At 47.4% G+C, this 140,139-nt stretch overlaps 7 protein-coding genes and 1 long non-coding RNA gene across 20 annotated transcripts; 7 read left to right on the top strand and 1 right to left on the bottom strand.

Moving 5' to 3' along the window:
* Positions 1–48,047: 48,047 nt before the first annotated feature.
* On the top strand, positions 48,048–65,735 carry LOC128477051 (probable carboxypeptidase X1). Of its 2 annotated transcripts, XM_053458046.1 has the most exons (14): positions 48,048–48,399; positions 50,077–50,184; positions 54,196–54,305; positions 54,632–54,771; positions 55,636–55,720; positions 58,532–58,682; positions 59,396–59,484; positions 61,197–61,320; positions 62,783–62,979; positions 63,509–63,688; positions 63,890–64,187; positions 64,464–64,603; positions 64,797–64,899; positions 65,260–65,735. In XM_053458046.1, the coding sequence occupies exons 1-14, from the start codon at positions 48,144–48,146 to the stop codon at positions 65,523–65,525; spliced, it is 2,247 nt and encodes a 748-aa protein (XP_053314021.1). In that variant the 5' UTR covers positions 48,048–48,143; the 3' UTR covers positions 65,526–65,735. The 2 variants fall into 2 exon arrangements, with proteins under 2 accessions (XP_053314021.1, XP_053314022.1); XM_053458047.1 differs by lacking the exon at positions 50,077–50,184.
* Positions 65,736–68,931: 3,196 nt separating this feature from the next.
* Positions 68,932–70,656, top strand: LOC128477077 (probable N-acetyltransferase camello). Of its 2 annotated transcripts, none has more exons than XM_053458048.1 (2): positions 68,932–69,068; positions 69,836–70,656. In XM_053458048.1, the coding sequence occupies exon 2, from the start codon at positions 69,841–69,843 to the stop codon at positions 70,504–70,506; it is 666 nt and encodes a 221-aa protein (XP_053314023.1). In that variant the 5' UTR covers positions 68,932–69,068; positions 69,836–69,840; the 3' UTR covers positions 70,507–70,656. The 2 variants fall into 2 exon arrangements, with proteins under 2 accessions (XP_053314023.1, XP_053314024.1); XM_053458049.1 differs by lacking the exon at positions 68,932–69,068 and adding an exon at positions 69,372–69,494.
* A 3,859-nt stretch (positions 70,657–74,515) lies between these two features.
* On the top strand, positions 74,516–75,679 carry LOC128468351 (probable N-acetyltransferase CML1). The gene is made up of 2 exons (XM_053450044.1): positions 74,516–74,599; positions 74,867–75,679. The coding sequence occupies exon 2, from the start codon at positions 74,872–74,874 to the stop codon at positions 75,541–75,543; it is 672 nt and encodes a 223-aa protein (XP_053306019.1). The 5' UTR covers positions 74,516–74,599; positions 74,867–74,871; the 3' UTR covers positions 75,544–75,679.
* A 1,036-nt stretch (positions 75,680–76,715) lies between these two features.
* LOC128476918 (probable N-acetyltransferase camello) lies at positions 76,716–98,725 on the top strand. 11 transcript variants are annotated; one of them, XM_053458035.1, is made up of 2 exons: positions 76,716–76,765; positions 89,342–90,307. In XM_053458035.1, the coding sequence occupies exon 2, from the start codon at positions 89,350–89,352 to the stop codon at positions 90,022–90,024; it is 675 nt and encodes a 224-aa protein (XP_053314010.1). In that variant the 5' UTR covers positions 76,716–76,765; positions 89,342–89,349; the 3' UTR covers positions 90,025–90,307. The 11 variants fall into 11 exon arrangements, with proteins under 11 accessions (XP_053314010.1, XP_053314009.1, XP_053314008.1 ...); XM_053458034.1 differs by lacking the exon at positions 89,342–90,307 and adding an exon at positions 97,509–98,725 and having other exon boundaries at positions 76,726–76,765; XM_053458033.1 differs by lacking the exon at positions 89,342–90,307 and adding an exon at positions 80,176–80,987 and having other exon boundaries at positions 76,729–76,765.
* Positions 98,726–99,229: 504 nt separating this feature from the next.
* Positions 99,230–101,378, top strand: LOC128477035 (probable N-acetyltransferase camello). The gene is made up of 2 exons (XM_053458045.1): positions 99,230–99,354; positions 100,614–101,378. Exon 2 carries the CDS (start codon positions 100,629–100,631, stop codon positions 101,289–101,291), a length of 663 nt encoding a protein of 220 aa, XP_053314020.1. The 5' UTR covers positions 99,230–99,354; positions 100,614–100,628; the 3' UTR covers positions 101,292–101,378.
* Positions 101,379–106,137: 4,759 nt separating this feature from the next.
* Positions 106,138–119,262, top strand: LOC128467577 (hepatocyte cell adhesion molecule-like). Its single transcript, XM_053449242.1, has 5 exons — positions 106,138–106,210; positions 114,457–114,753; positions 116,438–116,701; positions 116,955–117,053; positions 118,144–119,262. Exons 1-5 carry the CDS (start codon positions 106,138–106,140, stop codon positions 118,806–118,808), a joined length of 1,398 nt encoding a protein of 465 aa, XP_053305217.1. The 3' UTR covers positions 118,809–119,262.
* Positions 119,263–126,695: 7,433 nt separating this feature from the next.
* Positions 126,696–128,305, top strand: LOC128468342 (uncharacterized). The gene has a single exon (XM_053450032.1). It carries the CDS (start codon positions 126,723–126,725, stop codon positions 127,620–127,622), a length of 900 nt encoding a protein of 299 aa, XP_053306007.1. The 5' UTR covers positions 126,696–126,722; the 3' UTR covers positions 127,623–128,305.
* A 9,995-nt stretch (positions 128,306–138,300) lies between these two features.
* On the bottom strand, positions 138,301–139,880 carry LOC128468334 (uncharacterized). The gene is made up of 2 exons (XR_008345821.1): positions 139,808–139,880; positions 138,301–138,597 (listed from the first exon to the last, which is right to left on the bottom strand). It is a non-coding gene; the product is annotated as an uncharacterized LOC128468334 (long non-coding RNA).
* Between the last annotated feature and the right edge of the window lie 259 nt (positions 139,881–140,139).

Here is a 140,139-nt window from a genome sequence, read left to right as displayed (position 1 = left end):
CCGTGCCGGTGAAACGCGTTTACGGCTGATTTACCGCTAGACTCTCGGGAGACTCAGAGCGCTCTACAATACATCGGATTTAACCTCTGTAAAAAAGGTTTTGTAGACTGTTGTCACCTGTTTGCGTTCCGTTCCGTGCTTTTGTTGATATGATGTATGCAGGGGTGTACCTAGAGTATTTGGTACCCCCACTCTCACTCACACTCTCTCTCATGCTCTCTCACACTCTCACTCACGCTCTCTGACACTCTCTGTCAATGTCTCTGCTAATTCTCTTGCTTCTTCTGTCTTCTTTGTTCATCCGCTTCTCCCTGGTATCATTCCCCGTCACCAGGCCTTCCGGAGCGCTTCCTCAAAAGGGCGGAGCTTCCGTGCACACACACTCCCCTGATTGGAGGAAGAGAGTATAGGATGTCCACATGGTACGCGCTGTGGCTCTTCGCTTTTGTAAAAGTACTCCGGGAGGCCTGGTCAGCGGAGATAACACCGCGGAGAAGCAGACGAAGAAAGGAGAAAAGCAAAGCTGCGGGGGAGGAGGCAGGAAGATGGAATCGGTCTGGGGAGGGAAACATTGAGAGAGAGAGGGAATTTCCTGGATGATTGGGACCTCTGGGTGTCAGTGTGGCGTCCCCTTGATGAGAGGGGCCTGGGACGGACCCCCCAAGTACACTGCTGGATGTATGCAATGTTCACCATTATTATGTCTCATCGATAAATCTCTCTGAGCTTTACTTTGTCATGCGGGGTCATAGCAAAAAAAAAGGGGTAGGACGAGAGCCCACGACTCGAAGGTTCCAAACAATAGTCACAAGATGTAAATGATACAAAAATAGAACAAACACGGAGGAAATGTCACCCCATTGTTGGGAGAGAAGTGGGTGGGGGGGGGATCTGGTGTCTTTTCCCTGTTATCTGGGGGGGCTGTTTACAGATTTTTTTTTTTTCTGGTCGCCTAACGAGCGGCTGGGAATATGAAGCCACTGGCCGCATGCTCCGGCCCCCAAACTGCAGCAGATGGGGTGAGTAGGCGGTGATGTCAGCCGACGACCCAGGGGCATTTGCCCGGTGGGCCAGATGTGCCAGTCTTGACCCTGCTCTCGGTGTACGGATGTCTTCAATGTTCAACGCGTTGGAAACGTTGCTCTTTAATGAGCGCTCATAGTCCGTATCAGCACGAGCGCATTTTATTTTCCTGGCCGATCAGTTTGCGGCAGAGAAACTTTTTCTTGTGACTTAATGGTTCTCATAAACCTTCTATTTTTAGTATCTCAGAGTCCCGCGATTACAGCCGTCACCTAAATCTTAGTTGTTTGGGCCTCAAACTCTACAGAAGGGATAACCCTTTCTCCAAACGCTACTCATTGTGTACAGAAACAAACGATAAATCCGCGTCATCGTGATGGGAACCCTGACTCTTCTCGTGGTTGTTGAGTGGACGAGGCCATCGAGGAGCAGAAGTTCTTTTCCGATGCGCGCTCCCCTCTCGGGCTTGGGCTCCGAGTAGAATGACTCCTCAGAAAATAGACATTTCTGTGGTTTCTTGCTATTTTTTCCCCGTGTTTTCTCCCATGCCTTATGCTAAATGTGAACAGGAGGCCGGGCAGCGGAGAGCTGGCTTCCCATTTCACTTTCGGCGCGGCGCGGGGTAATTTGATGCTAAGCATCCAGCTAACAATCCATGATTAGTTCCAGCTGAGCGCTCCACATCCAGAGAAATAACCTTTCCCTGTTTCCCATGGGAATCCTCATCAGTATAGCCTTCACTGAACTTCTCCTTTGGTATATTTAACTTCATGTTTCCATAGTGTCAAGGCTGGTAAACTGCCGGGATTAGCCCAAACAGCTGTTAACTCTTAGCGAGCTCCAATTCGGAGCCTCGGCGAGATCTTCGGTGATAAGGTCACATAAGGAAAGGCCGTAGAGGAAGGAGAGGAACCGGGATTTCATTGGGGACGAGACTCTTCCGGTAATCTCCTTCCCATCGCGCTTGGTTATTTTGGGGAGGACTCGTAGCCACAGATGCGAATATGCCCACTTATCCACCCCATTAACGGGAAAGGCTCCTCATTTTAGGTTCCACGTGATATTTTATCTGTTTATCCTCGTTGACTGCTTTTTATAATTGGAAAGTCGCTGTAATGAGTAAAAGGCCTACAAATATTTGGGGGCTTCAGTGCGGCTAACGTGTTGGGATGATGGTGACCTCCTAATAAACCAGCGACCTGGCCAAGAATGAATATATATATATTTTATTATATACGCGTTCATGTTTTTTTTAGATGTCCGCAGAGATTGGTCAGTGGGTTTGTTATTGTTTATTTGCTATCGAGAGAGAAAAGAGTGACACAAGGGAGGAGAGGTGGGCACAGAGATTTGGAAGAGGGACTCAACAGGAGACACTTGGGAGTTATGCTTCACATTAAGACCAGAGGGTGCTTTTCATAGACATGTTGCAGGGCTTCCTTTCCATAGATCAAGGGGGTTTGGTCTTCAATATCCAGAACCGAGCCCTGTAAGTTATTGACTTGGACCAATGAGATCCTTGTACCGTTCCTCGGATTGGGTATGGTATAGTTAGGTATCTCACAACCATGTTCACATTGGGTAGTCCTGCCGGGACTATTTGGTGGCCCCTTCACCCCACAGCACCCTCGAGTCATAGCATTCTGACAACTTCACCCCAAATCTGTCTGGACCCAGTCATTTCTTGTACACCCTTGGTTCCGTCAAAAATACTAAATATATTATATGCGTTATCCCCGGAAGCGCACACAAGTTCCTTCCTTCCACCTTCTGTACTTCCTTCCTCTTCCTTCTGTACTTCATTCTGTACTTCTTTCCTTCCTCTTCCTTCTGTACTCGCTTCCTTCTCTCCTTTTTTCCTCTACCATCTTCCCTCATTCCATTTTTTCTTCCTTTGTCTTCCTTCTTTCCTTCTTGTTTCCATTTTTTCTTTCATTCCCTTTTTGTTTTCTTCCTTCCTCTTCCATTCCTTTCTTTTTTTCCCTCCCTCATCTTCCTTCCTTCTGTTTTCTTTTCTGTTCTTTCTTTCCACACAAGGACCAAAAATCCTAAAGTGAAAAATAATCATAACCCAGCTCGGCTGTGTCTCGCGTGTCTTTACAAGCAGGGTCGAGCCAGACATCTCCGTCTTTCCCTTTCATTCCACCTTCACTTTTCTTTCACCTCTCCCTCCTTCCACCACGTCTTCCTGCCATAACATCGTTCATATTTCGACACGGCGCGGACTCCTAGCTCAGAGGGTCCAATTAAAGTGACGTTTGTACGATCTGGCTGTGTGTTTATCTCGCTACCTTCGGCGTTAGGTAGTTTGGTAACCGGGATTCTCGGCACTCGTATAAATGTTTTGCGCCGTCTGCTTTCTAACCCTCCATTTTCTTTGTCTAATGCTCTCCCTGGTGGGGTTCTCTGCCATCGGCAATTAGGGGGACCGGTTCAGCTGTCAGTCAGCGGCCCTCCAGATTAGCTTTTCATGGTATAATTAGTAGGTTGCCAGGCAGCCTGGCCCAGGGGCTAAGTGCTTTGTGGATAAGTGGCCCAGTGGTATTAATTATGGAAGGTCGATGGGAAGGCATGCGCAAGAAAAAAAAAACACAATGAAAAATACAGGAGGCGAGGGGCAACAAGGCCGGGGAAGTAATGAATTTAACAGAAATAACCACATTTTCACAATTAATTATCCGTTCAAAGTTTGTCTCCGCAGTTCAGTAAAAATTCCAATTTCTCAGATTGAAAAAAAAAGCGAAAATAAGTAATATTTTGTGGGATTTACAGAAGATAAAGATGAAGATAAAGCTAAAATCCATCTGCTGGAATCCGGGATGAAAATGTTCGTTACAATAAAGTTACACCAAACTACCGGGAAAAAGACCAAGAGGTCAGCGCCGGGACGGCCCTCACTCTGGGATTTTTTCTGTATGTTTTATATTAATTGTTAATATTAATAACAATAATAATAATTATAATAATAATAACAATCAGAAGAAAACTGTCTAGCGGAAGCTGGTAGGATATTTCTCCCATTTTGAGAGAATTTGATGAATATCAAGACAATTCTTTTTCACCATTCGTGGCAGCTGAGGGCTTCCAGAAACAGCAATAATGTAATGTTTCTATGTCCCGGGGGTAGACCTGGGAGTGGAGGCAGTCTGTGGCACAGCCAGCATTATCTGAACCAACTTCCTGTTTTTTGCCCTCCTCCTGCCCCACCCTTACTGCGGCTGCCAATCAGCAACAATCAGCAAGTTCACAATAGGGGAGAGATGACGTCATTGAAGCGCAGGATTATTTTATGGGTTAATTTAATGCATATAAATGTAGAACGCAGCATTTGGGTAATAGCGAGGAATCTGCTTAATGCTGATTGGCTCTGCTGGATAGAATACAAACGTTCTGATTTATGAGCTGATTGAATGCAGGCGAGAGACGCGGGAGCGAAACGCGCTTCCATTTTTTGGTTCTTCCGGGACTATAAATATATGGCAGGAAAATCATCGCCAGAACCAAACTTATCACAGAAACGGAAGTGTTTATAGTTTTCCCTCTGGTCTGACTTAAAGATGAAAAGGTGCCACATAATGCCATTGTCTGGGGCAGATCCAGGCCTGGACTGGGCATCTGGCACATCGCCTGCCGGATCCATGCAGACGAACGCTGCGATCTCAAACTGTTCCGTTTATCCGCTAAAGCACTGGATGTAGCGGCACTAACGGCAACCCAGATAACTCTCCCGGTAGCCGGACCGGGCCTGTTAACTGCTACGCTTTATATTTATAAGGAACGCACCAAAAAAAACAACATTTCTGCAAAATACAAGAAAAATAATGGCCCTTCCCCCACCGTAACGTGGAGGTAACGGTAACAACGTGTTTAAGGGTTAAAAAACTGTTTTCAGGGTTCAAGTCTTATAATTTAGTTTAGTGAGCATCAATTTTATTAAATAATTTAGCAAACAATAGAGTTTTTTATGATCTTTTCCGTTATTTTGATGGCCACAGAAGCTTTCTCCATCCACTGAATCTGGACTGCGTGTTCTCCATGCGCGGGGAGCTCCGCAGATGCCATTTTCTCCTCCGCAGATGCCCTTTCCTTCTCCACCCTTCTCATCGCCTCGCGCTCTGCAGAAGACTTGCCTTTTTCACAGTCTGTCGCTGCCATTTCTACTGAATTGGACGGAAAATCGTGGATTTGTCACGGACGGAATTCTGAAATCGCAAAACCAACAGAGTAACCGGATCCTCAGAACCGACAGCGACGAGGACTCCGGGGATCAGATCTCTGCACCAGAATTCAACCCCAAAACATGTTTCCTGAAATCACTACCCAAAAACATCATTCTCTGTGAAGACAGCCGCTGCTTTCACCACCAGGTGCCGCCATCTTTAACAGCAGATCTCCCACCATTTAAAAAGAATATGTTTTCCAAAAAAAAAAAAAGTTTCCTATTTTACCCCAGTTGTAGTTTTTGCCCCATAATATAAAGTTTTCAGGCAGCTGCATATCAGCCGTTTGTATGATTCTCGCTCTGTCTCTCTCTTATCATACTGCCTGTGGGGCACAATAGAATATCTCAGTCTTAATCACAGGGCCTGACTCTCTGACTAATGAAAGTCTATGGTAGAACAGACTTCATTAGCATCGCCATAAAGCATCAGCTCAGTGTGGTGTTTGAGCCGGGAAAGCCACCCAAAATATCACATGACTGACAACAATGGCGCCCCCAAGTATTACTGTATACAGCGCTGGGGGGTTATATTACTGTATACAGCGCTGGGGGTTATATTACTGTATACAGCGCTGGGGTTATATTACTGTATACAGTGCTGGGGGTTATATTACTGTATACAGCGCTTGGGGGTTATATTACTGTATACAGCGCTGGGGGTTATATTACTGTATACAGCGCTGGGGGTTATATTACTGTATACAGTGCTGGGGGGTTATATTACTGTATACAGCGCTGGGGGATTATATTACTGTATACAGCGCTGGGGGTTATATTACTGTATACAGCACTGGGGGTTATATTACTGTATACAGCGCTGGGGGTTATATTACTGTATACAGCGCTGGGGGGTTATATTACTGTATACAGCGCTGGGGGTTATATTACTGTATACAGCGCTGGGGGTTATATTTCTGTATACAGCGCTGGGGGTTATATTACTGTATACAGCGCTGGGGGTTATATTACTGTATACAGCGCTGGGGGTTATATTACTGTATACAGCGCTGGGGGTTATTACTGTATACAGCACTGGGGGTTATATTACTGTATACAGTGCTGGGGGTTATATTACTGTATACAGCGCTGGGGGTTATATTACTGTATACAGTGCTGGGAGGTTATATTACTGTATACAGCGCTGGGGGTTATATTACTGTATACAGCGCTGGGGGGTTATATTACTGTATACAGCGCTGGGGGTTATATTACTGTATACATCACAGGGGGTTATATTACTGTATACAGCGCTGGGGGTTATATTACTGTATACAGCGCTGGGGGGTATTACTGTATACAGCGCTGGGGTTATATTACTGTATACAGCGCTGGGGTTATATTAGTGCCGTAATGGTGCACATATGGAACTGTCGGCTCTATTGCGTTAACTCATCGCATTAATGGGGCTTCATCTCTAAACCTTAATGTCCTGGAGCCATGAAAATGCTGGCCGGGGCTATTAATGAGTCGTGCGTTCTGCCCCGGGGCACGTAGTGACTGTATGAGTATTTTAGCATCCCGTGTGTTCTGCGTGTAATCGCCGCGCTCCCCGGAGATGGGAAACCTTCCCCTCTAACTATTTAAACTCCAACCGACTCGGCTCTTACAAACTCCGACCTGCGCGACCTTCTGGAAACGCCCCCCCCCCAATGCCCCGATCACCGGCGAGCTCGGAGCCCAGACTGTGCGGAGAGGCTGAGTTCACCTTGCAGAAGGAATGAAGCCGCCATCTGTTTGGGTAATAAAACCGCCATGTAGAAGGAAACGAGGGGAGCGAGAGAGAGGACAGACGTCCCGAAACCGCCTGCCGGCAATCGCTCCGACCCCCAGCATCCGCCGCTTATAGGAATTGGCTCAACGTGTTAGCGGGGCGTCGGTTGGCGGGCGGGAGATACTCGCAGGGGGCAAGTGATTCGGCCACCTATAGATAGATAGATAGATAGACGGATAGATAGATGATAGATAGATAGATAGATAGATAGATAGATGATAGATAGATAGATAGATAGATAGATAGATAGATGGATAGATAGATAGATAGATAGATAGATAGATAGATAGATAGATAGATAGATAGATAATAGATAGATAGATAATAGATAGATAGATAATAGATAGATAATAGATAGATAGATAGATAGATAGATAGATAGATAGATAGATAGATAGATAGATAGATAGATAGATAGATAATGGATAGATAGATAGATAGATAGATAGATAGATAGATAGATAGATAGATAGATAATGGATAGATAGATAGATGGATAGATAGATAGATAGATAGAGAGATAGATAATAGATAGATAGATGGATGGATAGATAGATAGATAGATAGATAGATAGATAATGGATAGATAGATAGATAGATAGATAGATAGATAGATGGATAGATAGATAGATAGAGAGATAGATAATAGATAGATAGATGGATGGATAGATAGATGGATGGATAGATAGAGAGATAGATAATAGATAGATAGATGGATAGATAGATAATGGATAGATATATAGATAGATAGATAGATAGATAGATAGATAGATAGATAGATAGATAGATGGATAGATAGATAATGGATAGATAGATAGATGGATAGACGGATAGATGGATAGACGGATAGATAGATAGACGGATAGAGAGATAGATAGATGGATAGACGGATAGATAGATAGATACATAGATAGATAGATAGATAGATAGATAGATAGATAGATAGATAGATAGATAGATAGATAAATAGATGGATAGATAGATGGATGGATAGATAGATAGATAGATAGATGGATAGACGGATAGATAGATAGATAGATAGACGGATAGATAGATGGATAGACGGATAGATAGATAGACGGATAGAGAGATAGATGGATAGAACATTATTAGATATTAGATATTTATAGATGTTTAATATAAACAAATAGATAATTCTGCGTCTCGGACCCCCTGACTCCCGAAGCGCCCCTTTACTTGCCCGGCCCGCCGGGGGCAGATTAATGGCGAGCAGCTGCGGGTTTTAGCACCGTGTTTAAATAAATGGGGCAATCTGCGTGACAGCTCGGCGGTCTCACCAACGAGTAATATCTGTAATATACGGCACGTGCGCGGCGGGCGGCTGCCATATGCCGGGGAAACGCACATTGTTATCCGCCATATGCGCAGCGCCACGGCCGGGGGCGCCGGGGGAATTCCTGTCCCAAAAACCTTGGGTTATGCAGAGCCGCCATTAACCTGTTCTGTGCCAGGGCGGGTTTAGGTATTGCTGCCTATGTACTTTTACAGTTTGGCACTAAAGGGGTTAAACCTTGTGTAAAACAACAAGTTGTTTTCAGACAAAAAAAATGAATATATTTGACGTTATTTTTAAATCTTTTTCTATGTTGTTAAGGAGGGGTGGGGTACAGGTGCAGATTTACCCGGGGCAGATACAGTTAGTGGCAAAAGATGGCAGGACTAGCTTTATTTCACCTATTTCCCCACTCCTGTGCCCCCACCACTGCTGTGCCCCCCCACTCCTGTGCCCCCCCCAGCGGGTATCTAATCCTTATGTCACCGTGTACACGCCATTACTCGGGCTTCCCGTGTAGGATTTAGGAGAAGTGACAGATCGCACTTAATGCGCATGCAGCCACGAGGCGCTCGCCCGGCGTATGGATCAAATACTAGTTTTTCGAGGCTTGCAGGCCGGAACGTTCAGCGAAAGGGCACTCGAGTTTAAATCAAAAGCTTCGCGTAATCCTCTTCAGAGATCCGGCGGCACGAGATGTGTTTTATATGCCATGGGATCGGGGCCCGGCGTGCGCATTTATCTAAGGAAAAGCCCTCATACTTGGAAGGGACCGACGCTAAAGATTAGAAGGAGAAGAGAAATGCAGAGAAAGCTGAGAAATGATACAAGAAACAAGATGGCAGCCGGAGATTAGGCGAAGGAAGAGTCACCGGGGAGCGGGGCATGTTAGGGGCGTCCTCCGCTACATACGTGGCACTCATTGGTCCGCCGCCCCTTTTTCATACAATCGTTAGATGAATGCATATCCCAGATTTACTGGGTTTGCCTCTATCACGGAAGCCTCTGGGACTCGGGGGGCTCCTGGAGGCTGTATTTCCCATTATAGATGGTGGACCCCTGGACTACATTACTTTTTTTTTTTTTTGAGCCCGAGGTGCGTGCTCCTAGGTGCTGTTCTGTGCCCTAAAAGGCGACAGAAGCCCAGTATACGATACCCAGACAAATTCCTTGTCTCACCCCGAAGGGTGAGACCCCTTTGCCTTCGGGGCACTCCCGCAAGGGATTAGCCCCCTTTAGGCTTCACTGCCAAAAAAACAGTGATCCAAAAACACGGTGTCCAAAACAAAAACCAAAAGAGTGAACGTGGCCTCGCAAAGTGCGGCCTGCAATACTGCACACGGTGACTCCGGCATCTCTGCCAGGGCAATTAAGCACCTCGGGCTCCATGCTTTCCCGGCCCTAAGGCCAGAGAATCAGTGTTTCCCCCTTTTCCCATAGGGTACTACACTTGATCTTAGCCAAAAGGCCGAGAAGCGATTACATTTCATACCCCCAGCAGGTGACAGCAGACAGTAATCACAGTACAATATCCGGTTCCTTTGCTTGGATTTACGCCCCGATTAGGGCAGCAACAGTAAAAGGCAAAAGATTTATTCGGTCTGAAGAGAAACCAGAGGGTAGCAACTATGATAGAGCCAACACTCTCTAGATCCCAGTTCCTCCCCTTCCTCCTGTTATTGGTTGTGATGGCGGGATTTTGTAAGTTGGTGTGGTTTTCTGTTGTGACTAATTTGTATATGATCTGCATATTGTGTTTGGCATATGGTGTGATGCATGCTGGTCCTATCTCACCGTCGGTCTGCTGAAAGACTCTTAAAGGCTGGTAGCGATTGTTTCCTCGTTAAAATTACTGCCTGGTTTACAGCAATATGAGTTTTGTATATTTGTGCTTTAGCATTGTTTTCTACAATCAAGAATAGGGCTCTATGAAAAGGGGGGGGGGGGTAACTTGATTCTCTGGTTTTGGGGCTGCTGTAGCTTGGTGCTTGGGGTGTTTTATTTGAGTACCCTGGGTATCCCTGGGTCGCTTTGATAACCTTGCATGAATATTGTTGAAGTGCGTGCATGAAGAGCGCTAATGGCCAAGTATGGAGGACCTTTGCGCATCTCAACCCTCGTGGGCCTGCGTGTGATAACGAAGTTTTGAATCGGCCACATGGAGGAGTCTGGACGCTTATTTATTAGACTCTTGTTTGTGCGCGTGTGGCCATTAACTCTGCATGATTTCATGGTTTTGGAACACGTGGAGAACACCGGCACTGATTTTTTTTTGGACAGGATTTGAGTTTTGATGCTTTGAGCGCCGCAGTGATGCTGGAATCCAGTCGTTTGTTGGGAGAGATAGCAGAAGCCATCTGGCTTGGGGACTCGGCTCCGCTGTGGCTCCCACAGTTTGGATCACCGTATCACCTTCTTCATGACGCGTGGTAGTAGAGAGGTTCCCATAGTGCCGTGTTTCTTGCTGTCTCTGTTGCTAGTCCTGCCCGATGGTTGAAGTTTCGTGTTCCTGGTGGCCATGGGGAGAAGAAAGCCAGTGTACCCAGTCGGGGTACAGGTCATTCTCGTCACAGCCTCTTCCACTAGAAGCTTGTTCCAGGTATTTACTACTCTTTCTGTAAAGTAGACTCTCGGAAGTCTCCGGAACCAGTAAACAGAGTCCAACCAGTTCCTGCCGAGAGTAATTCCCGTGGAATTGGGTCAAACCTACAGCTTGTAGACAAACCGTGTCCCCTGGGCCCAGCAGAGAGGAACGCGCAGAGAGTCCCTTCAGCTCGGCAGATTAACGAACGAGAGAGACTTTCTTTTAGAGCCGCGCTCCCCGTACTCCATTTTATTCCTCGTATCAGATTAAAAATCCCTTTCCAGAAATATCGCCCCATAATATAAAGTCTTCAGGAAGCTGCATATCAGCCATTTGTATGAGTTCTCGCTCTTTTGTGTAACCCTCAATCTACTAAACACCCCGACTCCTTATCATACAGCCTGTGGGGGATAATAGAATGCCTCAGTCTTAATCACCCAGATAGACTCTCTGAATAAAAGCCCGACACAGGCACCCAGTATGGAATCATTGTGCACACTACACTGTAACGTGTTGGCAACGAAAAGCCAATCAAAATGAAATATGCAAATATATGCACAAATATGTAGATATATGCATCTATTACAACTATTTAATTCTCACTCTTAAGATAAAGTATATAGGTGCATAATAAATAACGATGCTACAAACAGACTGCACCGGTAACGACCCGACGTAATCTCATACCCGCCGCGGCCAAATACAGCGACGCGGCTCAACGCCGGCCCCCGGGATTTAAAGGGAAACTCCCAGAAATATAAAAATTACCTTCTACAGCATAACCCCCAGTGCTGTATACAGTGATAAATACCCCCCCCGTGCTGTATACAATAATAACCCCCCGTATACAGTAATGTTGGTCGGTAACAATTTTTTTTTCACATTTTGTTCCCTTTATCTGCAGACTTGAAGCCGCCATCGATGTCGGTCATGTGATGTTTTGGGTGACTTTCATGCTCAAACACCACGCTGAGCCGATGCTTTATGGCGATGCTAATGAAGTCCGTTCCCCCATAGACTTTCATTAGTCCGAGAGTCCGACTGGGTGATTAAGACTGAGCCATTCTATTGTTCCCCACAGGCAGTATGATAAGGAGTCGGGGGGTTTAGTAGATCGGGGGTCAGATAACAGAGCGAGAATCATACAAACGGCTGATATGCAGCTGCCTGAAAATATTATATCCTGGGGCAAAAACTGGGGTAAAAAGGAAACAGAACAGCTGTCCTTTAATCTCGTGCTCAGTGAAAGCTTCATTTTTTCTTATATGATCAAAGCGGCTCATATTTAAAAATAAGTCGATTTTGAGGAAGATTCGGTTAGGAATTTCTGACGCTATTCACCAAACAGAGAACTGGGGCAGTTTTTCAGTGTCTCACACATGCCTCCTGTGGCCACATATGGGGGTGCATATGGACAGCATCCCAGCACCCCAACATCCAGCACCCCAGCGTCCCAGCACCCCAGCATCCCAGCACCCCAGCCCCCCCAGCATCCCAGCGCCCCAGCATCCAGCACCCCAGCGTCCCAGCATCCCAGCACCCCAGCCCCCCCAGCATCCCAGCGCCCCAGCACCCCAGCATCCCAGCACCCCAGCATCCCAGCACCCCAGCCCCCCCAGCATCCCAGCGCCCCAGCATCCCAGCACCCCAACGTCCCAGCGCCCGAGCCCCCCCAGCGTCCCAGCACCCCCAGCAGTAAAATATATTTATTTCTGTGACCCCCGGTTTAACAAAAAGAGACAAATTCCGATAAATCACCCTCATTATTACTATAACTATGATTGTTATGATTATTAGTGATTAGAATAATAATAATAATAGAAGTAGTTGTAATTATTATTAGTGTTATTATTATTACTATGATTGTTATGATTATTAGTGATTATAAAAATACTAGTAGTAGTAGTAATTATTATTTGTGGTAGTAGTATTAGAATCGTTATTAGTGTTATTATTATTATTACTATTGTTGTTATGATTATTAGTGATTATAATAATAATAGTATTATTAGTGGGAGTAATAGTATTATTAGTGTTGTTATTATGATTATTAGTATTAATATTATTTGTGGTAGTAGTAACTGTTATTAGTGTTGTTGTTATTATTGATTATAAGTGATAATAATAGTAGTAGTTGTGGGAGTAATAGTATTATTAGTGTTGTTATTATTAGCAGTAATAATACAAATAATATTATTAGTAGTATTAGTGGTAGTAGTATTAGTATTGTTATTATTTTATGATCATTAGTGATAATAAAAGTAGAAGTAATTAGTAATTATTATTAGTGTTATTAGTATTACAATGATTATAATGGATTATAATAATAGTATTATTAGTGTTGTTATGATTATTATTGATTATAATAATAAAAATAGTAGTAGTAATTAGTAATTATTATTATTAGTGTTATTATTATTACTATGATTGTTGATTATAAGTGATAGTAGTATTAGTGTTATGATTATTAGTGATTATAATAATAATAGTAGTAGTAATTAGTAATTATTATTAGTGTTATTATTATTACTATGTTTATAAGTGATTATAATAGTACTGTTAGGTTTATTATGATTATTAGTGATTATAATAATAGTATTATTAGTGTTGTTATAATAATTATTAGTATTAATAATATTAGCACGCAGGCAGCGTTATATCATGTAGTATCACCCGCCCGGGCTTTGCGTGTAATCCACACGCATGTACATCCACACACACCATACCGGGGGGGGGGTTCACCAATATCAGAATGTGTGGTGAAAAAGTAAAATACCCCTTAACTGGAATCGGGGGCAATTCTGACCCCTGGCACTCGAGGGGTTAAAAGCGAGGCTTGGCCCCCCATGCCTTGGCGCCGGGCTGCCCGTTGTCTCTCGGATCGAACGCCCGAATCGATCGTCTTCCCCGCGTCTAGAACTCCAGGTGCGCAAAGAGACGCATCTGGAAGGGTTAAAAATACCCCCCCCTCCCACTCCTCTTCCTCGGCTCTCCCGGGACTCCGCCGGCTTCTCTCGTTACCACAACATCGCGGCGCGTCAGCCGTCCGTCAGTCTAACAATTAAACGCTGTCACGAATATATTTGCATGGTTAATCCGGGAGAGGGGGGCAAACATCTGCCTCCCGCACCCCGGCAGAGGCGGCAGCGACGGCTCCGAGGGGCCCAGATGGAGTGGAAGGAAAATAACACGAGTTTGACAGCATTCACTCATCGGCTTCGTGCCTCGTGCGTGCGCGGCGCAGGGTCCGGCTCCGGGACAATCTGTTTCATGTATCACTTTTTAATTGGCGTGCGCCGACGCACCGCGGCGGCCGCTTTATTCCAACTAATTAACCCATCGGGTGCTGCGGGGGGGTGATAAGAACCTTCAGAGCGTGCTCTCAGGTGAGAGAAGAAGAACCGGCTTTATTCACTAAGATAGGAGTTACGGTGACCCCCAGAACCTGCAGCAGATCGGCCCCTGCCGGCCCCCGTCTAGTCTGTAAAAACCTTAATCAGTCGTTGATCTCGTCTTAGATTCAGGAGCCGTATGTCTATCCCATGCATGTTTAATACCCTCGCTGTATTACCCTCTACCACCTCTGCTGGGACACTGTTCCATATATCCACCACCCTCTCAGTAAAGTAAAACTTCCTTTCGTTCCATCTCAGTCTTTGATCCTGTAAACCGTTTCTCCATTTTACTTGCTTCCTCTGAATTCTTTCCAACATGCCCGAGTGTGGCGACTCCTGACGCATTTCTCACCAGGGAGCTGGATGAGTGGAACTGCGCCTTTACCCAACCAGACGCTCCAACAAACTATAGCCTTCTCTGGACTCCATTAATGAGGCGCCTGTGCGGCAGGTAGGGGGTTAACCCGAAGGTTTGGTCAGAACTTGCAGATATGCACGCATCAAGAGGTGACCCCATGAGCTGACGATCTAGTCTTAAAGCTCTTTCCTACAAGGTTTTAATATGTTTATGCGTGAATGTTGGGGCAACGGAGGCAAATAGAGGGGTAAGAAGAGGCAGCAGGCGCTGCCTGAAGCGGTGACTGGGGGCAGGGGTAGGTGGGTCGCAGCTTGGGGCAAGAGGGCAGCTGGCGCGTGGGGATGAAAGGGTTACTCCCAGGCGCCGGGCGCGCGTCTTCATTAGGTCTCGGGGCCTAACGAGCTCATTAACCGATCCAGCGGCAGCCGAGGCGTTTCTTAGACATATTGCGGCTGTCAGACCCTTTTCTGTCTTCATCGCGAACATGCGCCACGGCCCCAGATGTGCAAAAAAAAAATCTAAATCAAATCGGGTGGAAAGCAGGAGTACGGAGAGTTTATTATTTATTACGAGACATCGATGAGGTGTACGAGATCCCCTCGCATCCCTTTTATCTCCTGGGATTCGTTTCATTTTAATAATTTTTATTTGGGAAATCGTGAAACAGAAACATTAACGGTCATTTTACAAGAAACCTTACGAGATTCACCAATAAATCCAGAGCGCCGAGGAGATCCGGCCGCCGGACGAGTTCTGGCAGCAGCCCGGCCCCGAACCATCTCAGCTCCGGAACACCGGTGGGAAGGCCGAGGCAGAACGTGCGCTCGCCCGCGAGCCCAAACTAAATCGGAGCGACCGACGCGCCGCACCAGACGCCTGCCGGGCCCTGCGGAGATAAGTTAAAAAACATGGCGGCAGCGGCGGCGGCAACCTACCCTGATGCCTCAGCAGAGGATCCTGGGCCCTGGGGAATCAAGCGAGCAAATGAGCCCCCGATGTGAATTACTAGCTTGAGGAGAATTGATTTTTTGCTTCTTTGCATAAAACCCAGAATACAGCAGAAAAAGATTCGGTGAAACCAAGTATGGGCAAAGTGTCCGCAGGGGCCGCGAGAGACCCTCCCGTGAAACGTCTAGCGCTCCGTCCCATTAAACTCTCTTTCTACCCAGAAGTGAGGGCCGGCCAACTTTAATAAACAGACAACGCTATAACAATGATATTTATATACGTATTAGGGGGGGCTACCAAGGCCAAAGGGATCTTTTACAAGACGGTTTGGGGCAGAATGCTAATAATCAGCCAGTATAATGAAAATGTAACGATTCAACTTCTTTTTATTAGCTTCTTATCTGTAAGTAAAACAGACAGCCGCATGGAATGCAAATCACAGTCTGTGTGGCCCCCGATACAATAAAACGGGCATCACCGAGCTGTTCTAAAGGGGGCGCTGCACTACAGGTATGTTACAGGGTCACCGTACCCAAGGCCGCGTCCCCCTGTTTGAGGGCTGAGGAATCACCAGTCAGTCCCTCATCCGGAGCTCCTGCTATCCACGGATCAGTCAGACCCCCATTCACAGTAAAACAATAACTTTATTTACAAACACACAGAACTTTATATATAACCTCAATTCACTGCGCACCAAACCCAACCCCCAATCCCATCACTCACATCCCACCACAAATCCCATCACTCACATCCCACCACAAATCCCATCAGTATACAGGGGGTGTATCAGGTGAGGGGATTAAGGGATACAATGGGTTCCCCCACCTGTGTTACCCCCCTGTAGTGCGGGGGCCGGCGGGGCCGACACGGCTGTGCTGGCTGATTAAGAGCCCCAGCCAGATTATAGGATCGTCTCTTTGAAGGCCGGAGCTGCAGCCACATCAGTCTCTGGGCCGGTTACACAATAAACACACAATATAATATATTACCGGGTCACGGGATACGGAACCGGACACAAAAGCGCTCCGTGACCCGGCTAAACGTCACACGAACATATGAGCCGGCTAGCCCGACCCTGTCACAAGGTAGTTCGCCTGAAAGAACTTTACTTTATAAGGGATGCGGTTATTACGTTTTGCTTTTGACCTTAGTTATGATGGGGGGGGCACATGCAATAAATACCCCCCCCGCCTCAATGGATTCCCTGGTTAAGGTCGTGCAGTTTGTGTACTAAAAGATCTGTATTAAAAAACAGCAGACACGCCGGGGACATGGAGTTTGATCTCAATACGCGCTATAAATGACTGCGACAATTAGCACACGATTAATAAATTTCCATTGAAACATGGATTGTATATAAATGAATCCCTGTATGTGGAAGACCACGGTGACGTCATATTCAACTAATCATTTTCTTGCGTATTTTGACTTAAGGTGAGGTTTGTAATTGTAGAGATAGAAGGTCAAGCCCAGAAAATGAAAGGTATAGAGAAAATTGGTAAAGCATCCAAATGCCAACCTGAACCCCATCAAAGCAAGGTCATTGTTACTCATCTACATAGTGAGGTCCTCCTGACTTTAAGTACAGTCCCAGACCCTCACCTATAGCCAAGTACAAACACATCACACGAAGAGAACAGGAATAAAAGGCAGACAAAGTACCAGCCAAACAATAGAATAATATTTCCAAGAGAAAACCGGTGAGCATAAAAAACACCAGATTCCCCCCACAGCCGAGGACGGGCATTCTATAGATCCCACAGGACTCCACTCCTCGGGGTGTAAACGTCGGGCCGTATAGAACGAAACAGAGAGTGAAAGCAGGTCTAGTAGATCCTCACGATTCCACCCACAGCACCGATGGGGGGGAGGTTATATTACTTTATACAGCATTGGGGGGTATATTACTGTATACAGCGCTGGGGGGTTATATTACTGTATACAGCGCTGGGGGTTATTACTGTATACAGCGCTGGGGGGTTATATTACTGTATACAGCGCTGGGGGTTATATTACTGTATACAGCGCTGGGGGTTATATTACTGTATACAGTACTGGGGGGTTATATTACTGTATACAGTGCTGGGGGGTTATATTACTGTATACAGCGCTGGGGGTTATATTACTGTATACAGCGCTGGGGTTATATTACTGTATACAGCGCTGGGGGTTATATTACTGTATACAGCGCTGGGGGTTATATTACTGAATACAGTGCTGGGGGTTATATTACTGTATACAGCGCTGGGGGTTATATTACTGTATACAGCGCTGGGGGGTTATATTACTGTATACAGCGCTGGGGGTTATATTACTGTATACAGCGCTGGGGGTTATATTACTGTATACAGCGCTGGGGGGTTATATTACTGTATACAGCACTGGGGGTTATATTACTGTATACAGCGCTGGGGGTTATATTACTGTATACAGCGCTGGGGGTTATATTACTGAATACAGTGCTGGGGGTTATATTACTGTATACAGCGCTGGGGGTTATATTACTGTATACAGCGCTGGGGGGTTATATTACTGTATACAGCACTGGGGGTTATATTACTGTATACAGCGCTGGGGTTATATTACTGTATACAGCGCTGGGGGTTATATTACTGTATACAGCGCTGGGGGTTATATTACTGTATACAGCGCTGGGGGTTTATATTACTGTATACAGCGCTGGGGGTTATATTACTGTATACAGCGCTGGGGGTTATATTACTGTATACAGCGCTGGGGGTTATATAACTGTAAACAGCGCTGGGGGTTATTACTGTATACAGCGCTGGGGGGTTATATTACTGTATACAGCGCTGGGGGTTATATTACTGGATACAGCGCTGGGGGTATATTACTGTATACAGCGCTGGGGGTTATATTACTGTATACAGCGCTGGGGGGTTATATTACTGTATACAGCGCTGGGGTTATATTACTGTATACATCGCTGGGGGTTATATTACTGTATACAGCGCTGGGGGGTTATATTACTGTATACAGCGCTGGGGGTTATATTACTGTATACAGCGCTGGGGGTTATATTACTGTATACAGCGCTGGGGGTTATATTACTGTATACAGCGCTGGGGTTATATTACTGTATACAGCGCTGGGGGTTATATTACTGTATACAGCGCTGGGGGTTATATTACTGTATACAGCGCTGGGGGTTATATTACTGTATACAGCGCTGGGGTTATATTACTGTATACAGCGCTGGGGTTATATTACTGTATACATCGCTGGGGGTTATATTACTGTATACAGCGCTGGGGGGTTATATTACTGTATACAGCGCTGGGGGTTATATTACTGTATACAGCGCTGGGGGTTATATTACTGTATACAGCGCTGGGGGTTATATTACTGTATACAGCGCTGGGGTTATATTACTGTATACAGCGCTGGGGGTTATATTACTGTATACAGCGCTGGGGGTTATATTACTGTATACAGCGCTGGGGGTTATATTACTGTATACAGCGCTGGGGGTTATATTACTGTATACAGCGCTGGGGGTTATATTACTGTATACAGCGCTGGGGGGTTATATTACTGTATACAGCGCTGAGGGGGTTATATTACTGTATACAGCGCTGGGGGTTATATTACTGTATACAGCGCTGGGGGTTATATTACTGTATACAGCGCTGGGGTTATATTACTGTATACAGCGCTGGGGGTTATATTACTGTATACAGCGCTGGGGGGTTATATTACTGTATACAGCGCTGGGGGGTTATATTACTGTATACAGCGCTGGGGGGTTATATTACTGTATACAGCGCTGGGGGTTATATTACTGTATACAGTGCTGGGGGTTATTACTGTATACAGCGCTGGGGGGTTATATTACTGTATACAGCGCTGGGGGTTAGATTACTGTATACAGCGCTGGGGGATTATATTACTGTATACAGCGCTGGGGGGGTTATATTACTGTATACAGTGCTGGGGGTTATATTACTATATACAGCGCTGGGGGTTATATTACTGTATACAGCGCTGGGGGTTATATTACTGTATACAGCGCTGGGGGTTATATTACTGTATACAGCGCTGGGGGGTTATATTACTGTATACAGCGCTGGGGGTTATATTACTGTATACAGCGCTGGGGGGTTATATTACTGTATACAGCGCTGGGGGTTATATTACTGTATACAGCGCTGGGGGTTATATTACTGTATACAGCGCTGGGGGTTATATTACTGTATACAGCGCTGGGGGGGTTATTACTGTATACAGCGCTGGGGGATTATATTACTGTATACAGCGCTGGGGGGTTATATTACTGTATACAGCGCTGGGGGTTATATTACTGTATACAGCGCTGGGGGGGTTATATTACTGTATACAGTGCCGGGGGGTTATATTACTGTTTACAGCGCTGGGGGGGTTATATTACTGTACAGATTTTTGGGTTTTTTTGAACACGTCGAAACTTTGGCGATAATATATTATTTTCATGTTTCTGCCCCAATTTCAAGTCATAAAGAATTTGTCTGGAACCGTCTCTGTAGATTTGTTCCGACTTCCGGAAGCGAGGTGTCCCGGAGCGGGGAGGGCCACGAAAGAGCCGCCGTCCCCGAAGTTTATGTTTGCGCGTCGGAGTGACAGAGACGCTCTGATGTTTTGAACGGAAACATAAGTTTCATCTCAGCGTCTCCCGAATCTTCCTTCAAAGACTGCGTTTGTTATTCGAGATGCAGGCGTCGGGAGACGAGCGGAATAAAAACATGGCTCCGCGCCACATGGCGCTAATTGGGTATTTTATGAAGGAACAGAAGCCAGAGCTGGTGCCAAATGTCGTAAGATAAACACGCAAATTGAATTCACGCCGCAGAGCTGGAGATAGCATGTGGCTGCGAAGCGGAGCAGTTTGCCCGACAGTCACGCTAACAATGTGTTGACAGCATCCTGACATCACACAGATGTCAAACGCATCTGCCTTCCCCGGCTCATGAATATTAATCGCCCCATAAAACCCAGACGCTTCCAGGAACGCGAGCCGCTTCCCGGCCGGGCTGGTAGGATAAGAGCTTCTACCTGGGCGTACGTGAGACCCCCCCCCCTCCCTGACTCGGGCTCTTCTGTACCGCGATGGATGAAAAGCTTCACAGCGACTAAAAGAAGCTGAAATAAATGTATTTCCCTGATCAGCTGACCAACGGAAAGTACAATTCATGAGTATTAAATAAGAGTCCAGACATTTCCGTGAGGCCAAAAATAAAATCATATTCACACGCATGTCACAAGGGTCTTGGAGTGATGGGTGCTTCTGTTGGCTTTTGGTATTCCTCATACTAGCATATTTCAAAACAATAGATGCAAGGTTGTGAACATTACTCAGAACTGCTCAGAGATCCATGATACTTCGGTCTCAAGACCAGACCAAGTAGCAAGACAAAGCTCATTCAGAAATAAAACCAGTACTGACTTTACTGAGGAAGCAATCACCATCAGCCTCCAAGAGCCTTTCAATTGGCTGCGGTGAGCTACAACCAGCATGCATCACACCATATGTAAAACATAATATGCAGATCATATGCACATTAGAACCGAAAACCACACCAACTTACACAATCCTGCCATCAGAACCAATACTACTGGTCAGACAGATGGAAGGCGGGAAACTGGGATCTAGAAAGCATTGGGGCGCTCGCTGTTATCACCTTTTACAGGTACAGGGTGACTTAAACATAAATCCAAGCAAATTAACCAGCAATTAGTGTCCACTGTCACCTGCTGGGGGTCCACCGCCTATTATGGGAAATGCAGCCTCCAGGTGCCCCCCAAGTTCCAAGTCATAGAGGCTCTCGTGATGAACTAAAGTAGAAAATATCTATCTGTAAAAAAAATACATTTAAAAGTGATTCTCATAATAAGTGATGGCAGTGGGGGTTATGCTTTAATCTCATTATTCACAATGATTTCGCCTCTTACTGATTACTTGTAAATATTTCCACGGGGGGGGTTAAGCCTCTTCTAACGGACTGTAACATGGCTTTTATTTTGGGCTAAAATACATAAACTGGACGGTCTCTCCGTTATATGTAAATGAGTCTGAAAGGCTGGGGATGCAGCAGGCGACACTTTAGGTCCTATGATCCAGTCAGAAAACATGTGGAGCTTTTAGTACATAATCTACGGGGAAACAGTGACAGAATCTTGCACGGGGTGGCCAAATACCCCCAGAACCCTTTTTAGAGGGGAACTGTCCAGGGGTAGGTTTTGGCAGAATTGAATTCATTAAATCCTATAGCTTTGCAAATCAGTGTGCTAGTTAACGAGGTATGTGAGAAGCTGAGATAGGAGGCAGCCTGTGGCAGAGCCAGCATTATCTAAGCAACTTCCTGACGTTCACATCCTCCTCCTTACAAAGACTTCCTGAACCAGTCGGCATGCTTGGGAACTTCTGAGGTAAGTCCACCAGGAGCGCCCCCCCAGGTCTTGAAGAAGGGTGGGGCTAGACAAACATGTGGGTGGGGTCGATCATATGAAGGGTGGGGCTAGCTGCCCATAACAGCTGGGCTAGGCCCTCATAGAATATTGTATGAGAGGGCAAATGGGCAGGGAGTAGGCGCTGCTAAAAGCTGCATCCCAGAGACCCCCTAGAGAGTCCCCAGGTACGCCATGCAGCACACAAAGAAGGAGATGGAATCTGCCTGCGGATCCGGATCATCCGGCCCATTTAGTCTGAACATCAACGGAGGTTCAATGGGCAGAAATCCCTGGCTCCCTGCGAAGCACCGAGCTCCAGTCGGCAGAGCAGTCTGCCATGTTTCGGTTAGAGGCTAATGTTCTAGAAATAATTGCCTTAATCAAGAAAGGTTAATTAGCGTGTCTGCGTGTGCCACGGGGGAGGGTGTCATCACAGCCCGGGATTCATGTTAATGGAGCTATAGAGGTGGGATTGCTCTGTGTGCCCGTCAGCCTCTGACTCTTCTCGGCAGATCTCCCTGTGACCTCCGTCATGCATCAAGTTATAAAAGATATTAAGCGTGGACAAAGGCCTCTCCGTATGGCGTTATGTGGTAAAGCAGAGAGGCCTGTGGGTCCCGGCAACTTTATTGGCTATTACGGAGTAAAACGGTGATTACAGGATCCGTAACCTCGCTGTATTCTGTGTTACACGGCCCGTTCGGCCAACGGCCGCAGCCCTCGTTAAAGGTGTTTGTTTGTTGACAGGGTGTTGAGTTCAAGCAGACAAAGAAAACACGTTAGGTGTTAATTGCGGGTCGTGTATTAATCATAATAATAAAAATACTCCGTTATTTAGCCTATCCTCCGGCGGCCGGGTCCCCGGGGCAGCCAGCGCTCTGCGCTCGCTTTAATTAGAAGCTTGATGTCGGAAAATAAGAGCGTGAATGCTGTGACTCAGTAACGCGTCTGGGGACGTCTCAAAACGGGACACGACCAAACAAACAAGACGCCAGAGGCCGCCACAATCATCTCTAATAAGTTATTCAGATTCATATGTCCAGCCATGACACCAGAGGCACAGACGGGGCTTTTTGTGCATATTTGCCCTCCATTTCCCATGATCCCCCAGTGCAGACGGCATTGGAATCTTCAGCCCGAGCGAGCGACAGAGCGAGGGGTCAGATTTATATGCGATGAAAAATAACCACGTTTTATGAGCTGAATAAAGTACCTGGAGCTGAAGGTTTCTAAATCTCTACAATTCATGTAAATTAAACCCTTTAATGGAGTTTCGCAATAGTCAAAGGGGTGGTTACTTAAAAAAATCTGATAATATGGAACACATTCTGCAGAAATTGGTAGAATGTTTTTCTTTTTAACCATTTTTTAACCGTGTTCATTGGACATGGATTCTCTGTTCAGAGGCTAACGCTCAGATGCGTAGACAGAGCTGGAATGAGTGTCTGGAGGAGGTGGCTGGACCCCGGAGATGTTGCCCGTGTTTTATCGATACAGCGTGGTTGGCAGGTACCTGTGTGGTATCAGAAAACCTTTGAGAAATACAGATTCCCTGCCCAATAATGCTGAAGGGCACAGACGACAAAACCAGTAACCCCCTCCAAAGCTCGTTTCGCCCCCTCCGATAACGACCAGAACGTTAATGGCGCTCCCCACATGCCTTGCCTGCAAATTCATAAAGCATCTGGGACGAACAGCTGCGAAAAGTATCTTCAAGACGGATAAAAAAAAAGGATTCCCCATCTGGCCCGCAGCTCAGAACGGAGAGATGAGCCTCAGACTGAAGGTGAGGGGAAAAAAGAGGTGAAAAAAACATAATTTGGGTTCATTTCCCAGCAGGGACTGGAGAGAGAGAGAAGCCACAAGGTGACCTCAGAGCACCAGACTTCAAGGACGTTCAGATCGACTGTGCCAGCTTCCAGCGTTAATATGAACCCCACGGAGTTTATTGCAATGAGTGTAATGCCCTTCCAGAACATGCGCTGAACGGAAGAAACGCACGGTGTGGACCTTCTCCTAAATGTCCTTTTTTGGGATCACCTGGGAATTTACATCCCATCAGCTTCAATCGTTTCTTCTGAGAGGCTCTTCCCTGCATCTACATCCCTGCTGAAGAAAGAAGCTTTCTCCTGGCCCATTCCCTCCAGCCAGCTGGGATTTTGGCTCAATGTCTCGGTGTTTTGTTATCTTGGTGTTAATTTAAACCTCCAAACATTCAAAGCCCCTGTTGGAGGAGAATAGGGCCCTAGATGAGCCTCATAATGGGATGGACCCACCGAATTGTCTCCTTTGTACTCCTTCATTGTCATATCGCTAAGAGAAGAATGAAAAGAAGAATGAGAAGAAAAAGATTAATGATACGAAGAAAAAAAAAGAACGATAAGAAAGAACGATAAGAAGAAAAAAGAAAGATAAGAAGAATAAGAAGAAAAAATCAAAATAAGAAGAAAAGGAATAATAATAAGAAAAATGATAATAGAAAGAAAAATGATAATAAAAAGAAGTATAACAATGATGATGATATTATTATTATTATTATAAATATTATTATTATTATTATTATTATATTTTATTTATCTAGCGCCAGCAATTTACGCAGCGCTTCACTAATGATCTTCCTTCTTTCCCTAATGAATGTGACTTTGGGTTATTGGGTTTGGTGGCCAATCCTACTTTTTTGGATAGAATTTTAATACAATTATAATGTGGCTCCTTTATTTTTATGACCAAGTCTTCCCCGCCATTAGGGGGCAGCGTCCCTGTCTATTTCCGACAGAGCAACTGGTCTCCAGCCCAATCATTCAGCACCATAACATCGCTATTTAATACAATAAACCTCTTCGGGCTGCGAAGCTGCCCCGTGTCAGACCTTTTCCCGGCTAAGCTTAGAAAGGTGCCAGGAGTTAATGGCGGCTAATTAGTCGCCGGCACAGAAGGGCTGGGAGAGAGCGAGGCTCGAATCACCAATCTGCTGCAACGTCGTTTCAGTCCTTCGACCACAGAAACTCGTGCAGCCCGAGTCCTTTTATACTCAGCCACCTGCTGGGGGCGGGGATGCCGGCCCTCGCGGGACCCCGCGGACGCCCCTAGGTCTCGTATTCGCTTCGCACACTCTACTGGAGCTGAAAATTAAAAACCGCCAAAAGCCGAGCCGCTGACAAGAGAGTCGCAAGCGTGCAAACGAGAAGAGGTCAATGAGGGGGAGCGCGAGAGATATTCATACGCAAACAAAGCCTAATAAGTGTCAGTGCCGGGGGCATCCGCGCCGACGACTTTATTACTCCGCCGCTCTTTTGTACTTTTGTCCCATAATATAAATGTTTTCAGGCAGCTGCATATCAGCCGTTTGTATGATTCTCGCTCTGTTATCTGATCCCCGATCTACTAAACACCCCGACTCCTTATCATCCTGTCTGTGGGGAGCAATAGAATGGCTCAGTCTTAATCACCCAGCCGGACTCTCTGACTAATGAACGTCTATGGAGGAAGGGACTTCATTAGCATCGCCATAAAGCATCAGCTCAGTGTGGTGTTGGAGCCGGGAAAGTCTCCCAAAATATCACATGACTGACAGCGACGGCGCCTCCAGATCTGCAGATAAAGGGGGTTTATTGGAACAAAACATGAATTCAGCCCCTCTGTGGCCCTCAAAATATTCTATAAAGTAGCAATAAAGTGTTTGCATTTTGTCTAATACCCTGTGCTAGATTTACCCCTGATGACATCACAGGCCTAAAATCCCTCCGCCCTACAGTCACTAATGACATCATAAGCCAGCACTCCAGCGGGCGGAAGAAACTATGGAGACTGCGCCAGAATCAGCCCCGGCTCACAGCAGTGCATGGCAGGGCCCTCAGCCTATCAGTGCTCTGGTTTTTTGTCACATGAATTATGAGTTCCCCGAATAATGAATGGTTTGTGGACGGGTTTGGCAGTTTGCGGATTGTGGCTTTCCTGTAAAAGTTATCCGTTGCCCTGAATGGCCGCTAGTTGCCCCCCGTGGTTTGGTGCAGCTGCCGTGTTTGGTGTCAGGGGCAGATTAACGAATGAAATGGCTGATGTGCTGGGACTGATTAATGGGGGTCTAAGTGGAACAGCAGCTTTAAATTGTGTGACCGGGCTGGGGTCACATGTTCTACGAGGCAGGCGGAACTGAAAGAGTTAATCGATTGCAAACAGGATGTGAGGCATGAACCCGCACGGCACCTAAAGGGTTAAACCCGCGGAGAGCCTGCATGCTCCACCAATCGCATTTAACTGGCGCACAAAGAGTTAAGATGGCGCTTGCAGCTGGCAGGGGCTCCCAGGGGCGGCTATAAGTCTTCTAGCTGACGGCTTTATTGCCCCGGCAGAGGGCACTTGGCTGCCTTTATTGGCACCAGATGGCGCGTTTATTACCGCCTGAAATCAGCAACGAGGAGCAGCCCCCAGGGGCATTTATACAGGGAGGGGCAATTCATCAACCTATCTCTGGGGCAACACAGTCCACAAAATACACAGATACACACAGGGAGGGGGCAGATACGCACGGGGAGGGGGCAGATACACACGGGGAGGGGGCAGATACACACGGGGAGGGGGCAGATACGCAGGGTTAAGGGGACATACGCAGTGTGAAGGAGCAGATACACACGGGGAGGGGGCAGATACGCACGGGGAGGGGGCAGATACGCAGGGTTAAGGGGACATACGCAGTGTGAAGGGGCAGATACGCATGGTGAGGGGGCAGATACACACGGGGAGGGGGCAGATACGCACGGTGATGGGGCAGATACACACGGGGAGGGGGCAGATAAGCAGGGTTAAGGGGACATACACAGTGTGAAGGAGCAGATACACATGGGGAGGGGGCAGATAGATACGCAGGGTGAAGGGGCAGATAAGCAGGGTGAGGGGGCAGATACGCATGGGGAGGGGGCAGATACACATGGGGAGGGGGCAGATACACAGGGTGAAGGGGCAGATAGATACGCAGGATGAGGGGGCTCCCCGGATGGTGGATTTCTTACTTGCACGAGAGCTAAAATATCTGCTTGAATACAGGTGACTCTGTTGGTACCTTTAAGACCTCTCTATGCGGAAAGGAATGAGAATGAACGTCACCAGAGCAACTTTTACTGGGTGGTAGATAAGTGGAGCAGCCTCCCAGCAGGGAGGGGATTTGAACGCGCATGAAGTCTGGTAAATGAATGCGGTGATTTGGGTAATGAGGGGAAGCTGCGGCTCGGTCGTCAATTCGTTGGCTGTGAATAAAGCTGCTGTGTTTTGTATCCGGGGGCTGATGTCACGAAACGCTCTGCCGTCACCCAAACAGAAGCAAACTGTCAGACTAACGAGGAAAAGCCTCACCCGCCGGCACATCGGCCCCATCCGGCCCCCGGCAAGTCACCCGCTTCTCCTTAATCAGTCGTTGGTCTCGTCTTAGATTCAGGAGCTGTATGTCTATCCCATGCATGTTTAATACCCTCACTGTATTACCCTCGACCGCCTCTGCTGGGAGGCTGCTCCACTCATCTACCCCCCTCAGTAAAGTAAAACTTCCATCAGCCTCTAGTGTTAGATTCTGGTTCTTTTCTGCAGAGTGTCGGGGAGCTCAGTGACAGCTCCTGTCTGTACTCGGTGTACTCGGTGCCTGTCCCTGTGTACTCAGTGCTTGCTCCTGTCTGTACTCAGTGTACTCGGTGCTTGTCCCTGTGTACTCAGTGCTTGCTCCTGTCTGTACTCGGTGCTTTTCCCCCGTGATACCGTTAAAGTTTCCTCTCCGGAAAGTAAAGTTGCGGCCCCCGTCGGCCCCCTCCCTCCCCGTCGCAGCATCTGCTGGCAGGATGAATAAATCAGAGGCTGCGGGGCGAGCGGCGTCTCCGTGCAGCTGCAGCTCTGGCTCCGTTCCTCGGCGTTAATTAGCAGATTGCGCTCTAAATGATTAAAAAGTCAGAGCTAATCCGGGCCTCGCGCTCATCACCAACGCAGCGAATTCATTTACCCCAATTACCGGGCTGTCACTGCGCGGCTGCCTCACGCCGGCCCCCTCCACCCGCTCAGTGCCGGGGACGTCTGCCGGGCCATGACCCGTCACCGGCCACTCACCGCCAGGACCAGTCACCGGCCAATCACCGAAAGGGCCAGTCACCGGCCAATCACCCCCATTACCAGTCACCGGCCAATCACCGCCATGACCAGTCACCGGCCAATCACCCCCATTACCAGTCACCAGCCAATCACCGCCATGACCCACACCGGCCAATCACCGCCAGGACCAGTCACCTGCCAATCACCCCCATTACCAGTCACCGGCCAATCACCGCCATGACCAGTCACCGGCCAATCACCGCCAGGGCCAGTCACCGGCCAATCACCGCCATGACCAGTCACCGTCCAATCCCCGCCATAACCAGTCACCAGCCAATCACCGGCCAGTCACCGCCAGGACCAGTCACCGGCCAATCACCGCCATGACCCGCACCGGCCAATCACCGAAAGGGCCAGTCACCGGCCAATCACCCCCATTACCAGTCACCGGCCAATCCCCGACATAACCACTCACCAGCCAATCACCAGCCAGTCACCGCCAGGACCAGTCACCGGCCAATCACCGAAAGGGCCAGTCACCGGCCAATCACCCCCATTACCAGTCACCGGCCAATCCCCGACATAACCACTCACCAGCCAATCACCAGCCAGTCACCGCCAGGACCAGTCACCGGCCAATCTCCGGCCAATCACCGCCATGACCCACACCGGCCAATCACTCTCATAACCAGTCACCGGCCAATCACCGGCCAATCACCGCCAGGACCAGTCACCGGCCAATCACCGCCAAGACCAGTCACCGGCCAATCACCGCCAGGGCCAGTCACCGGCCAGTGACCCCCATAACCAGTCACCGGCCAATCACTGCCACGGCCAATCACCGTCATGACCAGTCACCGGCCAATCACTGCCGCGCCATTCCCTGCGATGCTTTAAGTCGTAGGAAAATGCTTAAATATTGTTAAACTCCCCAAATAAACACGAAAACCCCCGAAATCATCTAATTACAGAATAAAAGGCAATATTGCGAGCTCCGCCCCGCTTTTGTAGGTCGTGGAGCTTCTTGCCGCACAGAATTCTTGCTTGTGGTCAGTATTTAGGGGTGGAGCCAGCTCCTAGTGGGAGGGTCCGAGAGCAGGATGGCGGCTTTCTATTGGCAGATTGTATATTCTTTCGTTTATGTTTATGTTACACTAAAAGCTCCTCGTTCTGCCGGTCAGGTGTTGTCGGCTCACAGAGAGCCTTCGCAGCTTTCATCAAAACCACGGACTTTTAGTAAAAGTTACTTTTTTGTTGGTCGGTTGGAATAATTTTTTTTGTAAATATTTGGTTTAAAAGTGGCAGCCTGTGGCAGAGCCAGCATGATTTCATCAATTCCCTAATTAATTCATTTTTTAAATTAATATAATGGGATTTGGGCCCCAAAAGGAAAACTTCTGAACAAAAAAATATATATTCCATTTAACACTTTTTTTAACCAATTTTGTGCCTGGGTAAGTAGAGAAACAACTCAGGACCCCCGAGTGCAGCGATGCTGTGCGTGCGCGGCGCGTGTTTTGGGGGTTTTTATTTATTTTGAATTTATTTATCGATTTATTTAGATTTTCATTTATAATCACTCCTATTGGTCAGGAACGAAGCGGTCGTCATCAGCCATCTCTTGATTGGCTCGGCAGCTGAACCTTAACTGGTGGACCTGGAAGCGCCTTTGACTTCCAGGTCAGGGCTGCATTAACTCTTTCAATGCTAGTGCTCCATAGGCCGTGATTTGGTCCCCATAAGCTTTTGGGGACTGGGGACACAAACATTAACCTCTAACGTGCCGTGATTGCCTCACGGAGGCAGGGGAGGGTCAGTAACCATAGGGAGTGGACGGTGTCCCCTGGGGACATTTTCTGAGGCCGCGCCTGGTTCGGAGGGGTTAACGTGAGTCAGTTAGCGTTATGCTCCAATGCGTTACATTGTGGGGGTGATATGGGGCCGTTGCGACGCTCCTGGTGGTGATGAGGCGCGTCCCGGTGGTCCCCGGCGCAGGAGAAGTTAAATCCCCGTGTTTATGCCCCGGGCTCCGGCGACCCCCCACTCTCATTATGCTTCTCAGCCGTCACGTCGTGTTAGTCGGCCCCCGTGCAGCCGGTGTGCCGATTCTCGTGTTATTAAACCCCGGCGCCCGGGGAAGCGAGCCTCGGAGCGAGCCTGCGCCTGTCAAAGCATCTCCATAAATAAATACGTGATGAACGGAGACGGTAACAGGTGCGGAGCGCAAACAACGCCAGGGGATGGCATGGAAAGAAACCAGAAAGCAAAGGGTGCCCAGAGTGCCGGGGGCCACCGCCATGTAGCCCACCACCGGTTACCAACCCGGCATGAAAGGGAACCACAACGAGGAGAACAAGGCGTCCACGGGTGACGGTTCAGCAGGTGTCACAGACTTGGAAAGGAGTGGCGGTAAAGGTCCTGTGTCGGGCAGTAGACTCGCTCACGGTCAGGGTCAGGGTCAGGACGCCTGGGGTCAGTCAGGAGAGAGCTTGGGAATGGGCAGAGAGCGTGCGCATGAATGAAATCGTTCCAGTACCCCAAGCACCACCGGGGGTGACGGTCCAAGGTCTGGCAGGAACTCGCCGTGGGGGGAGGAGGTGACCGATTACAGAAGTAGGACCAGGACGGTTCATCTAGGAGGACCTTGCTGCTGACTCCAGAGGTCATTCTTGAGTTCGTTTTTCAAGTGAATCGCGTCGGAGGAACAAAAACGAGGAGACAAAACAATTACCCAAAGTAACCCAAGAGGCCCTCATTTACCCCGTCAGTACAGGAGGGGTATGCCGGCTGGCACTCAAAGGGTTAAACGATGAGAGGCATTGTTTTTCAACACTCCACGCGCACTCCACATGTACTCCACGGGCACTCCACACACACTCCACGCACACTCTCCACGCGCACACCACTCACACTTCACGTGCACTCCACGTGCACTCCACACACACTCCACGCACACACCACGCACACTCCACGCACACTCCGCACACACTCTAACCGGCTAACTCCATAGCAGTACCTCAGGAGAGGGGCGCGGGGATCTGGGGCTCCCGTTTTTGTTTTCATGGAGAGGAATTTTAACTCAATTTCTGAAGAATGTTCCGGATTTGATCCGTCAGACGGGGAGCGATTTCAGGGAAATTCAATCCAATTTATTAAGAACGCTGAAGACGCCGAACTTCTGGCGCGGAGTTAATTCGATTTTTACGGGGTATCAGTAACTTATTACCCCCTTACCCCGCAGTAAGGAAGAGGGTCCGGGTAGCGGCGCGATAGCCATCAGATAACGAGGAAAGGAGGCGCAGGGACTCTCGGTCTCCGCTCCTAAACATAAGATGACTTCATATATATAACTTCCTGTTCTCGGGATCTGCACAGTTATTCCTCCCCATTCAGTTATCTCACCTCTAACCGTAATTTGCTGATTGTTATTGATTGGTTCCGGCAGCCTTTGAAAGGAGGCTCTGTGACTTCAGCAAATTGATTGATGATGCTGGCTCTGCCACTGGCTGCCACCCATCCCAGGGAGACTCCAGCGCCCAGCAATACAGGGACCCGGGGCCACGGTCTGTGTCATTTATTCTGCTTCCAGTCAGAACTCCAGGCCAGGAATCATGGAAACGCCGTGTGAAACAGGTTTCCACCAATCAGCCTTCTTTACATAATGATGCGGAGTCTGATGATGTCATTTGGCAACATGGAGCGACAAATTACAGGATCAGTGAAAAGAATCCATACCTGCCAAGTGCTGGTGTTTAGCTTGGCCAGTCCTGATTATTAATAGCATTAATCTCTGCGCAGAGAGATTTCATAAGGGACGGGAGGGATAAAGCAGGATAAAAGAGAGCGGAATCTAACACTAGAGGGTCAGAGGCCGAGAGGGAAGGAAGTTTTACTTTACTGAGAAGGTGGTAGATCAGTGGATCAGCCTCCCAGCCTTCCAGCATTATGAGCACCTGGGGCCCCTAGACCTAGCCCCTCACCCCCTTTGCTGCCGGCTACATACATTATTTTACTAAAGTACGGCGCTGTGCGGACATCATTTAACTGGCTAGTGGCCTTAAAGTGCAGGGGACATTTTTGAACCCCAGTCGGGCCCTGAGTACAAAAATAAGAAAAGTTTTGGTATCTTTTTGTTCCATTTTCTCTTTTTTCACCCCAGTGCAGCGCAGCAGCCCCACCTAGTGGATAAATGACAGATTCCCGCAGTCACGGCTTATTGTTCCGCTCTCATTATTTTTGCATGTATTGGATTTACACGGATGGAGGGGCCACCTATGGGGCATCTATATCACAAAGCACAAAAACACCGAGGATTATTAACCCCGCGGACGGAGCAAATAACAATAACTGGAATGCACTTCCTACAGCGTTACGAGTATTCTGGTACTCTATAAAGAGTTAATCCGGGGATTACCCTGACTGCTCATGGAGTCCTGAAGGAATGACCCCCTTCTGGGTAAAATCTCTGTGTTTCTTTTGCTAGCCATGTGGCTACGTGTCTGTGCAGGTGGTAGTCACCTTGGCGAAACAGAGCAGAGCTGGCCCTGGATGGGATGACTGGAGACCCCGATACAGACCTGGTGGAGCTCTTGCGCCATCTAGTGGACTTTAAACTAACTGCACGAGCAGCAATTACCAGCTCAGAGGGGCTTAGAAAATACCCCCAAACAGCAGCTTTTCCACAACATCCCTTTACAGACCCCCTTTGTTTGCGACACTGCAGGAAATAATGCGGAAGTTTTCATTCGATGGACGATTAACTAAACCGCCTCGATAGGGAGTTCCCTAAACAGTGTGACGGCCGGCGGCACATACTGGGTTGGGATCCCCTAAATACTTGTTTTTCTCACCGATTTTAGCAGTAAAACCACATATTGATACTTTGTGTAATTATCTCAGATGCTGGATTCAGTTTAAAAGTAAAGAATTCATCTCACGGAAGCAGAGATCGCTGGCAGCTTGCGGCAGAGCCGTTTCCTGTTCTAAAGTGATGTCCCTCCCCCTCAGCATCTTAACAACAGGGGAGAGATGACTTCATGGGGAGGAATAATGCTGCAGATCCTGAGAAGTTAATACGGCTGCACCTAATTTAACCAGGTAGTAGAAGTATTATTATTAATCACTCATCTACAGACACCAGACGGCCTGTTTTTCCCTCAGAAATCTCATGGTGCTGCCACAACCACAAGGGATTCTGGGTAGGCGCATGCAAATAAGATTAACAATGATCACCTTTTGCCTCTATATCCCCTTTATGTCTGTAGTTTGGAGGAGCCGTATTAGTCCAGTGTAAAGGAATGAAAAAACCCGAATGTTGCAGAATCTTGTAATTCCTTTTTTATTGGACTAACAGTATTTAAAATAATAGACGAGCTTTCGGGAGTCCCCCCCCCCCCGTTTTTCGATTCAAAATCGTTTCTCCTCGGCTTGATAAAGGGAGGACTCCCGAAAGGATCTGCACCCCCTTCCTTCCCACCCAGGCGGAAGCCTTAGGAGGGCCGGATCTTCCCAAGAGGAGATCCACTGAAGTCTTCACATCCGCCTATATGAGAAGATCTCCTTAGGGAGAGTGGGGGCCAGAAGGCACACACCGCTCCCCCCTACCGATACAGGACGGAGTCTTTGGGGGCTCAGCTTCACTGGAGCTTCAGGCGACCCAATGGTACTTAACTCATCCGAACCTAAAATCAAATGTGCTCTGAATCCGAAAAACCTGAAAAGTGTCGGTGCCAAAACACAGCGCCAGTGAGAGTATCGCAGGCCCCCGCCAATGGCTGGTAAGATAAAAACATTCACCCTCCACCACCAGCCGATGGCTGGGGCAATTTAAGAGTGGGTGTAAAAAAAAATGCATCATGGGGGGATGCAAGGTGAATACAACGTGCTTATCAACCAGTGCAGAGTGATAAAAAAGTGCCCCCCCCCACTCATCACAGTGCTGAGTGCCCCAGCCTTGAGGCCACAGAACCAAACTTTCTTTCATAGATTTTCAGCTGAGCTAAAACACGAAAGAAGAAAAAAAAAAAATAAAAATAAAAAAAACCACACAGGCAAACAAAACAGCTTTATAGAGGGAACAATCACCACCAGCCTCCAAGAGCCTTTCATTCGGCTGCGGTGAGTTACGACCAGCATGCATCACACCATATGTAAAACGTAATATGCAGATCATATGCAACTTAGTTATCACCGAAACCCACACCAACTTACACGATCCTGCCATCAGAACCAATACTACCGGTCAGACACGCGGCGGGGGAAGAGGAGAAACTGGGGTTTGGAGAGCTCTGGGGCTCTCACTGTTGCCGCCCGAATCTGGTGCAGGGTGACTTAACCATAAATCCGGGCACAGGATGCAGATATTACGCTGCGATTACTGTGCGCTGTCACCGGCTGGGGGTATGTAATATAATCCAGGGGTCTGCTGTCTATAATGGGAAATACAGCCTCCAGGAGCCCCCCAAGTTCCAGGTCATAGATGCTATGTCTCCTTACATTATTTATATATACCGGAAAATACAGGGTTTGTATGTCGTGTTCAGTTGATCTGTACATGCGTGTGGTAAATATTAGACTTGTGCATTCGTCTTCTGGCGAACATGAAAACGAACACGAAGAGTCAGCTTTTTTGTTCGTTCCGAAAACACGAAGAAGACAGTGCCGGTAAAACGAAGATGAAGACTCACACACGAAGAATCTTCGTCTTCGTCTACTAATCTCCCCGGTCCCTTCCCCATCTAACTTACCTTATCTTCACGGCATCGCGGGAGTTCATGGAAGCGGGAATCCGCAGGTTCGTCGTCAGGGGTTACAGGACAGTGCGAGGGAGCGAGTAAGTAATGCTCACTCGCACGGCCTTTTTGACTCCTGACAGCGAACCTACAGCTTTCCGCTTCCGTTAACCCCTGCGACGCTGCATTAAATAACGGGAGCAAAAATCCATAAATTAAAGGGCCGTGCAAGCGACCAATAGTCTCGCTCACACGGCCCCTTACCACTAGCTGCAGAAACAAATAAACAAATAAATAAAACAACCTGGGACCCTGCTGCAACAGATAAATGTCCGTGCCAGCGACCAACAAAGTCACCGGGACGGACATTTAACTGACACAGTGGGGACACCGCTGGTCTCCTGGCTGCAACAGTTAAATGTCCGCACTCACAGACATTAATTCTGTCAAAGTTTCTATTTATTTTGAGGATTTTTTTGTATTAAACTGTTACACGAAGGGATCATGGGAATATATTTTATTTGAATAATTAATAAATGCAAATGAGCACACTGCCACATATGGCTGATATATCATCGTACAGAATGCCGCCCTCTGTTGGTTATACATTGAGTAGCATAATATTCTGCCCGAGAATATATTAGCCATATATGGTAGTGTATATGGAGGCCCCCTGCTGGCGACCAATAGAGTTGCTCATACGGACATTTAAACTCCTGGCGCCAGAGCTGCTGCGTTACGCGTTAACCCCGTATTAACCCCTTAACCGGAAAAAATGGCAAAAAAAACGAACACGAAGAATGTCCACGAATATTCGCCCGAAGAGAAGAAGCCCCCTGGTGCCCAAGTCTAGTAAATACCGTATTGGCTCGGATATAGGCCGCCCCCGTATATAGGCCGCACCCTAAAAGTTTGGTGCTTTTTTAAAGAAAGCACCAAAAAAAACATGCTGCCACTCTGCCCCCCCCCGAGATATGCTGCCACTCTGTCCCCTCCCCCTCGAGATACGCTGCCACTGTCCTCCCTCCCCGAGATATGCTGCCACTCTGTCCTCCCCCCCCCGAGATATGCTGCCACTGTCCTCCCTCCCCGAGATATGTTACCACTGCCCCCCCGAGATATGCTACCACTGTCCTCCCTCCCCAAGATATGCTACCACTGCCCCCCCCCGAGATATGTTACCACTGCCCCCCCGAGATATGCTGCCACTGTCCTCCCTCCCCGAGATATGTTACCACTGCCCCCCCCCCGAGATATGCTGCCACTGTCCTCCCTCCCCGAGATATGTTACCACTGCCCCCCCCCCGAGATACGCTACCACTGTCCTCCCTCCCCAAGATATTCTACCACTGCCCCCCCGAGATATGTTACCACTGCCCCCCCGAGATATGCTGCCACTGTCCTCCCCCCCGAGATATGTTACCACTGCCCCCCCCGAGATATGTTACCACTGCCCCCCCCGAGATATGTTACCACTGCCCCCCCCGAGATATGTTACCACTGCCCCCCCCGAGATATGCTGCCACTGTCCTCCCCCCCCGAGATATGCTGCCACTGTCCCCCCCCCCCGAGATATGCTGCCACTGTCCTCCTCTGCCCCCCCCCTGACTTACCGGAGCAGACTCCCGGGATGTGCCGGTACCGGAAGTTGTATACGCGTATTGCGTAAATGTCTCCCGCCGGCCCTGCAAGACACCTGGGAGTCTGCTCCGGTAAGTCGGGGGTGGGCAGAGGTAAAACGCTTAGACAACCTCCCGTGCCGGCACCCCCCCCCCCCCGTGGGAAGTGCTGGCAGGGGAGGCTGTCTGAGCGTATCGGGGAGTAGGATGCAGGTCCCCTGCACCGCTGCGGGGGATCTGTATCTTAACCCCGCTGCTTGCCCGGCGCCCGGCGCCCGGGACTGCATGTCCCGGGCGTCGGGCGCTAGACCCCGAATATAGGCAGCACCCCCACTTTAAAGACTTAAAGTGGGGGAAAAAAGTGCGGCCTATATTCGAGCCAATACGGTATTTTTTTGGGTGTGGGAGCGGAGGGAGGGATTGCGTGCTAGGGAGCGTGGAGCGCGGCCCAGGAAATGCTTGCCTAGGGTCCAATTTTTCTTTGTTACAAAGAGTAGCTGTTTTTTCCTATATTTAACGTACATTATTATTACCAGAGTTTCAGGTTATATATTACTGTGCGTGTTTGCAAAAAAAAGAGATGAGGAGAAAGTGGGGTAGGGGATATTGGGGAGAAAAAGGGGGGAAAATGCTACCCCTCCCAGATTTTTAGGGGTTCCTACACTCATGCCTGCCGGGGGTATGCAATGCAATCCAGGGGTCCACTGTGTATAACTGGAAACACCCCTCCAGGAGCCCCCCAAATCACCGAGGCTCCTGTGACACAGGGCCGGCTCGCTGATTCATCTATATATTATACAGGGGCCGGTCACTGATTTATCTATACATTATACAGGGGCCGGTCACTGATTTATCTATACATTATACAGGGGGCCGGTCACTGATTTATCTATACATTATACAGGGGGCCGGCTCGCTGATTTATCTATACATTATACAGGGGGCCGGTCACTGATTTATCTATACATTATACAGGGGGCCGGTCACTGATTTATCTATACATTATACAGGGGCCGGTCACTGATTTATCTACACATTATACAGGGGCCGGTCACTGATTTATCTATACATTATACAGGGGCCGGTCACTGATTTATCTATACATTATACAGGGGGCCGGTCACTGATTTATCTATACATTATACAGGGGGCCGGTCGCTGATTTATCTATACATTATACAGGGGGCTGGTCACTGATTTATCTATACATTATACAGGGGGCCGGTCGCTGATTTATCTATACATTATACAGGGGGCTGGTCACTGATTTATCTATACATTATACAGGGGCCGGTCACTGATTTATCTATACATTATACAGGGGGCCGGTCACTGATTCATCTATACATTATACAGGGGGCCCGGTCACTGATTTATATATACATTATACAGGGGCCGGCTCGCTGATTCATCTATACATTATACAGGGGGCCGCTCACTGATTTATCTATACATTATACAGGGGGCCGGTCACTGATTTATCTATACATTATACAGGGGCCGGTCACTGATTTATCTATACATTATACAGGGGCCGGTCACTGATTTATCTATACATTATACAGGGGCCGGTCACTGATTTATCTATACATTATACAGGGGGCCGGCTCACTGATTTATCTATACATTATACAGGGGCCAGCTCGCTGATTTATCTATACATTATACAGGGGGCCGGCTCGCTGATTCATCTATACATTATACAGGGGGCGGTCACTGATTTATCTATACATTATACAGGGGCCGGTGACTGATTTATCTATACATTATGCAGGGGCCGGCTCACTGATTTATCTATACATTATACAGGGGGCGGTCACTGATTTATCTATACATTATACAGGGGCCGGTGACTGATTTATCTATACATTATGCAGGGGCCGGTCACTGATTTATCTATACATTATACAGGGGGGGGCCGGCTCACTGATTTATCTATGCATTATACAGGGGGCCGGTCACCGATTTATCTATACATTATACAGGGGGCCGGTCACTGATTTATCTATACATTATACAGGGGCCGGTCACTGATTTATCTATACATTATACAGGGGCCGGTCACTGATTTATCTATACATTATACAGGGGGCGGTCCCTGATTTATCTATACATTATACAGGGGGCGGTCACTGATTTATCTATACATTATACAGGGGCCGGTGACTGATTTATCTATACATTATGCAGGGGCCGGTCACTGATTTATCTATACATTATACAGGGGGCCGGTCACTGATTTATCTATACATTATACAGAGGCCGGTCACTGATTTATCTATACATTATACAGGGGCCGGCTCACTGATTTATCTATACATTATACAGGGGGCCGGTCACTGATTTATCTATACATTATGCAGGGGCCGGTCACTGATTTATCTATACATTATACAGGGGGGGGCCGGCTCACTGATTTATCTATGCATTATACAGGGGGCCGGTCACCGATTTATCTATACATTATACAGGGGGCCGGTCACTGATTTATCTATACATTATACAGGGGCCGGTCACTGATTTATCTATACATTATACAGGGGCCGGTCACTGATTTATCTATACATTATACACGGGGCCGGTCACTGATTTATCTATACATTATACAGGGGGCCGGTCACTGATTTATCTATACATTATACAGGGGCCGGTCACTGATTTATCTATACATTATACAGGGGCCGGTCACTGATTTATCTATACATTATACAGGGGCCGGTCACTGATTTATCTATACATTATACAGGGGCCGGTCACTGATTTATCTATACATTATACAGGGGGCCGGTCACTGATTTATCTACACATTATACAGGGGCCGGTCACTGATTTATCTATACATTATACAGGGGCCGGTCACTGATTTATCTACACATTATACAGGGGCCGGTCACTGATTTATCTATACATTATACAGGGGCCGGTCACTGATTTATCTATACATTATACAGGGGCCGGTCACTGATTTATCTATACATTATACAGGGGCCGGTCACTGATTTATCTATACATTATACAGGGGGCCGGTCACTGATTTATCTATACATTATACAGGGGGCCGGTAACTGATTTCTCTATACATTATACAGGGGGCCGGTCACTGATTTATCTATACATTATACAGGGGGCGGTCACTGATTTATCTATACATTATACAGGGGGCCGGTCACCGATTTATCTATACATTATACAGGGGCCGGTCACTGATTTATCTATACATTATACAGGGGCCGGTCACTGATTTATCTATACATTATACAGTGGCCAGTCACTGATTTATCTATACATTATACAGGGGGGCGGTCACTGATTTATCTACACATTATACAGGGGCCGGTCACTGATTTATCTATACATTATACAGGGGGCCGGTCACTGATTTATCTATACATTATACAGGGGCCGGTCACTGATTTATCTATACATTATACAGGGGCCGGTCACTGATTTATCTATACATTATACAGGGGCCAGTCACTGATTTATCTATACATTATACAGGGGGCCGGTCACTGATTTCTCTATACATTATACAGGGGCCGGTCACTGATTTATCTATACATTATACAGGGGCCGGTCACTGATTTATCTATACATTATACAGGGGGCCGGTCACTGATTTATCTATACATTATACAGGATCCGGTCACTGATTTATCTATACATTATACAGGGGCCGGTCACTGATTTATCTATACATTATACAGTGGCCGGTCACTGATTTATCTATACATTATACAGGGGGCCGGTCACTGATTTATCTATACATTATACAGGGGCCGGCTCGCTGATTTATCTATACATTATACAGGGGCCGGTCACTGATTTATCTATACATTATACAGGGGGCTGGCTCGCTGATTTATTTATACATTATACAGGGGGCCGGCTCACTGATTTATTTATACATTATACAGGGGCCGGTCACTGATTTATTTATACATTATACAGGGGGCCGGCTCGCTGATTTATTTATACAGCGCACAGGGCAGGCTCAGCCCTTCCTGCAGTTGGTGATCTCTTTAGTGACTGCGCGGTGATGCCAGTGATCACCAGTAGGTGGCAGTAAGACCCAGACAATGATTTATGTGATCTGAAGGAGTAGTGCTTACACGGCTTGTAAATCTATAAACAGCAGGAGATTGTGTTCATGGAGATGTTTAGATTCCATTAAAACCTCCCTCGTTACACATTGTGAGGCTAGTAGTAGGACCCTCGCCGTAATCTAAACAATGAAAGCGCAGCCCCCCCACACTCACAGTTATACTTTAAAGTTACTCTTATGGGGTCAAAACTCAATACCCGGGAGAGTTTATTTAAACATCGATAAGGAAAAACATTTTTAGCTGTTTTGCACATTTTCATTTATTTAGTTATCTCCCCCCCCCGCGCTGCTCCTGTTCTCTGGGATCCCCGGCCCCCGCTCTGTCACTCTCTCCCCCGCTTATTATAACTTTAAACGCTCTCTACTGTAAATCCAACGGTTCAGAGGAGCTTACAATCTATCCCGCTAATACCCTCAGCCAGCATCCTGAAGAAACCATCCTTCCTCCCCGCCTTCGAGATCTCCGGCCGCTGACTTCTCCTCTCTCCTTCCCCTCAGCCTCCCATTAGATTGTAAGCTCTTGGGAGCAGGACCCTTTCCTCCCCCCATCCCGATGTTTTAATTTCTGTTACTGTATCTGCGCCACGAATACGACGTCACAATAACGATAGTGTTTCTTTCTTTATGGAATGTTACAAACGGCCCCCCCCATGAGAAGAGCCGACCTGCCGAGGTCCTTTCACTCCAAACATCTGCACTCCAGAGCGGAGCGGCTTCCCGGCCGCTTCATCCGAACAGATCAAAGAGGTTTATCTGCCTCTGACGTCAAATCCAGGACATGTTTATGTTTTTATACTGAGACTCGGAAGGACTTCGCTCCGGCGCATGTTTCTTCCTGGCGGTTTCTATGGCGACGTTATTGCGTCCACTTGAAGTATGTTTTGGGGAAAAGCCGACTGACCGGCGCGAGCCACAAAACCACGAAACCGCTGTGGAGTTCTTGTATGTTTGCATGTGGTTTTTCAGAATACTCGAGCGCGGTGTCCGGCGGGGGCCGATCCTCGCGGGTTCCCTGTCCTTGGGTGTAAGATTAGTGTGGGGAGGAAGAATTGCCCTTCAGGACATCACATTAACCGGTTGACAGGTTGATCTAAGTTGGGTCGAGGTGACCCAAAAGATGCAACGAAGAGTTTTCTGGGGTACAGCAGAAGGTCACGTCCGGGTATCACGGTGAAGGTAGAACGCTAGGCGGTTGGTGTGTGACGGTGTGTGACGGTGTGTGGCGGTGTGTGACGGTGTGTGATGGTGTGTGATGGTGTGTGACGGTGTGTGACGGTGTGTGACGGTGTGTGAGGGTGTGTGACGGTGTGTGACGCTGTGTGACGGTGTGTGACGGTGTGTGACGGTGTGTGAGGGTGTGTGGCGGTGTGTGACGGTGTGTGATGGTGTGTGACGGTGTGTGACGGTGTGTGACGGTGTGTGAGGGTGTGTGACGGTGTGTGACGCTGTGTGACGGTGTGTGACGGTGTGTGACGGTGTGTGAGGGTGTGTGGCGGTGTGTGACGGTGTGTGATGGTGTGTGACGGTGTGTGGCGGTGTGTGATGGTGTGTGACGGTGTGTGACGCTGTGTGACGGTGTGTGACGGTGTGTGACGGTGTGTGACGGTGTGTGAGGGTGTGTGACGGTGTGTGATGGTGTGTGACGGTGTGTGACGGTGTGTGATGGTGTGTGACGGTGTGTGACGGTGTGTGGCGGTGTGTGACGGTGTGTGATGGTGTGTGACGGTGTGTGGCGGTGTGTGACGGTGTGTGACGGTGTGTGACGCTGTGTGACGGTGTGTGACGGTGTGTGACGGTGTGTGACGGTGTGTGGCGGTGTGTGACGGTGTGTGATGGTGTGTGACGGTGTGTGACGGTGTGTGACGGTGTGTGATGGTGTGTGACGGTGTGTGACGGTGTGTGACGGTGTGTGAGGGTGTGTGACGGTGTGTGACGGTGTGTGGCGGTGTGTGACGGTGTGTGATGGTGTGTGACGGTGTGTGGCGGTGTGTGATGGTGTGTGACGGTGTGTGGCGGGGTGTGACGGTGTGTGGCGGTGTGTGAGGGTGTGTGACGGTGTGTGACGGTGTGTGACGGTGTGTGATGGTGTGTAATGGTGTGTGACGGTGTGTGACGGTGTGTGAGGGTGTGTGACGGTGTGTGATGGTGTGTGACGGTGTGTGACGGTGTGTGATGGTGTGTGACGGTGTGTGACGGTGTGTGGCGGTGTGTGACGGTGTGTGATGGTGTGTGACGGTGTGTGGCGGTGTGTGATGGTGTGTGACGGTGTGTGACGGTGTGTGACGCTGTGTGACGGTGTGTGACGGTGTGTGGCGGTGTGTGACGGTGTGTGATGGTGTGTGACGGTGTGTGACGGTGTGTGACGGTGTGTGATGGTGTGTGACGGTGTGTGACGGTGTGTGACGGTGTGTGAGGGTGTGTGACGGTGTGTGACGGTGTGTGACGGTGTGTGGCGGTGTGTGACGGTGTGTGATGGTGTGTGACGGTGTGTGGCGGTGTGTGACGGTGTGTGATGGTGTGTGACGGTGTGTGGCGGGGTGTGACGGTGTGTGGCGGTGTGTGACGGTGTGTGATGGTGTGTGACGGTGTGTGGCGGTGTGTGATGGTGTGTGACGGTGTGTGGCGGTGTGTGGCGGTGTGTGGCGGTGTGTGACGGTGTGACGGTGTGTGACGGTGTGTGACGGTGTGTGACGGTGTGTGGCGGTGTGTGACGGTGTGTGATGGTGTGTGACGGTGTGTGACGGTGTGTGACGGTGTGTGATGGTGTGTGACGGTGTGTGACGGTGTGTGACGGTGTGTGAGGGTGTGTGACGGTGTGTGACGGTGTGTGACGGTGTGTGGCGGTGTGTGACGGTGTGTGATGGTGTGTGACGGTGTGTGGCGGTGTGTGACGGTGTGTGATGGTGTGTGACGGTGTGTGGCGGGGTGTGACGGTGTGTGGCGGTGTGTGACGGTGTGTGATGGTGTGTGACGGTGTGTGGCGGTGTGTGATGGTGTGTGACGGTGTGTGGCGGTGTGTGGCGGTGTGTGGCGGTGTGTGACGGTGTGACGGTGTGTGACGGTGTGTGACGGTGTGTATTTTTTTTTACACCAAGAGCCTTTCAATAGACATGCGGTGAGTTACGGGGGGGGGGGGAGGGTGAAACCGGGATCCAGAGAATTGTTGCTGCTTTAATTGGCTACCCGGTGACTGAAACATAAATCCAAACAAAGGGACTGGTATCGCGCTGTGATTGGTGTCCGCTGTCACCTGGTTGGGGTATGTAATGAAATCTGGGGGTCTGCTGTCTGTAGTGGGAAATACAGCTTCCGGGTGCCCCCCAAATCATGGAGGCTTCTATGACAGAGGTTATTCACACACCTGGTTACGCTGGGGGTCTGTTCCCCAAAACACTACTTCTGCAACGCACGGGTCCCGCTGAGGGACAGCAGATAGTAATCGTCCAGGGCTAGGGGGCGATCAGCCGGCATCCCCTGACGCTCCTCCGCTCCGCCATCTCACCCGCACCGAGTGAACGTGACCCCCGAGCAGCGCCAACCGACAAGGCCTAACCATGTAAACGGCGAGTGGGACGCCCGTGACGGGGCCAAGATATTGAGTGAAGGGAAGGGTGAGGTAGTTAGATCCGCTGACCCCCAGAGATATCTGAGAGATGAGGGGCAGATGGAGGGTTTTCTATCGATTGTATCTGATGTGACGGGGAGGAATAAACCACAAGCTCCAGATGTGCCTCTGCTGGGGTTCTCTGTCATTCTTGGCAGTCGGCGTAGAGGATTCAGCTGCAGTTATGTTGAGATTTTCGAATTGCAGCGGCGTGACTGCCACGTGAGGAGCGGGACAAGTAAACAGGAACTCTGCCCCCTGCGCATGGGCAGCGCATAAAAACATTAAGTGCAGGAGGGAAGTTTTATTCCAGAAGAGTAGAAAATTTACAACAGGAGACCGGAATCTAACGCTAGAGAACCAGAGACTGAGATGGAATGGAATAACGTTTTAGTTTACTGAGAGGGTAGTAGATAAGTGGAACAACCTCCCAGCAGAAGCAGTAGAGGTTAATACAGTGTATTACTGTATACAGGGCTGGGGGTTATATTACTGTATACAGCGCTGGGGGTTATATTACTGTATACAGCGCTGGGGGTTATATTACTGTATACAGCGCTGGGGGGTTATATTACTGTATACAGTGCTGGGGGTTATATTACTGTATACAGCGCTGGGGGTTATATTACTGTATACAGCGCTGGGGGTTATATTACTGTATACAGCGCTGGGGGTTATATTACTGTATACAGCGCTGGGGGGTTATATTACTGTATACAGTGCTGGGGGTTATATTACTGTATACAGTGCTGGGGGTTATATTACTGTATACAGCACTGGGGGGTTATATTACTGTATACAGCGCTGGGGGTTATATTACTGTATACAGCGCTGGGGGTTATATTACTGTATACAGCGCTGGGGGTTATATTACTGTATACAGCCTGGGGGTTATATTACTGTATACAGCGCTGGGGGTTATATTACTGTATACAGCGCTGGGGGTTATATTACTGTATACAGCGCTGGGGGTTATATTACTGTATACAGGGCTGGGGGTTATATTACTGTATACAGCGCTGGGGGTTATATTACTGTATACAGCGCTGGGGGTTATATTACTGTATACAGCGCTGGGGGGTTATATTACTGTATACAGCGCTGGGGGTTATATTACTGTATACAGCGCTGGGGGGGTTATATTACTGTATACAGTGCTGGGGGTTATATTACTGTATACAGCGCTGGGGGTTATATTACTGTATACAGCGCTGGGGGTTATATTACTGAATACAGCGCTGGGGGGTTATATTACTGTATACAGCGCTGGGGGTTATATTACTGTATACAGCGCTGGGGGTTATATTACTGTATACAGCGCTGGGGGTTATATTACTGTATACAGCGCTGGGGGTTATATTACTGTATACAGTGCTGGGGGTTATATTACTGTATACAGCGCTGGGGTTATATTACTGTATACAGTGCTGGGGGGTTATATTACTGTATACAGCGCTGGGGGGTTATATTACTGTATACAGCGCTGGGGGTTATATTACTGTATACAGCGCTGGGGGGTTATATTACTGTATACAGTGCTGGGGGTTATATTACTGTATACAGCGCTGGGGGGGTTATATTACTGTATACAGTGCTGGGGGTTATATTACTGTATACAGCGCTGGGGTTATATTACTGTATACAACGCTGGGGGGTTATATTACTGTATACAGTGCTGGGGGGTTATATTACTGTATACAGCGCTGGGGGTTATATTACTGTATACAGCGCTGGGGGGGTTATATTACTGTATACAGCGCTGGGGGGTTATATTACTGTATACATCGCTGGGGGTTATATTACTGTATACAGCGCTGGGGGTTATATTACTGAATACAGCGCTGGGGGTTATATTACTGTATACAGCGCTGGGGGTTATATTACTGTATACAGCGCTGGGGGGGTTATATTACTGTATACAGCGCTGGGGGTTATATTAGTGTATACAGCGCTGGGGGTTATATTACTGTATACAGTGCTGGGGGTTATATTACTGTATACAGCGCTGGGGTTATATTACTGTATACAGTGCTGGGGGGTTATATTACTGTATACAGCGCTGGGGGGTTATATTACTGTATACAGCGCTGGGGGTTATATTACTGTATACAGCGCTGGGGGGTTATATTACTGTATACAGTGCTGGGGGTTATATTACTGTATACAGCGCTGGGGGGGTTATATTACTGTATACAGTGCTGGGGGTTATATTACTGTATACAGCGCTGGGGTTATATTACTGTATACAACGCTGGGGGGTTATATTACTGTATACAGCGCTGGGGGGTTATATTACTGTATACAGCGCTGGGGGTTATATTACTGTATACAGCGCTGGGGGGTTATATTACTGTATACAGTGCTGGGGGTTATATTACTGTATACAGCGCTGGGGGGGTTATATTACTGTATACAGTGCTGGGGGTTATATTACTGTATACAGCGCTGTATACAAATCCCATCACTCCCATCCCATCACAAATCCCATCGGTATACAGGGGATGTATCAGGTGAGGGGATTAAGGGATATGATGGGTCCCCCCACCTGTGTTATCCCCCTGTAGTGCGGGGGCCGGCGGGGCAGATAGGGCTGTGCTGGCTGATTAAGAGCCCCAGCCGGGTTACCTGATCGTCTCTTTGAAGGCCGGAGCTGAAGCCACATCAGTCTCTGGGCCGGTTACACAATAATACACAGTATAATATATTACCGGTCACGGTATACAGAACCGGACACAAAAGCGCTCCGTGACCCGGCTAAACTTTACACGAACATATGAGCCGGCTAGCCCGACCCTGTCACAGTAAACCGTTGGAATTCTGACTCCTCTTCATGTTCTGGATTCAGACCCCCAGACGTCTCCAGCTTCAGGTCAGAGACGTCTCCAGGGCAGGCGCAGCGTCCAATCAGCTGAGTCCTTTCTGGGGTCTGTTCTTTACTATCTCCTCTCCCAGGGCTGCCCCTTAACCCTTCATACCCCAAGTTCCAAAGAGCTCTCAGGAAGAAGATCCGCTTTCAGGGTCTGAGTCTGGCTCCGGTTACCACTTTTCGGGGAAATTGTCTTTTTAACCATTTGTTGTAAACATTCAGACGAGTTATACCGAGAGAGCCTCTTCACTGGAAGCCTTCTAAGTCTTTCTTCGATTTTACATTTTTCATTTTTTGGGGTGACTTTGCATAATTAAATTATTAACAAATAATAATAATTATATAAATTTAACGGGATTTCATGAAAATTGTGGTTTTTCATGCAAATCATTCGATTCATGAGCTGAACAAATATCCATCGTTACCCATTATCTCGAAAATTCATACTGCTATTTATTATTATTATATTATTATTATTTTATTATTATTATTATTGTTATTATTATTACTATTATTATTATTGTTATTATTATTATTTTATTTATTATTATTATTATTATTATTTTATTTATTATTATTATTATTTATTATTATATTATTATTATTATATTATTATTATTATTTTATTATTATTATTTTTTATTATTTATTATTATTATATTATTATTATTATTGTCTTTTATTATTATTGTTATTATTATTTTTATCCCTTGCAGCCCCAGTGTCTCCGGAAATGAAAGGGTTAACCACCTAAATAAGAGGAACGTGGCTGTTTTTGAAATGTTAATAGTTATGTTATATTTTTAATGAAAACACTAATATTTTGTGTCCCCCCCCCCCCGGATATATTCTTCACGCATTTAACCCCTCGTTCCCACTGGTCCTGCACATCTGTTGTTCTGGAGCTTGTGGTCTTGCTCCCCTCTGGAAGGGCTTGGAATTTGGATTGGGGGCAGGGAGGGCTTTGGTGAAATATTCTGCTCCAGTGAAGGGAGGGGGGGTTAGATTGGGGGAGAGGAGAGGAGGAGAGGCAGACTGTGCCGCCGGATCTCACTCCACGAATACACCGCGCAGGGTAGTCCAGGGCAGTAGTCCGCCTCCACAGGTACAATGCATCGGATACCACCTCTGCTGGTCCTGCTGGCCACCGCCTCCTGGCTCAGTAACACCAGCGCTGCACCTCACGCCGGCACCGTCAGGACGGCGCCCACACAGAAGATCCAAACCAAGGTAAACAGCACCACGGCGACTCCAGGAGCCAACGGGACCACGAAACCTGCGGGCTACGCGGCCGAGGACCTGGAGGAACCTCTACCCCGAGACCGGAGGCTGCGGCTGTCAGACGAGAAGACACCCGACAAGAAAGGTGGGCTCGCATCCGACTGGGGGCCGCTGGGCTGGGGGCCGCTGAGCTGGGGGCCACTGGGCTGGGGGCCACTGGGCTGGGGGCCACTGGGCTGGGGGCCACTGGGGGCAGCATGCAAGGGGGGCACATAATAGCTTGGCTGCTCGCGGGATGCATGGACAGAGCATGACCTGCTCCTCGGACCAGGTAGAGGTCGCCCACCCGGACCCTCGGACCCTTATAGATCTATTTATAGAAAAATATATATTTACGCGTCACCGATTGCTGAATATTTGTGTAAATACATCAAAAACCACTAACTTTACTCCACGGACGGATTGGCCCTTGTGGCCCCCGATAGCTTTAGACATAGACTGCTCTATAAGGTAGAGCGCTAGAGACATTTAACCCAGGGGCAAGTCCCAGGGGCATTTGGCAGATACGCTTCAGGAAACATATAAAGGATCCAGTCGGGGGGGGGGCAGTGCATTAAATCCTTGTTACATTAGCACCCTCTAGTGGCTGAAGGTGGGATTATGAATAAAACAGATTAAAGGGCTTCGGTCAGAGCGGCCCAGGGGAGAAATCCCTCCCGCCCCCCAAATATTCATTTCCCAGAGATACGGGCGATAAGAATAATCTCTTAGAAAACGTATTCGTCATACAAAAAACGTACGGATCATTTTATTTGCCCCGTTTCATTTATAAAGCCGTTTTTGGGGCTTTTATGGCTGTAGAACCCTGATACACTCATAGTAGTGGATACCTGGAATAGCCTTCCTGTGGAAGTCCTGCCCCCAGTGCAGACCCCGGTAACAAAATATAAAAAAATAACAATGTGACGGAGATTTTACTTTATTTCTTCTCACTGCGCTCGGCTGATGCGTTTTTCAGACCCCCGAAGGACATCTCGTGGCCAACAGAACGTATCGGTTCTATAAATGCCTGCAAACCGGATACTATTTCTACCACGTTACACCCCTGCCGTGCGGCGGATCAAAATGTTACCGACTCATGAAGTACAATCATTCTTCTTTTGAACCCATGTGCTGGCCCCGCACAGCGCTCCTCGTTGGCATGGGTGGGTTATCTGTGCGTCTTCAGTAGGGAGACCCCCTTCAGCTGTTTTGGCTGATCGGCAGGTGCTGCCCCCTGCAGTATGCGGATGGTATAACCCCACAGATTGGGGGTCTCTGTAATCCATCCCACACACTGCAGGGGGCAGCACCTGGCATGAGCATTTAATGCGCCCCGGAAAGCAATGGCTGACAGTTTGGAGGTCAGCGGGCAGGTAGGGGGCATGTATGCTCGTGTATTACCACCTGCGCTGGCTGTCACCGAACCTCGCTGGCACTCTTCAGCATGGGGGAGGGGAGTTAAATGTTTGGCTTTGTCGTGCCGCGCGTGTCCGACATGGGGGCTGAATGCCGAAGGTGCCGGGAGAAATGGTTGCTATTGGACAGGACCCCCGATGCCCAATAACTCTTCAGTAGGGTCTTCAGGGGAGGTCATCTGGCTTCATTCCGTGACCCACAGACAGTGGCGGGTACGGTAAATGTGTCGGGGTGGGATAAGTGCACACGCATGTATTGATGTGTACGCTCACACGCTTCCCCGCGCATGTTCACCGGCATGAGTACGTCTTCCGAAGCGCGTGTGCTGGAGAATCACCCCCTATCCGGTTTTGCCTTTTTCTAGCCAAGGAGGTGGCCAAAAAAAAAGTTAAGATAGTAAAGAAGGTGAAAGTGTTGAAGAAGCCGAAAAAGGACAGTCCCACGCCACAGGCTGGAGGAGATCCGGTGGAACGTATGTACCGTGAGTGTGAGGTTACGCGTGATCTGGCGTGAGTGGAGTGTCAGGTGCGATTCCTTCTCACCTCTGACGTCGCTCCCCGGAGAAAAGCTCCCCAACGCATCACTTATTTTGGATAATTTGTCCCTTTGATGATCTATTAACCCTTTAGTTTCTTGAAAAGAAATATATATTCTGGAAAATATCACGGGGCCAGCGGGAAAGCTCCTCCAAAAAACCCATGGCTGATCCCTCAGCGGAAAAGCCCCACCCCCGATAACAGACGGACCTGGGTATTACAGCAGCTGCAGGGGCTCCTCCGATCCCCAAGTCTACAGACGCAGGAGATCTAAGCGCGTAACGGCGCATGTCTGGCTCCGCGGGGGCGTGGCTTTACGTCATTGGTCGGGACGAGGTTTGCGCGCTTCCTTAGAGGCCAGCAGAGAGGCAGCCTCCTCGGTGAGAGGTGAAGGAGTTCTCCTTGTCCCAGGAGCTGTCTCTTTAAAGAAGACTGTTAGTCAGCGAGCGGCGGCCCAGATTTCCGCCGGCAGATTGTTTCCGGTATCGAGCCGCCTCACATTCTGTCATCGCTAGAGATTTAACTCTTTAGAGTTCAGACGAGCGTTCAGACTATAAATGGGCTAAAAGTCCACTTTTTTCATATTATCAGTTAGAATTTTTGTCCTGGATGAAGGCCCCGTTATCTGCGCCTGATAATAACAAAGAGCTTTTTGGTCTTCAAAGCGAGCTTCAGCCGTTGGAGACGGTCAGTTACCGCCATTGTCTCCATGACGACGGGTTAGAACTTACCCCGCGCTTTGGAGCTCCGGTGCGGGGGGGCAGCTATGTTTTTAATTTCCCAAAGTAGTTTTTCAGCCTCAGATTTTGAGGACAGACTCAGCATTGTTACAGAAGCGATAAAAACCGCACACTCAGCAAAAAACTGTAACACAAAACAGATGGGGGCCAGAGGTGAGAGGAGGAAAAACACGATGAAAACGGCAATAGAGGAGAACACACCCGGATGGCAGGACTTTTTAGAAAGCTGCTGTCCCACCTCTGCTGCTGAATATAAGGCGTTTGTTAACTAAATGCAGCGTCACCTCCCCCGGGTTAGCCCCCCCATATTAATTTTTTTTACAAAAGATCATGGCATTTGTTAGATCTTTGTTAGATCAGGTTTGATCAACTGTTTTTTTCGTTAGATCTACTCTAAAATAGGCAATATTAACAATCTTTTTCGGGGGGGGCTAACCCGTAGCCAGCCCCCCCTCAACAAAAATTTCAACAAAATGTTACTGATTATGATAGCTCTACGTTAGATCAGGTTTGATCAGACAAAATTTTTGTTAGATCTAGTCTAATTACTGAGATATTGCATATTTAATGAGGGGGGGCTGGCCCCCCCTCAACTGAAATTTGGATTTTTTTTAATGGATCTTGGTAGATATTCGTTAGATCAGGTTAGATCAACTGTTATTTTCGTTAGATCTACCACGCAGGAGGCGGTATTCACAATCCTATTTTGTGTGCGGGGGATGGGTACACATACTGTGAATGCAGAGAATAAAAAAATATTGAAAGTTATCTATACATTGTGTTAGGCAAACTGCAAGAAAATGCCTAAATTCGGAGAAAAATGTGTTTTAAATGTGTCTGTGGAGTCTGTTATTTATGACATCACCTCTTACCTCCCAACATCTCGGCAAATTGGAACGCTGGCGCGCATGTGCATTGCTGCCATCACTCTTCCTAAACTGTGTCAGCGTTACCGCGCATGCGCGCTAGTGCTGTCACTGAAGCTGGCAGTGTTACTGCGCATGCGTACAATGCTGAGCATGTCCAGTAGTCGTTTTCTGGTGACCCAGGCACCAGAGAACACGATCAGGACCCGCAGGATTCTGAATCCCGAATTCCATGGAACAGAGGTAGAGCTCAGCGGGACAGAGCCTCCAAATCGTGACTGTACTGCATTAATCGAGACAGTTGAGAGGTATGCACCTGTGGCTTGATGTGCAAATGAACAGGCATGGATATGTAAAATCAAAAGAAGATTGTGAGTAGATAGATCTAACGAAAAAACAGTTGATCTAACCTGATCTAACGAATATCTACCAAGATCTATTAAAAAAAATCCAAATTTCAGTTGAGGGGGGGCCAGACTGTATGTGTACCCATCCCCCGCACACAAAATAGGATTGTGAATACCGCCTCCTGCGTGGTAGATCTAACGAAAAAAACTGTTGATCTAACCTGATCTAACGAATATCTACCAAGATCCATTAAAAAAAATCCAAATTTCAGTTGAGGGGGGGCCAGCCCCCCTCATTAAATATGCAATATCTCAGTAATTAGACTAGATCTAACAAAAATTTTGTCTGATCAAACCTGATCTAACGTAGAGCTATCATAATCAATAACATTTTGTTGAAATTTTTGTTGTGGGGGGGCTGGCTACGGGTTAGCCCCCCCTGAAAAAGATTGTTAATATTGCTTATTTTAGAGTTGATCTAACGAAAAAAACAGTTGATCAAACCTGATCTAACAAAGATCTAACAAATGCCATGATCTTTTGTAAAAAAATTTAATATGGGGGGGCTAACCCGGGGGAGGTTGCAGCGTCAGGGACGCCGGTCGCAGTTCTGCTGAATGCCAGACCCCTTCCCACCGGTAACTCTTCAATCACGGCAAATATCGCATCATTTTTGACAGGAATTTTTAATTGTCATGCGACACAAAGGCAGGCGCTGATATGTTGTTGCCATAGAGACAAAAAAAAAGCTTTTAACCCCTTAAGCCCATTGAAAACAAAGCATTTCAAGCCCGTACATGTACGGGCTTTGTCATTAAGGGGTTAAAATGGCTTTTTGCTGTTTTTATGTAATTAAAAGAAAAAATTACCGCATCTCCAACAAACATTTATGACATCATACCGTCTCCGTGTGCTACTCAGCCCACCACTACTGAAAGGGTTAAACCATCCATTCAATAAAACGTAACCCTTGTGTTAGTCCCCAGTGGTGGTCTGACTTGTGTCGGTATCAGAGCCGGCCCTCACATGGGCCCCAGGCGGTCATTTTCCTCCCCTTCTTTCAGGATAGATTCATGGAGAAAGAGAAGCGTTTCTGCACCTCTCTCTCTCTCTCTCTCCCTCTCTCCCTCTCTCTCTCTCTCTCCCTCTCTCTCTCTCTCCCTCTCTCCCTCTCTCTCTCTCTCTCTCCCTCTCTCCCTCTCTCTCTCTCTCTCCCTCTCTCTCTCTCTCCCTCTCTCTCTCCCTCTCTCTCTCTCTCCCTCTCTCCCTCTCTCTCTCTCTCTCCCTCTCTCTCTCTCTCTCTCTCTCCGGATTTATCTGCATTATTCTTGCCCCTCGGTGCACTTGTGCAAAAAGGGCAGCACCACAATCTCTCCCTTGTTCCTCCAATCGGGAGTGAGGGTGTGCTCGGAAGCTCCGCCCTTTTACAGAAGTGCACCAGGAGGCCAGGTTCAGGGAGAAGCGGAGGAGGCCAGCGAAGAGTGTAGGGAAACATTAAGAGAGAGAGCTAGAGTGAGTGAGAGCAAGAGAGATAGTGAGTGAGAGCAAGAGAGATAGTGAGTGAGAGCAAGAGAGATAGTGAGTGAGAGCAAGAGAGATAGTGAGTGAGAGCAAGAGAGATAGTGAGTGAGAGCAAGAGAGATAGTGAGTGAGAGCAAGAGAGATAGTGAGTGAGAGCAAGAGAGATAGTGAGTGAGAGCGTATAAGTATTTTGGGATGAAAATGTGACCAGAATGTGGTCTTTTTACAACTGCCCCATCAATTAGGGATTAAAAGAAGGGATCGGGGAGGAAGGGGCAGAATCAGGAGAGCTTGGGCAGGAATAATCTCTATCCCTGTGCCCAGAATGTGAGAATTTGCCCTGGGATTATGGCACTGATATGAGTACGGGGGGCAGATCCAGAGAGGATGTACCCCGCAGACCCCGCAGACCCCGCGTCTGTGAACCTTGCTGTCCAGTGATTTATATGGCTGTCCGTCTGTCCTCGTTGCAGAATGTCCGCCTCTGGGGTTGGAGTCACTGAGGGTGTCTGACTATCAGCTGAGGGCATCGAGCATCAAACGCTACGGCCTAGGCTCCCACCGCGGACGTCTCAACATACAGGTGGGACCCCATAACTACCCCATGTAATACGTGCCAATGCAGGAGTCCGCCGGGCCGCCATCAATGGGGTAGAACCAGCACCCTTGTATGGGGCCCGGGAAAGCACTTATTGGACCCAGTGGCCCACCACCCATGTGTGTGTCCTCGTCTGAACATAGAGAAGATGCCACCAGAATGCCCCAGTGTCCTCTGTGGAAATCCTGCCCTAAATGCCCTCCTTACCCCCCTCCGCTGTCTGTAACGTTTGTTGGTGTCGCTCTTATCAGAAGGTCTGTCAGACAGAACGCAGGGCGCGCTGAATATTGACGTTCTTCTCCGTTCTTCAGTCAGGGATCTACGACGATGATTTTTATGATGGCGGTTGGTGCGCAGGGGAAGAGAACAAAAACCAGTGGTTTGAAGTGGATGCCCGAAGACTCACCCGCTTCACCGGAGTCATCATTCAGGGCAAGAACTCCATCTGGACGTAAGTATGAATCATAAAGATCACAAAGGGTCAGCCCCAAAGCAGCCAGAGCCAAGCTAGACCCCCACCAACCAGGTGTCCAGAGGGCCACAAGCTCGGCTCCAGCACTCGCCTTTGGAGAAGCCAGGCCAAGCAGAAGGTTGGGCTCCATCCTACGTCGGGGGTATCTTTGTAACGCGTGTACGGAGCATTTAGTAAAATGTCTGCACCAGTACCTGCCGCTGCCCGAAATCACCTGTGACGGTCACCTGGGTGGTACCTGTCCAGACGCTGTCTATTAGGGGGCATCTAAAAATGCAGAGGCCACTGAGATTAATGACTGAGGAAAATAAAGCATTTGGTTTCCACACAATTACAATTTTCCAGGGGTTTTTTGCGTTTTTTTGGAGAACCAAAAAAGAGTAAAATGCTTCTGGAATCTCGATTCATTCCGAGCGATTTTGTCCGGTTACCCAGTGATTATAGAGAGCGTCACGCCTGTCGCCGGGCCCTTCGTTGCCGTCCAGGGCTACTAAACACACTGGTTAGCGCCAAAGCTCATTTCTCAGTTAATTGGACCAAAGCTGGGACACACAAGACGAGGTTCTTCAAAGTTCGCTCCCCCATGTGGTTTTGCAAATGACATCATCAATGACATAATAATGACATAGAAAATGACGTCAGTGACACAGCGATGACATTATAAATGGCTCTGGAAGTTATGTGTTAATATACTGTATATCATTTTCAGAATGTTTAATGCCAGTTAGAATGCCATTGGCCAGGCGTTTGCGTGATGTCATCAGAGCGTCTAGATTGTTTTATTAGAAATGTTAAAGTTAATAATGATTAATAATGACATCCAGATGCTTCCTTCTCTCGCAGCGATGACTGGGTGACCTCTTACAAAGTCCAGGTCAGCAACGACACCCACACGTGGAAAACGTGCAAGAATGGGACGGAGGACGTGGTGAGTGTCCGGGGGGCCACGTGTTAGAGAACCCGATGATGTATAGAGCTGCCATCACTTACCCATCCGGCCCCCGTCTAGTCGCCCGTTTCTCCTGCTGTAGAGACTCAAACCTTAATCAGTCGTTGGTCTCGTCTTAGATTCAGGAGCCGTATGTCTATCCCATGCATGTTTAATACCCTCACTGTATTACCCTCTACCACCTCTGCTGGGAGGCTGTTCCACTTATCTACCCTCACAGTAACATTGTGAAAATGATGAGAAGTGTGGGCAATTTAAACTAACTATATATATTTATATCTATAGAGGATCCCGCAACCCTTTTGCAGTTACAGTGATTTGGGGTATTTGTTTATTTTAGTTGTAAACACATTCCTGATCCATTCACTATGATCTAAAGTAATCAACGGCATCCAAATCCAGCAAACCGACGTGTCACGCTTGTTACATGTAGCAGAAGAACACGGACAGACACTGGTAACACGCAGTCCCACGTGCTGCTGATTCACCCATCTGCGATGGAGTTTCTGCAGGAGGTTACAGAGGTCTGTTTCCCATTAGCCGTTTGGCTCGAGAGGCTAACCCGGTGGAGCTGGCTCTGCAAGCTCAGAACCTTTTTTTATTGGGAGCAAATGCTGAACATTCGGCATCGGGACGCCTTATTTTCTGCTGAGCTCATCTGCGGCTGTTTCTGGACTATCCAAAAATGGCTTAACATCTCTAGAAAAATCCGCCTTACAGTAGAGATGGAGGAGGAGAAGACCTGCTTACAGTAGAGATGGAGGAGGAGAAGACCTGCTTACAGTAGAGATGGACGAGGAGAAGACCTGCTTATAGTAGAGATGGACGAGTAGAAGACCTGCTTACAGTAGAGATGGAGGAGGAGAAGACCTGCTTACAGTAGAGATGGAGGAGGAGAAGACCTGCTTACAGTAGAGATGGACGAGGAGAAGACCTGCTTACAGTAGAGATGAACGAGGAGAAGACCTGCTTACAGTAGATATGGACGAGGAGAAGAAGACCTGCTTACAGTAGAGATGGACGAGTAGAAGACCTGCTTATAGTAGAGATGGACGAGTAGAAGACCTGCTTACAGTAGAGATGGACGAGGAGAAGACCTGCTTACAGTAGAGATGGACGAGGAGAAGACCTGCTTACAGTAGAGATGGACGAGGAGAAGACCTGCTTATAATAGAGATGAATGAGGAGAAGACCTGCTTACAGTAGAGATGGACGAGGAGAAGACCTGCTTATAGTAGAGATGGACGAGGAGAAGACCTGCTTACAGTAGAGATGAATGAGGAGAAGACCTGCTTACAGTAGAGATGGACGAGGAGAAGACCTGCTTATAGTAGAGATGGACAAGGAGAAGACCTGCTTACAGTAGAGATGGACAAGGAGAAGACCTGCTTACAGTAGAGATGAATGAGAAGAAGTCCTGCTTGTGGCTGCTGATTGTCTTCTGCTCCTTATTGGCCACTTTTTGATGCCATGCCTTGGCATATATTATACTCTTATTTTTCTATATTTTTTAAAGAATGTCAACAGGAGCCCCGGGCCATGGCTATACTACATATAAGGGAACAGCAAGGCTTTGGTGAGAACAGGAGGATAATTACTTTTCTGATTACGGTGACTTGGCTTCAACAAAGCTTCTTCATGGAAGAGAACAAGGTCTTCTCATGAGCAAGAAGTTTTCCACCTCCTCCCGCTGGTGGATCCAGGCTTAATTTCCCACCAGGAAGGCAAGAAAAGGTTGTCTTCATGATTCTAATTCTCCATGGAGCCAGGGCAGCATTGTATCGCGTTCGGACATTTAGAAACGGTTCATGGAGGATTCGGCAGTGAGCTCCGATAGACGTCGCATGGAGAAGGCTTTTGGAGGATGAGGTTATCTGAGGTTCCCTTTACGGACCACGGAGGCTCAGTACCCCGGTCTTACATAACCAGCCACGTTCAATGTTATGTTTCTAGACGTCAATACTGCCCTTTCATGGCGTTACACTTACTGCTTGTGAGCTTTGGCCCCCGACGGGGTTATACTGGGGCCGGGCCAGGCTAAACCCTGTCAAATTAATGAAAGAAAAGCTCGGCCATGAGCCAGGTCCCTGTTCACACCTTTCCGGACGTCACAGATGCTCGTCTGGGATATGCACAGCAACGGCCATTAAAAATGGAGGGTAAAAAAAGTGGCAAAAAATTTGGGGTCCGTCTGTAAAAAATAATTACCCGCCGAGAAATGAAGGAGGACGGCGACTCGCATGGGAACCGAAGGGGCAATGTGATTTAGTTCTGGACGCCACTGAAAGAGGCAGCATTTTGAATGCACCGTGCCGGGCACCTTGGAAGACAGTGATGGTCAGAGAGACATCCCCGAGTGGTCAGAAAGCCCTCAGAGTAATTGCCCCGCTTGTAAATCCGTAGTTTATTTTTCTTCGAAGCGGTGTTTGCCCAGTGACAGCTTTAATTACCACGATGGCTCTGGCGCACCACGGACTTGGCTCTGCTCGTGGAAACGTCTTCCCCCGGTGCTTTCTTTGGCTTCCTTCTCATTCCTGGAACGTGTCTTGACCCTCAGCCCAGAATCTTTCACAGTTTCTGCCAGTTTCAGCTTAAAATGAGAGTTTTAACCCAATCCTACCATAGGGGCATCTAAAAGCACGTGTGGCTCAATGTCCGGCAAACATAAAGATGCAACCGGAATTAATATAATCCCCAAAATGGCGGCATCTTAAGAACTTCACGAGGAAATAATTATCTCTGAAATGTGAAACCGTTCCAAATGTTTTAATCGCCAAATGTCTCTTATAGATCTTTAATGCCAATAAAGACCCCGAGACCCCCGTGCTGAACCACCTGCCCACTCCCATGGTGGGGCGCTACATCAGGATCAACCCCCAGACCTGGTTTGAGAACGGAACCATCTGCCTGCGGGCTGAGATCCTCGGGTGCCCCCTGCCAGGTATCACAGTGATGGGACAAGGTTGTATTCGTCGTCAGTGGCAGCTTTTAACCCTTAGAGCATGTTAAGCCCCTTCCCAACAATCACTAAACAGCTCTCCTCAGAGTGTAAAGGCAGGGAACAGGCTACAGAGCCGGGAATCATGGAGGAAATTTCTATATAAAGAGAATTCTCTGCATGCTGGCAGCTGAGCTGTTGTTGGATCGGATTACCAGCATGCAGACACATGTGCGACCCCTGCATGCAGACATGTGTCCGATCCCTGCATGCAGACACGTGTCCGATCCCAGCATGCAGACACATGTCCGATCCCTGCATGCAGACACATGTCCGATCCCTGCATGCAGACACATGTCCGATCCCTGCATGCAGACACATGTCCGATCCCTGCATGCAGACACATGTCCGATCCCTGCATGCAGACACATGTCCGATCCCTGCATGCAGACACATGTCCGATCCCTGCATGCAGACACATGTCCGATCCCTGCCATGCTTTTATATCACGTGTTGTGACACGCGGGTTGTCTTGAATCACATGTTTTTAAGTAATGTGTACCATTGCAAAGCTGCGTGAATTGCCCCGGGCTCCAAGGGGGGGAAATGTGTCCTCATCTATAACGCATTTCATGGTAATTGTTGCCCCACCGCAGCTGGTGAGCGCAGCCGTTTCATCGCAACAAAAGGTCATTCGTTTTCATTTCTCTCCCCAGACCCTAACACGGTGTTTTTGTGGGAGCATGAACCCCAACCCACAGACAAACTGGACTTCAAACATCACAACTACAAGGAGATGAGGAAGGTAAATGCGTAACACCAAAGCCGGGACCCCCAACTATGGGCCGCTTACAAGGAAGGTCTTTCTTCCCACCCAACTGGCCCTGAAACGGCGTCTGATCGCTCTATGTGCCACTGTTGGTCTATCTATCTAGCCAACCATTGTTGCCCAGGCCATGCTACTGAAGGGTTTAGGGCACCAAGCGGTGTCCGTCAGAAGGTGGAAATCTTTCACCAAGAATGAACACACTCCTTTTATTTATAAAGTCAGAGTTTAATCAATTAGATGGCGTTCAGGAAATCTCCTTGTATTAACAATGCATTATACCGAGCTGTCCCAGCCCCTCCTGCCGATAGGCATTTGCCCTCAATCTGGATCCAGTGCAAGATTGTAAGCTTGTGAGCCGAGCCTCTAGAACTAATGTATCGCTTTGTCTTAGTCAGTCAATTCTCGTCATGTCAGACCCTTTAAATATATGGATTGTATTCACCGCTGAGTACACTGTCGGCGCTATATAAATAAAAGATAATTATAATAATCAGTAATGCCATTTTTTTTAACCATTTCTTTATCGAACCCCAAGCTGTTGTACTCAGAATCTCCCACTAGGTGGCGCCATTGTAGCAGAAGTATTTTCTCGTATGCTGGTGCACTGTGCGAGGGGTTACATCGGCCGGCAACCCAAGTATACGCTCGATGCTTTACTAGTCCGTTAGGGGCCACAAAAAACAAAACATTCGACTGATGTATCTGAGAGACATTGGCATCTAATACGAAGGAGCAGACTATTCACGCCTCATATCCAACCGGGGCTAGAAATAGAAGCCCTGAGTCTTGTATGAAGGTAGTGGGGACCGAGGTGACCTCTCGACAAACTGTTACCCCCCCCCCAAAACTGAGACCCACCAACAAACCACAACTTCTTGGATATAAGCAGGCCACAGCTTTATTAAAGCACGGTGGGCACGTCCAAGGTCATTGACCACACCAGAGGTCAGGGGAGGATTGAGCCCAACTTCCCTTCCTTCACACCAGCACAATAACCGTCACCGACAACCATTCTTTTACGGTAAAGACAGAACTTCCGCCTGCCGTGACTAGAAAAGAAACCCCCCCCCCCATACACCAATCACACAGCACTCACTCACACTCATTGACGCTCCCTGTCCATTCATGCTAATTCCCATGAGTCACTGGTTTTAAAGGAGGGGAATAACAAATGCTTTATCCTCTGTCTAAAATCTAGACAAGACCCGCTAAGACCTGTTCAAGCGATTCAACGGGGAAGAAAAACAGCCCATTTAAAAAAAATAATCTGTATTTCCAGCACTAGCCCCCCTGCTTGTGTTGTGGATTATAACATTAAAATAAGCTATTTAATGCCTTTGCCTTAAAGCCCCCATTACTTATAATTATGAATGTATTATTATTACCATATATGGATATTTAAATATTACTCACATGCGCGTGCCAAACATTTCTAACAGAAATAGGTGATGATTATACGCAGGGTTTTGAATATAAAGAAGTTCTATTTGTACAAATTTCAATTCCTACCAAGGGGATCTGGACTCATTTTTACGGCTGGTTTGTTTTTAGTTTCTGCCAGTTTCTCAACGATAATAAAAAAATATAAAATTGCTCGATTGGCGAAGGTGGTAATTCTAATAGACGTTGAAGGCGCGACGCAGCCCCCCCAAGGCGTTCTTTCTAACTGTTTTTCCCCCCCGCTGTAGCTGATGAAGGCGGTGAATGAGGAATGTCCAAATATCACGCGCATTTACAGTATTGGCAAGAGCTACCTGGGCCTGAAGATGTACGCCATGGAGATCTCGGACAACCCGGGACAACATGAACTAGGTGAGTCTCACTCAGACATTCAAAGTCTTCCTGGCCCAAAGACTCCATCTTCTTTAAAATCAACCGAAAATGAAACAAACCATGGTGATGATGTCATACCATTGTGGGCATAATTATCGCAGTAAATTATCTTATTATGGACACGTGTAAGGCACACATAGGACACAAGATACCGTACCCAACCGCCCATGGGTGGAATTGCATGAACCTGCGCGCTCCACCTACCAGACTTTTAGATCTTTTTTTTAAAGTATTTTTCTATATATTTTTAGTAAGCCTCTTCAATAACATCTACAGCATCGCAGGGTCATGCAGGCAAGAAATCGAGGGGCTCTCCCACGTTGGGCCTTCTGCGAGCGGAGAGTGCATGAGCGTACGCGTTGCTTTCATATACAAAAACAGAAAAAAACTCTAGAAAAGAAGGGATTTCTGACTGATTTCAGAAAATGAGTATTTAAACGAGTTAAAAAAATTAAAACATAAACTAGTAACAAATATAATCAATAATTAAATAATATACATAATAAATGGTGATGAAAACGTTAAAATTCAATTCATTATTTTATGAATTAACGCATACATAGTGTGTGTGAGGGTGAGAATGGGGTGTGTGTGGGGGTGAGAATGGGGTGTGTGTGGGTGAGAATGGGGTGTTTGTGAGGGTGAGAATGGGGTGTGTGTGGGGGTGAGAATGGGGTGTGTGTGGGTGAGAATGGGGTGTTTGTGAGGGTGAGAATGGGGTGTGTGTGAGGGTGAGAATGGGGTGTGTGTGTGGGTGAGAATGGGGTGTGTGTGAGGGTGAGAATGGGGTGTGTGTGTGGGTGAGAATGGGGTGTGTGTGTGGGTGAGAATGGGGTGTGTGTGAGGGTGAGAATGGGGTGTGTGTGAGGGTGAGAATGGGGTGTGTGTGAGGGTGAGAATGGTGTGTGTGTGTGGGTGAGAATGGGGGGTGTGTGTGGGTGAGAATGGGGTGTGTGTGAGAATGGGGTGTGTGTGTGAGGGTGAGAATGGGGTGTGTGTGTGGGTGAGAATGGGGTGTGTGTGTGGGTGAGAATGGGGTGTGTGTGTGGGTGAGAATGGGGTGTGTGTGAGGGTGTGTGTGGGGGTGAGAATGGGTGAGAATGGGGTGTGTGTGGGTGAGAATGGGGTGTGTGTGGGTGAGAATGGGGTGTGTGTGAGGGTGAGAATGGGGTGTGTGTGGGTGAGAATGGGGTGTGTGTGAGGGTGAGAATGGGGTGTGTGTGAGGGTGAGAATGGGGTGTGTGCTTGAGCATCAGTTTTTAATACACACCTAAAAATATGGTACAAATAATCCACCTCCGGGCATCTACTTCACCAAGCTGGCTGCGTTACCGTGCTTTTTTTTTGCCATTTCAGACTTTTTTGGTTAATGTTCGATGTGATAACTGAAATTCATTCACAGTAAGGGGCTTTATTGACTAAGCTTGCATTCTGTGCGCAGGAGAGCCGGAGTTCCGCTACGTGGCCGGGATGCATGGAAATGAAGTGGTTGGGCGGGAGTTGATGCTGAACCTGATGCAGTACATGTGCCAGGAATATAAGAAAGGCAATCCCCGCGTCCTCAGACTGGTGACGGAGACCCGCATCCACCTCCTGCCCTCCATGAACCCCGATGGATACGAGCAGGCGTATAAACTGGTAACGAGCCTCTACTATCTCGTTAATTAGGGCTATCCAGGGAGAGGAGAATGCAATAAATAGTGACCCCCATAGCAGTGTCCGGACACAAAAAAAAGATTAAAAAAAACCCCATAATGGACAAAAAAAAATTTTTTAAATGCTATTTTCCGACAGTTCCTAACTGCTGGGGATTCTGATCCGTTTGGAATTGGGAATATTTACGGGATAAGGGCTCTGACGCACATGATTATGATTTTGGATTCTAGGATTTGGTGACTTCTAGGAATAATGAGATCGGTCACTTAGTCCACAATGACCCAAAAAGCACATTAAAGTGTATTCGTTATTTTTTGGCTCCAATAATACATTTTCAGCTCCTTAAGAAATACCGTCCATTTATGTCTCCAAGTGGAGGCTACCAGACCGCAGATCTTCTGATAGCACGGTAAAGCCGCGTGCCTTTTCCGATTGCTTGCATGTGTCTTGCATGTATGTCGAACAGTCCTATGCACGTTAAACATGGCGGCATTTGTGTGTCATCTCCGAGGGCTCCGAGCTGTCTGGATGGGGCATCGGCCGTTGGACGTACCAAGGCATTGACCTTAACCACAACTTTGCGGATCTCAACACTCCCCTGTGGGAAGCAGAGGATAAGGAAGAAGTCCCTGAACGTTTCCCAAACCATTATATTCCAATTCCTGAATATTACACTCTGGCCAATGAAACGGTGAGTGGGCATTGAGTGGACGGCGAGTGCTCTGCGTGGCTGCTGTCTTCGGTGTCCTGTGGTTGCATGTTCTAGTTTGGAACGTGGATATTTTGCAGACCTACCGGCTCGTTTGGCTTACATGTTTATGGTGAATTTGTCATCTCCATTTGGTGCTGAGGATTTTGGTTCGTTACTCGCATGTCTTCCATCACCTCACAGGTTGCTCCAGAAACTCGCGCAGTAATTGACTGGATGCAGAAGATTCCCTTTGTCCTCAGCGCCAACCTTCACGGTGGAGAGCTGGTGGTTTCATACCCTTTCGACATGGCTCGTTCTTATTGGATGGCCAAAGAGTTGACCCCGACACCCGATGACTCCATGTTCAGATGGCTGTCCACTGTCTATGCCACCAGTCACCGCATCATGGCGGATGACAACCGCAGGATCTGCCACTACGACAACTTCATGAGGCATGGAAACATCATCAACGGAGCAAACTGGCACACTGTGTCTGGAAGTGAGTACAGTGACATTGCGGAACCTCCAACAATGATTACTTTTCAATATCCCTGAATTTAGAAAGCCCCTAAATGCGTATTTTTCATATATATTGGGTCTTAAGACCTTTTTTTTTTTGAGCGCCTCTTCTTCAATATCACGCATGAAAACTCGTTCGACATCATCATATATTTGTCATCTGTTGTACTGATCCAGTAGGCATCTCAGGTAGGCATCATTAGTATGTTCTTCTGACCAGGAACATAGGTAACGCTCTCCTATCCCTCCTGCCCAGGCATGAATGATTTCAGCTACCTGCACACCAACTGCTTCGAGGTGACGGTGGAGCTTTCCTGCGATAAATTCCCACATGAGGTGGAGCTACCAACGGAGTGGGAAAATAACAAGGAGTCTCTTCTGATCTTCATGGAGCAGGTCAATGAGAGAGAAGGGGAAATAATCCCTCTACAATGGGGTTATGATAATGCATACGCATGTGACGGACCACAGAATGTGGCATTAGACAGGGGAATACGGCTTATGGCTCCTGAGTCTAATCCTTTACGCTCTTAAACGTTCACTTTTATGGTATGCATTGTTTCAGGTAACCATGTGCTGATATCTGCAGGTTCATCGAGGTATTAAAGGCGTGGTACGGGACAAAGACACGGGAGAAGGGATTGCTGAGGCCACCATTGTTGTGGACTATCTGAACCACGACATCCGCACGGGTACGTGAAGCTCCGGTTTCAGCCTTCAGCTCTTACTGGCTATAGAGATCAGATTTAGTAGTCGCTTGGGTCAGGGTAAGGTAAGGGATATCCTAATCCTAATCCCACCTTCAAGAGCTGGATATGGATGTGTCTCCAGGACTCTAGAGTCTACTACTAGAGACTTCGTATTATTGATGGTTTGGGGAAGGTTTTATGACCAAGTGGTGAGACTGGGATAGGTGGGGATAAAAATCTTTAGTAAAATAGAGATTTATCCAAAATTTACCATCTACATCTTAAGACCGGTATTCATTTTTAGGCTAGATTGTTGGTGCTGAAGATGGTATCTGTTATAATGGTTGTCCTTGCTTCTTTTAGCACCAGATGGGGATTACTGGCGCCTTCTCAACCCAGGTGAATATGAAGTCACAGCCAAGGCTGAGGGCTACCATCCATCAACCAAGTCATGTCGTGTGTCCTATGAAGACCGTCCGACAATCTGCGACTTTTACATCTCCAAAACTCCCAAGCGGCGCCTGAAGGAACTTCTGGCCAAGGGGGGGAAGCTCCCCAAAGAGCTCATGCTACGACTGCGCCAGCTGAGACTCCGCAAGCTAAAGTCCCTGAGCCCCAAGCGAGTGTAAAGAGGAGGCCAGCGGACCACGGCCATGGAGTCTGGACTCAAGCAACTCAAAAGACCACTGTATTCCATCTATATCACCGTTCATGGAAGACTGGAACGTTACGCATCGGGAACAGTATAGTCCTATTGTTTAGCGGAGACGCCATAATATATAATTAGGTGCTAAACAGCTTTACCCTATGAACCCTCTGATCTAGTGTATTCAAATCGGTGGAGACGATATACAAAATTCATTTGGGCGCTAAAGGCCGCCAACGGGCCGCCAGGTGGACATTCTTGGTCCAGACTGCTATAAAGTAGTTGAGGTTCTTGGGTCTAGTACACCAGGTAAGCCTGTCCTACGCCCAATGAGAGCCTGCCTTATGGTGGCCCTAACAAATGGGTCAACACAAAAACTATTCAAGCATATCAAGTATCTAGAGGCGCTTCTAGTTTCCGAATTGTTTTTTTTAACAGATTTCTCTTATTTATCACTGTGCTGACACCAAGCTGTCAGATCTCTACGGTGGTTACGTATTAAGAGGTGTTTTGGTGAAATGTAGCAAAAAAGGGGCACAATCACCAAAGCAAGCAAATGAATGCCCCTGCTGACTGGTCCACCGTTACCGAGGGCCCGTATTAGCTGGCGGGTGCCCGCTGATGAGAAAATATTAAGCATAACGTCAGCATTGGAGTAGATTTCCGACTGTGATGGCGGGGAGTACGGCGCATGTTCTTCCAGGCTGGATCTGAACAGAAGAGCTGACGCTCGTGGGAGGGGGAGTTTCTTTTTTGGTTTATAGAGTCAGAATAATAAAAATGCTGGCATTGTGTATTCTTGCAAGTCAAGTGATAACAATAAACGTATTAAAGCTTCGCCTGAAACTTACTGAGATTCCATCTAAATCACATAATGGAAGCCTATGTGGTCACTTGCTGCATGCTTCACTCTGATTGGTCCCTTTCCCTCTCAGCATGTCCCACGGCGAAAATCGTCCAATGGCCCGAGGAGGGGAGCCAGGTTTCCCCACGTCCTCCCCGCTCTCCCCATCCACACACACAGACCCAGGAACGATGAGGAGCCAATGGCAGCCCTCATAACCAAGTGGGTGGAGCTATCTGTTCCCAATATGGTAGCCTGAGGTGGGGCGAGGAAATGGAAAGGGTGTCTGGTAAGAAGAATTGGGTAGGAGATGGTAAGCAATGGATGGATATGGGAGAGAAGGAGGGAGAGAGTGGAGAGAGGAGGGGGAGACAAGGGAGAGAGGGTTGGGAGAGTCACGAGAGGAAGAGAATGGAAGGTGAAGAGAGTGGATGGAGAGAAAAGAAAGGGGAAGTGAGAGAGAAAGGAAGAAAGTAGGGAGGGAGTGAATGGAAGGAGAAAATGGGAGTGTGAGAGAAACAGGGAGGGCGGAAAACAGGAGAGAGAGAACAAGGGAAGGTAAGGGAGGAGGAAAGAGAGGGAGATGGGAGAAGGGTGAGACAGAGAAAAGGGGAAGGCAGCGGGCATACTCTTTAAATGGTGGGCAATACAGCAGTCAGATACAGCATGGTTGTGAGCGTGATGGTTAGATCACGGGGGTGTGGTCAGATCAAGAGGGTGTGGTCAGATCACGGGGGTGTGGACGGCACGGTTTTTGGAGGGAAAGTGGTTGGGAAGTAGGGGTGCTGTGACCCGGCAAAGTGGCGTTTCACCCGGAGGTGGCAGTCCTCTTGCTGCCAAAGTGAGGGGGTAGATGGCCCTCCTGGGTGATCGGGCCCCTGGGCTACCGCTGCTTAATGGGCCGGGTACAGAAGAACAGAGAATGTGCTGACGTGGCCCCAAACACATACCTGGGAACTTCTGGGCTCCGCCTACCCGAGACTGCCCTTGCAGTACGTCTGGGGCGTTTCCGCTGATGTCAGGAGGCGGTCCCGTTGAAATCACGGGAAACACCCCCATTTAAAGGGGAAATGGGCAGGGAGTGGGGCCTGTCAAGACCCGGAGGATTGGGGTGTTGACTCGGAGATATGCCCATACACTACATTAGAAGGTGCTGCGCTTTCCTTATCCAAACCATGACGGGTCAGGAGGTGAAGATATTCAGAATGGAGTCACCTGTGTTCAAGCAGAGATTCCAGCTGTGATATAGCAGGGAGTAAAGCACCAATCTGGACTCTCAGATATCAATAAATCAGAGAAGATTTCACCCTGAGACTGGGGTAAAAACCCTGAGAATCTGCAGATTCACCCCGAGACTGGGGTAAAAACCCCGGGAATTTGCCGACTTTGAGGTAAAAACCCTGGGACTGCACTTTTTTAAATAACTTGTTCCTTGCCTTGAGAATCTGCCCATCCTGTATACCCTCACATACCCCGTCTCACCCCTACCCTCACACACCCCCTCTCACACCCCCTCTCACACCCCGTCTCACATCTACCCTCATACACCCCCTCTCACTCCTACCCTCACACACCCCCTCTCACCCCTACCCTCACACACCCCCTCTCACACCTACCCTCACACACCCCCTCTCACACCTACCCTCACACACCCCCTCTCATATACCTCCTCTCACATACCCCCTCTCACTCCTACCCTCACATACCCCCTCTCACCCCTACCCTCACATACCCCGTCTCACTCCTACCCTCACACACCCCCTCTCACCCCTACCCTCACCCCTACCCTCACATACCCCCTCTCACCCCTACCCTCACACACCCCCTCTCACACGTACCCTCACATACCCCCTCTCACCCCTACCCTCACACACCCCCTCTCACACCCCCTCTCACACCCCGTCTCACATCTACCCTCATACACCCCCTCTCACTCCTACCCTCACACACCCCCTCTCACCCCTACCCTCACACACCCCCTCTCACACCTACCCTCACACACCCCCTCTCACACGTACCCTCACATACCCCCTCTCATATACCTCCTCTCACATACCCCCTCTCACTCCTACCCTCACACACCCCCTCTCACCCCTACCCTCACATACCCCGTCTCACTCCTACCCTCACACACCCCCTCTCACCCCTACCCTCACCCCTACCCTCACATACCCCCTCTCACCCCTACCCTCACACACCCCCTCTCACACGTACCCTCACATACCCCCTCTCACCCCTACCCTCACACACCCCCTCTCACCCCTACCCTCACACACCCCCTCTCACCCCTACCCTCACACACCCCCTCTCACCCCTACCCTCACACACCCCCTCTCACCCCTACCCTCACACACCCCCTCTCATATACCTCCTCTCACATACCCCCTCTCATATACCTCCTCTCACATACCCCCCTCTCACTCCTACCCTCACATACCCCCTCTCACCCCTACCCTCACATACCACAATCTCACCCCTACCCTCACACACCCCCCTCTCACTCCTAATCGACCCTCACATACCCCATAGCTTCTCCCCATGCCGATACTGACCTTTTCCAGCCAGCCCGTTTGCTGCCGCCTGCCCTCACTAAATATGTCTGCCGGGGATTCCCGAGCCTGTGCTGAGTGTGTGACGTATTTCTGCGGCGCCGGCTCGGTTGCGGGTTCCTGTGATGTAGAGGTGAGAGAGGCTGCTCGGGAGGTCGCAGGGGTTTAGCGTGTGTGAGAATGTTTGAAGTTACCCCCCAGAAGAATTCCCCCTACCTGTCGGCCCCCCGGAGTAACGCTACCTGCCCCTGCCGGCCCCCCCGGAGTAACGCTACCTGCCCCTGCCGGCCCCCCCGGAGTAACGCTACCTGCCCCTGCCGGCCCCCCCTGAGTAACGCTACCTGCCCCTGCCGGCTCCCCCTGAGTAACGCTACCTGCCCCTGCCGGCCCCCCCGGAGTAACGCTACCTGCCCCTGCCGGCCCCCCCCGGAGTAACGCTACCTGCCCCTGCCGGCCCCCCCCGGAGTAACGCTACCTGCCCCTGCCGGCCCCCGGAGTAATGCACTGGGGTGACCTGCACACACCTCCCATTGTACGGGGCGGTCGTGCTCCGCTGAGTGTGAGTCGCTGTGTAATTACATGCAGTGCTGTGTAAAGGAAGCTGCCCCCAAGAGCTTGCAATCTGTCCTCACACACCATCATTTCTTGATCTTGCCCTGTGCAATAAATTAACCCCATGAGCGACAGAGAGGGGCAGAAGTTATACACCAAGGGAAAGACTCAAACCTTAATCAGTCGTCGGTCTCGCCTTCAGGAGCCGTATGTCTATCCCATGCATGTTTAATCCCCTCACTGTATTACCCTCTACCACCTCTTCCGGGAGGCTGCTCCATTTATCTACCGCCCCACCCTGCATTTAACGGTTGTGGCCTGACTTTTCCGTTTGCTCTCTTTTGGCAGCGATCATGGCGGATTATAAGATCCGAGCGTACCGGGACTCGGACTACGAGGCGGTGCGGGATCTGTTCTCCGGCGGGATGAGCGAATACGTCCCCGGCGTCTGCCTCCACGTCCTCAAGCAGCCGTGGGTGGTCTTCGTCCTGACCTGCATGTTCCTGTCTCTGATGTGCAGCTCCAAGTCGCTCATCTTGCCCATTATGGCCGTCACGCTGGCCCTGGCCCTGGGCCGCCAGGCTCTGGGCCATGTCTGGAACGTGTACATCGAGCGCTGCTTGAAGGAGGATCTCCGGGACATCCGGAAGACGTACATGGAGAGCGAGGGCTCGCGCTTCTGGGTGGTGGAAGCGGAGGACAGCGTCGTCGGGATTGTGGCGGCCAAGCCGTCCGAGGAGAAGGACGGCGAGCTGGTCCTGAAGCGAATGTCCGTGAGGAAGGACTTCAGAGGGCTGGGGATCGCCAAGGCCCTGTGCCGAGAGGTCATCGGGTTCGCCCGGCAAAACGGCTACCGCTCTGTGGTCCTCAACACCCTGGTGGTGCAGAGCGAGGCGCAGAGGATGTACGAGAGCGCCGGCTTCACCAAGTACGTGGAGGTCGTGCTGCCCACCGTCTACGGCAAGCTGGTCAACTTCACCATCTCAAAGTATCGCTACGACGTCCTGCCGGCCAGCTGAGGCCTTCCGCCCGGCCCGAAAGGAACTGTCTCCCGGCGGCCCCAACGGACCAATCCCGTCGACCGATCATTGCACTCTTTTCTATTTTCCTTTTTTTCTTTGTTAAAAAGTAGTATTTAAATTGTCATTAAATACTCGGATTCCCACAAATCGCACTCATTCCCGTGTTTTATAAAATTCTTCTTCTCTGGCTGCTAAGAAACCTTTCAGGTCCCCGAATCGGGACACTTGGCAGGTATCACTGATACTCGGAGCAGCCTCTGTGTATGGGGGGGGGGGGTCGTCTTAGTGCTGCATAAAGGTGGCTGACCTTCCGCAGAGTAAGGGTTAATGATTGAGTGTGATGGGAGGCGGGGCGGTCGGATCATCTCAAAGGGCAAAAGGTATAAACCAGAATCTTCTTCAAACCCGCAAGAAACTTCTGGAGGAGACGGAAGCCCAAGGCCGGAGCTGTCGCAGCGTAAGCGTGTGATTCAATATATGTATATGTGTGTGTGTGTAAATGAATGTATTGGGGTGTGTGTAAATGAATGTATAGGGGTGTGTGTGAATGTATAGGGGTGTGTGTAAATGAATGTATTGGGGTGTGTGTGAATGTATAGGGGTGTGAATGTATAGGGGTGTGTGTAAATGAATGTATTGGGGTGTGTGTAAATGAATATATAGGGGTGTGTGTAAATGAATGTATAGGGGTGCGTGTAAATGAATGTATAGGGGTGCGTGTGAATGTATAGGGGTGTGTGTAAATGAATGTATTGGGGTGTGTGTGAATGTATAGGGGTGTGAATGTATAGGGGTGTGTGTAAATGAATGTATTGGGGTGTGTGTAAATGAATATATAGGGGTGTGTGTAAATGAATGTATAGGGGTGCGTGTAAATGAATGTATAGGGGGGGTGTAAATGAATGTATAGGGGTGTGAGGATATGTGTGTGTGAATAAATGTATTTATGCATATATGTATATATATTATTATGTATGTGTGTTGGTATACTGTGTGAATGTGTGAATAAATGTATGTATGTTTATATATTATGTGTGTGTGTACTGTATATATATATATCTATATATATAATGTGTGTGGGGGGGTATATATATATGCCTGTTTTTTTTTTTTTTTTATTTATAAAAGTTTTCAAGAATTGTGATAATTCTTGGAATTTATTCGTCTTTTAATGACTTTTGTTTAATAAAGCGAGTCGCGCTGTGAAAGTTCTGGTGAGAAATAATGAGAATTATGAGAAATTGTCGAGTTCTGAGCTCTGTGAAGCGATGGTAGAGAGCGGCGGCCGCGGGTGGTTTTTTACGTTGATAAATGTAAGATTACGCATTTGGGGGTGACGTTCTTGGGAGTGATTATTTCCGAGGACTTAAAGGTAAGCAGGAAACGCAAAAAAGGGTCGGAAAAAGCTAGTCAGGTGACGGGTGTAAAGCAGGGGGCATTAGTGGCAGAAATAAGGAGACCTCGTCTGAAGTATCGGGGGGGGCAGTTCTGGAGACCCCATCTACACAAGATATCCATATTCAGAGGAGGCGACTAAAATAGGGAGTTGTGTGCAGGATAAAGACTGATGGATTTCAATGTGTCTGGCTTGGGGAGAGGAGAGAGAGCGGGGATGGGAGGAGAGAGAGAGATGGGGAGAGAAGAGAGATGGTGAGAAAAGAGAGCGGTGATGGGAGGAGAGAGATGGGAAGAGAAGAGAGCAAGGATGGGAGGAGGGAGAGAAGAGAGCGAGGATGGGAGGAGTGAGAGGGATGGGGAGAGAAGAGAGCGAGGATGGGAGGAGGGAGAGAGATGGGGAGAGAAGAGAGTGAGGATGGGAGGAGGGAGAGAGATGGGGAGAGAAGAGAGCGAGAATGGGAGGAGGGAGAGAGATGGAGAGAGAACAGAGCGAGGATGGGAGGAGGGAGAGAGATGGGGAGAGAAGAGAGCGAGGATGGGAGGAGTGAGAGATGGGGAGAGAAGAGAGCGAGGATGGGAGGAGTGAGAGAGATGGGGAGAGAAGAGGGCGAGGATGGGAGAAGGGAGAGAGATGGGGAGAGAAAAGAGCAGGGAGGGGGGGATGGGAGGAGTGAGTAATGGGGAGAGTGGGATAGGAGGAGTGAGTGATGGGGAGAGAAGAGGGGGGATGGGAAGAGCGAGTGATGGGGAGAGAAGAGAGGGGGATGGGAGGAGTGAGTGATGGGGAGAGACATTTAAATACATAAAGGGACGAAGGACGGGAGACAAATGTATTTCTAAGGAGGAGAAAAGTTACGAGAAGAGCCCGGAATCTCACATTAGGGGGTCAGAGGATTAAACAAGAAGGGGGGGGGGGGGTGCTCGCTTTTGCCTATTTTTGGATCCAGGCCCACAAATCCCTTTAACCCTGCCCTGTCTGTAGCTCTCCCGATAGAATCAGCGTATGGAAAAATACCATGAAAGTTATTGCCCCCCCCTCGGGCTTATTATAGGCTTTAAGCAATTTTTTCCTCCCCGTCAGTAAAATTACTGGGTGAATGGACCTGCAGGACACAGAGGACGTTCCCTGGCAGTAAAACTGCTGCACCTGGCCCGAGACCAGCCCGGGGTTGGTTAGTTTTATATTATTATTATTATTATTATTATTGTTACATGTAATGTTTTTAGAAAATCAGGACTGTTCCAAGAAAACCAGGACGCATGGGAGCTATGTTATTGATTGACATATACTATATATATTATATATCCGTGGCGCTATATAACAGGATTATAATTACCTGCAAACAATGGGGTTTTTAGCTCGGGATAACTTTATTTATAAAGACAGCAGACATCATGCTGTTAAACTACATCTCCCATGATCCTCGGCACAAAGGTCTGTTAATCACAAGACTGCAGCGTAGACTTTGCTTTATAGACGCAGTGAGAAGATTTTGCTAATTGCCCCGGGGTGAATGTTCTGGGGTAAAGTGACCGGGCAGATAGTGAGACCAGTAAATATATATAGAGAGGATTCATCACCTGTGTAAAGTTCATCTAAAGTGAGGATATGCGACAGGGTCACGCCAGGTGGGTGTCGGGGGCAGTTTTTAGGGGGGGGCAGGTGAAGCTGACATATGTCTTGCAGCGGACTTGCGTGGGGCATCAGCGTATAATGGATATTTATCTACAGACAGGGCTGGTTTGGGGACAACAGAGTCATCAGACCCGGGAACGCTCTGTGTTTTGCCCCAATCTCAGGGTGACGGGGCAGATTCCCGGGGTCACTCTGTCCAACTCCTTCCTACCCCCCCCCCCGGGATCATATATGAGCATACCTGGGAATTTCCCCAGTGGGCGATCCCGTGATGTCAGAGGGAGCGGAAACACCCCCATTTAAAGGGAAAATGGGCGGGGAGCGGGGCGTGTCAAGACCTCGCTCCCACGACCCGGAGGATTCGGTGCTTCACCCGGCAATCTCCAGGTCAAACCCGGAGAGTTCCCAGATATGTATATAAGACTCCCAGTTGGTGCTTTTGCCCCCAGTATGTTATGGTTGATATCTTTGCTTGAATGCAGGTGATTCCAGTAAGTGTATCTTTAAATAATGACAAGTGAGGGTTTCCATGACGACCGGTATTATAAGCGTTTGGGGAACCTTCATTAAAGGGTTACTATGTTTTAGTAAGGGGGTCTCAGAGGGTCTCGGGGCAGAAGCGGGAATCCGATATCAGGACATGCCCCAGGAGAGGGGGCAAATAACACGAGACAAGAGGGCTGGGGGGCAACAGGGAGAGGAATGGATAAGGCCTAAAAAGGAGGACATTCTGAATGGGCAGGAAGTGAGGGCAGGAAGTGAGGGCAGGAAGTTGGGACAGGAAGTTGGGGCAGGAAGTGAGGACAGGAAGTTGGGGCAGGAAGTGAGGACAGGAAGTGAGGACAGGAAGTGAGGACAGGAAGTTGGGTCTGGAGTCTCCTGCTCCTTAGTTGGGATCTAAGATTCTGAGGGACCCCACGGATGGTTATTTTCTGACGTTTCTATTCCTACATCTTTTATCCCCAGATCCAGGTGACGTGGCGCCTTTTTTAAGGAAATCCCAGCCGGCGAATTACACGGCGCCTGCGCTGAGTTATCCGGTTACCCCCCCCCCCGGTGAGTTTATGTATTTTTATTTATTGAGCCGTAACAGAAACATGGAAAAATCAGGACTCCTTCTGAAACCGGGACTGTTGGGCGGGATGCAACAAATATTTTTTCTCGATTATAAGACGAGGTTTTTTCAGAGCAAATACTGTGAGAAATGCCCCTCGTGGTATAATCGGGGGGCGTCTTCTAATCAGACGTCACATAGAGCTCTGACTACAAGAGCCAGCAGAGCCCGCAGAGTATTAGCTCTCATGTTGTCTCTCGTTAAAGGAGCCGCCATGTCGGATTACAGCATACGGCTCTTCGAGGACTCGGATGGCGGGAAGGCCCGGGAGCTCTTTTCGCGGGGGATTATCGAGCACGCCCCCGGTGCCTTCAGTCACATCGCCGGTCTCCCGCGGATCTGGATCTCCGTGCTGGTCTTGTCCCTGCTCTCCTTCTGGATCACCGGCTCGGTTCCCCTGTCCGTGCTGAGTGCGGTCGTCTCGTTGGTCACCCTGTGGTTCTGCACTCGATATGTGTACACGTCCTACGTCGAGGAGTGCTTGTCGGGGGACATGCTGGACATTAGGAAGTATTACTTGGAGAGGGACGGGTGTTGTTTTTGGGTGGCAGAGTCCGCCGGGGAGGTGGTGGGTATCGTGGCCGCTGTCCCTTCTTCAATCCCCAGCAGTGAGAAAATCGTGGAGCTCAGGAGAATGTCGATCGCCAAGAGCCATCGGGGGAAGGGCATCGCCAAAGCCTTGTGCAGGACGGTTATCGACTACGCGCGGAAGGCGGGCGCAGACGCCATCGACCTGGAGACGTCTTTCGCTCAGACCGACGCTCAGTGGCTGTACGAGAAGATGGGTTTCCGCAAAACTCGCACCTATTACCCGCCGTACATCATAGCGAAGTTCATTGACTTCCATGTCCTGTGTTACCGATATGATTTCCCCCAAAACAGGTGACATTCTGGAACCTGTACGCTCTCTGAATAAAGATGTTTTGGTGTTTGGGGGGGGGGGGTTTGTTTAGTAATTTTTCACAATCTTTATTACAGAAAAAGAAAACAAAATGAAAAATAAAGAAAAAATCTAATAAACAATCCATTTTTTTCTTCAGATTCTTCTTCTGATTCTTCTTTAGAGAAAATATTAGAAATATGTATTTTGGTTGGAAAAAAGGGTTGGATACCGGGGGGGTGGCAGGAGTCCCAAGACCACCGAGTCTGCAGTGTCTCCCAATTGACTGGAGCGGGGGGGGGGACCCCAAGCCACCACAACCATGCATGGCTCAAGCCCTCATCCCCACCCAAAGATAAAATGACACGGGTTTTGTGGGTAAGGGCATTGGCCACAGCTTTATTAAACATCTTGAACCAGCACATTGTAACCATAAACATAACCATCCTGCCAGCCGTCGGGTTACCGACAGGCAGATACCCCAAACATTACCAGGAGCTCTCGTTCTGGGTACCATCAGCCTCCGCAGAACTCGTCTCCCCAAGTCTTCTCTGGGGGAGAAATGTCACGGAAGCCTCTGTGCCAAGGGGCTCCTGGAGGGGACTGAGTGCCAGCCTCCTTCCTACAGACTATGGGCCCCTGGTAAAGAGGGCCACGTTATCCTTTTGTGTTATTAATAAAAATGTATTTAATTTCTTAACCTTTTACACAGCACACTAAGGTCTGGGAGATAATATAATCGAGACAATGTGTGTTCCTTAGTGGCGTCTGTGTCCTTCTGTATTGTTAATCCCGTTACTGCCCCTGTTGTCTCTGGGAGGCAGATTAAGGGGGCGGTTTGTACCCCAATATCTTCTTTTATGTTAATGTGTGGATATATCCAGCCGTCTGTGTCTAAAATAAATCAGTTCCCCTCTTGTTTTACCTAAAGACTCGTCTTGGATAGCGATATCCCTTTACTTTGCTCGGGGATATTGCCGACGGATTGCGGGGAATTATTGTCCTGAAGGGAGAAGTCGCTCTTGGGGGAGAGGGGGAACCTGAGGTCCCTGGTCGATCGTCACAACCGGATATTCCAAGCAAAGGGGCTGGCCGTGACTTCCCGCTGTGACTAGAAGAAAGAAAAACCGACACCAGCACAGGAACAAAGATCACAACAATTACAGAAAAACAGGGGAGGGCGGGAGGGAAGCTCGTCCAGTGTCAAATGACTGAAGCTCAGCACAAGGTAAGTCTCCCCTTTATTCCTCCCCAGTACATTATAGCAACAACGTTGCAACCCACATCCTGCAACCGGACCATGAACTACTGACCCAGGCATGGGGACAGCAGTCATGTTCCCCCTTCCTGACCGTCCAGAGGGCCCCTGTATAGGTGGAAAACACACAGAATTAAGGACCTTGGAAAAGCCGAGCGTGTCCGAGGCGCGTGCCGTTAGGACTCGTGGAGGGGTATGGGCTCGGCTGCCGTAGGAGAGATCGATGGGGAACCTATTAATGTTTAGGTGAAACGTTGGCACAAACTGAGGGGAAAAGACTAGCTACAGATGGCCAGACTCAAGAAGGTGGTCACTGGTGATGGAGATGAAGCGGGGGGGGGGCGGTGGGATGCCGCAGTATAAGACTAACTGCAAAAAGTTGGCGTTCCTTGGTCCTCCTCGTAACGTGACTCATATGATGCTTTAAATGAACACCAGGGGGCGTGGTGGCCTTCTGAACCGCTCCGAAGGGAAGTCAGGTCCCCGTCTCCTTCACTACCAGTCATCCAAGTTGCAGTGACGGCCCCCTATGTGAACGTACCGCTACGTTGGGGGTCACTCTGAAAGGGATTTCTGTGACCATTTTGCTTTAATAAAAAAATAATGACTGTCCGTTCCATGGAGTGTGACAACGTCCTGGAGGAGGGGGTTGTTGTAAAACACGGTGTAGTACTAGGGGTTGTAGCATGTAGTGTGTGTGGGGGAGTCCATGATGTAGGGAGCAGGACACATGCTCCATCTGTCACACGATCCGTGAGAATTCCTGCAGCACGGGAAGCCATGATGGGTGCCATGCTGGGCAGAATCGAGAGTTTCTCTGAGGACCAGGGTTTGTGAGTGGGCATGGACGATACCGGGCTTGGTTCTGCGCACCGTGGACAGAGCGTGGGTTCCGTGGACATCCTGCCTGCGGAGAGCTCTACTATGTTTAGGAAGCTGCAGTCAAGAAGCGTTTCTGGATTAACCGGGAGGCTACCTAGAACGTACCAGCCGGGAACCAGAACAAGGATACGGAACCCTGGCCAGAAACCAGTTGGGTCGACCTGGCCTCTGAACCCGTGGCTGAACCTCAAAAAATGAACCCCCCCCTGTCCCCGTTACAGAGACAGAGACCGGTCCCATTTTTTGGAAATAGACATCTTAACCCCTTAAGGACAATGAAAACAATGCATTTTGAGCCCGTACATGTAAGGGCTTTGTCATTAAGGGGTTAAAGGGACACATTATTCATACAGAATCTGGGTGCTGTCCCAACTTCGTAAGCTTTTAATGCTCTCTAAGTGTCTTCAGCCACCTGAAGGATGGGGCTCGGAACCAGCGTGGACCACAATCCTAGTGATAAAAAACAATACACAGTATGGCAGGAGGAGACAGCGAACACACAAACTATGCATCGCTTCTCTCCCATCCCCTCTCCTCTCTCCCATCCCCTCTCTTCTCTCCCATCCCCTCTCTTCTCTCCCCATCTCTCTTCTCTCCCATCCCCTCTCTTCTCTCCCATCCCCTCTCTTCTCTCCCCATCTCTCTTCTCTCCCATCCCCTCTCTTCTCTCCCATCCCCTCTCTTCTCTCCCCATCTCTCTTCTCTCCCCAAGCTGGACATATTGAGACCCCTGAAGGAAAACAGTTTCTTCTTGAGTTCTAATGACTCCGATGTTTCTGGAGAATGAGTAAAAAGAGCAGGTCTATGGAGTCAGGGGCAGACTGGCCGGGGGGCAGGTGCTGTTGCCCCCAGGGTGGTCCAATAACCCCGTCAGTCTGATTTCTTTAAATATAGCACTTCCCGCTTTGGGTCTGGCTGTACTTGGCCCCTGGGCCAAAAGGAGCCCAACTTTCCAACCAAGAACTGCAACCTCTGTGACCCTCAGCCAGCCTTTGTAGAGCTGGGGGTTACCTGGTGGGTAGATCGGCCTCATCGTAAATCATTAAGGGATCTTTGTGTAAATCACTGAATGGCTGGATCCTGGCCAAGGGGCCGGCGTATGGGGCGAGTTCTCTCCAGAGAGCGAGGAGACGGGGGTGAGACAGGGACACCAGCCTCGCTCGACACGACGCTCAGTCACAGGTATGCCACAAAATACTATACATGGAAACTCTCAACACCCTCAGGCAAAACATAACTAGGGATTGTGGGATCTTCAGTCTTATAACTCACCTGCCGATGCTGCCCCGGGGCAATTAACCTGGTGAGGTGGCACGAGATACCATGTGCCAAAGCTGAGTGCACCTCAGATCCAGGGATAGGGGGGTGATGGGGGTTAAGTGATGGCCCAGGGTGTGTACTAAACCTGTTTATTACCCCCTAGACACCCCAAAAGAGGCCACTTTCCTCCCCAGCAGCCTCTCCAGGCAGACATTTTTTGGTGGAATCGCTAATAATTTGAAAAAATGTAATGACTTGTTGTCATGGGATTGTTGTGCGCTTGTTGTTGTGCTCTTGTTGTCATGCGCTTGTTGCCTTGCTCTTGTGCGCGTGTTGTTATACTCTTGTTGTGCGCATGTTGTTGTGCACTTGTTGTCGTTCGCTTATTGTACACTTGTTGTCGTGCTCTTGCTGTCATGCGCTTGTTGTCATGCTCTTGTTGCGCCCATGTTGTCGTACTCTTGTTGTTGTGCGCATGTTGTTGTGTTCTTGTTGTCATGCTCTTGTTGCGCCCATGTTGTCGTACTCTTGTTGTTGTGCGCATGTTGTTGTGTTCTTGTTGTCATGCTCTTGTTGTCGTGCGCTCTGTAGACTCGATACTGTGTGTTAAAGTGAGGACTGTGTGTTTTAGAACCCACTCTATGTGTATCCCATGGGGGGGGTGATGTGTTTAGGTTTGGCTTAACCCCGGGGAGCACCCCAGCTGCCCCTTAAGACCTTCTTCTGTCGGTCTCCATCTCCTCAACTGTGCCATTGGGCAGTGACGTACTGGGGAGCCCGATTGGCCAACAGGATGATGCCCCCCCAGGTTCCGTTGGAGAGAGGGGCTGCTGCCTGGGCCAGTGCGCACCACTGCTTAGGTGTACGTCATAGGGGCAACCATCTTAACTTCCTATTCTTTAGATCTACGTGATTATTCCTCCCCATCAAGCTACCTCTCCTGTTTTATTTAGCTACTGATGGTGTTGGATGGCTGGAGGGAATTTTATCAGTATCCTCCTATCTCCAAATCTAAGCAGAGACAGTGAATGTCTGGCCTGTAGAGCTTACAACCCAAAGGAAGTACTCAAGTATGCTCAGAAGGCTTGGGGCGTGTACATAAGTGGGTGGAGCTACCGGTAAGCTCCTTCTCGCTCGGTGAAATAGTTCTCTGGGTGCTTTAAGAGGAATCCAGCCCTGAGGACGACAAGCGCTTTGTCCTCCATACTGCCCTAAAATCCATGCTTTACCTTCTTCAGGGAACAATGCCAGATTACTCGATCCGGCAGTACCAGGACTCAGACTTTGAGATGGCGAGGTACGTGTACGGCCAAAGTGTCAAGGACCTGACCATGGTGGCCTTTCACCAAGCTCTACGTTTCCCCCACATAAGGCTTTTCGTGGTGGCCACGTTTCTTCTAATTCTGGTGACCACCGGGTCGCTTCTCCTCTCCTCCCTGAGCCTCGTCTCGGCGGCGCTCGTCCTGTGGATGTGCAGTAGAGATTTCTTCCATTCCTACGTCAAGAACACCTTCTCGGCCGACATGTTGGACTTCCAGAAGTTTTACATGCAGAGGGAAGGGTACGGTTTTTGGGTGGCGGAGTCTGGCGGGCAGGTGGTGGGCACCGTGGCTGCTTCCACCTTCTCTCTTCCCAGCGGCGAGAAACACGTAGAGCTCAAAAGAATGTCCGTGATTAAAAGCCACCGCGGGAAAGGGATCGCCAAAGCTTTCTGCAGGACCATCATGGACTTTGCGAGGAGAGGCGGATGTGCAGCCGTGGTCCTGGAGACCTCTCTGGCCCAGACGGACGCTCAGAAGCTCTACGAGGGGATGGGTTTCCGGCAGACACGCTCCTTCCACTCCCCAAATATTACGGCGAGGCTGATCGGCAACAAGATGTTATCGTACAAATACAGCATCCCGGCAGGCAGATGATCAGCCAGAAAGAAACATCTTGGACCCAATTCCAAACTCCATCTAAATTTGCGTTTTTCGGTTCCCAATTCTGCTTCCTCCTGCGGGTGGCATCAGAAAATTTGCACACAATAAATTAATGTTTCGCACTTTCATGGATTTTCATATTTTCTGTTTTTTTTTTCTGCTTGTTTTTGTTTCTGCAGAGCTTATAAATCACTCATTGTGTACCCGGTTTAACCTTTAGATCCCGCATTAAATCAAAGGGCAGAGAGTCCTGGAAAGCGTGAAACGGATTGACTTTTATGAAACCCGACCCGAACCCGACCCAGAGACATTACTCAGACCCGAGTATGTCTCTTCTCTATAGAATGCAGGAAGATTCTTCATATCTCACTCACACTCTTACACTCACATGCTCTCACACTAACTTTCACACTCACTCTCTCACTCACACACTCTCTCAATGTTTCCCTCCCTTTTCCACCAACTGCTTTTGCGGAATGTTCCACATATGTTGATATGAGGTGTATGTTGGATGTATGTTGATATTGGATGGATATTGGATGGATATTGGATGTATGTTGGATACATGTGAAGGCTGATGTATATTAGCCTGTAGTTGTGGGAGGGGCTATGGTTCTCCCTTCCACAGCTACGTTACAGCTCCTAACATTGGCTGATGCTATACAGGAAGTGATGTCACGGAACTTCAGGAAGGAGCATTGCGGTGTTCGGCTAGTATTGGCTATGCAGAATGTCTGTGTTTCAGGAGCCAAACGACTCCTGCAAATCAGGATTTTTCGGGGTTATTCGAGAGGGGGCCCCCCCCTTCCGGTTATACTTATTTTCTCGTTGCTTGCTTGGTCGTTTATTAACTCATTTACGGGGTCTACGTGGGGTTTTTGTTGTTGTTTACAGACTGCTTTGTGTTTGCAGGGCGCTGTTAATCAAACATAAACCTTCCCAAGCCTGTTTTCACTTTCTTCGTAATCTCTTTGTTTCTTTTACTATCAGCGCCTGATTAAAACACCTGTGTTAAAGGTAGCAGTTCACTGGAGCATGCTGGGTACTTCTCTTGATTCGGATTGTTTATATGTATGCATGGCCACTCAGGTGCGCCCTATCACACTCAAACGTTACTAAGCCTGTTAACCCTTTTACTACCGATACCTGTTGGATACCTCTAGTGCTGCACTACACATCATTAACCCCTTAACGACACAGCCTGTACATGTACGGGCTGCCGTTAAACAGCTGCATCGCCGCGATCAGCGGCTTTGCAGCATCCACGGAAGCCTCACAAGTGAGGCTGACCATGGATCCGGGGGGGAAAGCCCCCCCTGGAATAAAAATGGCCGCCGCACCAATCATCAAAGATCGCGGCGCCCTGCTAAAACATCGCTTCCTAAGCATAAACGGTGTTGCTGACATGCCTCAATATCGAGACAATCAACACTACCCCCCTACCCCGATCGCCTTGTGATCGCTACGAAGAGCAGCCACAGGTGCCATCCTGTAAATGACGTTGCTGTTATTCACAGGCTGGCATCAACAATAAAAAACTGAATTAGTTCACAGAGGGTCTATCCAGGTACTGCTTCCAACCATGCAAGGTCAATGGAGCCCAGCTCACCAATTAGAGTGATTAGTAAAAAAAAAAATGTAAAAAAATTATTGTTCAAAAATTTAAAAAATAAATAAATATGGTAACATGTAAAAATCCCCACTGTCACCAAAAAAAAGTTTTTAATAAGCAAGTCCTACAATTCTTTATCTTCAAAATAATTCCCGCATGGAAAGAGTTAAAATATTGGCATTACAAATACCCATAGAGAGTCTAGTATTAAAAAAAGGATGATTTGATGGGTAAATTGAATTGGCCGGCTTCAAAGATGTCCCAAATATGGGTCATGCGGGCAGTAGGATCAGATGTCTAAATGGCATAAAAATACACACCTCACAAAGGCAGCCTTTTACCTCCCAAATAACCATACAAACCCATGCATGTGGGGTATCACTGCGCTCAGGAGATGTCACTGAACACATATCAGGAGCCAGGAGCGATAAATTTATACCTGAAGTACAACGTGTGTGAAAAAAATACAAAAAAAATGACTACCATAAAGTTTCACAAAGGCTGGTGGTAAAATCAGTGCATGGAAAGGGTTAAAATACCAGCATTTCAAATACTTTGGGGTGTCTAGTTTTCAAAAAGATACCCGAAATGGCACATGGGGGGCAGAATTACCAGATTTGGAAAAAAGGTTTTTGAAATAGCAAAACGCTACCTGTACTTATTGCCCCATAACGTGCAGAAAAAAGCAAAAAAACATAAAAACACTGGGTATTTCTAAACTCAGGACAAATAGTAGAATCTATTTAGCAGGTTTTTTCATTAGTTTTTGGAGATGAGTAAACGTTTTTTGTTTAAAAAGTTAGAAAAAGTAATTTTTTAACAAAAAAATCCCCATTTATCATTTTTTATAGTAAATTAGATGATAAAATGAATGGTATCTAAAGAAAGCCCTGTGTGTCCTGAAAAAAAAAAATATAATATGTGTGGGAGCACGAAATGAGAAAGAAGAAAATCCCAGCAACGCTGAAAAACGTTAAAAGAGCCATCGTCCCAAAGTGTACTACGAGTAAAAACCCCTAGTGCCCTTAAGGGGTTAAACACGCTGTCATGCTGTCATGCTTTTATACTGTTCCGCGCATGTTTCTATGTCTGCCCTTTTCCGGAGGTTCACTTCCTTATCCAAGCGTACTTACAGCCGCTCGCTATATCGTTCTTGGAGTTACTCATTCTCTGTTATGACTGGTTAATTACGTTGGTTGCAGTGGTGGGATTTGGCCGGTTCTCACCGGCTCGCACCGTTTCCTAAAAGACCCATAGTTCGCCGAACGGGGGAGGGGAACAAGCTGCGCGCAATGTTAAAAGCCTGCAGAACGGCTGAAACGGCAAATCTAATTATTTAATAGGAAACGCTTCAGAGAACCTTTATTTTTCAGAAACGTTTTTAGAAATGTCTTTATTATTAATAAAATAAACATTTATTGTTAAATTTATAAATTGTATGATAAATATATATTTTTAATATAATGGTAATTAGTATATTAGGTAATTAAAGTGTGCACTGGTGCCTTTTTTAGATTATTGATTTGCCAACCTGCCCCCCAGATATGCCTCTTGACCCCCTATATGCCACTCTACCTCCCTGATATTCCTTTTAACCCCCTATATGCCACTCTGCCTCCCAGATATTCCTTTTAACCCCCTATATGCCACTCTGCCTCCCAGATATTCCTTTTAACCCCCTATATGCCACTCTGCCTCCCAGATATTCCTTTTAACCCCCCTATGTTTCCTTACATTATTATTGTACACCTGAAAATACAGGATTTGTATGTCTGATTCTGTTTATTTGATCTGTACCCTCAGTTCACATGTGAATTTAAATTGATCTATACATGCAACGCTCGGTTTGTGTGTTACTGTGTTGATCTGTACCTGCTAGGCTATGTTTCCATACGTTATTTATGTATACCTGCAAATATAGGGTTTGTATGTCTTATTCAGCAAGTGCTGTTGTATGTGGTGTTTATTTGATCTATACCTATTTTTTGGTGTGGTAGTGGAGGCAGTGATTGCATGCTAGGGAGCGTGGAGCGGGGTCCAAGGAAATGCTTGTGTAGGGTACAATGTTTTTCAATATTAAATGCATTGACAGCAGGGTCTATATTTTATATATATATATATTGGCAGCAGGGTCTAATATTAAAGAAAATAAATAAATAGATAATAATAAAAAAAAATTATATATACCTCTGTGTGTGTGTGTGTGATTTCATAGTGTGTCCCTGAATGGCAGAAATAAAATGTTTTCACACCCCCCCCGACTTTTAGTAAAAAAGCTCGGAAGTGGTTACTAAAAGATTTGAATCCCACCACTGGTTGGTTGTTGTTGTTAAAGTACTTTTTTTTTTTAAGAAGTAATTTTATTGATACAGGAGATGTGTTCCAAAGATGCAATAAATGACAGGCATGTCACCAGGAATGTAGGATATACATACTAAACATGCAGTTGTTAAAGTACTTTTATATTATACTTAATTGATATATAATTAATATACTTAATGAATTCAGGCACTCATCACGCTCCATAACTACTGGGAACTCGGATGTGATGGTGTTTTGTATCCTGAGCCGCATGGTGCAGAGATCTCGTGAGTCTTGGTATAAAGTCTCCTATCAATCCTTCCTTTTCTCCACCCGCAATCAGTTCCCGGGTTATGGGGTTGTGTATTTTGTTGCTTTAGGTCACATGGTTTGTGTGTGTATAATTTGTTATCCGCATTATGAACGGTTGTCAATCAGCTACAAGCTGCATTCACTAGTTCACTCTGTTGGCCTGCTACTGCTTCTACTGGGAGGCTGTTCCAGGTATCAACTGGCCCCGGTCGAAAAATTTCTGTTGCTAGGGTGCAGTTAACCCCTTTTTCATTAACCCTTTGTTTGCTGTTGGTGCGTGTTATTTAGGACAAGTGCCCAGGTCACATTGTTTTATATATATATATATAATTTGTTGCTTTTGGTCTATAGGTCTCCTTTACCTAGTCGCCTCCAAAGCAGTTACCGACGGGACAGCCACCTCATGTTCTGTTATTTCCTCTGTCACTGTTATTGCTAATTGAGGAACTGTATGTTGCCCTTGGCTGCTTCTGCTGGCAGGCTGTTCCACGTATCAACCGGCCCGCTCAAATTTTCTTCACGTACTCTATACTATTCAGCTTGGCCATGTAATAAGTCTTGTATGTTCTTATGTATTCTCTGTGCTGGTTCTTGTATGTGCAGGTTACATTTGTTGTGTATTTCTGGTGGTAGGCGCTGGCCCCCATACGCTCGCTGCCCCCCCCTTTTTTTATTCATTATTGGTGCTTGTTATTTACGATAGGTGCCCAGGTCACGTGGTCTGTTTATGTATATTTGTTGCGTTTGGTCTTCAAGTACTTTCTGGTATAGGTATTCTTAACTAGTCGTCTAGGCAGTTACCAAGTGGACCGCCAGCTCAGGTACTATTATTTCCTTTTATTGCTAATTCAGGTACTCATTGTTGGCCTCTACCGCTTCTGCTGGGAGGCGGTTCCATGTATTAACCTATTGAGGTACTCTGTTTTATCTCACTGTCTGGTTTCCCATTCCTGTAATAAGATTGCCGGCAGGTCGGTTCCTGTAATTGGAAGAAACGGATATCCTGTGGGGTTGTTAACCTTAGAGTGTCCGGTTTAGTGAGTCGGATAGGAGGCAATATTCTCTATTACAGAGACCTCGTTACGTCCCCGCATAGGTAGTCGGCCTCCTTGAACTAGGCAGTTGTCTCCCCTCCTTGCTTGGAGGTTACGCCGCACGAGCTAGTTTTCATGCCTCACTGTTAGTTAATTAGGCCTCCCTCTACGTTTCGTCCCGCTCCAGCGTGGAGCTCGGTTAGATATTCAGTTAGTTCAGATTTAGGTCCGGGGTATATGTCCAGGTACCGCTGCATAGACTTGCCATTCCTATCCGATCATGAGGAGAGGTCCTCCATCCCCTGTTCACTCGCTCCTGGGTCAGACTTTGCCGCCTCACATTCCCTCCGTGCTCAGACTATTCCTAAATCGACGGCTGTATTAACGAGGTGATTCATTCCTTTCTCTGCCTCGGCCAGCATAGCGGAATTTTTCCACCTACTGTTTGCTAGTCCCCTGTCTCCTCCTCATAGATCCAGCCCGCCACAATCTAGTTCTGTGGACGGGGCGCAATGAGGGACATGCTCACCTCACTAGTGGGTGGCATCGGTCTCCTTAATTCACGAGAGATTAGCCAATTTTGGAAGCCCTGCTTGCGCCGGCAGGCCTGCCCCCTTCCTCTCCTGCAGGCCCTGCCACCACTGGTTGCCATTGTAGTCTATTCATGCTACTGCATATTTGCACCGATGCCACTGGGCCCTCCCAAAGCGATGTGCCCCGGGGCATTATTTCCCAAGCAATGTCTATCTCCTATTAGTGTGGAATCCGGTTTGAAGAGAAGCTGCGGTTTTTCATCCCTCCCCGGAATGAGTGAAATTCCTGATTAAGGGTTTATCATGTGGTTCCTGTACAGGTATTGTGGCCGTACCTCAAGAAGCTCCATATATACAAACCTCATTTCGGCCTTAAGTGGCGGAGGATCTTCTCTTGTTACAAGAGTTGGCAACAGGGTTTTATTATCGGCCCTTTGATTCCCCTCCTTTTCTGACCTGGAAGGTTAGCCTGATTGCTATCGCTGTAAGCAAATTCCCAAAATGGATTTTGTTTTGTCTGCCCCTTATTTCCCCCATACAAGCCCCGGCATCGATTCCCTCATTCCGGCTGATGAGTTTTCCTTTAAATACGCCTCTGTGGGTACGGTATTCAGGCCGGAGTCAATGGGGGGTAAGCTTATGGTTGTCAAAGGCAGATATTACGGATGATTTTAAGTTGCTGCTTATCCTTCCGGATGTGTGGCATGTGCATAGGATTAAATGGAGGCAGTAATACTACTTTATGACCCGTTAAAAAAAAATTTGGGGGGGGCTCTAGGAGTAGTCCGAAACTCTGACGTTTTAGTTGAGACTTTGTGTTGGCTCCTGCTGAATTGGAGATCATACGAGCGAGCCTGGTCCCTGTTTTGTACATTCTTACGTTCATTGCTACCCTCCAATGTTTATTAGATTAGCAGTCTCCTTACCGTCGCGGCCAATTGTTATTCTAACCGAGCCTTTTCATTAAGCGATGAAGCTTTTCCTACCAGAAGAACTATTATTGTAGTTCTTCAACGAACCCTCTCTGGTTTCTTCTCACCCGTAAATACCTTATTAGAGGTCTGCAAGATCAAGCCAGTGAAGTCCCCCAGTCATTTACCAGTTGATTGTGGGTAAGAGCTTTGCTGATGTTAAATGGACATCCCGTTTAGTCCTGGTACAGGTAGAGTCCTTAAGCTTCCGTGTAATTTTTTCGGATGCAGGCAGCTTGGTGATCTGGCCACTGTAATTCAGCTTTGGTTCTATAAATTTCCGACTTGCGTCACGTTTCTGATCATTTCGTTCTGTCTCTCGGTCATACCAATCAGTCCGGTTCAAGTACACGAATTACGTTCTTTCCTACCAATTCCGTTTGGTGCCTAGTGGCAGTCCTGGGAGCCTTGTTGTTGGTTTTTGACTGGTAAACCGAGAGCCAGTCCTCTTTTGCCCTTCCCCAGGGAGCCGTTGTCGTCAGTCACGTTTATCAGATATGTTAGGTTATTACGTACCAGGATTGGCCTTAACCCGCTCGCATAATCAGGGCAGCCTCATCAGCGTCTAAGAATAGGTTTCCAATAAGTTTCTCTCTTTATATCTCACAACCAACCTCGGGAATGCGTAATGCCTTCACGTCACTCGCTCTATAAGCTTGGTCATTCATATTGTCCTGTTATGGTACAACTAACTTTGTGTCTTCTTCTTTTTGCACACCTCAGACGGAATGGACCCTCTCTGGGTCATTGGTTCCCCGTTTCACTAATCCTATTCGTTCGCCCCTAACGCAAATGTGAAGACTGATGTATATTAGCCTGTAGTTGTGGGAGGGGCTATGGCTATTTAACCAACGCCTTTCCCTTCCACAGCTACGTTACAGCACCTAACGTTGCCCACCCTTGCCCCCCCTCTATTTATTCATTTCCTTCCTTTTATTTCCTCTTTTCTCCTCTATCCTTTCTTTCATTTCTATTTACGTGGTGGCCCTCTATAGGCCTACCTGGTACGTCGGTCATGGCACACCTCAGACCGAATGGACTCTTTCTTGGTCTTTGGTTCTCCGTTCCACTAATCCTATGCCCCTAAGACAAATCTATGGATATGTGGTGTATGTGGGATGTATGTTGATATGAGATGTATGTTGGATACATCTATGGATATGAGATGGATGTTGGATGTATGTTGAGATAAGTTGTATGTTGGATATATGTTGATATGTTGGATGTATGTTGATATGAGATGAGTATTTAACTCACACACGTGGTTGTTTGTTATCTTGACATATTTGAGTTATTGAGATGCTGCCCCAGCCCCAGACAGTGAATATAAGACTCTGTCCCATTCTTGGTCTGATGCTTTGGTGCATTTTGTAACCCGTGATCGGGGGTCAGAGGTCGCATCCAGTCCGGGAATCTTTGCCCAGCGGATACTTTCCAGTAAAGAGTTATCTGTAATTTACTAATAAACCGCGACAAACGAGTCACTCAGTAATAAGCATGTGGCTTTTCTGCCAAAATAAGGAAGTAACCGAACAGGAATTGGGCAAAAAGGCACTTAATGCTTTATTGAGGGTAAATATTGTATATATTGAGGGTAGGTCTTATATTTCTGGGCTAATGCCACCATGAGAATAACTTTTCTTCTAGACGAGGGTCCGTATAAAGTCTTGGCACCATGGCCGCCACCTTCTAATCATTCTATGTGACTCTTTGATGCAGGTGAGAACATGGCCGATTACTCCATCCGACTGTACCGGGACTCGGACTATACCGCGGTGAGGGATCTGTTTGCGGAAGGCACCATCGAGCACACACGTGTGGCCTTTAAGCACGCCTTTACCCTCAGACGTGTTTGGATCTTCCTCGGGGTTGTGTTTCTTCTTCCGCTGCTGCTTGTTGAGTCCATCGCTTTCTCCATCGGCTCTCTCGCCCTGGCTTTAGTCGGCCTGTGGTTGGGCACCAGAGATCTGTACGCCTCTTACGTCAGACATGCCCTTTCCGATGACATGTTGGACATAAAGAAGTACTACCTGCAGAGAGACGGCCACTGCTTCTGGGTGGCCGAGTCGGACGGAGTTGTCGTGGGCATGGTGGCCGCCGTACCGTCCTCTTACCCTGGCGGAGAGCGGCACACGGAACTGAAGAGGATGTCGGTGGCCAGGAGTCACAGAGGCAAAGGGATTGCCAAAGCTCTTTGCAGGACCCTCATCGACTTCTCCCGAGAACGTGGATGCCAAGCGGTGGTGTTGGAGACCACGTTGGGTCACCAGGCTGCTCATAATTTGTACAAACGCATGGGATTCCGGTGGCAGCATTCAACGTTCCTGAATCATCCCCTCGCCAAGGCGGTGGATTTTAAGTTCTTCTTCTACAAATTTGACATCCCGACCAGGAGACAATAACCACTTCGGGAGCTTGTTGAGTGGGGTGTGTTGGTGGGGAATGGATCTCCAGCGCTGACTCCACGGGATCTGGAAAGCTGATCCTTTGAGGGATCAGGGCACTTTCAGATTTATGGGGATGAAATATTTTACAGTCAATGGGGTAAATTCATATTCAGACTGGAGTCCTTGGGCCCGGGGTGTCTTATGATTAATTTCTAAATGCATTATTTACTCTGTTATTTACAATAACATTTGTGTAAAACATCTGCAGAAGAAAAACCATAAAATGTGATCAAAATAAAAAAAAAGGCAACCCCTTTCTTGGTAAATAATTGGGATTATTTTTGCAGAGAAAGATATCTGGAAGATGAAGTTTCCTCCGGACCATTAAATTACATTTATTTATTTGGCGCTGGCAGATTCCGCAGCGCTGTTACAGTCAGAAGAACAATTTATAAACACATGCAATAACACATGCAATAACACATGCAATACCACACGCAATAGCACACGCAATAACAAACTGGTGCAATGGCGAAGAGGGCCCTGCTCCCTGGAGCTTACAATCTAGTCGGTGGGTGAGGGGGAAGTGAGACAATAGGGGATGGGATGGTTCCGATGATGTGTTGAAGCTGTTGATTGTTCAGATGATTATGATGATGGCTGGGAGTGATGGGAAGGAATGTTGTCGCTTCCCTGGACAGGTGGGTTTTCAGAGAGGTCTTGAAAGTCGCGTGCGAGGCAGAAAGTCTGACGGAACGGGGAAGGGAATTCCACAGGAGGGGAGCGGCGCGGGGCTGGTGAAATCGTGTTTTCTGCGGTGGTACTCGGTATGTCGTTTCCCTCCAGTTTAACTCTTAACTGCCCACTTATGAGGAGTCCACTGGGGAAGAGGCCACAGCAGCTACATTTCCAAGTGAGGCCTAGGAATAGAACATTTCTAGATAATTCCAAATGAGGCTGTCGGCTAACTCCACGTTACTAATTCCAATTATACGACGTGCATACCAGGGGGGTCAATTCTCCTTTATTGAAAATATGCATACTAATAAAGTGCAGACAGATAATGGCATCCATGTACAATATGCACAATATTATACGGAACTGAAATATGCAAGATCGAGGACCTGTGTAGTAATACTTTACAGAAAGTGTACCAATGGAAGCTAAACAGGGTCCTAAATTGAACAGCATGCCAGAGTCAACCGTATCATGTCACACAAAGACATCAGGTATCAGGAGAGCCCAGGGGAGATCGCGGTACGGTGGGTACATGAGAAGAGAAATAAAAACATCAAGACTCTGCATGCAAGAGTGGTTGTGTAAGTAAGTGCTCTGCGTGGAGAGCGATAATAATGACATGGGCCAAAGCGGAAGGGGGGAGCGGCAGCAGAGGAAGTAGAACAGGATTAGTCTCGTGGAGGAGTTCCGGAACCTAGGTCTAACAGACGCGGTGAGCAAATGAAGACCGTCCACGGGAGCCACTTAAGGCCGTTTCTATACTCCCTCCCTTTAGACGTGGCGACCAAGTCTTCCATGAGGTAAATATAGTTAACCGTAGAGAACCAGGCGCTAACTGGAGGGGGCCTGGAGTTTTCCAAAATAGGGGAATAATGGACTTGACAGCCTGAATTAGTTGTATGGAGAGGGATCGTTTATAAGAGCCATATGAGGACTGAGTATGGTGTAAAAGGAATACCTCAGGAGAGGGCACAAAATCAGGATCTGCCACTTCCCTGATCACCGCGCTGACCGTCTCCCAGAATGGACGGATATCTTTGCACTCCCACCAGAGATGTATATAGGAGCCATCAGCGGCATCACATCTCCAGCACAAAGGGGATACATGGGGTAAGTAGTGGTGCAAATGCAGTGGGACCTTGTACCAGCGTGAGAGCAGTTTATAGGAGCACTCTTGAATCTTGCTGGAGAGAAACCCCTTATGTGTAAACAGAAATATTTGATCCCATTCAGGGTCAGAGAATGGAATGGACAAATCCCTTTCCCACAAGCTGAGGAAAAACGGTTTAGTGGCGCAAAACTCGTCTAACAATAGGGCGTAAATATGGGAGAGTAGGTGAGATGGCTCAGTAGGTAACACACAGAGTTTTTCAAAGTTGGTCAATGGTCTGGTGAGGTGGGCATTTGGCAAAAGAGTAGAAGCATAGTGTTTGAGTTGATGGTATAAAAAGACAAATTGAAAGGAGGAAGAGGCTTGACGAAGCAGGTCTCTTAGTGGTCTAAAGCCTGTACCCTGAGGAAGCATGTGAAACCTAATGAGTCTAACCTTACACTGTGTACTGAGGGCCCTAAGGTGACATGTGCATACCAGGGAACTCCGGAGATTGCCAGGTGAGCGCTGCTCCTCCGGGTCTTGACACGAATCGGGGGAGGGGTCTTGACACGGCCTGCTCATTTTTCCTTTAAATGGGGGGGTTTCAGTATGAACGCCGCCGGCAACGGGAACTCCCACTGATGGCAGCAGGACCGCCCACCAACGTCAGGGGGTCCGCCCGCTGACGTCAGTGGGCAGTCCTGGCCGCGTCCCGCAAGGGAAGGATCTGGGTAGCCAGAGCCTAGAAGTTCCCAGGTATGGACATGTGGCGTCTTCGCCACCCATCAGAAAAACACTATTCTTTTTTTTTCCCGCATTACACAAATCTTACATGAGAATGGAATTTATTTTAATTGACAAATTCACATCACAATCAGCGCGGGAGTGCTCTGTTGGTGGGATTACCGGACTGACCATGCACCATTGTATTTATCTCTAAAAGCCGCTCACCCCTTTATAGGCCAAGGATCCTGGCGTCTAAACAACCCTCTGATCTCGGAGGAGTCCGTTAAATCTCAAATTCATTCAGACTTAGATTTATACTTTAAAGAAAATCAAAATCCGCTTCCTTCTTTTGGAACTCTATGGATCGCTCATAAGGGGCAGATTTAGTATGATTGCTTCTCATCTGAAAAGAGAAATGGCCCAGGAGGGAGATTCTCTCCTCCGATTTATATGACCTTGAAACTCCCAACAAGCTAAACCCTTCCGAGATCCAATCCGCGCAGATTATTATTTATTAATATTAATATTTTATATAGCGCCATCAAATTCAGATGATGCTGCGATTACGCCAAAGTTTTTACTCCAAGGGTAACAAAGCCAATGCTCTGCCGGTAAATAATCTTCGCCATTCGGCAGCCCCCAGTTTGTCAACGCAGCAAGTGGAACACCGCTTAAAAAACCATCGCATTGAGCCGATGAGTTTGCTAGATACTACTTTTCTTGCACCGCCTATACAATGCGGTGACAGGGTTTGATACCTTAAATAATACACACACAATAAATGACACCAGCCCGACTTGGATTTAGAAATGGCATTCATTTACCTAAATGCTGCGACGTACTTTATTGAGAAAGCAGAATAAAGCATTTAATCGGCAATAAATCACCTCACCGCCTAAGCCTGCTACTATAAACATTGCAACATGGTGCATCACCGGCAGATCACCCGCCAGGTACCTCCGGTTGGTCCTCCACACAGCGGGTTGGGTTAAGCCGTGTCACCTTCCGACCTTTCAACGCACGGAAAGCTTCAATACTTCCAAACATGGCGGGAGAGAATCTTCATACAGCAGGTAAGCAGGCTCCTTAGTCGTCGTCGTTGTGAATAGGATGTCCTATAGCGCTATCCCCTTTATATAGCAACTTTTCCCGCTTTCTGGCCAGACCCACCCCTTTTCCCTGCCATGGATCTGGATGAACTTCAATCCACTATAAATCAGTTAAAGAAAAATTCTGGGCCAGATGAGCTATTATTATTATTATTATTATTATTCTAAGATTCCCTTCCCAGTCCTCGGCCGCCTCCTTCTGTCTTAATTTCAGTCCTTCATGCCAAAAGGTCCCAGCTGACAATCGTCACGCGCGTATAGCTACGGTTCACAAACAAGGAAAAACACCTGACAGATGTGAAAACTTTAGTTCCATTTCTCTCCAAAACAATTATGTTTAATCATACGCCAACATTTTAGCTAACAGGCTTTCTTTGATACCTCTCTCTCTCCGCTTAGACCAAGCGGGCTTTACTAGGAACGATAATACTCATTTTTATAAACCTTTCCTGGGGAAAAAGCCCACCATTCATGGATCGCTATAAAAATTTTTCAATACTTTTAACGCACAGACAAACCTACAACACGCAATTGACAAAATGGTTAAAAATAAAAGATAATAATAATAATAATAACTTCATGCTTAAAATCACACATTATAAACTAATCTCCAACACTAACTTTCAAAATACAATAATAAAGTAACATAATACACTTTACCAAAATAACGCAAACGTGTCTCAAATCCAAATAATTATTCCCAAACTCTGACACCCGTTCTCATCCCGCAGGAACATTTAGCCAATCAGAAAACACTGACGTCAGATGGAATGACAGGGCCTGCGTTATTCTATATGTGTCAGGTCTGCCCTTATACGATTGTCATGGAACAAGTTTGTTTATTTTGTTATTTCCCTGTTTCCAAGTTTGGTAACTTTCCAATTCTCATAGCTGAGATTGGGCTATTCCTCCTCCCCTGTAGCTTTTCTGTAGTTGGTTTGTCCCGGGTGTTTTCCTGTTCCCCTGGACATTCTATCTCAGCAGCATCTGTGAGGAGAGGTTCTCATTTTCTTCTCCCTTGCGAGGCAATCCGTTTTTACCTTCCCCTTGCAGAAGTGCTTCCACCCTCACCAAAGCGCCTTCTTCTCCTTTCCAGCATTATACAACCAACAAGTGCCTTTATTTCTGTGACTTTCCTAATAAAGCTAAGAAAATACAGACTCCAATCGCTTCCTAAGATATTTTAGCCAGGCGCCGCCGCAATCTTTCATGATAGGTGCGGCGGCGGCCATTTTTCTTGTGGGGAGGGTTTTCCTCCTTGGATCAACGGTCAGTTAACGGGCTTTGTGGTTATTCCATTGCACCGCAAGCCCGTACTGCGGTTTACGACATGGTGTATGATAGTAGCTCTTATTTCATCAGTTACCCCTTCTTTGAGCGCCATCACACACTCTAACTCCTCTCCTCGCCCCACTCCTCTCCCTCGTCCCACTCCTTTCCTGTGTCCCGGTACTCGTCTTCATCTCACTCCTCTTCCTCGTCCCACTCCTCTCCCGTGTCCCGGTACTCGTCTTCATCTCACTCCTCTCCCTCGTCCCACTCCTTTCCTGTGTCCCGGTACTCGTCTTCATCTCACTCCTCTCCTCGTCACTCCTCTCCCTAGTCCCACTCCTCTCCTCGTCCCACTCCTCTCCACTCCTGTCCCAGTACTCGTCTTCATCTCACTCCTCTCCCTCGTCCCACTCCTCTCCTCCTCCCACTCCTCTCCCGTGTCCCGGTACTCGTCTTCATCTCACTCCTCTCCCTCGTCCCACTCCTCTCCTCCTCCCACTCCTCTCCCGTGTCCCGGTACTCGTCTTCATCTCACTCCTCTCCTCCTCCCACTCCTCTCCCTCGTCCCAGTACTCGTCTTCATCTCACGCATTTTTCTTTCGTTCCGTCGCTCTTTATTGTTCCGTTTGCTGGATGCCGGATGGTTCGGCGATGGATGGGATTTATTGGCGTTCAATCTGCTGTTTCTCTGTAGCGATGGAATAAAATTCAGGAGATTGGTTTGTGTTTCAGTTCACAATACGAACGGCTGTGACTTTAGCCCATAAGTTGGGTTTGGAAGCTGATGTTATCAGTTCTGGGATACAGTTCTGTGAAAGCGTTCTTAAATCCGGAGATAAACCAGGGATGGTGTAATGGGGGTTTCGGTGGGGCTGCGGTGTAATGGGGGTTTCGGTGGGGTTGCGGTGGTAATGTAGTAGTTTGTTGTAGTTGGGACGGTGCAGGACGAGGCAGGTTGGGATGGTGGCTCCAGGGATCGGCCGGTGTGGCGAGTCGGTGGCGGCCATTCTATGTAATCAGTGAGAGGATTAACGAGGGGCCGGCGGGGGATTTCTCATCTTCTCAAGCCTTCGAATTCTATGTAATTAATAAACGACACAAATTATCAGAGATTTTACATGGAAATGGTAACAGATTAACTCATTCGCTGCCAGTATAAAATCTGTTCTCCAGCGCCAGCCCCGCTGATTATATGGAGATATTACTATTATCTTTATCTGATGAAATAAAACGGTTTTCTTTTTTCTGTCAGTTTCGGGTTTTTAGACTCCTGGCAGCCAAAGGGTTAAAGGGCAATGTATTCGTGCTTGGGGTGTGATCGCTCCTCTTTGGCACCAGCGGGGTTAAAGTCCGGTCTGAGGGCGGGGCCTGCTGTCGGAAGATGACAGGAAGCAGAGGATGCTGGGAAGGTGACAGCTGCAGAAGGTCTCTCCATAGCTACAGGCCCCGTGGGTGTATGTGCGATGCTCTGCATGCTGGGAGTGTGGGGATGCTAAGTTCTGCATGCTGTGTGAGTGAGTGTCTAGAGGGGTGCGATGCTCTGCATGCTGTGTGAGTGAGTGAGTGACTGTCTGGGGGTGGTGCGATGCTCTGCATGCTGTGTGAGTGGGGGTGTGATGCTCTGCTTGCTGTGTGAGTGAGTGTGTGACTGGAGGGGTGCGATGCTCTGCATGCTGTGTGAGTGAGTGAATGAGTGAGCGTGTTTGTGTCGTAGGGGGGTGCGATGCTTTGCATGCTGTGAGCGAGGAGTGGGTGCAATGCTCTGCATGCTGTGAGTGTGTGTGTGTGTGCGTGCGCGATGCTCTGCATGCTGTGAGTGGTGTGTGTGTGTGCGATGCTCTGCATGCTGTGTGTGTGTGGGGGGGTGCGATGCTCTGCATGCTGTGTGTGTGTGGGGGGGTGCGATGCTCTGCATGCTGTGTGAGTGAATGAGTGTGTGTGTGTCGTGGGGGGGTGCGATGCTTTGCATGCCGTGTGTGTGTGTGCGCGCGCGCGATGCTTTGCATGCTGTGTGTGTGTGTGTGTGTGTGCGCGCGCGCAATGCTCTGCATGCTGTGAGTGTGTGTGGGGGGGTGCTGTGTGTGGGGGGGTGCTGTGTGCGCGCGCGCGTGTGTGTGCGCGCGCGCGTGTGTGCGATGCTCTGCATGCTGTGTGTGTGTGTGTGCGTGCGCGCGATGCTCTGCATGCTGTCAGTGTGTGTGGGGGGGTGCGATGCTTTGCATGCCGTGTGTGTGTGTGCGCGCGCGCGCGCGCGCAATGCTCTGCATGCTGTGAGTGTGTGTGTGGGGGGGGTGCGATGCTCTGCATGCTGTGTGGTGGGGTGCGATGCTCTGCATGCCCTCTTCTTTTGCCCAGAGCTCCCATGTCACATGCGCTGTGAAGGTTCTGCCCCGAGTGCTGCTGCATTAACCCCCCCCAGGGGCACTTGGTAAACGCGCCCCAAATGGCACCACGGCCCACCTCTGCCAGGAAGCAGTTCTATTGTACTGATTGTATTGCAATGGGGTGATTATTATGGGATGTTTAAGGCTGTTACTGACTCGTGGACCTTCTCGTTGTAGCACAAGCGGCCAGACATCATGGCCAACTTCTCCATCCGGAAGTACAAGACCCGGGACTATGACATCGTGCGCCTGCTGTTTGCGCAGGGAATGATCGAGCATCTGCCCCCCACCTGCATCTACCTCCTGAAGCTGCCCCGCGTCCACTTCGTCCTCATGGTCACCTTCATCTCCTTGCTCGTGCTCTCCAGGTCCTACCTGCTGTCCTTCCTGTGCATGACGGCCGTGCTGGCCGCCGGCTGGCGGCTCCTGAAGGCCGAGTTCCACCGTTACGTGGATCAGTGTTACGGCGACGACCTCATGGACATCGAGAAGTCCTACATGGACGACGCTAGGTCCTGCTTCTGGGTGGCCGAGTCCGGCGGCCGGGTCATAGGCATGGTGGGCGTCCAGCCGGCCCGGGACTCGGAGAAGGTGATGGTCCTGAGACGTCTGTCGGTTGCCAAGGACCAGCGTTTCCGGGGGGTGGCGCGGTCCCTGTGCGCCGCGGTCATTGACTTTGCCCGGCAGCGGGGGTGCGAGAGGGTGAGCCTGGAGTCCTCCATGATTCAGCGGGCCGCTCACAAGCTGTACGAGGGCATCGGCTTCAAGAAGACCGGCGACAAGGTCTTCCCGACGTGGTTTGGGATGTTCTCCAACTTCTCTGTCCTCACCTATACCTACGACCTATAACGAGTCCCCGGCAACCGAGCCGCCGGCAGCCACGGCAACGCCGCCTCCGACCGGCCAGATGTCAGCTGAACCCTACCCTTGTGAGAAGTACTTCTGCCGAAAGAGGACTTGTAACCCCCCCCCGTATGCCCCCCAAATCCAGTAAAACACCAGGAGCAGAAAGATCTCCAAACCATGATGGGGCCAATGGGGGCCGCGGCTCGTGAGACGCCTTCTGGAGAACGTGGGGCTTCCACACCGGACCGTCCTCGTTCTGGGTTACGGAGCAGAACGTCAGGGCTCTGAGGAAAGATGCCACGGACTGCCGCGGGGCTCTAGAACACGGGGCGGGTGGAGATGATCCAGAAACATCAGCCGAGCAGGAGGCGGGGGTGGGAGGTTTGCACCGCATTTGCACTGTATTTGAACGGATTTTTGCACCGTTTCTTGCCCCGGATTATTGTAGAAAAGCCACCGTGTGACCCCGGTGGGGGGGGCGCATGTTTTTTTTTTTAAGGTCTATGTTTTGGGTCTTTTCAGTAAAAGCCGCGCTGAGACTATTCTGATCGATTCTCTGCATTTCTTACCCCTCTGCCTCTGTAGCGTTATCCCCCCCCCCCGCCACAATTACTGATATTTACGGCGTTGGCTATTTCAGAGAAACCCAGAACCTGCCGGCAGATCGGCCCCATCCGGCCCCCGTCTAGTCGCCCGTTTCTCCTGCTGTAAAGACTCAAACCTTAATCAGTCGTTGGTCTCGTCTTGGATTCAGGAGCCGTATGTCTATCCCATGCATGTTTAATACCCTCACTGTATTACCCTCTACCACCTCTGCCGGGAGGCTGTTCTACTTTTCTAGCACCCTCTTAGTAAAGTAGAAGAAAAGCCGTTAGGACTCCCAGAATTAATTCTCTACAGCAAGAATAACGGGCAGACCGGATAGGCCAGAAGGGGGCCGATCCGGCGGGGGGGGTTTCTATGTGAGGATCCTCATCACCCCCCATTTGCTCTGCACTGTTACCCCAGTCGTTCTCAACCCGTCACCCCTGTACAGACTGCCCCTCCTGCACACAGCCAGCGGGGGGTAAAGTATCTCCCTGGGTGCGGCGGAGTCCGTATTCTGATAAAGAATACTTGAGCTACGTGCAGACCGGAGGTGGACTGCCCCGGAACGAGGACGCGTTATAAGCCGCAGGTAAGTCTATTGGGGGGGGGAAATCGCCCGACCTTGCTCTCTTCGCACTTATTTCCTTAGGTTTTAGATAATTATCCCACCCCCACCAATCAAAAAACAGTTTAGGGAGACAGAATAATACGTAGCTGGAGCAGCCAATCGCAGAAAGGATTTGGGGGCCTGTTGGGTCTAAATGAGCAGCCAATCAGTGTCAGGAAAGTTCCTGCGCGTGCTCTGTGAATAGACGCTACCCGCTGCGTTTCGCGAGCCGGAGCTGACTGGCACTGAGCGCATCGCCTGCAGAGAGAGGCGCTCCGCCGAGTAGTGCTGGGGGGCTGGGGCATTAGAGCGCATGCGGCGTGAGAGACCCTTCCTGTCTGCTGTTGGGTTCCAAGTTTCTAAATCTATTGAGTTTTATCCTGCAGAGCGTTCCCCGTTTTAATTGCCCTCCTTTGCCGGGTCTCCAGAGCTTCCCCCCCCCCCGACGCAATTCTCTGTAGGTTTTTATGAAGCAGCCCCAAGGTCGTTGGCGGGGGGGTGAGTGGGTGTGAAGGGAATCCGTGGAGCTTCCTGTAGCTGGATATTTACAAATAAAAAGCAGCTGTGATGATGTCACACCCACCCCACATGAAGGAGCTGGCAGTCACCCTATCACGTGCTCCCGGAATGTGTTTCCGTATTTGGTATTTTTATACCATAGATCTGTCATGTGGCAAGCCCCGCCCCTGACTGGGTACTCCGCCAAACTGCACTCCAGTACTTAACCTCTTCAGTGCTGGACCAAAGCAGTGTTGTAGCGAGAAGGGAAGGGCCTCTGCACCGGAGATGTCTGTTAACCCTATCCTCGCCGTACGCTGCAGAGTCTGTCACGGCACATTAACCCGTCGAGCAGTCGGGTCTGCTAGTGGCATCTTCAAAACATGAAACTTTATTCATAATTCAAATACAATCATCAAAGCAGGGGCAGCACGTTAGATGCGCAGGACACTGGGGCACCAAGGGGATGCTTTCTTGACTCTTAATAATTGACTTTCTGTCCGCAATTTTGGGCATTAGTCTTCACATTAGTGATCATTACTCCTCCGGTGCACCCCCCTCCTAACACTAAAGGGTCATAGGCTGAGACGGAATAGAAGGAAGTTTTACATTACTGAGAGGGTGGTAGATAAGTGAAACAGCCTCCCAGCAGGAGATGGTAATACAGTGAGGGGATTAAACAAGACCAACGACTCTGCCGACGGGTTCTGGCTTTATATGTACCATGTTTTATCTCCTAACAGCTCCGCTGGAAGGCCATGGCCGGCTTCTCTATCCGAAGATACAGGAGCGCGGATCATGCCGCCGTTCGTCTCCTGTTTGCGGAGGGGATGCTGGGCTACGTTCCCTCGACTTGCTTCTACCTCCTGAGGCTCCCTCGGGTGCATGTCTTTCTTGCGCTCTCTTTTATCTTGCTGTTCGCGATCTCCAAGTCCTGCCCGCTCTCTCTGGTAGGTGTGATGGTTGAGTTAGCCGCCGGTTGGTGTCTGATGAAGGCCGAGTTCCAAGCGTATGTGAAGCGATGTCACGGAGCGGACCTTCAGGACATCGAGAAGTCCTACCTCCTGAAGAGGAAGTGCTGCTTCTGGGTGGCGGAGGCCGAAGGGAAGGTTATCGGAATAGTCGGCGTCCAGCCGGCCCCAGGCGCCGAAGATACGCTGGTTCTCAGGCGCTTGTCGGTGGCGAAGCGAAGTCGCGGCCAGGGGGTGGCCAAAGCTCTCTGCAAGATGGTCATTGACTTTGGCCACCAGCATGAGTGCAAGCAGGTCACCCTGGACACGTCAATCATACAGAGAGCGGCCCACGGGTTATACGAGAGCTTGGGCTTCGAGAAGACGGAAGTCCGGTATGTCCGGACTCTCTACGGGCGATTTGCTGACTTCTCCGTCCATTACTACACTTACACGTTAAAGCAATTATGATGTCATACTGGAACAATGCTTACAGGACCACAAGATGGTTGACTGCAGATGTCACATGCTCATTAAAGAGCGTTGCCTTTAAATCAAGGTCTTGTTGGTCTCGTCTTAGAAGCGGGAGGATTATTTAGAGAGCGCGCGTTGGATGAGCCGTCGGCCTCGGAGGACCGGGATTTGATTCCCCCTGGTAGGAAAGGGGCCAAGAAAGAACCAACGCTGAGGAGCAGAGCAGGGTTTGTTGGTAAGGCTGTGAGTGACTGTAGGGTCGCGCATGTGGTATCTAAGACCCCCCCCTCCCGCACGTAATGCAAACTCCGTGAAATGAGCCCCCCTCCCAACACCTGAAAACCGCACAGCTCTGAATGTTTATGATTTTCATTATATATTTATATTGTGATTTATAAATATTACCGGACATGAAGAGACTCAGAGAATTAACCCCTCTATTACCGGACATGAGGAGACTCAGAGAATTAACCCCTCTATTACCGGACATGAGGAGACTCAGAGTATTAACCCCTCTATTACGAGACATGAGGAGACTCAGAGTATTAACCCCTCTATTACCAGACATGAGGAGACTCAGAGTATTAACCCCTCTATTACCAGACATGAGGAGACTCAGAGAATTAACCCCTCTATTACCAGACATGAGGAGACTCAGAGTATTAACCCCTCTATTACCAGACATGAGGAGACTCAGAGAATTAACCCCTCTATTACCAGACATGAGGAGATTCAGAGTATTATTAACCCCCTCTATTACCAGACATGAGGAGATTCAGAGAATTAACCCCTCTATTACCAAACATGAGGAGATTCAGAGTATTATTAACCCCCTCTATTACCGGACATGAGGAGATTCAGAGAATTAACCCCTCTATTACCGGACATGAGGAGATTCAGAGAATTAACTCCTCTATTACCAGACATGGTATATGGCTGCAGGAGCGGGCTGGGTATTTTCAGCCATGCAATGGTTAATGCTGAGGGTACTACTAGGTACTGGGGAGTAGGAATGGTGGGATTGGGGCGGAGTAAACTAAAATTTGGGGGAAGAGGTTAAAGAAGGATAGGGAAAACATAAATTACCCTGTGACTGCTGACTATTGCCAGCAATCAAGGGGTTAAATTGAGTAAATTAAGCAGAGCTCCAGGATCCAAACAACCTGTAGCCGGTCCTTGCAGACTATACTCCTATCACCCATGTAACTAGCTGTAACACTCTGTAGAGAAGGAAAGCAAAGGGTTAAGAAATAAACTACGCACGGGGACATGAGCCCCCCCAAGGAGCAGGTGGGTGACACCACCCCTCCCCCGCTCCATTATTTTGTAATGTTCTAGGTAGGAATAGAGAAGTAAAATTTCTGGACATTTTGAAGCCGCCCTGTCACTAGTGAAATCTTGACTGCTTAGACCCCAAGCCACCACAACCAAGCATGGCTCAAGCCCACATCCCCACCCAAAGATAAGACGACACAGTTTGTGGGTAAGGGCATTGGCCAGGGGAGGGCTGGCAGCCTAAGGCCTGGGGGGCAAGTCTAGTCAACTGGCCCATTGCACCATCAAAGCGGCTGCGAGCGACATTGAAAGCGGCCGTCGTGCGGCAGTCACTCCACCAGCGCCTAATGAAATTAAAGTGGCCGGCGTGCACGCACCGCATGCCTCAGCTCTTCATTACACCCCTATTAAGACGTGGGAAGAGGAGCTGAGGCATGGCCGTTGGGTCTGACAGCCGCATGAGGCAGGGGGGTACCTAGAGTATTTGGCACCTGTGGCAGACCCTGTATGTGGCACCCCCCCCACACACACACACACTTTAAAACTGCATAGTTTCTATGGTTAGGCAAACATTGACAGGGGTACAGCATAACTGTTATCATTATATACTTAGGGATTATGCGGTACCACCGTCAATGTGTGCCTATACACTGAGCCAGACACCGACAACCCCTATCACTATATACTAAGCCATACATTGATGTGGTGTAGGCTTACCACTTTAGTGACTGGCTTAGTATATAGTAGGGATGCACCGAAATGAAAATTCTGGACTGAAACTAAAAATTCAGCATTCACTTGGCCAAAACTGAAAAAAACAACTTTAAAATACTTTATTAAAAGTAACACCAAAATTTGACAAAAAAATCAATAACAATATTAACATATATATATATATATATATATATATATATATATATATATACACACACACATATATATAACAACAATCACGATCCTATCATGCCCAGGTTCTAGCATGTGCTGGCTGACTTAGCATGATAGGAGTGTGATTGCTGTTTGCAATTATATATATATATATATATATATATATATATATTAATACTGTCATTGAATTATTCTGTCCAATAAAAGTGTTAACACACCAAAGTTGGACCAAAAAATTATTTATAACAGCAATCACACTCCTATCATGCCTAGGCAGCCACTACATGCTGGAATCTGGGCATGAAAGGAATGTGATTACGGACTCCCTATGCCAAGCTATCCCCCAACACTTACACATCCATGCTATCTGAAACCCTCATTCACAAACATTCAGCATAACACCCATCACTCTCACACACTTACATTCAGCATAACACCCATCACTCTCACACACTTACATTCAGCATAACACCCATCACTCTCACACACTTACATTCAGCATAACACACATCACTCTCACACACTTACATTCAGCATAACACCCATCACTCTCACACACTTACATTCAGCATAACACCCATCACTCTCACACACTTACATTCAGCATAACACCCATCACTCTCACACACTTACATTAGGCATAACACCCATCACTCTCACACACTTACATTAGGCATAACACCCATCACTCTCACACACTTACATTCAGCATAACACCCATCACTCTCACACACTTACATTAGGCATAACACCCATCACTCTCACACACTTACATTCAGCATAACACCCATCACTCTCACACACTTACATTCAGCATAACACCCATCACTCTCACACACTTACATTCAGCATAACACCCATCACTCTCACACACTTACATTCAGCATAACACCCATCACTCTCACACACTTACATTCAGCATAACACCCATCACTCTCACACACTTACATTCAGCATAACACCCATCACTCTCACACACTTACATTCAGCATAACACCCATCACTCTCACACACTTACTAATCCACTCTCTCCTACCTTTTCTTCTTTCACTCTCACTTTTCCTCCTCCTCTTCTTCTTCTTCTTCTTCTTCCTGTCCTGTGCCGCATTGAATGCTCGTCTGTCGGTCGTCCGTCCGGCCCACCGGCCCGGATTTAGGGCGGCCTGGGGGGCAATTGCCCCCCTGCCCCCGGCCCAGCCCGCCCCTGGCATTGGCCACAGCTTTATTACAACATCACATTGTAACAATAAACATAACCATCCTGCCAGCTGTCGGGTTACCGACAGGCAGATACCCCAAACATTACCAAGAGCTCTGGTTCTGGGTACCGTCAGCCTCCGCAGAACTCGTCTCCCCAAGTCTTCTCCATACACCGGATATTCCAAGCAAAGGGGCTGCCATGACTTCACGCTGTGACTAAAAGAGAGAAAAACCGACACCAGCACAGGAACAAAGATCACAACAAATACAGAAAAACAGGGGAGGGAGGGAAGCTCGCCCAGAGTGTCAAATGAGTGAAGGTCAGAACAAGGTAAGTTTCCCCTTTATTCCTCCCCAGTACATTAAAGCAACAATGTTGCGACCCACATCCTGAGCCGGACCATGAACTACTGACCCCAGGCAGGGGCCAGCAGTCATGTTCCCCCTTCCTGACCGTCCAGGGGGGACTTTTCTTTAAGGTGCGCAGCACACAACATTGTGACGGGAAGCTCAGAATAAGTAAATAAGTAAACCCTTACGAAAAAATTACTGCAGTTTTTCTGAAGTAATACTGCTATTTTTTGGACATGAAAAAACTGCAATACTGCACATTTACTGCAATTTTACTGCATTTGTACTTCACTGTACTGCAGTTATTTTTGTACGGAAGAACAAATGCAATAAAGCTGCAGTACATTGAATTACAACTGTAGGTTTGCAATATAAAAAAAAAGTGCAGTAAAAGTGCAGTATTGCAGTTTTTTCATGTCCAAAAAACTGCAGTATTACTTCAGAAAAACTGCAGTAATTTTTTGTAAGGGAAATGTTGTTTATTTTGGCGCTTCACAGGGCAAATAAACAAAACTCTAAACCAAATCCTACCCCATTTTGGAGACTATTTATACAAAGTATTCCCAGTTCCCGGTCATAAACCGAGCAGTCACGGCTGCGTATGTGGGTGTATTTATGTATATATATATATATATGTATGTGTATATGTGTGTGTGTATACGTATGTGTGTGTATATGTGTGTGTATGTGTTTATGTGTATATATGTTTGTGTGAATGTCTGTAATCTGTTATTCTGGCGCTACGGTAATAAGTGAATTGTAATCAGTGGGTATGGCTGGGAAAATCTCATGCAATAACTGTTATATCTGATGTCATGGCAGCGGCGGAGCGACTAACAGAAGTCCCACAACAGCCTGGTAGCAGATCACGGTATGTACTACCCTTGAGGCTGTGTAGAGGCAGTCCTTATACTCGAGTGCATGAAATAACGTGAAACAATAACATACATAAAACACTGCAGAGTAATATATCCGCTGATCACGTGATCATCACAAACATTACCGTGACTAACAAAAACGTGCTGGGAGTAATTGGCTGCCTTCGTATCACGGTGTTCCCGCCCAGTCACCTCATCGTGGGGCAGAGAAAGTTTCATGGGTGAGCTTTTATATCATTCATTCGCACTGAATGCCTGAGGCGAAGGAGCTGAAGATGACGTTCTCCTGGCTCCTGATTCTTCTTCTGTGCAGCGTGCAGACCGGTAAGGCTGCAGGGGAGGGGGTTCTTAACACATATATACTGTATGTATGTATATATATAAATATATATATGTGTGTAAATTGCACTACGTCTCCCACCCACGGTCTGTCCTACAGAAAGTCAACTTTTGGAGAAATGGGGAGAAATCCTAGAATTTATAAGCAATATTGCAAAAAAAACCCTAAAGCCCTTTACCTGGGATTTATACTCTATTAACAGCCCCCTAAAACTCCCAGCGGGGCAGAATGGTCGTGGGGGGGTCCAGATGTTTTGTATTCAACGTTCTCGGGCAAAGCAGCTTTGCTAAAAATGATCATTTTATAACTGTTACAAGTGGTGACTTTTTACTTAAGTCTCAGGATAAACAGGTGAAAATCGCACACGCATTAACCCCTTCCTCAACTTAGCTCAACTTTGCTACCCTGTTTCCTGAGATTTTTATACTAGGGCGGCTCCTCCATCTCTAACAGCGGCACTGTTAACTCCCTCTAGATTGTAAGCTCCTACAATAAATTACAATAAATAATAATAATAATAAATGTTAGCGTGACTGGGTTCTGGCAATGAAAGGGTTATAAATTCACTATCCGTCTGCCTTAGACCAGAAATGGTGATAGCAGCCACGCTGGATTATTATGAAGTAACTACCGTATTTGCTCGATTATACGACAAGGTTTTTTTCAGAGCAAATGGGGTATATAGGGGTATAAGGGATTTCTAGGGGTTAAAAGGCATATCATGGGGCACAGTGGCATATAGGGGGGTATAAGGCATTTCTGGGTGCGGAGTGGCAAGCATGTGGGGCAGATGTGCATAGCTGGGGGGCAGGTTGGCAAATAAAAAGAAACAAAATATTTTTCTCAATCATAGCTTTTATTAAATATGTGAATTAATATTTACCGGTAAAACTTTTTTCCTATAGAGTCGTTATATTCTTATATTTCTTTTTTCCTAAATTAATATTGAGATTTTGGGGGGTCGTCTTATAATTGAGAAAATACGGTAATACACCACCGACAAGACGCTTAGTCTGCAGTCACGTGAGGAGGTCACCTCCGACCTTCTTCTCCCCGCCGCTGTCAGACCGCACGCTTCTTGTCTTTAGGGGTCGGACGCCGGTGTCCGTGGAAAGGGTCGTGAAGGTCCATAGAACATCATTAACTTGCCCACCCCAGTAAACGTTCCGCCATGCGCGCCGTTGGTGCCGACCTCTGCATGTCCGGGCAAATATCAGCCTTTCTCCAGCGTTGTATAACAACATGAGCTTCTACGTCCTGGTCTACACAAGGAATAAGAACGTCACAAGCCACCCGATCTCTCACACCCCTCCGATCCATGACAGTTGCTGCACCGCCTCCCAAACCCAGCCTCGTATTCACGAACACGGAGGCGATCTGCGACTCAACAAAGACGCGAAGTCATTGGCTCACAAACACAAACGTTCTGAAGTAACCTTTCACCGACTGATGCAACGTTATTTCCGCCCTTCGAGAGGAGCAGGGAAGCGGATACACAGGAGCACGTGCGCTTCCTAAAACCAACCCGACCTCCCTGTATAGAATTGTCACTAACACCAACGCGTTTTGCGTGTTTTTTGTAAGGGAAGCAATAGTGACGCGGAGTGTGAATCACAGCGATGTCTGAGCGTTCCCTGCCCTAAAGATCTACTCGTTTTCAATAAATTAGAGAGTAAATCTGAGGATTGTTGCCGTGGCATCGGAGCGATATATTATATGTATTGTATATTATAGAAGTGCTGGCTTTGTGTTAATAACTGATGGGGTCCGGGGGTCTCTGTAGCTGTCACTATGCCGGAATGTAGCGCTAATTATTTTTCCTTTCTGTATGCACTATTTTTTTAGTAAAGTTAAAAAAAAAAAAAAACATGTTGAACTTTCCCCACCAGTGGTGTAGTCTACCCTAGGCCAGCATTCCAGGGTGGGTGGTAGTGCTTTTGCTACATAACTGTGGGAAGATATCCACAGCACATATATGCTGGCAGGAGTCAAATGGCTTTATGGCCCCTCTAGCTGGGGCGTAAACTTTATCTGAGTTGCTCAGACCGCACTCTGTCTGTCTATGAGATCTGTTACTCCGGCGGAGTTACTGCAGGGGAAATTCCCCGACCCCTCCGAAGTTACTGCAGGGGAAATTCCCCGACCCCCCCCCGCTCAGGTTTTTTTAAAAAAGCTTTTTGTTAATCTGGGAACTTAGATTTTTGTGTTTAGGAAATTGTTTTAACTCCGTAAATGCCGGAGGAAGGGGCCGAACGACTTGGCCTTGAAAGCTTGCAATTAAACTCTCAGCCAATAAATGGATTAATCTAAACTAGACTTTTCTCCTGTTGTTTCCTGATAATTTCCGGATAAATCGGTCCGTATCCGTTACTTTACGTTCCGCTGGCTCTGTTGTGTTTAATAAAGCGCGTTTCTGATTGCGATCAGTTTCTCTTCTCGTTTATTCTATTTATGTATTATTAAGGGGGCTCCAGCCATAGATACGATACATATAGTTACATGGAGTTACCCTATAGTTACATAAAGTTACCTCATAGTTACACATAGTTATATATGCTTAAAAAGACAAACGTCCATCAAGCCTTTCCTATATCTGTTAAATGCTGTTGATCCAAAAGAAGGCAAAAAAATGCTCTTTCCAATTTTGAAACAAACTAGGAAAAAAAAATCCTTCTTGACCCCAGAATGGCCGTCAGATCTCTCCTCGGATCGAGAAGCTGTTTCCGCGTTATTTAAAAACGATATCCCTGAATATTATGTTTTAGCAAATATTGATTTCCACACAATGGTTTGTATCGGCCCCCCCAATATATTTATATAACGTTATCATATCCCCTCTGAGGCGCCGTTTCTCTAAACTAAACCGATTTAATGTAATTAACCTTTCTTCATAACTCAAGGGCTGCCCCAATCCTCTGGAACGCCCTCCCCTGGTCTATCCGTCTCCCCCCCCTGCCGTCAGTCCTTCAAAAAATCCCTCAAGAGAGACCCACTTCTTTAAGGACGCTTACAACATCGCACATTAACGCCCCTCATATTCCATTAGCTCACCTTTCCTAGTCCCTCTCCTGCAATAATTTTACTCCCGCAAATTGATGCCCCTTTTTATACACGACAATACCTTACTGGCCTTAGCGGCTGCTGACTGACATCGCACATTGTTGCCTAGTTTGTTGTCTATAACAATTCCCAAATCCTTCTCATTTGTCTTTATCCCTAATTCACTACCGTTTAGGGTGTAGGTTGCTTGTGCGTTCCCTACCCCGAAGTGCATAACTTTACATTTATCTACATTAAATTTCATCTGCCATTTGTGTGCCCGGCCCCCCGGTCTATCTAGATAGCACTGTAATATCCTGCTCACACTGTATTAATTTACAGAGTTTAGTGCCATCGTGTGCACTTTAATGGCTTTACATTTTCATGTTCTGTTATTTACTACGTAGCATGTACTTTCTACCCATTGTACAGCACTACAGAATATGATGGCGCTACATAAAACAATGAATAATAATTGCGCATTCCGCCCCCCAGCCTGCTCTGTCTGTGATTCTGTATCCTGGTCACTGAATGTGAAGAGCTGAGAGGGGCGGTGACCTTCTTGCACATGCTCAGTAGCAGATCAGGAAGTGTGGCCAATCAGAAGATTCCTCACGTTACTATGCAGCAGGGGGCGGAGAGGATGTTATGCAGGAAATGTATCAGATAACGCTGGCTCTCCCACCGGCTGCCACCATTCCAAACCTTCAAATATCTAAATATCTGTTTACACTCATGGGCAAACAAAAAAAGCAGAAACTGTGGGCAACAAGGGGGTTAAGAGTGAAGTCTGCTGTAAAGACGCAAACCTTAATCACTTGTTAGATTCAGGAGCCGTACGTCTATCCCATGCATGTTTAATACCCTCACTGTATTACCCTCTACCACCTCTGCTGGGCTGTTCTAATTATTATCATTTTTATTATTTATTGTTTTATATAGTGCCATCAGGAGCTTACAATCTAAAGGGATTTAGGGTGTATTACACAATAGGTAAAAGTATTGCAGGAGAGGGAGTAGGAAAGGTGAACTAAAGGAATATGGGAGGAAAGGGGTTAATGTGCTATGTTGTAAGCATCCTTAAAGAAGTGGGTCTTGAGGGATTCTTTGAAGGAATACAGACGGGGAGAGATGGATAGACCGGGGGAGACCATTCCAGAGGATAGTTATCTGTCACCCTCTGTTTCAAGTGCTAGGCCAGTTGAAATGTTTTTACTGTCTGATTAGACCCACTTTGACCCAGCGCCTGCACCCTCAACACGCCGTGTCCCACCAACCCAGAACGCCACCAGAGGAAGGCTGGCCAACCAAAGGAGTCGGACTGAAACCTGCGTGTTGTCTGTAAAAGTAATTGTGATTGGCTGTGCCGCTGGCATTTGTCCAGGCCCCAACTTTTCAGCCTCTTTTCAGCCTTTAAGGAAGATGATGCAGGAGCACAGTGCCCCCCAGTGGTGGTAGGAGAGAATGCCAGGAACCAATAAACTGTTCAAATAATATAATTTATGAGGAAATTCGGGAGGGGAACAGACTTTCTTCTAGTAATATGTATAACGTGAGATGCAAGTTATTATAAAAGCATAATATTACAGCCGTCATATTTAATAATTTTATTAGTAATATTACATGTGGTCTTATTGGTAAGGGATGTGTTTAGCTGATACAAAGGTCTGCAGCAGCGTAGACATTCCGGCAAATAACTGGCAAATAACTTATTATTATTATTATCTTTTATTTATATAGCGCCATCAGTTTATGCAGCACTTAATACAATACATAAATTCAAGGGGTCTGACAAGATGAGAATTGACAGACTAAGACAAACCGACACATTTGGTGGAGAGAGCCCTGCTTGCAAGCTTACAATCTAGAGGGTTGTAGAGGATTCTAAACTTAAGACAATTTGAAAAATGGGGGAGAGTGTGGCAGCTGCAGTTTAATGTTGATAAATGTAAAATAATGCACTTGGAAAGTAAAAAACCCTAAATTAACCCTAAGGACCCCATTAACCATAACTGCCCCTAAATTAACCCTAAAGACCCCATTAACCATAACGGCCCCTAAATTGCATGTACTCCAGATAAATTACCTAATAAATTCGAATGGTTGATGGGGTCTTAAGTGTTAATTTAGGGGCAGTTATGGCTAATGGGGTGTTTAGGGTTAATTTAGGGGCAGTTATGGTTGATGGGGTGTGTCACAGGAGCATCTGTGGCAAGGTTATAGTGGTCTGCTAGGTAGGAACCTTCCCTATTGGTTGCTACAGCCACATCCCTGGATTTCCATATATGGCAGGGAGGGTAGCTCCCCTTTTGATTGGTCCCTAAGTTAAAGGGATGTGGGCTGCCCCTGACCACACCCCCTGCACTGTGATTGGTTTCTCCCTGTTCTAGCCCTCTCCTGATTGGTGCCGGTTAAAGTGTTTAAGCTAATGTATTTATGTATTGTTCTTATCAAGATGGTCTCAGGTATAAAGTTGGTGTTTGGTCTACAATAAAGCAGATTATTTCTTGTTCAAACCTAAGACCGTGTCTGTGATTTGGGGACAAGGGACACTTCATCGTGGAGTGTAACTACTTGGTTACTAGAAGTCTGGAGTATACTGAGGAGACCATAGGAGATCGCTGGAACCATCCGCCTCTACAGGGTCCGTCACAGGGTGTTTAGGGTTATTTTAGGGGCAGTTATGGTTAATGGCGTATTTAGGGGCAGTTATAGTTAATCAGGTCTTTAGGGTTAATTTAATGCTGAGTACTGAGGGTTAATTTAATTATTTTAATAAAGTTAAGTAACTTAAGGTGTAGTTAGAGGTAAAGGGGGGCAAACTAAGGGGAATCTAAATCCTGGGGCAGTGAATATTATTAATGAATGTATTTATAACAGTATGGTGTCAGTGAGATTCTCTAAATGATTTGAATCTCTGTAAGATCCGAATCTCTGAACGACTCTCTGCCTTCAGTGACATCACCAGAGTAGGCGGGCAGGAGGGTTCATTGGGTGTAATGAAAGGGGCGGGGCCAATCATCAGTGTGACTGCAGACAGGGACTGGGAAACAGTAACTCCTGTGAGTCACACTGAGTGATCTGGAGAATCGGATCATGAATCGGATCATTTCAGTGAACGAGACAAAATGATCCGATTCACTTTACTGATCTGAACTTCCCATCAATATCATGGAAGCCTCCGTGACTTGGGGGGCACGCGGAGGCTGTATTTCCCATTATAGACAGCAGACCCCTGGATTGCATTACATACCGTATTTGCTCGATTATAAGACGACCCCCCCCCAAATCTGAATATTAATTTAGGAAAAAAAAAAGAAAAAGCCTGAATATAAGACAAACCTATAGGAAAAAAGTTTTACCAGTAAATGTTAATTCATGTAAACTATTTTTTTTAAATAAAAGCTATGATTGAGAAAAATATTTTGGTTTTATTTCCTTCTATTTTCCAACCTGCCCACCCAGTTTTGCACATCTGCCCCAGAAATGCCTTATACCCCCTATATGCCACTGTGCCCCATGATATGCCTTTTAACCCTATATGCCACTGTGCCCCATGATATGCCTTTTAACCCTCTATATGCCACTGTGCCCCATGATATGCCTTTTGACCCTCTATGTGCCACTCTGCCTCCAGGTGTATAGAGCGTTAAAAAGGCATTTCTGGGGGCAGAGTGGCATTAAGGGGGTTAAAAGGCATTTCATATAACACTCTGCCTCCAGAAATGCCTTATGCCCCCCATTTAACACTCCCCTGGCCCCCCAACTTACTGGTGCTTCTGACTCCCCTGTCATGTAGCCGGGGCAGCGTGTAGATGTCTATGCGATTCGCGTAGACAACTTACGCTGCAGCCGGAAGGAGGTGAGGTTAGCAGCTGGGGGTTGTCTGTGAGACACCTTTAGCCTTCAAGTCACTCCAGCAAGGGAGTGACCCCTTCTTTGGAGAGAGAGAGAGGGCCCATAAGGCTCCCTACTCTCCTCCAGCAAAGACAAACTTCACTGCCTCTTAAATTAAAAAAAAACAGTGTCCAAAGAAACGTAGTACCAAAATCGTGTGCCAAATCATAGTGATGGGCCTCGCCGTGAGTTCGGTATCCGTGAAAAAACCCAACAAATTAACCCCTTCAATCCTCCATGGACGTACCGGGACGTCCAAAAAACGCCTCTTAAGAAACCCCTACAGACGTACCGGTACGTCCAGCCCTTCTTGCAGCGCCAGGGACAAATCCCTGTCGCTGGACGGGAGATCAGGCTGTCGTTTGACAGCCTGGACTCCCCACTGACAGCAGAAGCCGGCATCACTGTGATTCAAAAACCCCTGGGATTGAAGGAGTTAATAGGCACTCATGAATAACAAAGTAATGAAATAAATAAATAAATAAATGACTGACTGACTGGCCTAAAAGGTAATAACAAGGTAATAACATGGAGTCAAAGAGCACCCAGTTTCCCCTTTTTTCCAATCTGTCCGACAAATATTATTGGTTCTGATGGCAGGATTGTGTAAATTGGTGTGATTTTCTGTTATAACTAATTTGCATATGATCTGCACATTGTGTTTTACATATGGTGTGATGCATGCTGGTCATAACTCACCGCCAGCCTTTTGAAAGGCTCTTGGAGGCTGGTGGTGATTGTTTCTTCTTCAATTTAGTTAGATTTTGTTTTGTTGTTGAGTTAATCCTTATGGGTTGGGTTGGGTTGGGTTGGGTAGGGTAGGGTTGGGTTGGGTAGGGTAGGGTTGGGTTGGGTAGGGTTGGGGGGGGTCAACTTGGTGCCTTGGCCTTGGGTGCTGAGATATCTTGGAGCCAGAGGTGTCTCAATCAAGCACCCAGAGTAGTCCTGAGTTGCCTTGCACTAATGTTGTTGAAGTGCGTGCGTGAAGAGCACCAATGGCCCCACAACTTTTCTCTCCTTGACACTTATGGTACGGGCCTGCATGTGATAACCAATTTTTTTTTTTTTCTTGGACGCTTAATTTATTAGACTCACGATTTGCACTATTTTTAGTGCACGTGTGACAATTAATTTCTTCTCTCGGTTTTATTGGAAAATGGCGAGAACGCTGGCACTGATTTCTTTGGATGCGGATTTGTTATTACGTTGGTGGATTCCAGTTCTCTGTTGGGAGAGAAAGTCGGTACCAGAACGTATTACATCATTAATGGTTTCCTTCTGTATCTTTTTCCAGCCAGCATAGCCAGACGGGACGTCCCCCAGCCCGTGGAGTACGTTGCGACCGGAGCGTCGTTCTTATTTCCTGGAATGGAATTGGATGAAAATACGATGCATGAGCTGAAGAAAAAGGGAGATCCGAGCTGGGTGGCAGCGTACCACAACTGGGACATGCTGCACGACCACTACAAAAACCGAGCTAAATTCCTCAACGGATCCTTATCGCTTGCAAACATGACAAAGGAAGACAGCGGGACCTACGAGCACCTGGTAAATACCACGGTCCGCAGGACTTTCAGCATCGCTGTCATTGGTGAGTCCAGGAAATCATCATCATCGATAAGATGTTACATCATATTTCTATTGTTCTTTGTTTTTTTTATTTTTCGCTGATGTATTTCAATATATGAATATTTTTTTCGTAAAATTTGCTAATATTTAGGTAAAAATATTCAGATATATTCTCTTGTATATCTGGTGGTTTCCAGATCACAACAATTATGAAATATATTCAGGAGAAGAGCAGTTTATTTAGAGATGAGTGGAGGGAAAGGTGTGGAGGATATTTAGAGATGAGTGAGGAGAGACTGGGCAGGAAGGTATTTAAAGATAAGTGAGGAGAGAGCGGTTAGGAGGGTATTTAGAGATGGGTGAGGAGATGTAGGGAGGGAAACCCCTGTGAAGGGCTTTGAAAGTAAGAGTGAGGATTTTGAATTAAATCCTGAAGTGCACAGGCAGCCGGTGAAGAGACTGACAGAGGGGAGAGACGGACAGAGGGGAGAGAGGTTAGTAAAGCGATGTGAGAGGAAGATAAGTCTGGCAGCAGCATTCATGGTGGATTGTAGAGGGGTGAGACGGTAAAGAGGGAGACCGGCTAAGACAGAGTTACAGTAGTCAAGACAGGAGATAATTAGGGCATGGACAAGATCCTTAGTGGTATCCTGTGTTATGGAGGGATGGATGCGGGCTGAATATGGGGGCTGAACGAGAGGTTAGAGTTACCAAGGCAGGGAGTGTGAGGAGACGGGGAGATGATGGCACCATTAGCGCTGAGACTGATGAGGGAATCTTGATGGAGGGAAGATGAGAAGTTCAGCTTTGAAGAGATTGAGTTTTAGGAAATGTGGCACGGTATGTGGCAAAGTCAGAGGCATTGAGGTTAATGGACGGGGTAGTTGTGATAGGGCGAAGAAGGGAATTGAAAGTACTGAAGAGACGTTTAGGGTTATGAGACAGGGAGGAGATGAGACATAGAGCGAGACATCCGCCAACTACGTTCAGCAGCGTGGGAACAATGTCCAAGGTGTCGGCTTAGTGCCAGGGTTACAAACGTGAGCGTCGTGAGGAGCGAGTAGTAGCTGTTGAGAGCAGGCGGAGGTGAGGGAGAGTGAAGGTGAGAAGTTCCTGGGAGAGAAGAATATAATGAGCGAGGGAACACAAAAACCAGTATGATGGCAGACCAGTAGAGTATTGAATGATGGGATCTTCAAAGTTCCTCTTTGTCATTCCTTGTTGCCTCCTTGGCAGACTCCCGATTTCTGGCACTTAGGAATCTAAATAATGAATTAATTAAGCAGGAGGGGCAGCAACGATGCAAACCGGGGTAAACGCAAAAAGGACAATGCCTCTATATGAGAGAACAGAGATGACAAATTAGTTCCTGATGATTAGTATGGGCCAGCAGATTATGTCATGGAATGAATCCCTTGGTAAACTCATGATTATTGGCACTTAGATGAAGTGGCACACGGATGGAAGGTGGCCTGTGCCTCCTCGGATATCTTATTTGACATTGAAGGAGATTATTTCTTGAATGAGTCTTATTTCTCTTTTTCTCTCTTTCATCCTTTTCTCTCTTTCCTCTCTTTCCTCTCTGTCCTCCAATATCTCACTCTCTCTTCTCCTCTTTTATCTCTTATCCCTCTATTCACTCTTTCTTTTTTCTCTCTCTTTTTTTTCTATCCTCACTCCCTCTTCTCTCCTCTTTGTTATTTCAGATCCAGTGGATGTGCCTGTTTTATGGAAAGAAACCAGAGAGGAAAATCAGATACTGCTACATTGCGGTGGACATGGAGGAGAGCCGTTAAACACAACTTTTTATAAACAGGGCGTTGAAATAAAAAGCAGTATCACAAGGGATTCCAACGACACCGTCCTGCACCTTAATGGAGAGGACCAGCTCTGCGAAGGAGTGTATACGTGTAAAACGGCCAACCCCGTCAGCCAGGAGATCTCCGACGAGGTGGAAGTAAATTCTCACGGTGCGTATCCTTAGCCCTGGCTTCTCAGAACTTGGACGGTATCTTCTCTCTAATTCTTGAACAAACAGAAGGCACCAAGAGACCAGAGACGTAGACTGCAGCAAAGCTCAGGAGCGATGGGAAGCGATGGATATGCTGGGCGCCCTCTAAAAAGCCATCATTTTCCTCTTTCTATCAGCGATATTGCACAAGCACAGTGTGGGGAAGTCCATAGTTCTGGTAACGCTAATCATGTATGTCTCCTTTCTTACAGACTGCGATGCAGTTGGGAAGAGAATGCACAGTAACTGGAACTATTATTACTTCTTAATCATCTCCGTAGTGTTCGTCGTCGTCGTCGCCATCGTTGTTTGTAAGTATATCTGCTGTATCGGGGAAATAATAGTATGTAAAACGTTACGTAGGACAGCAGGGTCTCGCTAGACCTCTTCAAGATCTGGCACTGAAATGTCAACCGACCGTAAGGACTTTAACCCAACACACCCGTTGTGGGAGCACCCATACAAACTGTGCGCATGCGCTACTCATGCATTCAACGCACCGCACATCCTATGAAGTCTGTCTGGAACATTCAGAATAACCCTGTCTCTACTTCTTTATTATTCATGTTTTCCCTTAATTTTTTCTGAAGCCCTAAGTATCAGGCTTTCCCATTGAAGGGATGAAGGTGAAGGGAAAACCTAAGGAGTATATGTCCTTTTTTCTTCGCTTTCTGGCCAAATGTCCAGCGGGAAGGCCGGGTCTCCTTGATCCAAAGAGGGCAACCAGTGGAGTCGTCCCTGGGATTGTAAAAATTCATCCATTGCAGGCTGGCCATAGAGGACAATAAAAGGTCCAGGTGCAATTCAGTGCACTTTCCAACCCTATCAAAGTGTGTGCATAACTGCGCCCCTCGCACATCCCGCCAATTGCAGACCTAATCTGAGGGCTCTGAAAAGACCCCACTCCTCTATATATCCTCGGCATTTAGGCCAGAGGATCAAGTTTTACCCCTTTCACAGGTTCTCAGTAAAACAGCATTCATTACATCCTGCTGTGCTGTATGTGGGAGCCGCCATCTTTCTGCCCCTTGACAGGGTTAATTTCCCGCTTTTGTGATAATAGCGTTCGGGAGGGACCTGGCCAGCTGGAAACAATCTCTAGAGCTAGAGGCCCATGCTCAGTCCGCTAAAACAATGCGGGGAGGGCCTTCCAACTTTCTGCTCAGGCTGACTAAGGGAGAGAACAGGAAGCGGCTTCCAACCTCCTGCTCGGGATGACGGCAGAGAACAGGAAGTGGCTTCCAACTTCCTGCTCAGGCTGACGGGAGAGAACAGGAAGCGGAGGGATCATGGGAAATTAAGGGGAATTAGCTATGCCAATTGATTGATATTTTTTATTTATCGTGCGACCTCCCATTTCATATGATTCTGAGGATTTAACTCTAACCCTTATTATTACAGATTTAATATGCAAAAGAATAAAAAAAAGACCTCCGACTAGAAGTTTTTCTGGACAAAGTGGTAATGAAGAAAGGCAGCAAATGTTAGCGGATTCATGCTGCAATACTGCTGGCAATTCAACAATTTCCATACCTGACAGGGAACCTATTCACAGCCCCGGAACTCGGGATCCTGATTACAGAGCTGGAGATCCTAACGGAACGCTGGATCCTGATTACAGAGCTGGAGATCCTAACGGAAGGCTGGATCCCGATTACAGCGCTGTGGATCCCGATTACAGCCGTGGGGATCCTAACGGAACTCTGGATCCCGATTACAGCCGTGGGGATCCTAACGGAACTCTGGATCCCGATTACAGCCGTGGGGATCCTAACGGAACTCTGGATCCCGATTACAGCCGTGGGGATCCTAACGGAACTCTGGATCCTGATTACAGCCGTGGGGATCTTAACGGAAAGGTGGATCCCGATTACAGCCATGGGGATCCTAACGGAACTCTGGATCCCGATTACAGCCGTGGGGATCCTAACGGAACTCTGGATCCCGATTACAGCCGTGGGGATCCTAACAGAAAGGTGGATCCCGATTACAGCCGTGGGGATCCTAAGGGAACTCTGGATCCTGACTGCATAGCTGGAGTTCCAGAGACCGCTGAAGTAAAATGATGGGAGGGCGGTTGGGTAGGGTAACCTTCTCTGCTAGGTAGGGTATTGTATACGCTGTAATTTTTCACAGGTCTACGAGTCAGATAACTGCAGGCCACATCTGGCTGCCATGTGCTTCCCGAAGCCGAGGCATGGAGTGCGTAGAGATAAATGTTGGCCATGTGACTTATTCCTGGGAATGGCTCTGTATTCCCAGCGTCCAAACAGCTCCAAACTCTTGATTCGAACATATGGGAGAATCCTGTGGCTGACCCAATATAATGCATAATTTGGGGAGATTTCTCGCGGTTTCAGTAATGTAACACACACAATATGCCTTACATGTAGAATTTGTTAGCAGGTTAGAGCCCATTCATATAATGGAGTAGAGTCTGGGAGTGAAAATATTTACCTCCACCCACCTGAGATGGTCCTTTTTGAACTAAAGTTTCAGGATTTGTTATAATTTAGAAAACCACCGGGTGCCTGTTTTGATCCACGGGCCAGAAACCCCAAATTGCAGCAGGGACAGGCTTTTTGTGAAGCTCTGTAGACCTGTTTCCAGGTCCCGACTGTAAGTGTATGGTGTTAGAGTGGTGTGTGTGCGTTAGAGTGGTGTATGTGTGTGTATCTGTAGGTGTATGGTGTTAGAGTGGTGTATGTGTGTGTGCGTTAGAGTGGTGTATGTGTGTATCTGTAAGTGTATGGTGTTAGAGTGGTGTATGTGTGTATCTGTAAGTGTATGGTGTTAGAGTGGTGTATGTGTGTATCTGTAAGTGTATGGTGTTAGAGTGGCTGTATGTGTGTATCCGTAGGTGTATGGTGTTAGAGTGGTGTATGTGTGTGTGCGTTAGAGTGGTGTATGTGTGTGTATCTGTAGGTGTATGGTATTAGAGTGGTGTATGTGTGTGTATCTGTAGGTGTATGGTGTTAGAGTGGTGTGTGTGTGTTAGAGTGGTGTATGTGTGTGTATCTGTAGGTGTATGGTGTTAGAGTGGTGTATGTGTGTGTGCGTTAGAGTGGTGTATGTGTGTATCTGTAAGTGTATGGTGTTAGAGTGGTGTATGTGTGTGTATCTGTAGGTGTATGGTGTTAGAGTGGCTGTATGTGTGTATCCGTAGGTGTATGGTGTTAGAGTGGTGTATGTGTGTGTGCGTTAGAGTGGTGTATGTGTGTGTATCTGTAGGTGTATGGTGTTAGAGTGGTGTATGTGTGTGTGCGTTAGAGTGGTGTATGTGTGTATCTGTAAGTGTATGGTGTTAGAGTGGTGTATGTGTGTATCTGTAAGTGTATGGTGTTAGAGTGGCTGTATGTGTGTATCCGTAGGTGTATGGTGTTAGAGTGGTGTATGTGTGTGTGCGTTAGAGTGGTGTATGTGTGTGTATCTGTAGGTGTATGGTATTAGAGTGGTGTATGTGTGTGTATCTGTAGGTGTATGGTATTAGAGTGGTGTATGTGTGTGTGCGTTAGAGTGGTGTATGTGTGTGTATCTGTAAGTGTATGGTGTTAGAGTGGTGTATGTGTGTGTCTGTAAGTGTATGGTGTTAGAGTGGTGTATGTGTGTATCTGTAAGTGTATGGTGTTAGAGTGGTGTATGTGTGTGTATCTGTAAGTGTATGGTGTTAGAGTGGTGTATGTGTGTATCTGTAAGTGTATGGTGTTAGAGTGGTGTATCTGTGTATCTGTAAGTGTATGGTGTTAGAGTGGTGTATGTGTGTGTGCGTTAGAGTGGTGTATGTGTGTGTATCTGTAAGTGTATGGTGTTAGAGTGGTGTATGTGTGTATCTGTAGGTGTATGGTGTTAGAGTGGTGTATGTGTGTATCTGTAAGTGTATGGTGTTAGAGTGGTGTATGTGTGTGTATCTGTAAGTGTATGGTGTTAGAGTGGTGTATGTGTGTATCTGTAAGTGTATGGTGTTAGAGTGGTGTATGTGTGTGTATCTGTAAGTGTATGGTGTTAGAGTGGTGTATGTGTGTGTATCTGTAAGTGTATGGTGTTAGAGTGGTGTATGTGTGTATCTGTAGATGTATGGTGTTAGAAGGGCTGTGTGTGCGTTAGAGTGGTGTATGTGTGTGTATCTGTAAGTGTATGGTGTTAGAGTGGTGTATGTGTGTGTATCTGTAAGTGTATGGTGTTAGAGTGGTGTATGTGTGTATCTGTAGATGTATGGTGTTAGAAGGGCTGTGTGTGCGTTAGAGTGGTGTATGTGTGTGTATCTGTAAGTGTATGGTGTTAGAGTGGTGTATGTGTGTGTATCTGTAAGTGTATGGTGTTAGAGTGGCAGTATGTATGTATGTATATGTTAGTGTAGAGCTGCCCCTAACCATCATCATATCTCCGACATTGTCTGGACTCACCAGGAGCTGGAGCCCAGTTGCAGGAGATGGCGCACACCCTTGCAAAATAACACTGCTCAGAGTGACAGTGTAGAGAAATCACTAGAGCAGTGAGCGTGTGCACGGGGGCAAAACAGGTACGCGGTACAGACAGGGGATATCCAGAAGCAGAGTCAAACGTAAGCAGAGGTCAGGGCCGGCAGACAGGGTTCACAAACGGGGGTATCAGAGCAGAGGTCAAAGTCCAGGAAATCAGACATATAATCACAGCGCATCCAGAAGCAAAAACAACAACCAGATACTGGGCTGGAGGTGAGGCTGATGATGAGGCCAGGTGAGAGAGGCGGGGTTCAGTCCATAACAGAACTAGGTGATGATACAGTGAGTTTAAGTCCAGCCGGGCCTCTGAAAGGGGCGGCCATGCCTTGCAGTCTGTGGGACTCTGGGTGATGCCTGACAGACATCCTAAATCATCCCAATACCCAATCACAATCATTATCCCCCAACCGCTATATTCATACCCCCATTATCACATTCCTCCCAACCATGATTTCCACCCCGTAACAATATTCACCCCATATCGCACCACAATCACCCCCCCTTCACCTTCATAATGTAACTTCCCATCATCTCTACACCCCTCCCCTAGTGTGCCCCACATCATATTCATACAATATTCAACAATCATTTTTACTAATTCATACAATTTAACACAGGGAGCGTAACTAGAAATCATACCTCCCCGGGGCGAAAATTGCCCCTGACTTTGCAAGAAACAGACCCCACACGTTTGCCCCCAAACAGTTTATCAGAGCCATCTTTTACCCCAAACATCTTCTTTGTGCCATATTTGCCCCTAACAGCTTGTCTGTCATCTTAGTTTTTTAAAACCATTTCTAATAGAGCTGGTGTTATTATAGATTATAGAGGGATTATTATAGATTATATCTGGGGTTGTTATAGATGATAGCTGGGGTTGTTATAGATTATATCTGGGGTTGTTATAGATGATAGCTGGGATTATTATAGATGATAGCTGGGGTTGTTATAGATGATAGCTGGGGTTGTTATAGATGATAGCTGGGGTTGTTATAGATGATAGCTGGGATTGTTATAGATGATAGCGGGGATTATTATAGATTATATAGATTATATTGTTATAGATGATAGCTGGGGTTATAGATGATAGCTGGGATTATTATAGATGATAGCTGGGATTATTATAGATGATAGCTGGGGTTGTTATAGATGATAGCTGGGATTATTATAGATGATAGCTGGGATTATAATCTGGGATTATTACATCTATTTTTATAATTATATGTTATACTATGGGTCTCAGCACTGTTTTACCTGCTGGGGGGTATTTGCTGCTCTCGGCAGTAAGGCGAGTGTTTTCTAAACGTTTTTGATCCCTTTCAATGGGAAATTAGTGGGTGAAATAACAGAAGCATGTCTGTCTTTAAGTACGGTAATTGCTTAAAATTCGATAGTTTGCGCTTGATTGTAGCCGAAAGGCCAAAAAATGGTACGACCCTGTCTTACATTTGATGACGACCCCCATTTTAAGTATTATTTCTGCCCGATCTACTAGAGGAACTAAGTGAGTTTGTGAGCCTCATATGCCATTTATTAAGAGCTCGTTGGCCCTTGAACCCTCGGGCACCGGGCTATGTGTGCCGGGCCTCACAAAGTACTTTCCATCTGTGAGATCCCTCATCCCCTTCCTTTTCCGAAAAACCTTTTTTTGCCTCTTTTCCCCCTTTTTATCTCCATTGGTCCTTTCTCCTTTTTTCCTCCCTTTTTCCTTTTTTCTTTTCTTCTCTCCTTTTTCTTCTCCCATGGATGGATTACACTCCCTCATGCACATTTACCCCAAACAAAATCACCGGTTACTTTATTTTTAGAGAAGCCTTATTGTAATATTTACCTGGAAACACAATGAATAGGAGTCTCACCCCCCCCCCTTTTCTCTTCTGTACCCTTTTTATTCATTACAAAAAGGCTATAAAAATCTATATTACCAAAAAAAAAATAATATATATATATACAGCTTGCTTTTCACATATAAGTCAGGTAAAATAGTCTTTAATATATATATAAATGTATAGGTAACATATAGGTATAGGCTGTCCTTTTCCTCGTAGCTAAAGACGGATACAGCTTGGGGAGTAAAGGGGCTCCTTTCTAAAATTGAACTTCATTTTGTTTGTTTTATTTTAGTCGGGTTCCAAATAAAGATTTAATTCAGATTTTTTTTTTTATTCTCTGTCTCATTTACTGTGGAAAACGTTTGCGTAAAGTTTATTGAAGGAGAGACGCTCCACATCTGAGGTAACTGGCGCCAACATTTAATTTATTATTAAAAAAATGTACATTATTGGAATACTCTTTTTACTCTTAACTCTTTCTATACTGAGACTGGGAACGCCAAATTAATGGGGTTTTGGTATGGGTGATGAAAAATGGCGCCAAAATGTTGCCCCAAAGCTGCGGTGCTCACTGAAAATAGGGCTTTTGTGCTGACGACCCACGGACAGTCTTAATAAGAAATCCTGAATATAATGGTTTTGCCCAGTTCATTATTTATTATCTACTATATATATCTGCGTTTCACGGCTTATCTGGGGTCAGGATTATTTCTCTTCTTCGTGTAAAGCACCGGCTCAGATAATCTTGAGTCTGAAGCTACTCAGCTGTATAGGAACCGGAACAATGGAGGCGACGAAAACGTTTTATTCTCCGCTCTTTTTTTTTTATGTATCCTCCATTTTTATCAATCATCTATTCATTTCATTTCTCTTTACTCACCTCCGCATTTAATTCCTTTATCATCCTTCAACAATACTACCCAAGGGCCCCTGATTGTCATGTCTGCCCCCCCGATGCCCCTCTTTTCTAGGAGGTCAGAGTGTTTGCTGGGTATGAGGGTATCGCAGGGTTCTACAGCCCTAAAAGTCACAGGGGTTTGGGAGAGGGACTGGCCAAACTAACCAAGGACACCTGGCAGGTATAAAATATACCATAGGCATAACACGGCGTAATGTTCCTAAACACCGAGAGATCTGTGCCAAAAGCCCCAAGTGCTTCTTTGGTATTTACAGAGTTCAACTTAATCATAATCAGGACTAGCCTGCTGACTCCGGGAGAGGACGCACCCTGGCCTCCAGCATTAAGTAGCGTATGACAGCTCCCTATAACAACGCCTTCAGTTCTGTTCCTTGCTGCGTTCTGATGTAATCAGAAACGTGTCATGCGACCTTTACCCCCAAGTATTCCTCCACGCGCCCCACTGCAGGGTATTCGGGCCGTAGAACGGAGAGACACTTAGTGGTCTAATAAACATGGACCTGCAGGAAATTAACGCTTTAAAGGGGGCATATGGCTACTTCAGAACGGGGCAATTCCTTTCCATAGATGAAGTCTTTGTCGAGACGAAATAAATTGGAGATCATTTATATATCTTTTACCGGATGCAGGGGCGTACCTAGAGTATTTGGCACCCGGGGCGGATCCTGTAAGTGGCACCCCCCCCCCCCAAATGTAAAGACACTGTATGTCAACTGTAAACAACAAGAAATCTGAAAAAATAAATGAATAACTTATAAGTAAAATAAACACGTTTAAATAACATTTACTGAACATATAATAGTGCTTTCTTTAATAACCCTCCAAAAAAAACGGCGTCCACATTGCCCGCATAGAACCTGACCAGCACCCAAATTACACACACATAGGAAGTGCCATAATTGCCCCCAAACAGCCCAGCATGAGTTAGCATTGTTCCCAAACAGCCGAGTGTACGCCATCTTTGTCCCATAAACACGCTACCTGTGCCATCTTTGTCCCATAAACACCCTGCCTGTGCCATTTTTGTCCCATAAACACCCTGCTTATACCATCTTTGCCTTTTTGACAAATCAACTATACACCTATGATTAACACAAACACTTTTTAGTCACTCACTAATTCACTTTCATTCACATCATTTATTCTTTCACACAAATTATTTATACATATTCATTGATGCATTCTCACAAATTCATTCATTCTCTCACTCATTCACACAATTCATCCACACATTAATCCATTCATTTTCGCTCTCTCATTCTGACTCTTTATTTCAATATTCTTGCTACCCCTCCCTATCTACCCATTCTCACCCCCTTCTGCCCTATCTACCCCTTCTCACTCCCTTCTCCCTATCTACCCCCTATCCTCCCGTCTCACTCCCTTCTCCCTATCTACCCCCTCCTAACTATCTACCCTCTCCCCCCTTTGAAGTTCACTTACCTTTCAGGAGTCCTGCGGTGGGCAAGGCCTCTGTCTCCCAGCTCTGCCACTGTATGGAACAGCATGGTAAGTGTGGATTGGTAAATGTGTGAGAGTGATGGGAGTTATGATGTACTTTAGAGCATAATTATATAATGAAAAATACATTGGAAATGGTACAGCATAACACCCATCACTCTCACGCACTTACCAATCCACACTTACCATTCCAGATGCCACACATACCAATCCACACATACCAATCCACAGATTCCACGCATACCAATCCACAGATTCCACACATACCAATCCACATTTACCAATCCACACATTCCACGCATACCAATCCACATTTACCAATCCACACATACCAATCCACAGATTCCACACATACCAATCCACACATACCAATCCACAGATTCCACACATACCAATCCACACATACCAATCCACACATTCCACACATACCAATCCACACTTACCAATCCACATTTACCAATCCACTGTCACTCTCACTGAATGATTTCCTACCTTTCCTCTTTTCTTCTTACAGCAGTCAGCTCCTTTTCTTTCTCTTCGCTCCTCTTCTTCTGTCTTCTTCCGGGTTCAGAGGGCATGGACGGCGGTGGGCGCGGCTTCAGTGTTGTGCGCCGGGATCTGACAACAAACCCCGGCGCACAGCAGCAGTTGCCGCGCAGATCGCGAGGGAGCGGTATCGGAGGTCTTTAACAGACCTCCGGCTCCCTTGAGTGATTTTAAGCTGGTTCCACCGGCTTAAAATCACTCAAGGGAGCCGGAGGTCTGTTAAACACCTCCGATACCGCTCCCTCGCGAGCCTGCTCCTCCAGCGGCGGACATTACTGTCCGTCTCTGGAGGGGTGCCGGGTGCCGGCAAGTTGGCACCCCCCTGATGAGCGGCACCCGGTGCGGACCGCCACCCCCCCCGCCCCCCACTAGGTACGCTACTGACCGGATGCTTGATTTTTCCACACGCTCATGCACATTACTCTCTGAGTTGTGCCTCATCATAATTGTAAGTGCATTCTGCATTTATTAAATTTGTCTGTGGAAGATACTGCACCATCCTGGTCTGTTTTATGTTTACAGTCTTCAAGATTTTCATCATCAATACTGATTTTCCGATGAGCTCCTTTCTTCCGGCCCACTTGTGAGTGGAACTTACAGCACATTTATTTAATTTATTTTTACATATTACACTATTGTTATTTGTTTTTCTTCCCCCATGTATATGCGCTCCATGTTTGGTTTTTTGAAGTCTATGACTGCTTGGAATCCAGAGGATGTTTACACGGAGCAGGAGAGGCGATGAAGTCAATTATTAGCAAAGTGAAGTCCCATCTGCTTCTTAAACTGAATATCACTTTGCCGATCAGGAGACTGCGGCACGTCACCACGGAAACGGGTGTCATAGGTATTATTCGCACGGAAGCTTTCAAAAAGAGTCCGAGAGAAAGTGAGGTTTTTAGAGACCTCTCGTTTTGGAGCGCGGAGGTCCTTTCGGGTGACACCGAGAGAGCTCGTCAAGAAGCTTACGAGAAAGTGCGTCATTTGGTGGCACCAGAGATGGCCGCCGGTTTCCAAGAAGACATCAAGGAACAGTTCGCCAACTCGCTGGCTTTTGATAATTCATCTTCTCGTTATGGAAACTTCGTCTTCTCCTTCCCGCTCTCTGACTTACCGGATGCGTATAAAGACCAGCACTGCCGGGGTGGCGAGCCACAGCTCAGGGTGTTGGGTACCGCAATGTACAGGCGTGAAATTGCTCACGCTGTCGTCATCCATAGTCCGGAAACCGACCGATATAACGACTTTCCGCTGGTGCCAGTGCTTTCCCGCCACTCTGAGCCTTTTCCTTTTGTTTATCAGAGAGATGGAGATGTGGGAATGTGGTGGACGCCAGAATCTACGTCCACAACCATAAAAGTGAGGATTTTGGAAGAAGGTCGTATGACGAGGACATGTGCCCTGGACCAGCCCTGTTTGGGGTATTCTAAGGATGGAAAGTGCCCCCACGAGCATCGGTGTGTGTGGAACCACCTCATAATAGCTTTCCATCTGCCTGAAGGCCAACACTTTGCATTTCCCAAAGAGAAGCTCCTGCAGAACCTGTCTACATGTCACGGGGCCACAGATAAATACCTGAAAGACACTATGGTGACAAAAGAAGAAGCAGAAGGAATAATACGGGAATTCATGAAAATATAATAGATTATTAAAACACTCGGCTGGCTGAAGCAGTGAGAGAGCTGGTGGAGGAAATCCAGGAGCACAGCCTGAGGAACGCGGTCTGGTGGCCCTGACAGAATGTTAATGGAGATGTTAAGCCAAAACATGGCGGAGCATGTATTTTTCTATACAGATTTTAACTCTCAGTATGCCCAGCCAGCTACTCGGTTAGCTCAATGAGACCCGAAGACCATATCGGCTGTGATGGCCAGGGCCTGTCTGCCACTTCAGCTGCTGAGAACCAGTAATCCCATCACAGATAGCCGATAGACAGATAGGCTTAATGGAAGCTGCACTACGTTATTAAACAGGAAAATGTTTTAAGTGAGTAAATATTATATTTTGAAGTTTTTATATAAATGACACGATTTAACGTATATACGGTATTTTAAATCAAAACAATATAATAAAAGCTGATGTTTTAATTAAAAACTTTAATTGTTAAGCAGCGATGCATCTTTTTTTATTTTTTATCATTTTGTATCTAAAATTGTATTTTTTTAACATTAATATATTTGTCAAATCACAGTAATTTCCATCATCTGTGTTCTGTTCAATAACCGTTATATAATTACAGACCTGAACGCAGTTACTTTCCAAATATTGTCTGATTTTGTGATTTTATCTTAAAATTGAATGCATTGGAAAAAAATAGTAAATCCATTTTAGTAAAACATTTTTTAAATATCATTATTTGTAGTGAAAAGTACCAATAAGGATAGCGGGGGAGGCTTTGTGTTGTGGGGGGGGGGCAAAACGCGTCTGAATCTAGTCTTGCCCTTTAAATTCATGGGTAAAGTACGGGGTGTTACTAAAATAGAGGTTATGTAAAAATATGCTGAAGACCAACACCCTCTTTGTGTGTGAGAATGATCTTATTTGGTCTCGGCGGTTATCTACTGGTATAGTAAGAGCCGGTGCTGTTCTCCTCTCCGGACAGTAGATGGCGCAGGTACTCTCAGAAGGGTCAGGTACACGTTTGGCCATTTAAGAAGCTGCCGATAAAACATGGAAGCCCTAACTGTGCGCGGCCTCCTGTTCTTTCTTGTACCGGATCCAAGTTTCTGCTAAGTTTGAGACCGATAACATATGGTTACATTTCCTCAATGTATTTGCCTCTACCACTTTTGCGGGAGGCTGTTGTACTTATCTACCACTCTCTTAAGGCTCTGGTCCTCTAGTTTTAGCGAGTTCTCGGAGTGGAACCCGTTGTCCTCTCTCATTGGTGCAGACACATATGACATCACGTATGCGCCAGGCCTGGAATGCATACCTGGGAACTCTCCCGGTGAAACCTCGCTTCTCTAGGACTCTGGGCCACCGCAGGAAAAATCTGGATCACGGTAGCTGCCGCCCCACTGCTCACCCACTCCCACTCCAATAATGGCAACGGTGGCTACTGCCCTCCCACATGAGAGGGGGTGCTCACACTTCCCAGGTATACTGAAATGGGACATCGGAATGTTGGTAAGTATGCGTTTTAACCCATCATCAACAAGTCACATCTAGAACTGACCCAATCCAACTGGACAACTTCAGGCAAGGAGGCCGAGTCAGTGACATACCAGTATCTCCCCTCGGTGCTCTGCTTAGTGTGAGTGGGTTGTGAGTCAAACTCATCAGCTTTATTGAAGAGATTGCCTCCTGAATGAGGCTTCTACCTTTATAACACACACTTATTCGCTTTGGTCCAAGTAATGCTGACTATAGAGACAGACATGGCTTAACGCAGCATGTATAATCTGAAATGAGAGCATAATTATGAGCGAGGCGTTAAGAGAGTTCAGGACTCTGTTTTATGTCACTGAGTGAGTCAGACTCTCTACTAAACATTCCGCTCACACGCTTCACGACATGCACACTTTGCCCTCTCCCCCCTCCACCCAAGGTATTCCCCCGGCAATATACGTGACTCCTGACTGAAAGTTATTTAGATAACAAGTCCAAGGTTGTGATCGCTGGCACAATTTTTACAATGCCTCCCAACTGTCCCACTTTCGGAGGAACAGTCCTGATTTTGCCACTCAGTCTTTCGCAGCAGAGGTAGAGCTCAGTAAGGCAGCTGGATCCTGATTTAATTGTCCGGTGTCTGGGACACCAGGAGGGCCGGATTGGCCTAATGTTATTAATACGTGCCCCAGTGGTAAGGGGAGTGCAGGGGGGCTTTCAAATGAATGAGCAAGTGATTTAGTGGGTGAATATATGTAAAAGTGTGTGTTAAAGCAGATGTGAATGTGTACGTGTGTGTGTGTTAGCATAGATATATAAGTGTTTGGGTGGCTTGGCAGGCTATTTCGGGGGGCACATGGAGGCTCTTTGGAGCAGAAATTGTACTGTTTGGGGGTAAAAATAGCACAGGTAGGCTGTTTGATGGGCAGAAATTGCACAGGCAGGCTGTCTGGGTGCAGAAATGGCACAGGCAGGCTGTCTGGGTGCAGAAATGGCACAGGTAGGCTGTTTGGGTGCAGAAATTGCACAGGCAGGCTGTTTGGGTGCAGAAATGGCACAGGCAGGCTGTTTGGTGCAGGAATGGCACAGGCAGGCTGTTTGGGTGCAGGAATGGCACAGGCAGGCTGTTTGGGGGGCACACAGGGCCGGCCCTACAATGGAGCAGAGTGGGGCAATTGCTCCAGGTGGCCTCTTTGAAGGGCCGCCTGGAGCAATTGCTTTTTGCCCTTCTCTTTCCTCTGCGAGCCCTCTAGCTCGGTCTCGGTGCCGGCTTGTAATGCTGAGCGCCGGAAGATGACATCTTTTCCGGCGCTCGGCATTACAAGCCGGCACCGAGACCGAGCAGGACTGCTAAACGGTAAGTACAAAAGTGGGGGGTGCAGAGGAAGGGTAAATAATGGGGGGGGTGGCATTTTGAACTTCGCCCCAGGCGGCATAATGCCTTGGGCTAGCCCTGGGGCATATATAGCACAAGCAGGCTGTTGGGGACAAAGACAAGCTGTTTGGAAACAAAAATGGCTGTTTGGGAGAACCAAAAGACTTCTAGGGGACAAAGATTGCACAGACAAGATGCTTGGGTGGGCGTATGGCACAGACAGGCTGTTTGGGAGCAAAGGTTGCATGGACAAGCTGTTTAGGGGGCTTGTGAGTCAGGGGGTCAGAGGTCTGTTCCCCAGTCACCTTTTTGGGCCTTTTAACACTTGGCTCCATGGACTTTAGTAATGATGTGATATTCTGTTATTCATTAAAGTATTATTTATAACTATTTGGATGGAAAGTAGCATGACTCAGACAGATGAGTATAAAGGGTGTGTGACCCAAGAGCTCGACTATGTGATAAAATAAATGGGGCCCAGGACACCAGAGAATGCACACTGCGCATGCACAGTAGCACCACCAGTTTGAGTGACACTCTAACTCCCAAGCTCCGCCTCCCAGTGTCCAGATAAAAAAACACCCACAATGTTATTATTAACTAGACTTGTGCAAATGCACCAAAAACAACGTTTTCATTTAATTTTTGCTCCATTCATTTTCGGCCAATGAAAAATAACACTCTTGTTCATGTTTTCCGACGCTCTTCTCGTGTCTTCTGTCTTCGTCCGTGTCTCCATGAACAAGGCCTCCCTGGGCCCTTCAGCAAAAGGGGCGGAGCCTCTTGGAGCACCCTCTCCCCTAATTGGAGGAACGGGGGAGAGGCTATCCCTGTGACGCCGCTCTTTTGCAGAAGTACTCTGATAGGCCAGAACAATGCCGACAGATTTGTGGCTAAAAAGAGAGGTTCGGCAACACTATGGAGGATGTGAAGGGTCAGCACAGGCTCTATAGACTGCGATAGAAGGCGCTGCGTGGCTTTAAGACACAGAACGCTACAAACTGACATAGAATCAGACCACTGTGTGCCTTAAAGGCACGGCGCACCTTTTAATGCAGGGATAGGGCTCTTGAGAGCACTACCCTACGTCAGGCAAAAGGCAGCGCGGGGGGGGTTGTAAATACATCTCTGATGACTATACAGAGGAGTGGGTACGTGAATAACTTACAGTCAGTACCATTTGGTTCGTGCGAGCATCTGCTTTCTGTAAACCTGCGCGACAAAGTCGTATTCAGTTTATTGCCTCTGCTTCTTTTATGGGGTTAATCTGTCATTCCGGTCAAGGATTCCCTGTAATAAAAATAAAAGGACTTTCAGTTTCATTTCCTTGAGGTGACGCCGCGCCACGTAACCCTTAGCCCGGCTCAGGATCTGTATAAATGGGATTGGCTTTTCAAAAAGAGTTCTTCAGAGGCGGCAGCGGGACGCAGAGACGCCGGAGACATGGCGTGCGCTCAGAATATGGATCTAATTGAAATTTCTGGCTTAAAGCAGGCAAAGGGATACTTTAAACCCCAAGAGCTGCTATCGATAAATCAGGTGGACGACAGCTTGAGCCACGTCGACAATCTGAATGATGCAGGGAATAAAATGACATCATATATTCGCAAGGCTAGAGGTAATGAATATTTTAATCTGAGGATACCCCTTCCTATCTCCAAGGTGCGGCACGTGACCACGAGGAAATATATGGAGGGCATTCTGCAAACAAAATCTTTCAAAGGAGGTAACGGCCCGCAGGAGATGGTGAAAGACCTTTCCTGCTGGAGCGCGGAGGTTCTTCCACGAGATATCGAGAAAGCTGGTATAAAAGAATTTTGGGAAAACCTAGAAGTCTGCAAGCGCAACCAAGAAGAGTCCATTAAATCACCAGCATTTAATCATTCTGTTTCTCGCTACGGCAACTTTGTCTTCTCCTTTGAGCTGTCCACCCTGATCGATGAGTATCGACACCAGCTCTGCCAGGGAGAAGATCCACAGCTCAGCGTGGTGGGTACTGCAATGTACAGACTGGAGATTGTCCACATCATCGTCTTCCATAGTCCACATACCGAGAAGTACAAGGACTTCCCGAAGGTTCCAGTCCTTCCCAGTCACGCCGAGTCTCTGCCCTTTGTCTACCAGAGAGAAGAAGATGGACAGTTGTGTTGGAGACCGGAATCTACCTCCTTGGTGATTTCAGAAGACGGTTATTGTTCATCAAACTGGCGATATTGTGTTTGGAACCATCTGGTGATAGCTTTCCATCTCCCTGAAGGTCAGCGTCTTGTGATCCCTAAAGCCCAACTCGGGCAGAATCTGACTGCTTGTGAAACCGACCCAAACATTAATCTGACGCATGAATGTATACCCAAAACAACAGCGGAGGAGATAATTAAGAGCGCGGTAAACTAAACCCAATATTATCTAACCTGAATCAGATGTCCCTCTCGAGATATAATTCCGCTCCTCTCCGCATATTGTAACAATCTATACATTTTATAAACACTTAATAATATCATTTTTGTTTTATGTTTTTACACATATCTGAATAATCCATACTTTGACTTGGTTTCCGTTACCTTCTGTATAATTCCTACCTGGCATAACGGTGTTTCTAACGTGAAAATTTAATAACAATGAACTTGAATATTTCAGCTTCTTAAATAAAAATGATTGTGAAATAATTTTGTTTTGTTTTCCTTGATAAAACCTTTAAAGGACATTTTTGGAAGATATATATTTGGAAGCGGATCTTCTCTGGTCTGCGATACATGATTATCCGTATTCTTTATATGAGCTGTGATTAGGATTTGGGCGTCGTGGGGTAAGAGGTATTGGGGCATGAGATCCCAGGAGAAAGGAAGCCATACCTCCCAACATTCCTAACGGTCAAAGCTGTAGAACCCTGGGATATCCTCATATCCAGCAAACATTCCATGCTTCATCGTGGGAGGAAAGAGGGCATCAAGAGAGGACAGAGAGCCACTAGAGAGGAAAGGTGGGCATCCATGGAGGAAAGAGGAATAGGGGAAGAGTGAGGGGTAAAGGGCAGGAGGGAGAGACACAGAGGAGGACAGAGGACATCAGGGAAGGAAAAAAGGGCATCAAGAGAGGACAGATGGGGTCTCCAGAACCGTCCACAATACTCTAGGTGAGGTCTGACCAGAGATGCTTTCCGTGACGTGGCCATCGCCCGCAGCATGCAGATCCTGAGAGCGGGAAGTTAAGATGGCCGCTCCCATAGTGTAAGCCTGTATATACATTACTTATTGTAGTCAGTAGACTTCATTATTCGGGTTTATTTCTCGTATGGAGCCGTAAAATGGATTTCTTGCGAGCGTTTCAGGCATTTGCGGTATAACAGACATGCATGTGTCCCGATGTGCCACTAGAGGGAGCCCTCGCCGCGCATGCCGGAGGCCGGTATGCATTTAGTTGCCGTTAGGCGAGGCTTTAGACATTTCGAGCGCCAACAAGTTTGTCAGAACGGGAAACTGAATAAAAATAATTGTATGTAAAATGATTAGTGAAAAGTAATAGCATTCTCACAGGCAGAGCCGCAGAAATCCAGGGAGCGTCATAAACGTGATGCTTGGACAACACTGTATACTGTCATAAAACACATTAAATATTGTACTTCACTTATTATAACCTTCAGCGACTCTGTATAATGTATAGATAAATCAGTGACTGGCCCTGTATAATGTATAAATTAATCAGTGAGCTGGGCCCTGTATAATGTATAGTTAAATCAGTGACCGGCCCCTGTATAATGTATAGATAAATCAGTGACCGGCCCCCTGTATAATGTATAGATAAATCAGTGACCGGCCCCCTGTATAATGTATAGATAAATCAGTGACCGGCCCCTGTATAATGTATAGATAAATCAGTGACCGGCCCCCTGTATAATGTATAGATAAATCAGTGACCGGCCCCTGTATAATGTATAGATAAATCAGTGACCGGCCCCCTGTATAATGTATAGATAAATCAGTGGCCGGCCCCCTGTATAATGTATAGATAAATCAGTGACTGGCCCCCTGTATAATGTATAGATAAATCAGTGACCGGCCCCCTGTATAATGTATAGATAAATCAGTGACCGGCCCCCTGTATAATGTATAGATAAATCAGCGACCGGCTCCCTGTATAATGTATAGATAAATCAGTGACCGGCCCCCTGGATAATGTATAGATAAATCAGTGACCGGCCCCCTGTATAATGTATAGATAAATCAGTGACCGGCCCCCTGTATAATGTATAGATAAATCAGTGACCGGCCTCTGTATAATGTATAGATAAATCAGTGACTGGCCCTGTATTATGTATAAATTAATCAGTGAGCTGGGCCCCGTATAATGTATAGATAAATCAGTGACTGGCCCTGTATAATGTATAAATTAATCAGTGAGCTGGGCCCTCCCTTACGAAAAAATTACTGCATTTTTTTGGACATGAAAAAACTGCAATACTGCACATTTACTGCACTTTTACTGCACTTTTACTTCACTGTACTGCAGTTTTACTGCAGTTATTTTTGTATGGAAGTTTGTATGGAGGTTCTTCTGAATTCAAGACTAGGCCAAAGACCAGGCACGGGTGTTAGCGTGCAGAGCCGGCCCCCATGGACTCCTGTGCCGGTAACATTCTCTCATTACGTTACGTTTTATATAGAGGGAGGCAGCTGATTCCTGAGCGTATCATTTAGTCTCGGTCGGCTGTAATGAGCAGCTCGGGTATCAACAACGATCAACGCCATGACAACCGGCTCAAAGCGACTCCCGTCGGCCGTTCCAACGGCTCCGTCTTGGCCTGGAAACTGAGCGGTTTAGGCTTTCTTAAGTTCGCTTCAGCTCTTCCTCAGCTGGCCGAGGCGGTGAGGTTCTACGCTACTCGCTCGGCCACGTTACCCGCCACCCGCCAGACAGGAGGAAACTTGGTCAACGGCGCTGAGCTCCCCCTACCTCGTTCCCATGAATTAATTTATGAATGAATCCGCCCCCGCGTGACATTAAAAATACACAATGTCTTCCCGAAAAGGTTTTTCTTCAGAATAAACATGCGATCCCGCCGCGGGAAGCGTGACGTTCTCCTTCACCATGAGATATGAAACCTGACGGCCCCTTCAATATCCATCGATTAGGTTTCCACTATCTGGTGAAACGTCTCCGTGGGGTCTCCGTGGGGCCGCGGCGTATTTCCCGGAATGCGTTACTAAACGGAATTTTAAAAAGGTCGCGTCGTTCTCGCTGTACTTCGAGTCGTCTCCTAGCCGGCGCTTCGTCATTTCTGTCATCCGATTCCAAATGAAAGCAGAGCATCTGATACGGATTTCCATTAATGCCGTCGTTCAGTCATTTCCGATTCAATCTAATTGTACAGCGCTACGGAATATGATGGCGCCATATAAAACAATAATAACAATAATTATTACTATTATTATTAAAGCTACCCGTAGTTTAATATTTAATTTGAGAGAGTTATGACATCACATTGAGAAGCTAACAGTTTCCTGGGAGGCTCTCCCTTCCTTTCCCTTACAGAGGCTGCGTGAACCAATCAGCAACAATCAGCAACTTAACAATAGAGGAGAGATAACTTAACGGTGCGGGGGGGTAATCACGGGGTGTGACAGGGCCGGGCTAGCCGGCTCATATGTTCGTGTGACGTTTAGCCGGGTAACGGAGCGCTTTTGTGTCCGGTTCCGTATCCCGTGACCCGGTAATATATTATATTGTGTATTATTGTGTAACCGGCCCAGAGACTGATGTGGCTTCAGCTCCGGCCTTCAAAGAGATGATCAGGTAACCCGGCTGGGGCTCTTAATCAGCCAGCACAGCCCTGTCGGCCCCGCCGGCCCCCGCACTACAGGGGGGGTAACACAGGTGGGGGGACCCATTGTATCCCTTAATCCCCTCACCTGATACATCCCCTGTATACCGATGGGATTTGTGATGGGATGGGAGTGATGGGATTTGTGATGGGATGGGAGTGATGGGATTTGTGATGGGATATGAGTGATGGGATTTGTGAGGGGATGGGGGTGATGGGATTTGTGGTGGGATGTGAGTGATGGGATTTGTGATGGGATGTGAGTGATGGGATTGGGAGTTGGGTTTGGTGCGCAGTGAATTGAGATTATATATAAAGTTCTGTGTGTTTGTAAATAAAGTTCTTGTTTTACTGTGAATGGTGGTCTGACTGATCCGTGGATAGCAGGAGCTCCGTATGAGGGACTGACTGGTGATTCCTCAGCCGTCAAACAGGGGACCCAGCCTTGGGTACGGTGACCCTGTAACACGGGGATCCTGACGCTGAGACGGAAAACATATTTTAAGGAGTTGTTAAAAGTGATTGATTAAAGAGACCGGGGGGGATTAGTGATGGTGGTCTTATTGCGCGCCCCCTTTTTGGTGGGTTTTAGAAGAAGATTTAATACGTAGCTCATTCCTTTATAACAGGAAGCTGATACGATCTCTCCACACGCTTACAAGACACCCCCGCATGTGCGGTCTTCATACTACATACATTAATAACACAACCGAGAGAAAAAAACACTTAAGAACCTCGGAAACCCCCCCAAGAAGCTCACTACACCGCTGCGTTTCTTTGCTTTAGAATACTTTGCAATTATATATATATATATATATATTATCTTTTATTGTTTTATATAGCGCCATCAGATTCCGAGGCGCTGTACAAAGGGATATATCGATTAAGGGAAGGGGGGGCATCTGTTAGAATGCCAATGCGTTGCCACTGATTGCGCGTTTCTGCAGAATCCATTAAGGAACAGGAATCGGCTAAAAGTAACGTTTTTTACAGCATTCCTCCCACAAAGCGCTTAATGGATGTTAATTAGAAGCTTCCCGCCACCGTGATCCGATCCGACCGAGAGTTCCACGCTTCGCCCTTCTACCCCCGCCTGAAACATAATGATATCTAATCATCTTCAGCGCTGAGTAAATGGACGGCTCTGCAGCTTGGAGTCGTTTCGTGCTAAGGCGGCCCCGGGACTTTTTAGGCTCACGTAATGTGCAGCCGGGCATATCCAGCAGGGGACCGCACACCGCTGGAGGGGCAGATCAGTACGCCAGAGGGCCAGACCTGCCTCTATGTTCTCAAACTGTCCACCTTAACCCCTTCGCAACCATATGGACGTACGGGTATGTCCTGAAAAGCTGTGCACCTGTTAGGACATCTCCCTGCTGCTACCGAGCGAGTACCAGTATGCCGTCATATATATATATATATATATATATATATATATATCTGCCACTGCTGCCCCCGGGGGGTAACTGGAGGACAGGAGAGACACAGCAGGTTTCTGACTGCTCCCCCTGTTTGCTTGCTTGCAGGGGAGATCCGAGGGAAGAAATTGAGAAGAAAAAGTGTTTTTCTTTAAAGCAACATCAATAAACATGAGAAATATTAAATAAAGAAAGAAATAAACCACGCAATGAGTACGGTGATGTCATTGTGACATAACGCCCATATATAAGGTGTTTCCAGAGATTCCTAAAGGCATAATAACAGAGCAAAAAAAAAAATAATAATAAAAATGTAAAAAGCCCTTGCTCCCCCATTGCCCTGGGCTACAGGTAAAAAGTATACCCCCCCCGTTAACTACCCCAAAGAAGGGTACTATGTAAGAGATGGATTTAGGCCTCTAAAACATAAAAATAATATGTATCTGGGGTATGTCTGCAATCGGGGGATGTTGCTGATCATAGACTGGGTTATTGTTCATCAGGGGCACCTACTGTGTAGGAGAAATTATGAGCAAAATTGCAGAAAAATAGTTTTTATTATTTGAATATAGTTTTTGTTTCACATACTCACACTCATTACATAAACTCACAGTTATTATCTTTTACATGTTTCTATGGTTTCAGACGAAAGCCCTATTTTTATCATAAGAAACATTTTTACACATTCATCTGTCCGGGGTCAGCTTCTTCCCCCTCTCACATCTCTGTGGGGTTTTGTTTTTTTTTTGTGGTGTAAACGGAGGACAGACAGAGCGATGATGACGGAGGACAGACGGCTGCCCAGGAGGATCCAGGCTGAGGTGGGGAGATCTAAACCGGCAGAGTTACAGATGCAAGGACTGGACTTTTGCCTCTCGTTGGTTTGGTTTCCATCTTGGAAAAAAAAATAACAGTGAGTAGAACTGACATAGTACATAAGGCTGAAAAAAGACCGAAGTCCATCAAGTTCAACCCTTCTACCCAACCTTCCTATTCTTGATCCAAAAAACCCCTAATTAAGCTACTTTGAATTCGAAATAATAGGAAGAACCATTTTTTTCATGGTTGAGACCAACAAGACGACTTATGTACCAAGATGGGATATGACAGAACTTGTTAACTCTAATGAGTAACATTGTCTACGTCTGGAGCGTAGTGAAGGACGGAATGCAAACATACCTTTAGAACATAAGGTGAGAAGTCGTTACAAGAGTAAAGGCCTAGAGACACAAGAAGGGATGACCCTCAACGTCATGGGAATGGACCAACAGGAGAGGAGAAAATCCAGGCTTGAGAGTAATAATTACCACTAATTCAAATGAGAAATGCTAAAAGATGTCAGGCAGCACCCAAAAACATGTTAAGATTAAAGGATGCTTCAATAGACCATCTCCTAGGACCTAACCCTAGCCTATAACCCCCTATTCACCGCTGCGCGGACACAGGAGATTGGCTGAATTGTTCGTTTTGGGCTGTAGGACTTTTCTTCAGACACAGAACCTTCACCCCAACATCAAACATTCAGCCAAGAACAAAACGTTGCTTTTCTTTCTTGGAGCTCCTACTGGTCTCACCAGCTTGTAACGCAAGCCACCTCCAGCCTCCATGACCCTCGACTGGCACGCGGCCACCGTGGTGAAAGACACCGATACCCACAGAAAATGTACGCCGGCAAAAAGAAACGCTTCTAAGACTAGAAACAGCTTCAGATATCATCAAATGAATTCTATCCAGGGGTTACTGGCTCCGACGTACAAAACAATGCTTTGTGAATTGTTTTTGAAGCTTCTCGGCTGGGAAATCACATAAATCAGAAAAAATAAGGCTGAAAAAGGAAAGGAAACGGGGAACCCCTGCCAAAAAAATGTTATTACCGATACCACATATAAAATAAAATAATAAAGGTCTATGGGGGAAAGGACGTTATTAGATAAACTGGATTCATTAGCCTCACCAGAAAGGATTGGCTCGGTGTGATGAGTAGGATAGATCACCCAAATGTGACGGCATAAAATACATAAAACGCACCTACAGACCTACAGAGAAGGAACGTTTATCGGAACTAAAAACCCTTTCCTGTGAAGGCTTTCAGATGTCGACTAACTTTTGGTTGCGTTCCATATAGAATCCAGTCCTTCGTTCTCTGACCTCCTCACTTGTATCTGGTCATTCTCTGGCGGAAGGTGCCCTTTCCCTATACATGATATACAATTGGCAAGTGAATGAAGGCACCCAAAGGTGCACCCCACCAGAACCCCTCCAGTCTCGTTTCCCTAACCATCTCTTGGACCTAGAATTTTAGCGGCCAAATACTTAGAGAAGAAAAGATCTAGAACCGGAAACTTTTTGACCCCTATAGTGTATGAATGTTTATGGTTCTGTCTGTTTCACCTACTCATTCCTGGTCTTGCCGATTATCCAAACCCTTCCCAGAAA

Source organism: Spea bombifrons, chromosome 1, assembly GCF_027358695.1.
Source record: "Spea bombifrons isolate aSpeBom1 chromosome 1, aSpeBom1.2.pri, whole genome shotgun sequence".
In the NCBI taxonomy this organism is placed as follows: domain Eukaryota; kingdom Metazoa; phylum Chordata; class Amphibia; order Anura; family Pelobatidae; genus Spea; species Spea bombifrons.
The sequence above is the reverse complement of the archived record's forward strand: the minus strand, read 5'-3'. Positions and strand labels throughout refer to the sequence as shown.

Bases quoted from the DNA above. Each gene is read 5' to 3' on its own strand.
- LOC128477051 (XM_053458046.1), top strand. From the start codon at position 48,144: ATGCATCGGATACCACCTCTGCTGGTCCTGCTGGCCACCGCCTCCTGG. The intron at 54,306-54,631 runs GTGGGACCCCAT...TCCGTTCTTCAG, and splicing joins GCGGACGTCTCAACATACAG to TCAGGGATCTACGACGATGA. The intron at 61,321-62,782 runs GTGAGTCTCACT...TTCTGTGCGCAG, and splicing joins CCCGGGACAACATGAACTAG to GAGAGCCGGAGTTCCGCTAC.
- LOC128477077 (XM_053458048.1), top strand. From the start codon at position 69,841: ATGGCGGATTATAAGATCCGAGCGTACCGGGACTCGGACTACGAGGCG.
- LOC128468351 (XM_053450044.1), top strand. From the start codon at position 74,872: ATGTCGGATTACAGCATACGGCTCTTCGAGGACTCGGATGGCGGGAAG.
- LOC128476918 (XM_053458033.1), top strand. From the start codon at position 76,745: ATGACTGAAGCTCAGCACAAG. The intron at 76,766-80,175 runs GTAAGTCTCCCC...TACCTTCTTCAG, and splicing joins TGACTGAAGCTCAGCACAAG to GGAACAATGCCAGATTACTC.
- LOC128477035 (XM_053458045.1), top strand. From the start codon at position 100,629: ATGGCCGGCTTCTCTATCCGAAGATACAGGAGCGCGGATCATGCCGCC.
- LOC128467577 (XM_053449242.1), top strand. From the start codon at position 106,138: ATGCCTGAGGCGAAGGAGCTGAAGATGACGTTCTCCTGGCTCCTGATT. The intron at 106,211-114,456 runs GTAAGGCTGCAG...ATCTTTTTCCAG, and splicing joins TCTGTGCAGCGTGCAGACCG to CCAGCATAGCCAGACGGGAC. The intron at 117,054-118,143 runs GTAAGTATATCT...TTATTATTACAG, and splicing joins CGTCGTCGCCATCGTTGTTT to ATTTAATATGCAAAAGAATA.
- LOC128468342 (XM_053450032.1), top strand. From the start codon at position 126,723: ATGAAGTCAATTATTAGCAAAGTGAAGTCCCATCTGCTTCTTAAACTG.